The 134,159-nt window shown below is 53.5% G+C and overlaps 2 protein-coding genes across 5 annotated transcripts; one reads left to right on the top strand and one right to left on the bottom strand.

The window, feature by feature from the left end:
* The first annotated feature begins 29,419 nt into the window (after nt 1-29,419).
* Nucleotides 29,420-87,158, top strand: FAM222A (family with sequence similarity 222 member A). The gene is made up of 3 exons (XM_059894164.1): nt 29,420-30,264; nt 59,056-59,188; nt 84,704-87,158. The coding sequence occupies exons 2-3, from the start codon at nt 59,107-59,109 to the stop codon at nt 85,984-85,986; spliced, it is 1,365 nt and encodes a 454-aa protein (XP_059750147.1). The 5' UTR covers nt 29,420-30,264; nt 59,056-59,106; the 3' UTR covers nt 85,987-87,158.
* A 9,555-nt stretch (nt 87,159-96,713) lies between these two features.
* TRPV4 (transient receptor potential cation channel subfamily V member 4) lies at nt 96,714-133,883 on the bottom strand. 4 transcript variants are annotated; one of them, XM_059895731.1, is made up of 16 exons: nt 133,677-133,883; nt 118,822-119,238; nt 115,590-115,762; nt 111,028-111,180; nt 110,168-110,308; nt 109,219-109,517; nt 107,551-107,730; nt 106,098-106,256; nt 105,632-105,724; nt 105,416-105,489; nt 104,541-104,706; nt 104,235-104,301; nt 101,136-101,452; nt 99,615-99,742; nt 97,887-98,008; nt 96,714-97,414 (listed from the first exon to the last, which is right to left on the bottom strand). In XM_059895731.1, the coding sequence occupies exons 2-16, from the start codon at nt 119,205-119,207 to the stop codon at nt 97,257-97,259; spliced, it is 2,616 nt and encodes an 871-aa protein (XP_059751714.1). In that variant the 5' UTR covers nt 119,208-119,238; nt 133,677-133,883; the 3' UTR covers nt 96,714-97,256. The 4 variants fall into 4 exon arrangements, with proteins under 4 accessions (XP_059751714.1, XP_059751713.1, XP_059751712.1 ...); XM_059895730.1 differs by lacking the exon at nt 133,677-133,883 and adding an exon at nt 133,410-133,495; XM_059895729.1 differs by lacking the exon at nt 133,677-133,883 and adding an exon at nt 119,640-119,695.
* Between the last annotated feature and the right edge of the window lie 276 nt (nt 133,884-134,159).

Here is a 134,159-nt window from a genome sequence, read left to right as displayed (position 1 = left end):
TTTTTCTAGGGAGATGCTCCAGAAAATGTTAAGAACTACTGATCCAGTACATTTATCTTTCCCCATATCCTTATTTTATAGAAGGGGATACTGAGGCCCAGAGAGGAGCCATGACTTGCCCAAAGTTCCACAGCAATTCAGGGTGGGAACCACTGGTCCAAGCAGGGGTGACCTCTTTCTTAGGTGCCCAGGGCTGTGCAAGGAATTCTTCCTCCTTCACAGTGGCTTTGAAAGCCTTAGTCCCCAGCCTCCTGAGAAAGCCCAATCTCCCACCCCACTAAAGGAATCTTTCCAAAGCCCCTCCTAGGGAACGTTCCTGCTGGCTGGGCCGCCAGCATGTGTGAGACATAATTACAGCACGTTGTAAATGGCATTAACAGACTGTCACAGCAGCCACATGGTATTAGCAAACGGCTCTGTCTTCATCATGCAGTCCCCGCAGCCCCTGGGCTGGAGCACTTCCCAAGGGGTCTTCTTCCAGGTCCAGGTTGCAGAAATCTCCCGGTGGGGCACTGGGGGTGGGGGCAGTGATTCAGATCGCAGAAGCCTGGAGGTTTCCCTTAAGGCTTTCTGAGATCTCAGCAAAGAGCTGAGTAGAAAGTTAGGAAATCTGATTTGTAAACCTGGTTCAGCCTCGAAGAACTAACCTTTATCGGGCAGCGACTTAAGAGCCAGATACTCTGGAATGTAATCTTTTTTCAACCTCATAACCACAACCCAAAAGATTATGTTCTTCACTCTGCTTTATAGATGAGTTCACTGAGGCTCAGAGGGGGAATGTCACTTGCCCAAGTACCTTCATCTAATGAGTGGCAGCTGTAGGATTTGAACCAAGTTCTGATGTTTGCAGAACCTGTGCTTTTTAATATATCATGTTGCCTCCTTGGAAAAGCCTTTGATCAGTTTTCTGCCAATAGATATTGATACTATAGCCTTGAAGGCAATTCCCTGAAGCTACCAGCCCACCGGAAACTTACCAGCCCCTGAGCTCTGCTCACTAGGGCTTCCACAGGAGCAACATAGTAACAACAGAGTAATAATCAAGATGATAACAAATATTGTGAGTTTCCATACAGTTTCTCCTATGATCTTTGTAGCAAATCAATAGGAGGAAGAGGAACAATTCTTATTTGAGAGAGTTGAGAACAAAGGCCCAGAGAGGGAAAGTGACTTGCTTAAGGCCCCACAGCAAGTCCTGTGGTAAAGCTAGAATGGAACTCCCCTTGTCTCCTGATTTCCAGTCCTGGTTCTTCTCCACAAACCACTGAGAACATGTCCATAGGCCTGTGGCTGGGGTCTAAGCAGGGGGTCATTCACTCTTCCGGGTGCCTCCTGCCCTCCCCGTGGGCACCAGCGGTTTATGCTTTATCCAGGAGGCCTCCGGGCTGCAGGCAGCAGGATGGGCTGCCTCTCGACTGGTAAGCAAATCCCCTGCTGAGCAGGTCATATTTTATCCAGGCCGCCACCTGCCAGCTCATTTGCTTACAGATACAGGTGCTTCTAGGGAGGAATTAGTGATTACTTAGCCGGGAGACCCTGGCAGACAGAGAGCAAGCTGGGACCATAGCTGGGGTGGGAAGCCAGGGACCTAACTGTGAAGTCTCTATCTCCTCCCAGGCTGCTTAGCCCTGCTCTGGAACCAAAGGGTAGGAGTTAAGGATAGAAGGAGAAACCTCTCTGCTTTGGGGAAAGCTGAGCCCCCACCTCTCACTCCCAATCCCATCCGTATCCTACCAGTTCTCCAAGGCTTGGTGCCAATAGCCCTATTCCCTGCAGCCTTCCAAGATCCTCCACTTACCCTGCCAAAAATAATAATATAGTAAATCTGATAGTCCCAGAGAATTTATTGGTGCCTAGTACTTTACATACATTGCCTCATTTAATCCAAATCAACTAATAATCGGCATTTTAAAATCCCCATTTTATGGATGAAGAAACTGAAGCTCAGAAAGATCGAGTAACTTGCTCGAGGTCACACAGTAAGTAAGGTACAGAACCCAGGCTGCTCTGATTTCAGATGTCCCCTCCTAACCAGGACATATTTCCCCCGGGCTGTTCCCCAAACCCTGTATGTTGCTTGTTTGAAGTTTATTTATTTGTTTATTTATGTTTAAAATAATTTTTAGGGGACTTCCCTGGTGGTCCCGTGGTTAAGACTCCACGCTTCCAGTGCAGGGGGCACGGGTTCGATTCCTGGTTGGGGAACTAAGATCCCACATGCCATGCAGTGCGGCCAAAAAAAAAAAATAATAATAATAATAATTTTTAATCTCAGAACCATTTTAGATTTACAGAAAAATGACATAGATAGTGCAGAGAGTTCCCATATGCCTCTCACCCAGTTTCCCCTATTATTAACATCCTACGGTTTGTATGGTCCATTTGTCACAATTAATGAGCCAATATTGATACATCATTATTAACCAAAGTCTATTCTTTATTCAGATTTCTTTCACTTTTACCTAATGTCCTCTTTCTGTATCAGGATCCCACCCAGGAGACCACATTCTATTTTATCACCACTTCTCCTTGGGCTCCTCTTGGCTGTGATAGTTTCTCAGACTTTCCTTGTTTTTGATGACCTTGACAATTTTGAGGAGTACTGGTCAGGTATTTTGCAGATTGTACCTCACTTGGGATTTGTCTGATATTTTTCTCATAGTTAGCCTGAGGTTATGTGTCTGGGGGGCAGGAAGACCACAGATGCCATTCTCATCACGTCCCGTCAAGGGTACATACTATGAGTTTGACATATCGTTGTTGACCTTAACCTTGAACACGTGGCTGGGGTAGCATTTGCCAGGCTTCTCCACCGTAAAGTGACTTTCCCCCTCCTTTCCATACTGTCCTCTTTAGAAGGAGGTCATTGTGTGTAGCCCCCACTTAAGGAGTAGGGAGTTAGCCTCCCCCTCCTTGATGACAGAGTACCTACACAAATTATTTGGAGTTCTTCTGCACAGGAGATACGTATGTTCTCTCTTTTGTTTATTTATTCAGGCATTATATCACTATGGACTCACGGATATTTCGTTTTTACTTTGGGTTATAATCCAATACTACTCAGTGCTTTTTAAATGACACTTGGTTCTTTCTTCCTTGGTTTATCTGCATTTCCCCAAATCTATTCTGAGGCAATCTCATTCCATGGGATTTTAACAGGCAATCCTCTTAAAATAAGTTCTAGAGGCAAGTCATTTGGGGTGATAGTGATTGAAAAGAGATCTTGACTAGAGGACTTGTCAGATATTTCAATGTGCTAATAGTGTGAGCAGTGAATCACCCAGAGGGGGATCTAATAGGCAACATTTCCCAAACATTTCTTTTCCTGATCCCCTGGGGTGGGGTGGGTAAGATAGATATGAGAAAATAATCTAGCTACGTATCTTATCTTCCTCTGGAGACCAGAAGTTCTTTTCTTTTTTTTTTAAACAGAAAGCTACTTTAAAAATATATATTTATTTATTTATTTGGTTGTGCTGGGTCTTAGTTAACGGCAGGCAGGCTCCTTAGTTGCGGCAGGCGGGCTCTTAGTTGAGGCATGCATGTGGAATCTAGTTCCCTGACCAGGGATGGAACCCAGGCCCCCTGCATTGGGAGCGTGGAGTGTTAACCACTGCACCACCAGGGAAGTCCCGAGACCAGAAGTTCTTAAGAGCAAAGTTTATGCTTTATTCTCCTCTTATCTCTAGAAATTAGCCCTTAGAAGGTGCTAAGGAATAATGGGATAGGTGAAAGGGTGAATGATGAAAGGATGGACAGATGGATGGATGGGTGGGTGAGATGGATACATGGATAGATGAACAGACAGAAGGATTTGTGGTTGATGAATGGATAGATGGACGGATGGATGGATAGATGGATGGATAGATGGATGGATAGATGGATGGATAGGCAGGTTGGTGGATGGACGGGTGAATAGGTGTGTTGGTAGTTGGGTGGATGGATGGATGAGCAGATTGGTAGGTGGATGGGTGAATGGGTGGGTTGGTAGTTGGGTGGATGGATGGATGAACAGGTTGGTAGGTGGGTGGGTGAATGGGTGTGTTGGTAGTTGGGTGGATGGATAAATGGATAGCTGTTTGAGTTGGTAGGTGGATGGATAAATGGATAGCTGTTTGAGTTGGTAGGTGGACGGGTGAATGGGTGGGTTGGTAGTTGGGTGGATGGATGGATGAGCAGGTTGGTAGGTGGATGGGTGAATGGGTGGGTTGGTAGTTGGGTGGATGGATAAATGGATAGCTGTTTGAGTTGGTAGGTGGATGGATAAATGGATAGCTGTTTGAATTGGTAGGTGGATGGATAGATGGATGAATGAACAGATGGATGGATGGACAGACTGGGAAGTGAATGGATTGGTAGATGTTGACTTCTGGTTTCAGTAGTTCCCTTTGTTAGGACCAAAAATACTCTCATCTCTCAGTCACCCACAAACTTCCAGACTTAGGGCTTGAGATAATTGCTCATAGCTGACAGAAGGCAGTGAAAGTAGTGCCCATTTATTATGCCCTGACTGTGTGCCGGGCATTTTACATGCTCTTTCATCCTCATAACAGTCTGTATGATTATTTCTCCTCATTATTCAAAGAAAGAAACTGAGGATCAGAGAAGTCCAGAACTTGGACCAAGTCCCCTAACAGGAAAAAGTGATGGAGCTGGAATTGGAGCTGAGATCTAAGTATCTTTGCTTCCTGAGTTTCCCATGATGTCTCTGAATTTCCAGGCCCATAATCATCTCTGATTCCCTTTCCTGGGCCCCACCAGGCCAATGGGAAAATGATAGAGATCTTCAGGGACCTGGGGAAGAGAGAAGAGTCACTGCAGGACTTAATCTTTTTATCCAGCACCAGGCTCCAGAATGTTCCAGGTGAGGGAGGGCAGAGCATAGGCAAACCAGAGTCCCAGGAAACAAAAGAGTAGGGAGACAGGGAGGCATTCAGACCGGATGTGTATGTGTGTGTCTATGTGCGTTTGTGGTCACGTGTGTACCTGTGCACTTGAAGACAGGTAGTGTTTTGTGCAGCTAACTGTGTTGCTTCCAAAAAATTATGTAAGGTAGTTGACATTTTTTTAAAACCCTGCCTAATTAAAATTATACCATTAAAACTGGAAATAAAATACAAGAGCCAAGCATAAAGAGGGTTGGGAACAGAGAGGTAGCCAGGCCCTAACATCAGAGGGAATGAGCTGGGGGGAGGCCTATGCCATTGGATGGGGGTGCAAGGGAGATGCACAGAAAAAGCCTCCATTCTCTGACTACCCTCTCTCTGTTTTCCATAGTCTTGCAAGACAATTATTAGGTCAACATATTCCCTTAGAAATTGTTTAAAAGGCACTTTTTTTGGGAGAATGTGCTTTTTCTCTGACAGTAAGTGAGGAAACAAATTATATCAGAAAACCTAGGGTAAGGTAAATGATGGCAATCAAAATGTAAGCCTTGTCCTGAGCTTCCTAGCAGCCATGGCAAAAAGGCAAACAAGTTTCTTTTCCTAGTTCTCATTGTCTACCAAAAGCCAAGTTTAAGAGAAGTAAAACTATGAGTTTTCCAGAAAAGAGAGACTTTTCTTAGGTCTGGATCCTGAGAGGGATGTGTCCCCTGGGCCATTCTAGAATCCATATGACATAGAACAACCATGGACAACATTATGGATCAGCTTCTTGACAGTGGTTTTGCACAGAGACATTCCACATATGATTCTTTCTCACATAAACCCTTAGTGACTGCCAAGGGCTCCATCGCTTTGTGGCCCTGGGTGGGTGGTTCTCCTGGGAAAAGATTAGTTTGATCTGACTTGATCCAGGGACAAAGCCTGGATAATCTGGAGGATGGAAGCTGAATGTCTTGTGGCAGCAGCAAATAGGACTCTGGCATCCATGGGAGCAACAGCAGGGTGTGAGGAGAGGGGCACAGAGCAGTTGACATTCCCTAGCACTCAGAGTCAGGCTAGAAAAAGCAGGCCTTTGGCGTCCTTCTTTCTCCCTGCAAAGGCACAACCAGGGCATTTGCCCTCTAGGAAGAGACCTCAGCCTCGTCTAGTAGAACAGCTTTGAAATCAGACAACCAAGACTCGAGGCCCAGCTCTGTCACTAGCTGTGTGATCTTGGACAAGTCTCTTAGCCTCTTTGAGTCTCAGTTTCCTCATCTGTAAAATGGGAATAGTTACTACCCCACAGCATTGCTGAGAGCCTTAGACAAGCTAATACATATAAAGTCAGCTCAGTAGATGCCAGCTTCCTTCCTTCCTTCTTCTCTTCTTGCCCTGTGGAAGAATCTAGTGTCCCGATGGCCCCCCTGGGGGGCACGGGGAACTGAGCCTGCTGCTTCTAGGGTGGGAGTTCTTTGGGGTCCATGGTTAGGTTTTACTATGTTCATGAACCCTTGAAGCAATATGCAAAACTGTGTGTGCAGATGCATTTTTCTGGGTAGAGAGGCCATAGTGTCTATCAAATACCCAGAGGGGCTCATGACCCCCAAAAGCCAAGGACCACTGCTCTGGGGGCTGGATCTTGTCTCCTGGCATGTGCCTCCCCAGCCCTAGATCCCAGGTCCAGTCCTCAGGTTATCTGCTGGCCTCGCTAATCATTGGGCCCCAGCTGGATTCTTCCTCTGCTGTGGGGAGGGAGATGGGCAGGACTGGTTCTTAGGAGGGTACAGCCAGGGATCTGGGCTGGGGCCAGGGAATAAAGGCCCAAGCATGTATTGAGCACATAGGAAGGACCACACATGGCTGTACATGTCATCTCCTCTGTCATCCCTGAGCCCTGGGATGGAAGAGCTGTTATCATCCCCATTCTAGAGATGAGGAAACTGAGGCCCAGAGATGAGACGGTAGGGCACACATAGGGCTAGAGGCAGTGCTGGGATTTGGATCCAGTGCTAGCTGGTTCTGGAGCCCATGCTCTTTTCATGGTGTCACAGGGGACCAAAGCAGTCCCTAGGGGTCTGAAGATGGGAACAGGCTGCAGGATACAGTTTTTCAGGTTGTGCCCCACCCAGGGGCACCTGGTTGAGGGAGTGGGGTTAGGGGTGAAATGCATCTGAAATTCAGTCCGAGGTCCACTAGCTGAGGCTTGTACCAAGGGCCTTCAATAGCCTGGAGAAAGTGTAGGCTTTTGGTAATGATCACACCCAGAGGGGTGCTTTTTCCTCATGGGTCTGCCCAGAGGGGGATACGTTTTTCTAATTCCAACAAAGCCCCCAGATGGGCTGCCTGCAATCCCAGCAGAAACACATTTTAAAAGGCAAGCACATCCGCAGGAGCTGAGAAACCCTGCCCAGCTTCTAAGATGACACTTTTGAGGTGGGGTCCCATGGGGCCCCCCCTGTCCAGAAGAGCCAGCCCAGACTCAGCAGGTGGGAGACAGTTCCTGACAGTTTCCCAGGCAAACGGGCTGGCAAGGAAGGGGGTTGGGACCTGACGACTCTACTCAGCTGCCCTAGAGCACCCCCTCCCATCCCACCTAGCCCTGTCTCCCATGCCCCTCCTACCTCTGAAATCCAGGCATGGGAGGCAGGGCCCCATCTGTGGTCATTTCCTGAGCCACCTGGATCTAAAATTCTGTACTGTCTTTCTAGGGAAGGGTGAGCAAGCCCTCCTGGTCCCCCAGAATATCCGCTCCCCTCCCCTCCCTGACCAGTGGCATCTCCCAGGAGCAATGGCTGCTTCTCCCCAGGCCAGCCTAATGGCCACTTGTAAGGACTGATCACCTGGATCCTTGGGACTCAGCACCCACGCTTCACTCTCCCCCCCTTCTCCTCCGCCCCCTCCCTGCCACCACCTCCGGCCTGATTAATTCCCCCAAATCTGCCATGCCACAATGACTAAGCAGGCCCTTGCCCCACTAATTGGCACTCAGAGACTTGACAAATGCCTCTGCTTATGGGATACAGAGGCTGGGCTGGGTTAACTTCCCAGACCCAAACGACCCCAGGTTTGTCCCTAAGATTAGTGAGCTGGAGCCTTGGAGAGGAGAGGGGAGCAGAGGACCCAAGACAGAAGGGCAGGCCCCACCACGACCCTCTGATTAACTCAGCTCTGACACTTCCTGGCTGTGTGACTTAGAGCAGCTCATCTCCCTCTCCGAGCCTGACATTCAGGCTCCTGGACTATCTGAACTGGGCCTCATCTCCAACTTTAGCCCCTCAGGCACCTTGTCCCTTCCACTCCATCCAACCTGCCTTATCATAGTGGCTTAGTCCCAGCTCTCTGGGGAAAGAAAAAAAAAGTGTATATGTTACACGTGCCTTTGGGCATAGTTGGAACCTTTACTGATATTGTATATCAATATCAATATTATATTGATACTGATGTGTGGCACACAACTTAGAAAAAATAGTGAAACATACAATAGTCTTTCTTGTAAATTCCATAGAGCCAATTGATTCTCCTAAAATGCTTTCACTGAAATTTGCCAAGCTCTGGTATTAATAGCCAGCCTATGGTTGGACTTGATGAACAAGTGTAGTTCAGGCATGAATACTGGCTGATATTTTCATTTAAGTGTTAATGGGTAAGCTGAGAGTGAAACAGTGGAGATGTATGTTAGAATTTCACCCATTTGTCAGTGATGGGAACTGCATGATGGTTTTTAAATACTGAAAGAATATTTCTTCAATTTTGTGTGTTAGCCACATTTAAGGGCTATAAACACAACACACTTTCAAGTTTGATCTGTGTTATTAACATTTTCTCCATCACTTTCTAAGTTTAGATAATCAACAGCACAATAAGTTAAGCCCTGATCTGTAGCACTTGCCAGTTTTTGTGGTGTCAATACTCTGATTTCAAACTCACCAACATTTTAGTGAATGTGGAGTTGGAGAGAGATACGGAGATACCAGTTATGTAGTATTTCCACCATATAGACACAATAGATGGAAATAACCTCAATGGCATAGATAATAGCAAAATGTAGTAAAACATTAAGAAATGATGAGTTTTGAGTATTTATTGCTGTTACAATATGATTTGTTTAGCTGTAAGTTTATACAATTTAAATTTCTTGTATAAGAAAGACTGACTGGCCTTTGTCCCTGGTTCCTGTGAGGGAGGCTCTAAATCCTTGGAATTTCTGGAGTAATAAGAGTGTCTTTGTGGGACTTCCCTGGTGGTCCAGTGGTTAGGACTTGGCACTTCCACTGCAGGGGGCATGGGTTCCATCCCTGGTTGGGGAACTAAGATTCCACATCTTAGTGGAAGCGTGACCCAGGGAAAAAAAAAAAAAGATTGTCTTTGTTATTCCTGAACCCCTGGATCACACCTAAGTTTATGCTAACAAATGAGGTGACTCAGGATGGGGGCTTGTTACCAGAAAGACCAACCACGTGATTAGAAGGTGGGCCTTTGTGCCGCCCCCCGCTGACCCCAACCCCCTCCAAGCAGGAGAGAGGCCTGGAAATGGAATTCAATCACATGGCCAATGATTCAATCAAGCTTGCCTAGGTAACGGAACCTTAGCAGAAACTCTGGACACCAAAGCTCAGTGCAGCTTCCTGGTTGGTAAACACATTGATGTGCTAGGAGGTGACGTGCCCGATTCCACGGGGAGCAGGCATGGCAGCTCTGAGTTCTGGACCTTTTCAGACCTGAATTTGTAGCCAGTTGGTCCTAAGTGTCAGGACCCCTGAACTTGCAGCTGTCGTCTGCAGCGAGGGCAGTCTTGTTGGGGTCTGTGCCCCTTAACCTGCCGAGTCCAATGCTGACTGATGGTTAAGCATCAGAACTGGATTGAATTAAAGCACACCAGTTGGGATCAGAATACTATGTTACATAACTGGCTCACGGAATTCCTGAACCTTTGACAACTGGCTCTCATCAGATGGGTATAAATGCTGAAAAAAATGCACAGCGTGAGAGTTGTGAGTTAAGTTTTACTTGGTGCAAAATGAGGACTGTAGCCTGGGAGATAGCATCTCAGATAGCTCTGAGAAACTGCTCCGAAGAGGTGGTGGGGAAAGTCGGTATTATATGTGATTTCAGTGAAGGGGGCACGTGCATCAAGCACACATGTTGCCAGAGGCTAGCTGCTAGTCATGAGGAGCAGACATCACCGTTAATAATTTTAGTGCTTTTTTAGATACGAGAAGATGCAAGAATTTGGGCTCATAAAACCTTCTCCTGAAAATATCTAACTATCTGAAGTGTTGTTCTGCCAGTTTTTCCCAGAGCACAGAGCGCCTCATTCCTGATCTCTGCCCTGAACTCCTCTCAGGGAGTGTTGACAGTCAGCGACAGCAGTGGTTCATGACTTCATCCTTGTAGAGGCAGATGGCGAGTGACAATTTTTAGTTGGCAATGTCTAGTTCTGCTTTTGAGGCTTTGCATATGCCATCACTTCTGCCGGAATATTGTCTTTCCACTCACATTCATTCTTTCATTCATTCATTGATTCACCAAGTCTTTCTTGAGTGCATGCTTTATGCCAAGCGCTATGCTGGGTTCTTGGGATAGTGAAGAAAAAAGACCTCATTTGCGGTGGGTACAATCACATGCCACTTATCTCCTGGGGTCCCTTTGACCATTTCTATATGTCCCTCCACCAGCTTTTGTGTGCTTTTTTCCGTGTGTCCACATTTGTGACTCCTTCAAAGAACTATCTTCAGGCCACGGGAGCTACTTTGCAGGCACATGCCCAGAGCCAGGGAGTTTATATACACCTTCTTCCCGTGCTGGGGCAGTTCTTAGCCAATGGCTGACAGTGAGGGTGGAAGCCCAGCTCCCTTGCCTCAGGGCAGGATAACTGCGGTGTAACTTACACTCCCGAGCTCCCCATCAGGATGAAGCCACCCTCCGTGGGGCTTTGCCTGGAATTGTACCCTGCTTGGCTTCCTCCCCTTCCCCATCCTGCTTCCCCCATGCTCTTACTCATCTCTCCTGAGATCGATTCCTTAATCCCTTGCACACCAATCCTGGTCCCAGGGTCCATCCCAAGTTTCCATCTCTGCCCTGTGGAGCTCACAATCTAGTGGGGAGACAGGCATTGTTCACAGGATCCTAGAGAAACAAATTTCTTTATAAATGGACATCAGTGCTCTGAAGGAAAGCAATGGGGTCTCTGAAAGCTGTTAACAGTCAGAGCAATCAGGGAAGACTCCCTGGAGGAGGTAGTGCTTCCTGTAGGATGAACTCTGAAAGATAAGAGGGAGTTTAGCCAGGCGACGGGGACAAGGAGGAGGGAGGAAGCTTTGCAGGTGGATAACATAGCAGGTGCAAAGGCCCTGTGGTAGGGCAGAGATCAGTGTGGCTGGAGCACAGGGTGAGATGAAGCCAAGGGGAATTGGTAGGGGCAGGATGGTGCAGCTTGTTGGCGTATGTGAAGATTTGGGTTCACTTTCTGAAAAGGGTGGAAACACACCCAAATGTCAAGAAGAGGGCTGACTTGAGAGATTTAAATTTTTTTGAAATTTTGAAAAATATTCTTCAACCCACAGGAATATACCCTGTGAATAAGCCCAGTTGCAGGCACAAGAATGTTCACTGCAGCTCTGTGTGTGATATTTTAAAAATGCAGAGCCTAGTGGGATGTCTGTCAAGAGAGGGCAGGTTAATAAATTTGGTCCATCCATTCAGTGAACTCCTGGACAGCCTTTAAAAAGCATGGATGAAGTGTGAACTCACCCCATCTCTCCTTAGGCTGGGCTGTTGGGCGGGTGAAAAATGTGCAAAATAGACTATTGCATGTTCACAATTACCTAAAAGCAAAGTATATCTAGAAACTGTTTCTAGAGAATTAGACACAAACACACGATTGTTAAAAGTAGCTACAGCAGTGTGTAGCACATAGTAGGTAGTCAGTATTAGTTGAGTAAGTGAGGGAATGAAAGTCTGAATGCACACTTGGGTTGTTGCTTCTGGGGAGTTGATAAGAAGGTAGAGAGTTTTACTTCTTTCCTTTTTTAAAAAAAATTAATTAATTAATTTGTTTGTATTTTTGGCTGGGTTGGGTCTTTGTTGCTGCGCTCAGGCTTTCTCTAGTTGTGGTGAGCGGGGGCTACTCTTCGTTGCGATGCATGGGCTTCTCATTGCGGTGGCTTCTCTTGTTGCGGAGCACGGGCTCTGGGTGCACGGGCTCAGTAGTTGTGGCTCACGGGCTTAGTTGCTCCACGGCATGTGGGATCTTCCTGGGCCAGGGATCGAACCCGTGTCCCCTGCATTGGCAGGTGGATTCATAACCACTGCGCAGCCAGGGAAGCCCCTACTTCTTTACTTTTTGGTCTTACATTCTTCCCTAAAGGCGAATTGTCTTCTGCTTGCATGTGGGTTTTTTACTGTAATTTTTTTTAGCCTTTGTCCAAGTGTAATTTACATACAACAGAATTCACTGATGTTAAGTGTGCAGTTTGATGAGTATACAAGTATATACAGATGCATGCAATCAGTATACAAATATATACAATCATATAAACCCACCAGATTCAGCTATAGGACGTCTCCATCACCCTCCGCATTTCCCTCCTGACCCCTTTGTGGTCAATCCCCACTCCCCACACTTTGGCCCCCAACCATCACCAGTCTGCTCTGCCACTATAGTTCTACCTTTTCTAAAATTTCATACACATGAAATCGTACGGTGTGTAGTGTTCTGAATTTGGCTCTGAAGGATGAGGGGGAGTTTAGCCAGATAAAGAGGTAGGGGAGGCGGCAGGGAGGGAGGAAGCTTTGCAGGCAGATGGCAAAGCAGGTGCAACTATATGGTTTTTTTTTTTTTTTTTGAGATTCACATATGTTGTTGCTTGTATCAAGAATTCGTTCCTTTCTAGCGCTGAGTAGTACTCCATGGTATGAGCAGACCTGGTTTGTTTATTTGCTCACCAGTTCACTCCCCGGCATACCTGTTCGTGTCCCAGGTCACAGGACCCCGCCTCCACCCACCCGTTTTCCCACTGTCCTGGTCCCACCCCCTCACCCTCACACACACAGCCCCCTGCCCTGCACACGCCTCCTGCCACTTTATTGCCTTCCCCCCTAAAGCCCTGTGAAGGGAAGAGCCGCATCCCTCCTCGGTGACCTTTAAAGGTGCAGGTAAAGGAGGTGGCGTGACGCCAGCGCCGCGGATGATCACGGTGGCCGCCTCCTCCACCAGCTGAGGCCAGGCCTTTCGTCTAGGAGAAAGCTGGGCAAAGGGCCAGGCAGGTGGCCTTGGCCAAGTCCTCTTCCCCCTGGGGCCCTAGCTTTGCCTCCTCTGAGCCTTAAGAACGGAAGCCGAGTCTGGAGAAGGAGGCAGAAGAGACCATTGCTCCTTGGAGGGTCGCCGAGAATCCCATGTGCTCCCGGGAGCGACCTGCTTCGATCCCCACACAGCCTTGCATGGTATGAGGCTCCCTGTTTTCGAAATAGGGGAAGGGCGGCTCAGAGAAGGCAAGGGTTTGCTCAAGATCACACAGCTCAGAGACCAGGCAAGCTGGGACTTCACCTCCTCACCTGCTATTGGCTACTGAGTTGCTTGGAGGTCCCGCAAGATCCAGAGAGTGAGAGAGAAAACCTCCTAGAAGCAGTCAGGCCCCTGTGAATGTTTGAGAGGAGCCAAGCAAGGTCATCCTGTTCTTCCCTCTGGCCTCACTTCACCGGAGAGCCAGGCGGGGAGCAGGGAACACACTGTTTCTCTGGACTGTCTACTTGGGTCCCTCTCTCCACCACCCCCATGAGCTAGCCTAAACCACTCCAGCTGTCACCTGACTGATAAAAAGGGAGAAACACATGAGGGGTCCCTCCCTACCAGGCAGGGTGGAAGGTTAGACCCCAGGGCTAGGAGGAAAAGGATAGCCACCTGCCCCGCTAAGAGCTTTCTCCCCTACCTGCCTATCTACATTCCCTGTCCCCCTCCCTCCCAATAAGCCAGAAATAATAATCCATTTTTTAAAATCCCGCAGTCCCTACTGCTGGGCTCAGGGACGTGAGATAGCTGCCTCTGGCTGTCCATAAACATGAGAGACAGATGTTGGCAACATCTGGAGACCAGGGAGGCCCAGTTCTGCCTGGAGCTGGGAAGAGTGCCCGGCTGGGCAGAGTGCTCCAAGGGGAGGGGACCCCTACCTGTCACTCATCTGGACAGGGGCCGCTTCCACCCCAAAGGAGGGCCCCTAGGGCCTGGCCAGGGCTCCCAGGCGTGGAGGCCCTTTGGAAGGGAAGCTGGGCGGATGCTGCCTGGAGGGAGGGGACTTCAAAGGCTCCCCTAATCCCCAGTGACATTTTCAGACACAGGAGTTTGCTTTTTTATGCTGTGGATCAAAGCCCAAAGCTTTATAAATAACCCTCATAAAAACCAAGGGACTTGTAAAGTTAACAATAAGTCACAAGGAGTGTGAGCATTTGGGGGCAGGACAGAGGCTGGGGGAGTCCTGATCTGCCCCACGGGCTGGCCACCCACCCCCAACCCTGATGAGACCAAAGATTGAAGTGCCTGCGGGAGGTCAGGAGGCAGGCCTGGAGGGTGGGGTTGGACTTGGCGTCTCTTCTCCAGCCCCCTGCCCGCCCCCTGTAGGCATCCTAGAGCTGACCATTCATTCATTAAATCATTTCTTCTCTCATTCATTTTTTCAATCGGTCAATCAACAAACATTTCCGGAGGTTATCCCTGGGCAAGGGCCCTGGCCAAGGAGCTTTGGCATTACTGGGGTTCAAATCACAGCACTGCTGCTTCCAAGCTGGGCAACTCCTAGAAAATCACCTCACCTCTCTGAGCCTCAGTTTCCTCATCTGTAGAATGGGGATACCTTTCGACCATGTCCTAAAAGAGTCATTGGGAGTCCTAGGTGGCATGGCATTTGGTAAAGGCTCAACACGTGGGTTATTATTATTATTAATCAGGCAGATTAATAATAATTATTATTATTAATAAAAAAGAGGGGGGGCTTCTTTTCTTTGTCTGGTTCCCACTCCTCTCAAAATAACTTCCCCTTCTACCCTCATATCTGCGGGGCCTCAGTTGGGAGGTGGGTATTTTCTGTGCAGTTACAGGGGCCATGAGCCATCACCCAAGGAGAGGCTGTTTCTAGAGCCGGGGCCGGGGGGTGGGAATGTGAGTTCAAATCCTGTGTCCAGCACTTCCCAGATGCGTGCCCCTGGGCCCCTGCCCTCCCTCTCTGAGCCTGAATTTCCTTGTCTGTAAAATGGGGGCAGAGGGGAGGATCCAGTGAGGGCAAGAATATCTAGGCCCTGGAACATAGTAGGTGCTCAGTAAATGATAGTGGATCCTTTGGGCCCTTCTCACAGTGGAAATTTCCGGAGGGAGAGCTCAGCATCAGTATAGAAGGGGGAGGAGAGACAGAATTGGCAAATGATGAGGGTTCCTAAAACCCAGCACACTGGGACCTGGAGCCTGGGCCCTCCCTTGAATGAGGAGGCCAGGATGTAGGACAGACTATGCTTGTGTGAAACCCCCTGCCCCATCAAAGGGCCTCCCCTAAGTGCACGTGGCAGCTTCAGGATGGCGGCGAGTCCATTTCATACATGAGAAAACTATGGCCCAGGGTAGAGGCATTTGCCTGTGGTCGCCCAGCTAGATTGTGCCAGGACTGGAATTGGAACTCAGGCCTGGCTGATTCCAGATCAGCCTTTTCTGCTGCTCCCGTAGGCACCAAAGGTGGGCAGCCCAGAGCTGGTTTCTCCTGAGCAGCACCCGCCCGACCCAGCTATTCCTGACAAAGCAAATGTGCTCCCAGAACTGAGAACCTGGTTTCACATCTGTGCAGCTCCTGTTATGGGAGATTCAAATTTAGCTTCTGCCACCCAAGCTGCCAGCTTCCGTGTTCTCTGAGAAGAGGGATTAGGGTTGGGGAGCCAGGAGAGGTGGGCACGTGTCTTAGTCTGTTTGGGCTGCTAGATACTAGAGACTGGGTGGCTTATGACAACAGAAATCTATTTCTCACAGTTCTGGAAGCTGGAAGTCTGAGATCAGGGTGCCAGCATGGTCAGGTGAGGGTTCTCTTCCAGGTTGCAGATTTCTCACTGTGTCTTCACATGGCTGAAGGGGCGAGGGATCTCCTGAGGTCTCTTTTATAAGGGCACTGATCCCATACCTGAGGGCTCCACCCTCATGACCTAATCACCTCCCAAAGGCCCCACCTCCAAATACCATCACTTTGGGATTAGGGTTTCAACATATGAATTCGGGGAGGACACAAACATTCAGGCCATAGCAGTGTGCTAGTGAATTTCACTCACTGGTTCCATCACTCAGGGAGTGAGTCAGTCGTTGAACAAACGTTTATTAGCCCCTGCCACATGCCAGGCCCCATGCTGGACACCAAGGCTGCTGTGCACACCAGATAATCAGGGGCCCTGCCCTGCTGAGCTGACAGGGAGGAAGCAGGTACAGTCCAGAGTGATCAGGGAGCACAGAAGTGGAACTCAACCTATATGTGGAGGAGGGTCAGTGAGAGATTTCCGGTAGAGGTGACAATTGAACTGGGATGCAAACAATGAGTAGAAGTTAGCCTGGGAAAGGGGGCCAGGAAGGACATCTCGGGCAGAGGGAACAGCCTGGGAAATGTGAGAAGGCACAGGGTGTAGACACAGAAGGGGCCCTCCCACAAGCCTCCTTTGTTTCTAGATCAGAATCCTCTGAGCGGCAGGTGTGTCCAGCAGCATGTGATCCTCACAGCCACCGTGCCCCTCACCCCTATCCCCAGCTAGATATTATTCCCATCATGGCACCTGAGGCAAGGGAGGCTCAGAGAGGTTGGGTAACTCGATCGAGGTCACCCAACAAAGACACTTTGGATCTGGACCAGCTTGGTGGTCCAAGGAGCTGTTTATCGGGGGCCCTCCCAGAGTCTCCAGGGTTTACAGCCTGCACCCTCAGCAAGTCACCTCTCCCTGATGAGTCTCAGTTTCCTTACCTGCAAAATGAGACCTAGGTGAAGTGCCCCCTCACATACCTGTTAAAGCCACATCTCTCACTGACTTCATTAGGGCAGTTGGCCTGGAAGCAGTGGTCCCTGGGGGAGGCTCAGCTACAAACCCTGTCCCAACTAGGCCAGGGACAATGGGATCCCCCTGCAGGCATCTGGCCTAATTGGCAGGAGAGCCCCGGGAGCTGTGCCCGCTTCGCTGTGATCATTTCGTGACCCACGTAACATTGGTCTCAAGCGCCTCTGAGCCAACCCCGGGACCCAGCTCCTCTGTGGCCGGAGAATGGGCTTCAAACACCAGACGGGGCCCTTCTCCCTGCCAGGCCCACACTGGATACCTCCCACAGATGCCATCACTTGATTCCCAAAGCACCCAGGGAGGTCAGTACCTGTGTCTCCACTTTCCAGAGGAAGATTCAGGGTTGGGCCACCACCCACAGAGCCCTAGCCATGCTGGGGGCAGCCCCTGAGGGCTCCCTGGCTTCCCAAGCCTCGGTTCTCTCATCTAGAAAATGATGATGACGCCCCTCTTTGGGCAAGGGATGGCCTAAGTTTCCTCATCTGTAAAATGGTGGGGATCTGACTTGCCAGGCTCACGTAAGAATTAATCACCAAATAATAACAATAGTGCACAACTATTGAGCACCTACTGTGTGTCGGGTACTTTTTAGGATCTCTGCATGTGTTAACTCTTTTAATTCTCATAGCAATCTCTGGAGTTAGCTCCTGGTATCATTCCCATTCTACAGTTGAGCAAACAGAGGCACCGAGAGGTTAAAAAACTCACCCAGGACTTCCCTAATGGCGCAGTGGTTAAGAATCCACCTGCCAATGCAGGGGACACGGGTTCGATCCCTGGTCTGGGAAGATCCCACATGCAGCAGAGCAACTAAGCCCATGCGCCACAACTACTGAGTCTGCACGCCAAGAGCCCGTGCTCAGCAACAAAAGAAGCCACTGCATTGAGAAGCCTGAGCACCGCAACTAAAGAAAGCCCATGTGGAGAAACGAAGACCCGATGCAGCAAAAAAAAAAAAAAACCTCACCCAAACTCAGATAAAGGTCTTAACACAGGAGGCCTCAATAAAGGTTAGCTTTCTTTTTTCTGTTCCACTCCCTTCAGTACCCAAAGAACCCCTGCCCACACTCTCCACCCTTCCTGTATCTTCCACCTGCTTCTAAACAGTGACAAAGTGTGTCATTTGTGGGATCACCTAGGGGACAGAGTTGCAAATGCTTTTACCTTGACTAAAGTGAGACAGCAGAAGGAACTTCCCAGCCACGGGAGCTGTGAGCAAAAGAGTGTGTTCCCCAGAGTCAAGGCTGAGAGATGCTGAGATAAAAACTTTCACGAGACAGCAATAGGGGCAGGGGGCAGACAGCCCTTCCAAGTTCCTACTGGCCTTAGGATTCTAGAAGCAGGACGGCAGCGGGCCCACATGATGCCATCTCGCTTGTATGTTTCTTCCTGGGGCTGGAGAATGCCAGGCTATTGTCTGGCACTGGGGGAGGGGGAGCTCCTCGGCAACAGGATCCTGGGATTGGTGACAACACCCCCTTCGCCACCCCACGCATGCCAGCCCCCCAGAGCAGCTGGGCAGCATTTCTGCTGTCTGCGGGCTCATTTATCATTCCAAGGGGGGCATCACTGCCGTGAGGTCCCTGGGGACAGCTCTGCCGGGCCCCACCTGATTGAAATCCAGGCCCCGTGCACACACGGCCCAGGGAAGTGGCTGCCCAGAACCTGAAATAAATAACACCACAGGCAGGAGGCACAGATCTGCCGCCAATTATGGCATATCCCGATTAAATGGGGTGCGTAAATAAATATTTCAGCTTGAAAGATGAATCGGCCTGGAGGACCGCTGTGGCCAGCCCCGCTCTGAGCCTCTCTTGTCCTGCTTCTTCCCCGTAGGGGCAGACAAAGGACAGAGCCTTGGCCTCTCTTGCTATGTGACTCAGGATCAGCCTCTCTCCCCACTCTTGGTCTCAGTTTCCTCATCCATCAAATGGGTGTCAGTGATCACCCTTCAGCCAAGTTCAAAGGTCTGGAGTTAGAACCTGAGAGGGCATTTGGGGTGACCTGGTTTCACAGAGCCAAGGAGGAGTGATATTAATAGTAAAGAATAAATAACTGGGGGCCAGGTGGTCATGAGTTTGAATCTCAGCTCTGGGACCATCCCTGTGCCTCAGTTTCCCCTTCTGTATGTTGGGTGGATGCAAAGAGCCAGTGTACTCTGAGCTGCGCCTGGCACTTAGCACAAACGGTAGCCGCTTTGAGGATAAGTGACACCACACACGTTATTGTCACTGAAGTGGAGGTCCCCAGAAGACCCAGCCCCAGGCAAGGTCCACATTCTCCACACCTGCTTGGAGGCCCCCACCTAGAGACTTCTGTGCCTGGCCTAGCAGATGCCACCTACTCACTTCCGAGAGGCAGAGTAGTAATAGAATCGGGGGCCCAGGGGAGTGGAGGAGGAGGGAGAATCATCCTGGAAAAGTTTAAATCAATTAACTCCCTTCCAGAAAACAGGCTGGGAAATGTAATGGAGAAATAATGACTTTTCTCCACAGGATGAAATGACATAGACCAGGGCTCAGCAAGGAATCGGGGAGGCAGGAGCAAGATCCCTGTCTGTGACTGCCTGTGTGGCCTTGAGTAAGTCTTGTTTCCCTCTCTGAGCCTTCATTTCGCATCTGTGCAAGGGGAGAGTTTGGGCCAGGAATGGCTAATAGATGGCATGCCTCCTGTCACTCTCCCCTCCCATGCCCATGGCAGGCATTGCTAATCACCTGCAGCACTGTTTTCATTGAACCTGGATGGGGTAGCAAAACTAACCCAAGCCAGTGCTCGAGGCATTTCCCCTGGATGAGCCAGAGTTGGCACACAGGCACAGACTGGGTTTAGAGGGTCTGCAAGTCCTCCACTAGCACTAGGTCAGTATTCACCAGTAACATTATCACTGGTTTGATAGACTCAGAATCCATCACAGCACTAATAGCAAAGGTTAGCATTCCCTGAGTGTTAGCCCTGGACCAGGCACTGGTCTAAATGCTTTCATATATTAATTCACTGAAACCTCAATGAAACCTAATAACCATTAGATAAAGCCATTCCTATTATTATTATGCTCATTTTAAGACCAAGGCTCAGAAAGGGGAAGTGATTAGCCCATGATCACACAGCTAATAAGTGGGATCAAGATTCAAACCCATGCACCTGTCTTGCCGGAAACAGGCCAGATGGGGTAAGGGAGACCTTCTCTTCTCTTTTAATTGAAAGCCTAAGGAAGAGAACCACCATTTCTCCCCGCCAAGCTCTGTGCCAAATGTGTCACACACGTTCTCAGTTTGGAACTACAATTATCCTTATATTCTGGATGGGGAAACTGAAGCTCAGAGGGGTGATGGGACCTGCCCAAAGTCATATGGCTGGTCGTTTGCTAGGGGTGGGGTGAGATGGCACTGTTCTCTATTTTCCACTGGCCCCCACCTGCGGGAATGTTGCCCGTTTATCCTGGCACCTCCAGTGCCCTGCCCAGGACCTGGCACCCTGGGGTCATGGAATGAATGAATGATACTAGTAGTAGAGGAGTTCCAGGCTTAGGGTACACGCCACCCCTTCCATTACCAGCCCTCGGACCTCTAAGCTGACTCCTTGTCCCTGTCCCTTGCTGACCCACCTGCCCCAGCTGGGTGACCTCTCACCTCTGCTCATGACCCCAGATGACCCTGGAGGCTTCTGGTTGGGGACCAAATCCATCACTCCTGAGTGGTCTGTCCCAGCCCTGGCTCCCCCCATCCATCTTCCCACCACAGCTAGAGAGAAGGGGATGGTGCTGCTCCAGGAAACGCTGTCCAGTGTCCTCCCATCACCTCCCAAACAGCCTCTCCCCACCTGCAGAACCATTTGGTCAAATACCTTGGAACCCAATATATGACAGCTAAAGGCAGAGGGCTCTGGCTGGAGGGTACAGGGTGTGAAGGCACCTGCCTAGTACCCAACCCTCCCTCTTTGCCTCCCAGCAGCCCCCAGGGTGGAGACCCCAGAGACCCTCCAGAAAGCCATGGAGAAAAATTCTGTCCTGGGGACCAGGAGACCTGGGTTTGAATTCCTGCTCAGCCACTGGCTCGCTGTGTAATCTGGAGCAAGTCCCTCCCCTTCTCTAGACCTCACTTTCCCCATCTGCAACATGAGAGGATTGAACTCAGTGGTTTTCAAACCTTTTATTGTTGGAACAGTGGAGAGCTTTTTTCAAATTAAATCATGTGCTGAGCTCCAAGAGGAAAAAGAGATGAAATTGAATGTTCTCTGGTTGAAGTTGGCGGGGTGAGGGGTAAAGTGTGGACCCCAGAGCTCTAACTTTTCCAGCTCCATCTGCCCACTCCCACCACTTACTAGTGGTCCCTGAGGCATCTTTCTAAAACTCTAAGGTTCCTAGAAAGACTTTGAAAATACAGGAATAGATATTTTTTCAATCATTTTATTATGAAACATTTCAAACCTACAGCAAAGTTGAAAGACATTTACAATGAACACTCAAATATCCACCATCTAGATTCTACCAACAATATTTTACTGTACTTCCCTTATCAAATAAGGGCACCCTCGAAGCTCTGCAAAATGCCATGACTCAGAGAGGACTGTGCTGGGGGCAGGGGTGGTTCTGAGTCCTTCCTGGGAAGCCCTGCAAATTCATGATGGCAACACCAGCTGCTGTAACAAATAGACCCCAGCATCTTAGTGGCATATCTCAACAGAGGTTCATTTCTCACCTAACAGTTCAGAGCCTGTGTTGTTGGTCCACAGGTGGACAACTTTCCTCAAGTGATTTAGGGACCCAGGCTTCATCCATCTTTGGTCCTGCCTTGACCTAGAAGGGTCGATCACCTGCCTTACGGCAGAAGAGAAAGCTTATAGAGAAAAGGCACATTCACTTCTCACATCATGCTTGCTCACATTTCGTTGGCCAAAGCTACTCATTCAGCCATGCCTGGAAATGTCATCCCCAGCTACGTATTCTCCCTGGGCTCTCTCATTTCACCCATGGAAGGGGCTATGAATTTCAGCAGGGGGTTGGCTATCTTTGCCATATCCAGCATGGCTGGAAGCCCCACCGGCCACCCTAAATCATCCTAACCATCCCCTGTCTCCATGCTGTCCCATGCCCAGCCAGCTCTCCAGAGGAGTTTAACTTTGCTCAATAAACATGTATTGAGCTCTTATTGTATACCTGGGCTCTGCACCAACCCTTGACCATGCAAAGATGAACAAGACCAGCCCCCTGTCCTTCAGCGCCTTCCAGTAAATGAAACAGACAACTCTTTCCCCTCGAACCCTCCCTTTCCTGAGAGAAAGCCCGTGAGATTTTCCATTTAGGAGGGAGGGAGGGTATATGTGACGTTGGAACACTGGAGGAAGGATAGGATGTGATAGATCTTTACTAGGCACATTTTGTGTGCCCAGAACATTCACGTGGGTGAGCTCACTTCATTCTTTCACTCTGGCAAAGGCAGTTTCTCCATTTCATATAAGGGAACGGATGCCCAGGCTCAGAGTGGTGAAGTGACTTGCCTAAGGTCACACAGCTAGCAGTGGAGAGGGGATTTGGACCCAAATATCAGTTTCTAGTTCCCTGCCCTTTTCTGCTCTGCCAGGGTGTCTTCTGGAATCTGTGACAGAAGAGAGACACAGAGCATTAGCTTCCTGACACAGGCCCTAAGCTAGGGGCTTCACACATGTCCCCTGATTTCTAAATCCCTACACCCATGAAGTTGGGGCTGTTATTCTTGTCATTTTAGAAGGTAGAGAGCCGAGGCTCAGAGAGGCGAACTGACTTACCCAAGGCTGCACAGCCAGTTTAATTTCATATCCTGGTCTGTTTGACCCCATTAGGTCACGTCTTGATGTATGGGTGGTTTTTATGGCTAAACATAGAGGCAGTGGGATTGTTCCTTGTTACCAGGATGGCTTAAAAGGCAAAGGGATGCTTTCTCCATCAACCATGGCGTGAACATATTTTAAGGAATGGAATGGTGTCTCTGAACAACAATGGTTTACAGAACAGCTGCAGACAGCTTAGCAGATCCCCTCCCTGCTGGATCCTAGCCAGAAGCGGGCTCTGGGGCAAGGGAGGAGGCACCTTCCTGGAGCTCTCTGGGTCTGAGCCAGGGGCTGGGGCTGCGGGAGGGAGCCCAAGGCGACCGGGCAGGAAGCAGGGACCCAGCCCATCGACAACAAGGGCCCAATCAATGCTATCTCCCCAGGCCATGCCTGGCCAGACATTGATTTCTGCCGCTGTTGTTAACTCCCTGTTTATGTAACGCCTGAACTTTGCACAACTGAACCGTTTCATGTTCAGAAGAGGGCCTGTTGCCATGAAAACCAGGCTGCACATGACAGCCGGGATGCGGCGGTACCCCTGTTTTATTGGCCTGCGCTGAGTGTATTTTAACCTTGGTAAGTCAATAACTTTTTGTACAAAAGGAGATCTGCCAGGCCAGAGGGGAGGTGGGGCGGGCTGGGTTTAATCCCCTGGAAATCTCACTGTCACTCAGAGCCCAGGAGAACCAGGCCCAGCTGGCCAGAGAGCAGAGATGACCTTGTTGAGAGGGGGGTCGCCTTTGAGGGGGGGTTGCCAGGACTACTCCCATCTCCAACCATTTCTGGTTTGTTAAGGCCTCCAGCTAAGTCAGCAGGCCTTCGTGCAAAGACACCCACCGGGGCTCAGATCCTAGTCTCACCCACTCAAGAGCTCTGTGCCACCCTGATCAAGGCCACTGACCCCACCTCAGGGTCCACACCTGTAACACAGGCCAGTGGGTCCCCTTCATGGCTTGTTGCAAGGCTTATAGATCACGCATGAGAAGCACCTGGGGTAGTGCCTGGTCCATAGCAAGGCCTCAGAAGATGGATGTTATTATTATTATTGTTGCTATATTTTACAATAATAATCATTGATTATGCTTATAAAGAGCCCATTAGGCTTTTGGAAATGTTATACATATTTTCTCATCACGGTCCTTGAGCTAGGCAGGGCTAGTCCCAATCTTCAAATGAGAAAACTGAGGCCCAGGGAAGTTGGCTGGCCTGTCTAGGGGGTCATGTGATAAGATGGTGGTGCTGATTGAAGGAACGAAGCCTCCTGACTCCCAGTCCAGTGCCCTTTCAAACTCCATGCACAGGAATAGCCAACCCTGACTCTGGCAGACATCACTACGCAATGGTAGCACAGTGTTCTTTCCATTCTAATCCTGAATGAGACCTCAGAATCCTCCTCAACACAGAGCTGGTATTTGAGATGAGACTCATATGGAACTCTGTGCTCCCAAAACGGCTCCAGGTTCAAGTCCCACCTCTGGCCCAAACTTACTGTACAACTTTGGGCGAATGCCTTCCCCGGGGTCTCCTGATCCCCAGTAGTGAAACAAGGGATGGGGGGCATTTCATGGTTCCTGGATTCTCCGGGGGGTCTCCCAAGTGGAAGGACCCCCACCACCTCCTGTTTCCCGTCCCAACAACCCAGGCCCCTCGAACCCTCCCCAAACTCCATCTACAAATATTGACAGAGAAGCTGGTATGCGTCTGTGATTACACAAGGTGCTGGGGACACAGCAGTGAAGATGGTGACATAGAGTCCTGCCCCTACAGAGCTGACAGTCTAGACAGGGAGACAGGAAATAAACAAGTCAACCCACAGTGCTCAGAGAGTTGCCAACAGTGATAAGTTTGGGGAAAGGAAAAGCAAAAGGGAGGTGCTCTGGGAAGAAGAACTTCAGATGGGGGTAGTCAGGGAAGGCTTCTCTGAGGAGGTGACATTTAAGCTAATAAGCCAGCCGAGTAAAGAGCAGAGGAAGAGTGGTCTGGGCAGAGGGAACAGCTCATGCAAAGGCTTCAAGGTGGGAAGCAGTTTGGCACCTTCAAGCAACCAAGAGGAGGCCAAAGTGGCCGGTGGGATGTGAGGGTGGGGTGTGGTCCGGGAGCTTGGGGATGCCAGTCCCTGCGGCTGCCTGGGCCTCCTCAGCCCCCCTCCGTTGGCCTCTTTGCCCCATCCCCCCCAAAGCTTGGCCCAGAGAGAGGCTCCAGGTACTGGGGATGGGGGGCAGGGCCGGGTGAGTAACAAGGTTACACGTGCTTCTTCTTTCTCCTTTTCTCCAGAAGAAGCATAAAGAGCTCTTTCTTTTCTGCTTATTAATAGCTCTGATTAAATTATCTCTGAAAAACCTACATGGCGTGCACCAATGGGGGCTCGGCTCCCTCCAGGCTCTGGCCTAGATTACAGCAATGAGGGCAGGTGAGGCACCTGGGGGATGGGGAGGGAGGCTGGGCCAGGCCTGCTCCCCCTACCAGGGTAAAGGCTCAGTCTCAGCCTCCTCACCTCCCTCCCCAGCCCCAGCTCAGCCTCTGAGCCACCACCACTCTGAGGACATTCACTTGGGACACTGGGCCTTTGCATTGACAGTTCCCTTTGCCAGGAGCACTCTTCCCTCGCCTCTCCCCTTGGCTACCTCCTACTCATTTTTCCAGGACAGCTGATCATTCTTTCCACCATCACTAGCCCACCAGCTGGGTCAGGTGCCTGCTCTGTGCTTTTCCCTTCCCTGTTACCCTGGGTGATAACTGCTAGTCGCCTTGTCTGTCCCCCATGAAACTTGATTTCCACAAGGCCAGGGACTGTGTCTGGGTTACTGCTGAATCCTCAGTGGCTTGCACAGGGCAGGCCCTTAGGAAATGATGAATGAATGAATGAATGAGTAGGGTTAAAGGGGGAATGATCAGGCCTCAGTGAGAGAGGCATGACTAACCTTACATACGTGGGAGGGTGGAAGCAAAAATACTAGGCTCCAGGTCTCTTGAGCAGTGCCGCTGTGGCAATTAACCCCATTTCACAGATGGGAAAGTGAGGCACAGAGCAGATGAGTCACATGGCTAGTCACCTGAAGAGTTAGGATTCAAATCCAGCCTGTCTGATTTCCCTCCCTCTTCCTCTCCCTGCTCCCCCTCTACAAGAAAACAAAACAGAAACCTGGGCCACATTCATCCATTGATTCAGAGATGAATTCAACAAACCTTTATTGAGCATTGACCGTATGTCAGGCCCATGCTGGGGATAAAGCAGTTTGAATGCAGCCCCTGACCTCACAGAGCCCTCAGGTTGGTGGGGAAGACTGACAAAAAAGTGGGCCATTATAACACAGACTGGGTGCATCTATGAAAGGGGAAGCACTCCAGCCTGGAGAGCAGTAGTCAGGGAAGGCTTCCTGGAGGAGGTGGCAGCCTAACTGAAATCTGAAGGAGGAGCAAGCATCAACTACCTACTTGGAAAAGAGGACATTTTAGATGGAGCGGACAACCTGGGCAAAGGCCTGGAGGCCAGGAAGACACCTGGGAGGATGTACAGGTATTTTAACAAGGCTGAAGTGTAAGGGGCATACAGGGCACATGAGGAATGAGGTGCTCTCAGTCCACTTTCCCCCTTGGGGCCTCTTGGACCCCTGGCTGGAGCCAACACAATGTTCAGGGGCCGACCTGCCTGTTGGTTCTACGGACCGTGGCAAATCCATCTTGACATTGTCTCCATTCACATAATGCAGAGTTATTGGACACGACCAAAAGCAAGGAAAGGCTGGGTCAAGGCTGAGAGTTGGGGGGCCAAGGGGCAATGGTACAAGGGTCTGACTTCAGGGATGTGGGCTGTGGGGAACGGTATGGGCTTGTGTATACACTGAGCTTGTGTATGGGGCATAAGTGAAGGTCCGAGGCTGAGCATCTGTGGGGACATCCACCTGCCTGGAAGGGTATAGGGGCACCTGGAAGATGAGTTCCCTATGTAGCTACCTTCGAGCCTGCTGCTGCCTGAAATGCCACCATTTAGCACATCATGGACTCACATACCTTCAGAGATGGAGGGGCCTTTTGAGATCATCTAACCCCTTGGCTGCACTTTGGAATCATGTGGGGATCTTTGGAAACTACTGAGACAGAGATGGGTTGCCAGCTCCAGAGTCTGATTGGCAGGGCTGGGTTATAAGCCCCAGCCTTTATAGCAGAGGAAACTGAGGTCCAGAGAGGAGAAGAAACTTGCCCTCAAGGTCACACCCAGTCAATGAGAGGCTGGCACAGAGCACAATAAATCAAGGTCAGGGGCTCTGGTTGGGACCCCAATCTGTCATCGTGTGACCTTGTGCAAGTCGCATGGCCTTCCTTGGCTGTAAGATGTGGATAATAATGGAATAGACCTCACAGAGTTGCTGTGAGGGTAAAAGGAGGTAGAAATATGTGATATAAATAGCACTGAGCATGCGCTTTTGCACATAGTAGGTGTCAAGTCATGGTAACCTACGACAGAAAAAATCCCAAACTTTGCAAAGGCTCTGGTGTGGCTCCCTGCCGCCATCTTCCCTTTCTGCTCTCTCTTTCTTCCCAGGGTTTTGATTGTCGCTGTCCCTCGCCTTGCACCTGGCCTGGGTCCACCAAGCATTCTCCCCACCTCTTCACGCCCAGGTCCACACAGCAGGTCGCCTGGACAACCCAACCAGACGTCACTGGCAGCTCTGGCGGCTGGCCCAGGAGCTGAAGCAGCTGGTGGCCAGATCATGTTTCCAGGTGAATCCCCTCCCCCACCACAACCCCCGCCCCCCGCCCCGGGGGTTTGGGTGGGGCAGCGGGGAGAAACAGAGTGGGGCACCGAGACAGGGAGATGCTGGGAACGGGGGGTGTGGCAGGCAGCCTGAAACAGGGCCAGCTTCTGTCCTAGATAAGGCAGTGGGTGGCCTACTTGGACCAGCGCTGGAGCTTCCCCGCCAGCGTCTCTCCCAGGCGCTGGGTAGGTGTGGGTTGGCTCCTGGAAGTAGGCTAGGGCCCAGCTATAATCAGCTCCTCCCACTGGGTACATTCACCAGGGTCTCCAGAGCTCTCCACATCTGAATGACCACAGCTGGCATTTATTGAGCACTTACTGTGTTCTGAGTCCTTTCCAGGCAATAACTCACTCTGCCCCCACACCAAACCTGTAAGGTAGGAATTATGATACACAGACAAGAAACTGAGGCACAGAGTCATGAAGATAAATGTCAAGGCCACAAGGCCAGGGCTAGAATCCTGCCCAGGTTTTGTGGGACTGGGGGGTATGGGGTGGGTTGGGGGTGAGGGTCACACAGACACAGCCTGAGTGTGGTGGGAGGAGTTCTGGCTGCTGCTTTGCATTTCTTTAGGGATCCTGAGATCTTTCCTGGAAAGCTGCCTCCCCAACTTGCTGTGTGATGCACACATGGCAACTGAGGGAAATATCCCTCCCAGGGCTCAATTTCTCCAGCTGTAAAATGGGACTGCTAAATGGGCCAACCTGCGGGCTATCAGACAGAACAAATGAGAACCTATTAAGCTGCTTAGAAAGTAAAAGGCAAGGTGCGTATAGTTTGATGGAGTCAAAATTTGGACCCCAAAGAAAAAAGCAGGGCAAATAAACTTCCAATGAAGTATCAAACAAAACAAAACAAAACAACAAAAACAAAAACCCCAGGTGATACTGTGCCTCATTTTCCCCATCCATTAAGTTGGGGCGGTGGGTACCAGTGCCTACCTCCCACGTGTGTGGTGAGGATCCCGTGAGGTGAAACTCACAATGAGCATGAGGCCTGGTTATATAGTTAGTGCTCCACAGATCTCAGCTGTGATGCCAAAATCAATCACTGCCAACAATATGAATTGAGGCAAAACACTCTGGACTGTCACTTCACATCTCTTAGCCTCAATTTTCTCTATAAGTTGGGAGTATAATGATAGTACCTGCTATATCAGTTTTCTCATGTGTAGAATGAGGGTGATAATACCTATCTCACAGGGTTGTGTGTGAGGTTTAGGTAAAGTATCAACACTTGGTTACATGTGTTAGCTTCTTTTATTATTTTTAACAAACTCCTCATTGGGATGTTTCCAAAATTAAGTGAAACAATGAAGACAACGCACCTAGCTTGTGCTACCAAATACTTGCTCAATAAAATGATACCGATTTTTCCACCCCTCGTTCCCGACAAAGGGACTACAAGTACCAGCATGCCCTGCGCCCCCAGTTGGGGCCCTTACGACCAGCGCCGGCGCGCTGCATGCCGGGAGTTGCAGTCCTCGCGAGGCAGGCTCCGCCTCGCCCCAGCTTGGGGGAGGAGGTTGGAGAGCCGCCCTGCCGGCCTTTGAATTTTGCCGCGAAAAGCGCGCGTGGCGGCCCCCGGCTCCGCCCCCCGCAGGACGCGGCGCCGCGTCACCCTGGTAACCGCCTCTCGGCCGCCGCTGATTGGGCCAGACCGCAGGGGGCGGGCGGGGGGCAAGACGCGGCGGCGGCTGCGGGCGCTAGCGCCTGTCAGTCGGACCGGAGCGAAGCAGCGGGCAGGACTGCAGGGCTGACGGCTCCGCCGAGAGGCTGCGCGCGGCACCCGGGGGAGGCGAAGAGCCGGGCACGCCGCCTGTGGGGCGCGGCGCGCGGCACCCGGGCCCGAGGCGAGGCGAGGCGCCGGCGCGCGCTAGGCGGCTTGAGGCTGAGGCCCCGGGAGCCCCCACGCGCCGCCCGGGGCCATGGGCGCGTGAGAGCCCGGCGCGCGCCGCCCCTGCTGCAGCTCGAGAGCTCGAACGCCCAGTGCACCATCCTCCGGGCCGTCCTCACATCCGCCCAGCGCCACCCGGACCATTTCTCGGCGCCGAGGCCCCCGGGGCTGCACCCGAGCCTCCACCGCCCGCTGCCGCCGCCGCGGCTGCCGCTGCTCTCCGGCTTCCCCTCCCCCCACACCCGGGGCTCCGAGCAGGAGGAGGAGGGGCCGGTGCATTCTCGCCGCCTCTCTTTGCAACCTGCGGGGGCCGGTGCATGCCCGGCGAGGAGTCGGGGCGCTGCAGGTGCGTGCAGCCTCGGAGGAGGCGACCCCCCCCCCACCCTCGGGCGAACCGGGGGGCTGCAAGCCACGGGCGGGCGGTCGAGCGAGAGGAAGCAACAAAGACAGGCTGCAGCTGGGGCCGGCGAGAGGAGCCGTGGTCTCCGGGTCCCTGGCGCGGGCAGAGAGGGCGCCCCGGGGAGCTGCAGCCCCGAGCAGGACCCCGAGGGGAGGCGCAGCGCCGCCCGCCGGACGCTGTGAGCACAGGCCCCCGGCGAGGATGCGCCGCCTGAGCGCCCGCGCGTCCCGGGTCCCGGGCGGGCACGACCCCCGCTGAGCCGAGAGAACCCCAACCCCCGACTTCGGACGGCGTGGGCCGGCGCCTGGATAGACCACACCGACAGCGTCTCTTCCCACCCGGAGAGAGGCATCGGCCCCCAAAGGGGGCTTCCTCAGGCATCCTCTGCCGCCTCTGCCACCTCTGCATGGCTGCGACCCGGCGAGCGGAGAGTCGTAGCCGCTGAGACCTGGTGCCCTTCGACGGCCTGGCTGATTAGGTGAGTTCCGCGGGGCGGGGTTCCGGGGTGAAGCTGGGGGCACCCTCTGGCGTCGGGGCAGCCAGATTGGAAATAAAGAGGCCCTGGGCTTTTGGGGATCCTGAAGCAGCAGTGGCCCTTGTCTGCCCCTTTCCCCCCGCTCACAACTTGTCTAGACCGGCCTGTCGGCCGGAGTGGACACGGGGGGCTCGTTGTGAGGACTCCGGCAGAGCCCTGGGTGGGGCGTATGCCGGAGAGGAAAGGTCACCCCACCCCTAAAGCCAACAGACAAAGGTAGCAGCTCAATCATCCGAAAATTCCCCGGGAGTTCTCGCGTCTTAGAGGGGTTGGGGGAGCACCCAGGATGGGACACCTTGGGCTTCTCCCGAGTAGCCTCTGAAATCTTCAAGGGACATTAGCTCAGAGGGGGACGTAGTGTCCCGACCATGCAGGTGGCTGCGTTGAGGATTGTGCCCTCTGAGGCTGGACTGTAGCAGGGTTCACCTTACCGCCGCGTTCCTACAAAGAGCTCGCAGAGACGATGAGTTCCCCAGTGGGGTCACGGCGTGACGTCACTGCCAGACCTCTGACGTCGCTGCGGTTGCCGTGGCGACGCGACTTGTCCTGACCCAAGGCCGGAGGGGGCGGGGTCGTGGTAACCTGGGACGAGGCTGGATGCCTTTGGGTAGTGGAGGGGTGAAAGCAGACTTCCCCCACCTCCAACTGCAGTCCTCTGACCTAAATCCCCAGCGCCCCGATGGGGTGGGGGAGGGAGGCAGTGCCAGCTGTCCCTGCTGATGCCCCTCCCCCAAAGACAGGTGTTTAGCTTTGCCCATATAACCTGGCAGTGCCTGGGGGCGCAGGACTCCCAAGCAGAGCAACTTTGTGCTTTCAGAAGGGGATGCTACAGAGGAGAGCTCCCTGGACCCCAACCATCAGGCTGGAGTTCCCAGGGTCCCCAGAGTGATGTGGACCCCCAGCCTTAAAGCAGGCTACTTCTGCTCAGGGAAACGGGGGTGACCCACCCCCAGCCCGGGAAGGTGCTGGGGAGCTGCTGCTTGCTGCCCCTCCAGTCCCGGGGTTCCCCCTGCTGCTCGACCCCAAGATGGCAGGGCCTTGGCCAAGCCTGAACTCCTGACTGCCCCACTCTCCTCTTGGTGTTTAAGATGATCTGATAAGCACAGTGTGGTGCTCATTAAGTGAATGGAGGGTAAGTCAGGCCCATCAGTGCCAAGGTCTGAATAAGCGTGCCCCTGCCAGGGGCCAGCTTTGATGGGGGTCAGGCAGCAGCCCTCTCTTCCCCGCCACACCCCAGCCCTGGCCCTGTTCCGTGTGAAGGCCCAGAGCAGCGTTCTGCTGCTGGCTCTTTGATTCCTCTTCTAAGTTCCTTCCAGCAGTTGCTGCTGGTGTCGGATGTGGGTGAAACTGCTGTGATCACATTTCTAGGAAAAGGTTAGAGAACTGTGTCATTGCTTAAGCGGTGCGGGGTGGGGTGACAGCAGAGGGGAGTGCGTGGGGGTCATTATGAGAAGCCAGGCCCCAGTCTCTACGTAGTGAGCTTTTTCTTCCCCCCCCCCGTTCTCCTACCAGGCTCTCTAGCTAGATTTAACAGGTCGATAAGTATCAGTGGAGCTGCTTTGGGGGGCTTGGCAGGGAGATGATATTTCCAGCTGAAATGGTGTCGTTAAACACACAGGCTTCCAAGGACAGAGCAACGGCAGATGGGGGTAGAAGCGGGAGAGGTGGGCAGAAGGGCTGTTTGCGCTGCCTCTAGAAGCTTCCCAGTTTAGAAACAAACTCAGAGTGTGCGCCAGAGATCCACAAACACAGGCAGTCGGAGGTCCTCCGTGGAGTATTTACACTTCCACAGCCAAGGCGGAGGGAGAGGCTGTCAGAATTGGGCAATTCCTTCTGTTCCCTTCCCTGGGCTTGGCAATAGCACCAGGCGACAAGCAGGAGGGAGTGCCAGCTTACCCGGCGTCTCCCTACGTGCCAGGCATTTTACAGGATCTCAGTTACTCTTTGGAGTAGCTTATGTGCTGTGGCCCATTTTACAGATGAGGAAACTGAGGCTCAAACAGAGGAAGCAACAGGCTACAGGTGCTCAGCCAGGCAGCTGCAGAGGTTCAGCTCTGAACTGCCTTGGCTCCTGAGTCCCCAGGTCTTCCCACCCGCTTCCATGGGTGGAGGGAGGCACCCCCACTTGTGGGACGAGGGTCCCTGTAAGACCCTCAGGGGCTATCTGCTATGGAGGCACTGCGATGCCTTCCCACACTGAAACCCGGGTTTGAATCCTGCTTCCCCATTACCTACAGGACAGTGTTGAGCAGAGTAGCAACTTCTGTCCTGGCCTTGTGGGCAGCCTGTTCCCCTCACCACCAGCACCCCTTTCTCCAGTACTGGGGTAAGAAAGGTATGGCATGAAACCTGCCTGCCAGGAAGGGTCAAGAGAGCCAGCCCTAGGCTCCTTGTCACCTGCCCCTCTGGGCTTACCTCGGGGAGGGGTGTGAGTCTGCCCTCAGCCATTCTGGGGACCCTCTTGGTTGGCACTCAGCTGGTGGGGAAATCAAGGATGTTGATGGGGCAATGACAACTTTGGCTCCCAACCCAGCCTGAGGGTCAGGAAGGGCCCTATTAGCAGGGGTACCATGTGAGTCTCAGAAAGGACAAATAGAGACCTGCCAGGCAGGCGAGTGGAAAAGTGTTCTGGGCATTGGGAGTGGCCATGTAGCAAGCCTGAGTGCTGGAGTGTGCTGTTGAGGGGAAGAGGTGGCCCTGGGGTGGGTGTGTCCTGGAGGCTGAGGTGATGGGGGAGATTTAAGCAGGGAGAGGATCCGGTGAGGGCTCCCTTGACAGTGACAGAGACCCTGGACATCCCTTCCAGTCCGGGGCGGGGGGGGGGGGGGGCGGAAACCTTCTCAAATCTCTGAGCAGTCTCCTCTCTCAAGGTTAGCTCCCTACCTTCCACCCGCAGTAATCCTTATCACAGGTCTAATTCCATATAAGCTCACCCACCCCCTATCCCTTCTGAGCTTCACAGTTGCTCTGGACCGGGGCTGCACTGGGCCGGGTTTCTTAACGCCCAGTGGCTCGTGATTAAGAGCCAGGCTGTGGAGTGGGTCCACCTTGTTGGCTGTGTGACCTAGGGTGAGTAGCTTTGCCTCTCTGAGCCTCAGTTTCCTCATCTGTGAGAAGGAGCAGATAATAGCATCCACTGCCCAGCCTCATGTTAGGGATTCAGTGAGGGCTGAGCACAGGCGATGGCATACCATAAGCCCTCCATAAATGCACATTCTCATGGCCACTGGTAGCCTTATCCTCAGAACAGGGCCTTGAATGGCTCTCCCAGTCCCTCTTGGAGCCAAAGATCAAAGGCCCTAGGGCAGGTCAGGGACCCCCCACCCTTCCAGCTGCCTGTGCTGTGTCTCCCACCCACCTTCCCAGATCACCCCACGTGGCTCCCATGTGAGCCCTTGGGGGCCTGGGGCCTGGCCAGGGGCCCCCCTGCCCAGTCTCCCTTCTGCGCCCTCCGCCTTCCAGTCCCTCTCCAACCGGAGGAAGCTAGCGGAGCAGCTCATATTCATGGACCGTAATTCAATCAGGCGGAGATTCCTCTGGGCTCGGGGGCGGGGGTGAGAACGGGGGGGCGCACACAAAAGGGCCGCCTTATTACCTCCCGCGGGCCGGGGATTGCTGCTCTGCCCCGGCAGCGGCCGGAGCCGCCTTTATTGTGTTAACCCATTTGCGTGTCAAGAGCTATTGTGCGCTTTCTCTGCCTGTGCGGGGCGGGCTTCGGGAGGAGGGCTGCGCGCTGGCCGGTCACCTCTGCGGGCGCCGCCCACCGCCCTGATTGGTTGCTAAGTGATTTGCATCCAAGGTAATCACTTTTATCTCAGGATGTCGACTATAATTATAAGCTACTGACATCTTTTGAAATCTGCCTAATGACTATTTTAGTCTGCACGGGCTGGGGGTGGGGAGGGGGATTCTGGAGGCTGGAGGGGTGGGGTGAGGGAGGAGGCTGGAAGGGGGAGGGATTCCTTTCACCTGGGCCGTTGGTTGGTTTGTTAGTTGAGAAATATCTGAATGCCTACTGCGTGCGTGGAACAAAAGGCCGGGGTGGGGGGGGGGCGGGTTGCATTCCTAGGGGCGGAGTTAGTACCATTTTAGAGATGGGAAAAATAGAGGCCCTGGGGATGAGCCACCTGCCCAGAATTATACACCTAATAAGTGGTCGGTCGGGACCTAAGTCTCTCTGACCCTAAATTCATGCGCTGGCCACTGGAGTAGGGTGTAGACAGACATAATAATAGTAATCATTCCTGCCTGATACCTCCCAGGGTTTATGTCATAGCCCTAAGAAATGCAGATGCTATTACTACCCCCATTTTACCAGGGAGGAAACAGGAGCACAGAGAGATTACATTACTACCCAAGGTCACACAGCCAGGGAGGGGCAGAAGTGTGAGGTCTGTTGATGGCCAGAAATAGGGGTGCAGCGTGGGCAGTGAGAAGGGTGAAAGGGCAGGCATGGGTTCCAGCTCCCCTCTCCCTCACCCCTTTGTGTTTCCATTTGGTAAACAAGGGGCATCAGCCTGGGTTGAGGGCACCCTGCTGGCCACTGTCTGGGTGGCAAAGCTCTAAGGAATCAGATGGCCTGCAGCCTCCATGGGGAGTAAGATGAGTCTGCAACTGACTCGAATTACAGACAGAGCCAGAGCAGGGCTGGAGGAGAGACACTGAGGAGAGGGAAACTACAACTGGTCGTGGAGGGCTTCCTGCAGAGGAGGCTTTTGCTCTGGGCCCTGAGGACTGGGTGGATCTGCCTAGTATGGAGTGAATGGGGATGTCACTAGGAGGGAGCTTGAGAACCTAGGGGCATGATCAGAGGGGCAGGGGGAGCTTATAAGAGGGCGGAGGTAAAAGGGAGTTAAGCTAGGAGGATGTGCAGTTAAGCTAGGAGTGCTGCGCTAAGTACCTGACTTGTCCAGGGGAAGAGCAGCCAGAAGCCAGTGAAGGTGTCTGGCAGGGAGGGGTGCAATATGATCTGGGTGCCCGTAGGTCAGTCTGGCAGCCTCTGTAGGGGCTTGGGCGTTGCAGACTGGGATGAACCTTGACTGCATTCTCGCTGGCTGTGTGTCCTCAGACAAGTCACTTTGCCTCTCTGGGCCTCACTTGCCTCATCTGTTCAAGGGCGTAATAGCAGTTTTCTCACAGGCTTGTGGGTGGGATGAGCTTGAGTGTGCAGAGTGCTTGGGGGAGCTTGACTGAGCCTTTCAGAGCTAGGTGGGCTCAGGACCAGGACCCAGCCAGTCATCCTGGCCTCACAACAAACCAGCATCCCGGCCACAGCAGCTGTTTGGGGCCCTGGGAGCCCCTGCCATTGTGCATAGGGCACAGGGGACAAAGGCCTGGGAGGTCAGGGGGTAAGGCCGAGGCTGACTGTGAACAGGCTCCTGAGGATGGGGACTTAATGACTCAGAACTTACTGACCTAGAGTCTGTGGGGCAGGGGGCTGAGGAGGAGGAGGAGGAGGAGGAGGAGGAGGAGGGAGGTCCAGCCACCAGCTGTCTGCTCCAGGATTCGCTGCCAAGGCAGGGGCAGCTGCCCCGCAGGGTCCAGGCCTGAGCTTGGCACTGGGAGAGGAAGAGGTGGCAGAGCCTCCTGGCCTGCAGTCCCCAGGCCTGAACTGGGGGCTCGGCTTTGCCCCTCAGCATCTGCATGACCTCGGTCTCCTCATCTGTCAGATGGGTCAGAGGTCCACTTTGGAGGGCAGCTGTGAGGCTTGGCAGGAACTGACAGCAAGCGGGCAGTAAACAGGAACTGCTATTTTTGCTCTTTATTCATCCGTTCATTCCGGGAGATTCACCACTCTGTGCTAGGCTCCCTGCCAGGAGCTGGGGATGCAAAGATGAACAAGCCCAGTTGCCTTGAGAGGTGGTGAGGCTTTAGACACACCATCACAGTACAGTGGGTAGGTCGCCACAATATAGGAATTAACAGTGTGCAGGCACTGTGCCAGAGGCAGGGTGACAGCAATGAACAAGCCAGATATGGCCCCTGCCCTCTGGGGCCCCCAGTCTTTCAAAAGCACACTAGGAAATCAGAGGTGGAAATGACTACTTCCAGCTGTAGTATTCAGGGAGGGCTCCCTGGAGGAGGAGACACTTTCTATTGCTAGCTTTGGGGGCTTCTGTCTAAACACCTTCACCTATTACGGGAATCACAGGACACGGCTGGTGTCTGCTGTGTGCCAGACAGAGCTTTCCGCTTTGGCAACCACATTCTCATGTGGTTCTGGGAAGGGTGTTTTTGTCCCTGTTGTGTAAATGGAGAAACTGAGACTCAGCAAGGTTTTGTCCCTGTTGTGTAAATGGTGAAACTGAGGCTCAGCCCAGGGCCACGTGGCAGTTCAACAGAATCCCCTTTGTTATCCACACAAGTTTTGCCTGTCCTCTGCCTGTGAGGGTGCTGGGCTGGGTGGGGCTGTCACAGGAGGATCCTTGGGCAGGAGCTAAGGGGACCAGTTCTGGGCCAGCTGTTGCTTTCATGAGCTCACGACCTTGAGCAAGTCACCCTCTACTCTAGCCCGGCCTCAGCCGTGTCCTCTGTAAGATGTCAAGGATAGCAAATCCGTGGCAGGTCTGGCTTGCTTTACACTGCTGTGCCCTTGGCAGACATCACCAGTCAGTTGCTGCCCTCTTCCCCCACTGAGTTCTTCCCCTGACCTTGGGTTCTTGCCAGGGAGGGCTCTGGGCAGGCGGCACCAGTCAATCAGTGGGGCCTATGTGCTGAAGCCTGCTTGCCTGCCTGGCCTCAATAAGCTCAGGGGTCCCTTTAGCCCATCTCTGTACGGTTCAGAGGACCAGGGTACCAGAGCGAGGGATTTCTGGGGAATCTTCTCTGAGGATATGGGTTGTTCTTCAGCCATGAAGACTGTTGAGGTGTGAGAGTCTGTTACCTTCCTCCAACTCCCAGAGTTGCACAGCCCATCACATGCTCAGCATGGAGTGCTGTCAGCAGATTGCAGATGCTTTCAGTCTGGATAATAATAATAGCATTTACTGAGCTCTTCCTGAGAGCCAGGTCCTTCCTGGGCACCCTCTCATTCATCATTCCCCAGAGCACCTGCAGTGTGCCTCTCAGCACTCCTAGGAAGAAGTCTTAACCCATTTTAGAGATGTGGAAACTGAGGCTAAGAGCCATTAAGCAGAGCAGGGTTACATACTTACTGAGTGGCTGAGCTGGCATTCAAATCCAGGTCTTGAAGTCCACAGCCTGGGACAGACCGGGCAGCCTTCCTGGAGGAGGTGTCATTAAAGGCCAAGGCCTTAAAGGCTGGTGGACTTCTGGCAGACAGAGCTGGGCCTTCTGGGAAAGGGAAGGGGGTCCTTTTAGGTGAAGGGAACAGCATGAGAAGCAGCTCAGAGGCCACAGGCAAGAGTGTTTAGGTTGAGGGACTGGTGTATGGCTGGATGTGGCTGGAATGTGGGAGGGGACGGGGCTGTGGAGGAGACTGTGGTGGTCTTGGCATTTAGACTTTGCCCTCCCATAGTAGGGAGCTATGGCAGATCTTGGAGCAGAGGAATGATCCAATCCTGTCTAAGTGTATTTATTCAGCGCCTCCATGAACCCAGGGTGAGGTCAGCTGGTGCTTGGGGCTACCTCTGGTCTACTGGAGGCTTTAGCCTAGAACCTTTGCCTGGCACATAGTAGGTAGGCATCCAAGAAATATTTGTTGAATGAATCAATGAATGAAAATGCCTGCCGGGCTGAAATGCTCCTGGTGTCCCCGTGGGCCCAGCTGCAAGGAGGAGAGAGGCCAGAGTCTCTCTCTCCAGGAAAAGTTGAACACCAGGCCTGGGGGTGAGGGCTGGGGGAGGGAACCAGGCAGGTACCTGGGGCAGGGACTTCCCGCCCTCCCCAACCCTGCTGCGTGTCCCCAAAGCCCTCCTAGACCTTCCCACAGGGCTGTCCGCTCTCCTCACCACCAGGTGTGGCAGGCAGCCTGGACCCAGCGCTTGGTGGGGATAAAAGATGAAGGTTCGTGACCATTTTTTAACTCAATAAAGGGAGAGACAAGCTGCAGGCTGCAGGCCGGAGATATAATTAGTTCACAGCAGTGGCGCTTTCTTGATTTAGCTTCTAAGAGAACAAGACAAGGATGTTATACCCAATTAGCAGTAACATCCAGTCGGGGCCTCAATAGGTGAGGTAACAAGCTATTTTTATGACTTTTCTTTCCCAGCTTGGAGGGGGTGGGGCGAAAGGGGGTATCGGGGCCTTATTTCTTTTCATTGGGGAACAATTATTAGTGAACGCGGGATTTCCCAAAGCCAAATGATGCATTTATTAACCCAAATTAAGCAGGCATGCCAGCGCGGCAGCTGGGGTGGCATTTTTTTTTTTTTTTAATTTTATTTATTTATTTATTTATTTATGGCTGTGTTGGGTCTTCGTTTCTGTGCGAGGGCTTTCTCTAGTTGTGGCAAGTGGGGGCCACTCTTCATCGCGGTGCGCGGGCCTCTCACTGTCGTGGCCTCTCTTGTTGAGGAGCACAAGCTCCAGACGCGCAGGCTCAGTAGCTGTGGCTCACGGGCCTAGTTGCTCCGCGGCATGTGGGATCTTCCCAGACCAGGGCACGAACCCATGTCCCCTGCATTGGCAGGCAGATTCTCAACCACTGCGCCACCAGGGAAGCCTGGGGTGGCATTTTGAGGCCAGGACTAGTGGAAGGGGTGCAGGCCGCTCACCTCCACTTTGGAAGCCCTTGGAAATGGCTCCAAATGCAGAGGGTCCCTTGCTGTGGCAAGGGGAAGCCCAGGCCCTTGAGATAGTCTTAGTGACTGCCTCGATTTCCCTACCTGCTTCCAAGAGGTACAAAGAGGCTTTGCCAGTTCCCCTGGGGATGAGGAAGGAGCCAGTTCTGGCCCTTGGCAGCTCTTCCTGGCACCACCTGATATCCTTTCTGCCAACTGGGCCAGAGGTTCTGGCTCCTCAGCCTTGAACCTGGCGTTGCACTCTGCCCGCTAGACCCCCATTATGGCTCGTGCTGCCCGACCACCCTCCTGCCTATCCTGGGTCCCAGCCCCAGTCTCTGGCAGGGGCTGAGTGGTGATTACCTCCCCCCTCTCCACCCTCATTACCCACACAGCCGGGGCACCCAGCACTGGCCAAGTCTCCGCTGGGCAGGGGAGCCCTGCCAAGCCCCACCCCAGCTGCCTGGCCATACTCCGACTCCTGGCGAGGGCTGGGGGATGCCCAGAGAGGGAGCTGGCATGGCTGTCTCAGCACACCATCATCTTGGGCCACAAGCCCAGAGCAGGTTCGTGGGCCTCCACCTGTCCTGCCCCAAGTCCCATCTCCCCGTCAGTGTGGAGCCCCGTGCTTGTGGCTCACACAACTGACAAATCCAGCCATGCAAAGTGGGAGTTTAATTGCAAACAGTTTTTATGGATCATGGGCCCATCTGTGCCACCATATGCAAAAGGGAAAAAAAAAATTCCCATAAAAAAGAAAAAACGTTTCTCCCTGCCCCATCCCCCAAACTGACTCCAAAAGAAACATTTGCCAGCGTTTTTCTGGCTGGAGCCAAGCATGGAGCTGGGATCCACCCTGGGGGCTTCCTTTAGTGTGGGCCCGGCAAAGTCAGGGGGCCAGGTGGGGCAGGGGTGAGCAGGCCCCATGGGACCTGACTGCTGAGAGGAGGCTTTTTTGGCCTCAGCAAACTGCCAGAAGTTCCTGAACCCACTGGGTTTTCTCTGGGCTCCGGGCCTTTGCACGTGCCATGGAGCTGTCCAAGTATCTGCTGTTCTTTCTTGGCATGGAATGGGCACTGTGCAGTGTCGATGCAAATGTGGGCATGAGTGGGGCTCCCGGACGAGGCGCCTCTTCTTCCATTTCTAGCCCAGGAAATGCAGCCCCAGGAATTCATTTCCCCCAGGCTGCCCAGGCCTCACAGACTCCGCTCTTCCCATTGGTCCTGGCCATCTGGCATGGTGCCCAGCCCGGCTGGGCAGATGAGCCCTGTCCATGGGGTCAGCGCTCCTTGGGACCTCAGGAAGGGCTGAGTGGGCTGGTCATCTGAGAGCACTCACCTCTGCGGCAGCCTGCTAGGGTTCTGTTGCCGCACCACCTCATCCCAGCTGGGGGATGTCAGACTGTTGTTTTTTCCCCTCCATGCCTCAGTTTTTTTCTCTGTAAAATGGGGATAAGAAGTGGATGTGAAACTGCATGTGAAAAGCCTCTGTTATCTGTCTGTCATATCTCTTCCCCAAGTGAAGGTCTTTGTTCACTGATGTCTTCCCAGGTTCCTAATCAGGACATTCGATGTTTATTGAATGAATAAGTCAGTGAATGAATGCATGCATGAGTGAGTGAAGTATTTGGAGGACTCTCTGGGGAGGGAATGAGACACAGGCTCCAGGCCAGCCAGAAACTCAGGGTTTTTACACCCTTTCTATTGGAGTCTAGAAACCACTCTGCAAACTGTGGGGATTATGAGTTCCATTCTACTGATGGGGAAAACTGAGGCCCAGAGAGAGCCAGGGCCTCTCCCAAGGTCATGCAGCTGGAAAGAGGCCCGAGTTGGGACCGGAACTCTGATCTGACCATATTCCTGACCCTCACATTGTAGGTGAGGAAGGTTAGGCCCAGAGTGGGGAAGGGATTCAGCCCAGGTCACACGGCAAGGAAACAGCAGGCAGCGTTTGTGGGGTCCTTCCTAGTCCCTTGTAGACTGAGGAAACTCAGCCCCTCCAGCCTCAGAGCCAGGCCAGCCAAGTGTGCTGCTCCTCCCTCCTCCCCTGCCCTCCAGCTCCCCCAGGTCTGCACCAGGATCCCTGTGCCAGTGGGTTTCCCCATCAACTTCATAAACTGGCAGCTCCAGGCCGCATGCTGGGGTCCTGGTGCCTGAGGCCCGGTACTTGGGGCAGCCCTCCTGCAACAGGTAGCGGGGGAAAGGGGACCCTTGGGACCCGGGCAAGCACAGGCCAGCCAGGCCCCTGGCAGGAGCCCAGGCCAGACACCAGGCAGCCCATTCCCCACCTGGCAGTGATCACCAGCTCCCGTTGTAATCATTAAAACTATTAGAAGGAAACGTTTGCTTGAAGCAAATGTCAGGCGCCGAGTTGTGCTTTGTAAACGCTCACAATTAATGCCAATCAGGGCCGGAAAAAAGCCGGCCTGGAATCCTGTCTGTTTCGTCTCATTTGTCAGCTGGTGCCGCTCCGTGTTGCACATTTTCATACAATTGCTGTAAACATAAAAGGGAAACTCCACAGTGTTCCCGGGCACCCGGATGGTGCACGCCGGCTTAATTACTTGGGATTCTGCTGTTCACTTGGCCGCCCCGCGCCCATGGAAGGGAGAAAGGGGGACTTTGTGTTGGCAGGGTGAGGGCTCCTGGGGGTCAGCCAGGGAGATGGGTCAGGCGCCCGGCCCGGGTCTCCAGCCACACCCTTCACAGGCTGAGGATGACTGTGAAACAAGAAAAAAAAAAAAAAAAAAAAGCCGCCTAAAATACGTCTGCAAAATCCTCAAGGAGAAAAGAGGGGCTCAGTGTCCACCAGACTTTGGCTTTGAATCCCATCTCCTAGAATGATCCATCAGGTTTATTGCCCTCCCCCTGCATGCCAGGCCCTGTGCCACTTGCCAGCCGGGCCTCAGTTTCCCCACCTGTGAGTTGGGGGTCATAGCCCAGTAGGTCAGGATTTCAAGCTGGCTGGGGCCAAGCTCTGGGCTGCAGGCATGAAGTAGGCTTTTTCTCATTTAGTTGTTACATGGACCCTTTGAGGGCGGGCTGCTCTTCTTAGTAGCAACAGGGAGTGCGAGGCCCAGAGTCTCACAGCCAGAAGTGGTGGAGCCAGGATTGCTGGACTGCAGAGCCCATCCTGCTGTGCCCTCCCAGGGTAGCTGTAGGGTCAGAAGGAGATGATGGAGCTAAAAGTCCCAGCACACAGTGGGTGTTTTCATAAACAGTAGCTGCTGTCATCCCACTGCCTGCAGATGGGCCAGGGGCAGTAAGGGGCTCAGGCCCAGGCCTGAGGGACAGCACCAACACACGTGGACCTTGCTGGATGGAGGTAGTGAGGGGAGTGGTCTATAGGGGGATGCTGCCTGCCGCCCCCTCCCCCAGTTGCCTCTAATCTGCCTCAGAGGTGCTGGGTGCTAACTGCACGCCAGGCCCCCGTACCTAACCAAACCCTCCACTGCCCAGAAAGTTGGGCAGGTTGTCATCATTGCCTCCATTGTACAGATGAGAAAACTGAGGTCCAAACTGATCTAGGGCTGCAGAGCTGGGAGGTGGGGAAGCTGGAGCCAGATTCAGGTTCAGCCACTCCAAAGCCCTTCTTATGCCTTTCCAGCCACCTCCCCATCAGTGGCCTGGATGTGAGGGCTGGCCAACTCTACGAACCCTCCCCAGGACCCTTTTGAGCTCTCTAGCTCTCTGTGGATGGGGTCTTCTGAGGCCAGGCTGGCTCGGCAGGGACACACCGGCCTTTGTGTAGGCTTGGGCAGGCTTGGGCCAGGCGGGGCAGCCAGTGGAGTGGGGAGAGGCGGTGCAGCCCAGCCGGCCACGGACAAATGCTCAGAGCAGGAATAGAGGCCCCTTTGTGTGGTGCTCAGTGGGGGAGGGGGTGCTGCCAGCTGCCACCCTGTGTGACCGGGGAGGCCTGAGTCCTCCACAGAGGCCTGCCGCCATCCCCAAGGGGCTGGCCAGGGAGCCTGTCATCTTCTCCCTGACACCTCCTTCCACCATTATTTGCCTGCCTCTTGTTTTCTGGGGGCCCCAGCTGCTAGAGGAGCCAAGGGCAGCCATTAACCTGGTTTGCCGTGGGCCTACTGTGTGCCAGCACTGGGCCAGACACTCCACCAACCCTGCAGGTCAAGGGCAATAGTCCCACTTACAGGTGAAGACACTGAGGCTCAGGACAGGCCACTTGTCATAGTCACACAGCTGGTCCTGGGGCCAGGATTTGGCCGACTTCAAAGCCTTTTCTTCCCATGGAGTTGCCTTTTGGGCCTGGACCCAGAGCTTGCAATTTGAGGTGCCGCCTCAGTTGCCGGGGTGGCCTGAGGAAGGCTGCTGGCTGGCTCTGTTGCCTGGGCAACAGGGTACCAGGCGTCCATTCCATCCCTCCATCCTGGCCAGGCTCTGGGCTAGCAGCTGCAGCTTTAGTGGAGACCAAGCCCGGGACCTGTTGAGGGCTGCCCTACCCATTAAACCTTCTCTGAGCTTCGATCCCCTTGGCTTAAAAATGAGAATGAAATAGAATCCACCCCTGGGAGCATCAGGGATGCTGGGCCAGGGGGCAAGTAATGTGCCGAGCTCAGTGCCTGCACGTACTCAGGCTGCACAAACGTGGCCTGGGGTTTCCTGGCACCCCTGCCACCTCCTGGGAGAGGTGAGAGGACAAGGCAGTGGGTGGGTGGCAGGGATGTGAGGGTAACTCTTAGGAGCACAAGCACATGGCAGGGATTGGCTCACTGGGTCCCTGCCGTAGCCCCATTTTGCAGGTAAGCAGACTGAATCTCAGATAGCTGAAGTGGCTTGTCAGGGGTCCCAGGGCCCTAAGGAGCCCAGGAACACAGGGAAGGTAGCTTCCCAGAAAGCCCAGCTCTTAGTGTTTTTCTGACCCCCACCTGGCCTGCAGCCACTGACCAAGTCCCATCTGTGAGCTCAGCCCTGTGGGAGGCCCAGAACCACCCACAGGAAGCCCCCAAAGGCCACTTGGCTTCCCATGGCATAGTCCAGCAACCCGGGACCAGCCTGCACCCACCAGCTCGCTCCCTGCTCTGTGCCTTTGCTCAGGCCGGGGCTCCCACCGGGAGTGCCTTCCCCACCACACGCTCATGCGGGCACACTCATGCCTTCTCTTCAGGGGTGACTCCAACTCTCCTCTTCCCTAAAGGGCTCCAAGTCCCTCCTCTGGGCCTATACCCTGCTCACCAGTGCCACAGCCCCAAGCCTCTTTCTCCAAACTCTCCGTCCACAGTGTGGCGTGTGGTAGGCTTTCAGTGAAGTCTAAACAAAGATGCAGCCCTGGCCATCAGGACCAGGTCCCTGCCTAGCCTAGTGGAAGAAACAGATACAAACAGATCAGTGACAAGGCTGCATGTCTGGGGATGGGGTCAAGTGCAGGACATCCAAGGAGCAGGCAGGTCCCACCCCAGCTCTCCCTCCTCCACCCAAGGGAGCAAACACTTCCAAGCCCTTACTATGCTCCTGAAAGCTCGGCCATCTCGGTTTAATCCTCCCAGGGCGAGGCAGGGGTTTACGGATGAGACAGGAGGCTCAGGAAGGCAGATGCCGGCTGAGGTCACACAGCTTCTGCGGGTGGAGCCTCTGTTGGAGCCTTGGACCATCCGACCCCAAAGCCTGTGCCCTGCTCCCGGGTGGAAAATTCAGGTGCCCACAGGGGCCAACCAGGTGACACAATGAACAAAGCCAGCTGCCACTGGGCCTCGTGGGAACGTGGGCTCCAGAGCTGCCAGCTTTAGTTTGTTTTCAAGAGAAACCAGACAATGAGAATTTTAGATGGAATTTTAGTTCTTTTCTTTTCAATATTGGCAGCCATGTCACAATTTCTTTTTACTTCAACAAACAGAGCACAGAAAAGATGTTTGTGGGCAGGATTTGTACCCTTCACTGATGTGGTGTTATCTGGGTGGCGGGAATGATGGGGCTCCCAGGATGTCTTGCCTTCCCCATCCCCATCCGCGGCCAACGAGAGTCCCCAGAACCCAGCGGCAGCTCCACGCACCCCTGAAGGCACCCGCAGCCACCGCCTTCACTGCCAGAGGCAGGAGGCAGGGCCCGAGCCCCACGAGGGCACCACCCAAATAGCTATAATCAGCAGCCTCGCCAAGACTTCAAACTCACCCAATTATCCTGCGAGAGAAAAAAAAACACAAAATGAAAACAAATTAACATGTTTGCATAGAAACTGCTGCAGCAACACACACAGCCGCGCACACGCACATGCTGGCGCATGCCCTGGCGAGGCTGGGAGACACCGCTGCCACCCCTCCCCAGGCCTGGCACCCACCTGGCAGGGCTGGGCCGGGCCAGGCTGAGCCCACGGCCCAGGGCCAAAATGTGCCCTAGGCCCAGCGACCTGACTGTCCCCACACCTGGCTGGGCACTGTCTTAAGTCCACCGGCTTTCACGTTCTTCACTTTTTTCTTTTCTTTTCCAATTTAATAAACGCATGAAATTCATCGTATGCCAAAATTCAGCCTCACTGATCTGAACCCCTTTCTTCAGATGGGGAAGCTGAAGCACGCAGAGGTTAGTTGACCTGCCCAAGGCTGCACAGCTGGAGAGGAAGAGCTGGGGTTTGAACCTAGAGTGATCAGCCCTGGAGTCCTTGCCCACCCCTTCCCGGCGCGCTGTCTCGTTCCGAGGGCTGTGTGGGTGTGGTGGTCAGGATCGCAGAGCCACGTGGAGATGAGTTCAGATCCCTGATCCGTCAGTCCCTCACTGGATGGCTTTGGGCAAGTGACTTGGCCCTCTCTGTGCCTCAGTTTCTCCTCCTGGAAGACTGGGATAATAATGGTCCCTTCCGCAGGGAGGTTAGGAGATTTGGTAGGTGAATGACTGCAAAGTACTACCTCTGGCACCTGCCCACGGGGAGGGGTCCCTCCCAGCCCCACACCGTTTAGTTGGCCCTCCAAGGCCTGGCTCGTCAGAGGAGCCCCTGTTGGGGGCCTTTGGGCTCCGAGCCAGGTGCTGCCCTTGCCCCTGGAGCACGCAGTCAAGGGGCTCAGGGGCCCTCTCTGCCGGGAAGCCGCTCGTCCTGGGAATGAGCCCTCTTCTCTGGGCTCCCGCGAAGCTCCGTCTGACCCGGGGGTGGGATTGCTGGGCGTGCGCCGGATCCTCCCTGCTGTGTCTGATTCTTCTTCAGGTCCCCACAGCCTGGCGCACAGCCGGTGCCCAGGCAAGGCTCTGTGAATGGAGCCATCCCCTCGCTCCCACCCCCACCTGGGCATCTCTGGGGCTTGTCCCTGGGAGTTGAAGGAGAAACTGTGCTGGAAGGACTTGGGGCTTAAGATCTTGGGGCTCAAGGGTCCCCAGGCCAGGGCTGAGGATGCCTCCCCAGCCCCCTCCCCCTGCCCTGCAGGACCACAGACAAATCCCTTCACCTCTGCAAGCCCCTTGCGTTCGTCTCTGGTCCATGACGGTGAAAGCTGAGGGTGGATATCGCCAGCACGGTGGGCACCTAGTGGGCAGTGGATTTGAAGTTGCTAAGAGGGCAACAGAGTAGCCTCTGTCCCCGATCGAGTGACAGTACTTGATCACCCGGCTTAGTCCTCACCACAACTGGGTGAGGGAGGGGACGTTTCTAGCCCCATTTTTCAGATGGAGAAACTGAGGCCCCAAGGAACTCAGACTCAAGAGAGTCCCACTGGTAAGTGGCAGGGCTGGGGTTCAAACACAGCAGTTCTGGGTTTGCGCTTTAGCCGCGGTGCTGTTTGGCCCTTCCTGGATGCCACTGGTCAGGGGTGAAGGGGGCAGTGTCTAGCAGGTCTGGACGGTGAGGACCAGCAGGACGCTGTCCTGGTGGTGGTGGTAGAGGGTTAACTTCATTGGCCTCAGGTTATTTGGCATCAGCCTCGGTCTACAGTCACGCCCACCACTCAGGGCCATGGTGGCCCCCTGAGGGTGGTGACCCAGTGCCCACCCCAGGGGTGGCTGGTGGAACATTGGGTGCCCACTTGGAATCCCAGCCCTCCCTTGGCATGGCCCTGCCACAGGCCTAAGAGTCCAGCAGACCCAGCTTCATGCCCCCACCCCACCAGCTGGCCTCAGACAAACCCTTGTCCTCTGTCCCCCGGGAGCATGGGGGGCATGGCTGTGCCCGCACCTCTCAGGATGGGCTCAAGGCTGGGACATGGCTCCAGCATGTGGTTGCTGCCAGCTGAAGCAGCCCCTTGCTCAGACCTGTGAGGAAGCGGCCCTCCCCCTCTTCCAGAGGATTCCCAGCCCTCGCGCCTCCAGGACACAGCTTGGGATGGGGCTCGCGTGGCCTCCCATCCGATGTGCCACTCACCCACCTGCTTTGACAAACACCCGCTCGGTTCTCTGGGGGCCCGGGTGTTCCAGACGTGCAGAGGGGTTTGTTGGATTGAAGTGGTAAACTGTGCAGTGAAACAAGGAGGGGAGAGACCCCAGGGGCCAGGGCAGATGACCGGAGAGGAGAGCTGTGAGCCCCGGGCATGCAAGGAGTGGTCGGGAAAGAAAGGCCCCAGTGTATCCTCTGTTCAGTGCGGATTTATTGAGCATCTGCTTTGTGCCTGGCCTCAGAGTGGGAAGACTAGAGCTGGGTCTGTGAGGCCCCAGGCTCGGCCGCCTCCCGGCTGTGCACCCCTGGGCAAGCCAGGCAGTCTTTCTGGACCCAGCCTCCTCCCAGGGGGCTGTGGAGAGGGTCAAGGTGGGACGACATTCAGTACGAGGTGGTTGAGAGCCACGGAGTTCCACCCTCAGAGGTTCAAACCCCTGCCCTGCCCCGCCCCTTGGGGGTAGGTGGGCGCCGCTTCGGTGGCTGTGTGTGGAGGGGGCATAGCTCCTGGCTCTGAGAGCAGAAGCCGGGGGCCAGTGGGGTACAAGAAGTAGGAAGAAAGTTCTTTTTCCTCCCCCATGACAAAAGTAATATTTCTAAGTGTTTGGAAATGACAAGTCTGATCATGAAAAATTTGGCCATCATCCAGCTGCCCAGAGCTGGGGACTTGGTTGCACACTGGGGCCCTCCTTCCCAGGTGTAGGGCACTTGGGGAGGGTCTGGTCTTGCGTGGCATGAACGACCATCCTGGTCAAGCAGACCTCACGTGAGTCGGTGCAGGGACACGGCCAAGTCTCTCCTGGGCCCCGCACCGATTGGCACGTTCCGGCCTGGGCTTCTGGAGCCACCTGCCCGCTCGCCTGCCCGCCCAGCAGCCCATTGTCTGGCGTGTAGGGGCCGGAGCAGCCGTTGTTCTGCACACATCTGATCCCGTCTTTTCCACATCAGATCATTTGTAACCGTCACCAGGCAATCGGCCCCGTCGCTGATTCAATCTCGGCTTTGTGCTGTCACAGCCGTTTTTCTGCGCCGGGCTGATTTTGAAAGGAGGCCCATCTTCTGGGCCCGCTTTTCAGAAGCGGGGGGGGGGGGGGGGGTGGTCTTTATGTGTGCGTGTGTGTGTGCACGTCCCCCCCACATGTGCGCACACACACAGGCCTCTGCCTCTCGTCGCTGAGAGTAGAATTTGGAATGAGGCAGGCAGATGAGGGCCCCAGGCTGCCACCTTCACCCCCTACCACCTGCTCACCCTGAGCACCTACTATGTGCCCCAGTGTGCAAATACAGCAGTCAGTGCTCCAGTACAGGAGGTAGATGCTAAACCATTCCTCAATAAGATCATTTCAAAGTGGTAATGACAGTGAAGGAACTACAGTGGTGACAGGATAGTGGCCAGGGCAGAGGGTTGCCAGCTTAGACAGAGTGATCAAGGAGGGCCTCTTGGCGGAGGTGATGTTTGAGTTGAGGCGTGAATGAGGGGACGGAGCTGGCACAGAGAGTGCCGCCCCATCTGAACTGAGATGTCTTCTATGTGTGAAATCCACCCCAGATTTCAAAAAGTTACTATGGAAAAAAGGTCATAAAATACCGCATTAGTAATTTTTGAATACTGATTCCATGTTGAAGTAATACTATTTTGGATATATTGGATTAAATAAAATATATTATTAAACATAATTCCCCCTGTTGGTACTAGAAAATTTATAATGACATTATATTTCTATGGGAGAGCACTGGATCTAGAGTATTTAGGTAGAGACAAAACTGTAATTGCAGAAGCCCTGGGGTGAGACCAGGGTCGGCCGCTGAGAGGACCAGGTGCACCAGGGGAGAGTGACAGAGTGGGCAAGGAGTGAGGAAGGGGTACACGCAGGGCCGCAGAGGATATTGTTAGAAATGCCTTGGAGGCCAGCGGGGGAGTTTTGAGTGGGGAAGGCAGTGAGTTCTACATAGGAAAGCTCAGCCTGGCCCCTGCAGGGTGGAGTGTGGAGTGAAGGGGCCTGAGTGGAGGCCTGTAGGTGATGGGGCGCATGGTGGGAGCAGGGACCTGTTGTAGAAGAGTGGTCCACAGGACCTGCTGGAAGCTGGGCTAGACCCGATATGCTTCCATCTGTCTGTCTCTCCACTCCTGGATTTCGATGCCTTCCCCTCCTCCTGTCTCTCTCCCCACCCACCTCTACCCTCCTTGGCCGCTGTCTCCCTGTCAAGTCAGTGAATTTACAGCACCCCAGCTTTGTGTCTAGGTGGTCAGTGGTTGAAATCCCTTCCGAAAAGTTATTTTTAAGAAAACAGAAATGATGGCATATTTACCATAGAAAAATTGTAAATGCAGAGAAGCACAAAGAGGAAAAATCAAACTCCCCAGAGGTAGGGGAGGCTCTGGCCCAGCTGGGGTTTGAACCCAGGTGGTCTGGCCCCTGCACCCCAGCACTAAAATCATGGCGCCCTGTGGCCAGATGACACAGAGGGAGCTCCCGTACCAGGGAAGGGCTTAGGGACACTGCATCCCCGGCCTCGCTCACAGCAAGGGCAGAATGGGGAGACCTGGCCCACACAGAAGTGGGGTTTGCCTCTCAGGGGTTAATACTTTTATGTTTGTGCTCTTATTGGTCCCAAGTGTCCTGTCCTGTTCCCCCACCCCTGCCTGGAAGGCTCTACTGATTTCTGCCCCAGCCTGACCCCCAGAAGCATCTGTTGATCCTTGATTTAAAGACTAGCCCTCACCGGCCACCCCCACCTAGGCTTTTCTCTCCTAAGCACTCCTGGCCGTTCCTGCCAGGGCCCAATCTTCCACCGTTCTTCCCCTCCCCCCAGGGTCTAAACCTCATGCTCGTCTGGCCCAGGCCCACCTCTTCCAGCCCCTCCCCCTCCTCGGGCCTCTGTTTCCTCACGGGTACACACACCATGGTAATCATCTCTCTCCTTCTCCCAGGCCTGGGGTGGGTTAAATGAGGTGATGTCTGTAAAGTGCTGAGCCCATGGGGAACACTAAAAATAAAAACGAGCTCCTATTATTGCTCTGAGTATTAGATTTTCTCCTTCTCCGTTGCTGGGTTAACGCTGAACTGCGGATGTAGGGACCTGGAGTAGGCGGGAGGAGGGCTGGGCACATCCAGCCCTTCCTGGCTCTACCGTGCATCTTACCTATGCCCTTTACACACAGTGTTTCTTCTTCCAGACCCGTTATCCCTGGAGTCATCTGGTACCATGTTGCTCCTCTGGGAAGGGTCCGTGCCCCCCTCCAGAAATACTGGGTTGGGGCCTTTCTGCTGGGTTCCCCCGGCCCCCACTGTAGTAGCATCACAGCACTGATGACATTTGGTATTGATTCCGGCTTCACCGCACGCCCCACCCTTTTGCTGGAAGGTGACTGCCACTTTGTCATTCAAGAGCCAAGGCCAGAACTAGGAGAGGAACAAATGACTTGTAGGATGGGACCCCGCCCCAGACTTGCCCCCTTGGGGGCTGGCTCTCAGGGAAACTGGCCAAGGGGTTCTGAGATTTGGGGGCTTTGCTCTCCAGCCAGGGCTTCCCGAAGGTTCATTTTCATGCGAATGAGCCCCGCATTCACTCCCTAGGTACTGTGGAGGGGGCCTCTGGGATAGAGCCAGCCAGGTCTGCTGCTGGTGGCAGTGACTGCCCATCTCATCCCATCACTGAGGGGGCGGCTTTTGAGCCTTTGTGAGCCACCCAGCTACCCATGCACCCAGCACCTGCTGTTAGCCTCTCCTTGCCCTGACCCAGCACGTGTCCACAGAAAGCGGCTCTCCCCACCTTGAGGTTTGGGGGACCCTGCCGCTGTCCCCTCTGTCCTGGTGACCCTGCCCGGCCAGGACGGGATGCTCTCGGTCTTCTCCGGCAACCCAGAGCTGCTTCAGGTTCTCCACACTCACTGATTTCTTTCAGGTCTCCATAAGCTTGTCTGTGTAGTTCTCTGCTTGGGACCCCCTCCCCCTTGCCTTGTTCACTTGGCTGTTTCCTACTTACCTGTTGATAATAATCATAAATGATACTAGTAACGGCTACCACTTAGGGAGTTACTACTGTGACCCTAGCACTTTGTTTGTACTGAGCTGTGGTAAGGAATTAACCCCTTTTTCAGACGAGGAAACTGAGGCTCAGAGAGGTGGAGGCGTTTGCCCAAGGCCAGACTTAATGGATAAAGCTGGGATTTAGTTAAGAGACAAAGCTCAGGCATCTGGCTCTGAAGCCTGGGACACAATACTGTCACCCTCCTTATGAGTCAGTGGGGCTGTCCCTTTGTCTTGATAGCCCCCAAGCTAGGTAGGGTGGCTCCATCAAGGGTACACTTGTCACCCTGCCTTGTAATTGCGCTTCTGACGCACACACCCCTCTCCTGGCATCTGCCTCAGCATCTAGCACAGGACCTGGCACATAGTAGGTGCTTAATTTGTCACGTAGTCATCTCTGAAGGTTGGAGCGCTGCCCAGGGCAGATAACATCAAGGTAGTTCCCATGGCGACTGACATCATTAGGCTCCCAGGCTCCACCCCGCCCCTCTTTCCAGGGTGCCTGTGCTGGGAGCTGGCCATGGTGCTGAAGGGCCTGGGTACCGCCGCACGCCCCAGCCCGCAGCCCTGTGTCCCAGTCGGATACTTCCTAATCCCGCCTTGCCCTAGCTCCCTGGGCCAGCCTCTCGCCCATCCTTCCTTCATGAGAGGGTTTCCTGAGGGCCTACTGTTCACAAGCACTGGTCATGGCACCGTGAACCCATGGAGGAGGGGTCGGGGAGAGCCGCTCGGGGCACTCCAGTTATTCATCAAACATTTATCAGGCATCTCGTGTGTCTCCAAGAAGCCTTTGAGGAGCCTGGGCTTCAGGTGAATGCTGAGTAGAATTTCAAGGGCTTCAAGCAGAAGGGACTGCATGGGCAAAGGCCTGCAAGTGTGCAGGTGAGAGGCATGTCTTGAGGGATGCCCGCCTCTGGACTCTGCTGCCCGCCATCCAGAACTCGTGGCTGGTGGTTCACTCTTCGGCCTCCCCTGCAGCCCAGAGCCACCAGCATCTGTGGCTCCAGTGGTCTGCCCAGGGTAGGGCCCAGACAAGGTGCTAGGAACTATGAGTGAGGATTAAGTGGAGGGGTGCTGTCGCCCAGGCAGGAGGCCGGCATCTCTGTCCTAGCAACAGAGGCAGCCAGGCTATGCTCAGTGGCCAGATGTGCATTTTAGAGAGACCTCCGGCCTCTGGGGGTGGGGATGGACGCAGCGGTAATGCTTGGCGGTTGATGAGGCCTCCTCTGGAAGGGGCCAGTGCCCTCCCCCTACCCCAACCTTAAAAAAAAGAAAGTGAGACTCCCCTTTCTGGTGCTGCAGCCCAAATGGCAGTGGGAAATAATCACTTTTCACAGGCCCCTTTATCCACAGCCAAGCCCTGCGCCAGTTTAATCAGCAGTGCCAGTGTGACTTGAAGATTCCCGGGCTTGAGAGATCAGGAGAGGGGTTAAAGAAAATTACCCTCGCCTCCTCCATGCTAATGTAATCTCTAACCAGATCTGCCTAGCCGCAGCTCAAATTGCTTTTTAGATTAACATTTAATTATTAACAGGGTCCCCTGGAAGGCCTCGGGCTCGGGCTCGGGCTTGGAACAGGAATGGGGGAGGGAGCGGCAGGAGGGGGTGGGGGAGGGCTTCTACTCTGTCTGCCTTGCAGAGAGAGTTGGGGCGGGTGGAGGGGGAAGGGGTAGGGGAGAGTGGGGTCAGGAAGGGAGTGAGAAAGGAGACAGCAGGGAGGAAGAAGGGAAGCGCCAGGATAGGAAGGCAGATGGAGTGAGCGACAGCCATAGAGACAGGAGTGAAAGACAGACAGACAGACAGTGGATCCGCCCGTCCTTGGGGAAGGGCTGTGCACCCAGGTTCCCTATGGCACTCTCAGGCAAGGACCCCTCCACCCTTCTGTCCTGGCCAAGGGCAGGCAAATCCTGCCCCTTGTGGTTTAGGGGGCACTGAGCTTTCTGAGGCTTTGTGCTGGCCTGGCTCATGGTGGTGGGGACCCAACCAGAGAAGGGAGGCGGTACTCAGGGCCACACAGCCAGGATCCGACCCAGCTCTTCCAGGCTCTCAATCCAATGCTCATTCCCCTCCCCAGGCCCTTGGCCTTCTGCCTCTACTTCAAATTCTTCCCTGCATTTGGGGGCAGGCTCTGGGGCCAGGACAGGGTGAAGGAGAGCAAGGCTTCAAGTGCAGCACTGGGGATGGAGGTGAGAACTGGGGGGCGGTGGGGGGGACTCCTGCCCCCTCCCCGTGAAGGTTGTGAGGCCCTGGGAATAGCAGGCTTCTCCTTCGCCTATTTTTAGGGAACTCAGAGCCCTGACTGTCCACTCAGCACTTAACATGCTGGGTTTTACCAGCTTCCTGACTCAACATTCCAAATCCCTCAAGAACAGACTACATCTGGAACCCGCCCTGTGTGGACTCAGCCCTGTGTCTTTCACAAAGCTAGTGCACTGGATTGTGTTTGAAAACCGCATGGTAACATCCCCTCAAAGGCTCAAAGGCCCTCCTACAATCGGCTGGGCCACTGCCTGTCAGGGTTCAGCAAGGGAAACTGAGACTCAGAGAAGGGCTGTCGCTTCCTTAAGGTCACTCAGCCAATCAGAACCCTGGTGCCTGGCCCCTGCCTGGCAGGTGCAACCCTGAGGCCTCCGGGGCTGGCCCTCTACTGTGAACTCCTAGTCCCATTGGACGCCGGGAAGGCCTCACATGACCTTCTCCTCCAAGCCACAGCGGGTCTTTGGCCTTGAGTGGAGCCCTAGAGGCCAGAGTAGGGAGCTCCAGGGAGGAGGGAAGGACGGGGGCTGGCCGCGGCACCGCTCGTGGCCTTCACAGGGTCACAGCCTCCTGCTGTGGAGCCCAAGTACGTCCCTGCATTCCACGGGCTCCATGGCCAGCCCAGCCTGGTGAGGGGCAGACTGCTGACCTACAGGATACATGGGGGAAAGTCCTGCCCACCTGCCACTTCAGAGAAACATTGGAGGCCGGAGGGAGAGGCCAGGGAAGTCCACTTTGAACAGGCTGGCCTTGGGAGTAGGCAGTCGCTTCCGGTTGGATATTCTGTTTTGGCAGGATGTTCTCACCGATTTCCATACTCCCAGCATATGGCACGGGGCTGGCCCCCAAAAGATGCTCAGGGAGTGTTTGCTGCCTGAATGAATGAACGAGTGAGTGAATGGCTGGGTAAATGACAGCTGCCTCGAAACAGTTCCCTCCTGGAGGCAGGGCCTTGCTTTAGCCACCTCTGTACTGTTCTGCTCACGCAGGCCTCTCACGTTGTCCTCCATGAATGTGTATGGGATGAGTGGGTGGACTCCTGAGAGCCCCTCTTCCTCCTCTCCCTCCTCTCATCTCCCTGTCTGTGACCCCAGCCCCTCCCGGAGTAGAACCGAAGACGTGGGCACCGGGGAGAAGCGGGACTTTGCTTCTGGAGCCAGGGCTGGGGGCCGTACAGTGTGGAGCCGGGTTGACACCCTGGGGCTCTGCCACCTAAAAGCTGTGTGACCTTGGGCAGATTACTTCTGCTCTCTGTGACCATTTCCTCATCTGTGAAATGGGGCTAAAAACAGAACCCACCACAGCAGCTGCTAGGAGGATGCTGTGAGAGAGCAGACAGGATGCACATGGGGCGTGGCACAGAGGGAGCATTCAGGAAATGTGCGCTGCTGTTACTAGCACTGACGTGCGTATTGTAATTTTCAAGCTCCCTGTTCCCACTGGCAGCGTGGGGGGTGGCGGGGGTGGCTGCCCTACACCCTCTGCAGCCGGACAGGCTGGGAGAGATGACAAAAGGCGGGCAGGGCCAAAGGCCCCAATTCCCTGTTCTTTTAATAAAAATAAAAGACAGCCTTTAGACACCCTTCTGCTATGCATTGTTCTGCCGAGGCGAGCAGCACAGACTCAGTTCCTCCTCGGACTTGGAAAGTTCCTTCCTTTCTTTCCCCTCCCCTGTCACATTTGCTTTATCTAAATCCTCAGCTATGAAAGGCCATATCGACAGCTGGGGGCGTTATCTGGTGGAGGGGACCTTTTCCTAGGGGTGCTTCCGAGATAAGGCGTCTTATCAGCCCCCATGTCAGGGACGGTGCCAAAGCATTCTAATCATTGAGGCTTGCGACATTTCCCCCCTCCCCCCCTTTTTTATTATTAAAGTCACAAAAGACCTTGGGCTTATAAACAGCCCGATTTGCTGATAGGGTTTCAGAATGTGCAGCGTTCCCAGGATGGTCCCTGGCTGGGGGAGTAATGAGTTGGGGCGGGGGCTCTGAGGGGCTGGCTTTCTGCAGATGGGATGATGCCAGGTGGGGGGCGGGGGGTGGGTCATGGGAAGATCATGAGTGTTGTAGGCACCTGCTCCAGTCCTGTCTCCAAGCTTGCTGTGTGACCTTGTGCATGATGCTTGGCTTCTCTGGGCCTCCATCACTTCATCTGACAATAACTGATTCATTAATTTAGCCATTCATTCAACACCTATTTATTAAGTGATTACTCTTTGCCAGGCATTGGGGAGAAAGAGACAAATAAGACACGGTCCTTGCCCCTGAGAAACTCACAGTCCAGTGGAGAAAGACAGACATGAAAATTGGCAATTACAACTCTGTGTGATTAGGGCTGTGAGGGGGGATGCCCAGAGGAGGGGAGCCAGAGTCTGGGTTAAAATGGATCAGGTGGCGGTGCTGTAGGCAGAGGGACCAGCACAGGCAAAGGTTTGGAGGTGGGAGGCTGCCAGGCTGGAGGGAGCGCTAGGAGGGAGCTAGGAGAGATGGGGGTGGGAGGCGGGGAGGACAGGTCATAGTGGCCTTGAGGGCCAGGTAAAGGAGGTTAGGCTCTACTCTGGGACCAGAGAGAATTTTTATGGCCAAAAAGAGGGCTCTGTTTTGTTTGTCTTGTTTGTAGATGATGTGGATGATACTGAACTGGCCCCTGCCCGTGTCCCACGCTGCACCCGCCCCCCCAACCCAGCAGCAGGCACAGGGCTCCTGGGAGAATGGGCAGGGGGTTGGGGGGATTGGGGGTGTAGAGAGAGAAATCGCTCCTCTCCAAGTGAAGACAGCCTCTTAGGCTGCTGGTCCTCCAGAGGCGAGGGATGAAATGATCCAGGTGGCTGCACCAGAAAAGCTGAGCTGAGGCCTTCACGTGGATACCGTCCCCTCTGGGGAATCCTCTGTGGCCCCCTGAGCTGGGCCACGTGACCTCAGCTCCCGGAGCTGCCCGGTCGTCCAGCATCCGAGCACTCGGAAACCAGAGCCCTGCTGGGAGGGCAGCTGATGGGGTCTAGAGAGGCCCCAGAACAGGCAGCCTACCCCTCACCCGATTAGCACTGCAGTCCCAGCCTGCCCTTTTCAACAGAAAAGCATGCTGGGGTGCATGGCCCCTGGGGAGGGGGGGCGCTGGAGAGGGGCTGGGCTTCTGGGCCCCCAGCACCTGGTGAAAGGCCAGAGGTGGGGAGGACCTCCCAAAGTGGGGCTGGGCTTGGCCAGGACCCTGGAGAAAAATGACCTGGGAAGGATCATGGAAATGCTTTTACAAGGCCAGAAAGGGGCAGTAGCTCCCTTGGGGTCACACAGCAGGCACTGGGGCAGGGGAGGTTCCAGGCTTCCAGCCCAGGTTTCCTCGGTGTGCCAGGTGGCTGGCCTCCCTCCTTCCTGGCCCAGCGCTGCCCCAGCCTGTGGGAAGCAGTGTAGCCCAGTGGAGAGGGGGCAGGTTGACCCAGTCACTGTCTGCTGGGTGGCCCCGGGGAGAGTGCTGCCTCCCTCTGGCCTGGGTTTCCCCATCTGTGGAGGGAGAGGGCTTGCTTGGGCCCTGCAGCTGGCTGGCCTTTTCCAGCTATCCCCTTTGTCCCCTAACCCCTGCATCAGAGCAGCAAGAAGTGGCCGCTGCTCTGGGCTGGAGTAGGGGCGAGGGGCCGGGCTGCCAGGGTCAGCACAGGCCTCTTACCTTCCAGGTGGGCACATGATTGTGCGTGTCCGTGCACCTCCCGCGTGTGCTGAGAGGTGCCAGGGGAGCGTGTCGGTCGGGGTGGGCGAGGGTGTGACGGGGTGTGCCCACCTGCAGGAAAGCGTATGCAGCGAGCACGTCCGGGATGCGTGTGGAGGCCCAGCGTGGCGGGCAGCATGTCCACGTGTCCCCGGGTGTCCAGGGGGGCCGGCTGCCCCCATGTGTGCGGGTGTGTCCCAAAGGACCCTAGCACGGCCCGCTCCCGCTGCCCGCGTCCCCAGGGAGCGGCGCCTCGTTCCCGCAGTCAAGGGCTTTCATCCCTGCAATAGCCCTACTTCATTCCCTTTTTAAACTGTATAATTTCTGCCTGATTGTAATGGCATATTTTAAAATTACCAGAAATCAAAGCCAGGAAGTGGATACCAGATCTTTCATTGCATTGCTGCGTTAAGGCTGGCGACTGGGCGGGGTGGCACATGAGAACCACCGACCCTCCCCCATCCACCTCCCACTTTCTCTCTCTCTTTTTTTTTTTTTCTGAGACAGTAATAGGAGAAAATTGGTTTTGAAACTGAATAAAAGTCCCTTTCAGAGTAAATCATTTCTTTCAGGCTACCTTTGCTGAAAGTAAAATAGAGCATAATGAAAGGTGGGTACGTGATTGTCTTTCATTTACCGGGAGTCCAGGACAGACAGGAGGCTGCACCCGTCTTGGGGAAATACAAGATTGGAATAATTGCGCCGTAACAAGGAGCTTGTTGTGAAATTAGTATCTTAAGAAAGTAGTGAAAAAAGGCTTTTCCTCGTGAATACTTCATTATTAGAAGAAAGCGGCAGAATTTAGGGCTCCAGACACCTGTTTAGTGTTAAATAACTTCTCTTTCTTCCCCTTCAACACACCCTCTCCTCCACTTTCTTCTGTTTTCAAACCAGCCCAGCTTGGTGGCTCAGGCCTTGGCAGTGGCGGTGGCGTGGGAGCGGGAGGGGGTGGGCATGGGGGCGCCCAGGCTGGGCGGACATCAGCAGTGTCCAGGGTTGAGCCCGCCTTCTCCTTACCCTGACCCTGGCAGGAGACCTCCCACCCTCTCCCCATCCATCCAGGGCAGGCTGTGTCACCCTGCCCCTCGGGGGCTCTGGGTTCTCGGGAAAATGGGTTCTGTGAAGATAAAAATGCTCGTTTCTGTGTGAATCTGGGTGCGTGAGCACACGTGGACCTGTCTGGAGCCACATCTGAGCTGCTGCCCATGGGGGACCTCGCCCCAGCCTGGCAGAGCTGCCCTGGGTGGCCCCGCCCTTTCCGTTCGGGGTAGGGAACTCGGTCAGGGGGTCAGGTGGGCTCAGGGCTCAGCACAGGTCACCTCTGGTTCTCCCGGGGACACCATTCCGGGCATCTCCCCTCCAGGGGCGCTGTGAGAAGTCTCCAGGCCGGGGGTGAGGGCAGACCAACACCTGAATAAGTGGGGACACCCATTCGCCCACTGGCCGTTCCCGGGCACCCGTCCATGTTGGTTCCCAAGATGACCAGATGGGGTCTTTGCCCTTGATGAGCTCAGGGCTGAAGGTGAGGGGCGGGGAGGCTGGTACGGATTTGCTGGCGGGCGGTTACAGGAGAGCTGGAGGCCACCACCCCTGGGAGGACGGCCTGCTGGGGGAACACGGAGGGGGTGAGGGTCTGAGCAGGCCTGGGGGCGTCGGGAAGCCCCCTGGAGGAGGCGGCCCACACAGTGAGCAGGGCTGGGTGGGGAGGGGGGAGGTGGGCACAGAGCAGCCCCGGTGACCAGCGCCTCCTCTCCCTCCTCACAGGGACCCTGCCGCAGAGCGCGTCCCCCCCCGCCGTGGGCCCCCCGCTCAGCCATGCTGGCCTGCCTGCAGAGGACCCAGAACGCCCCCGGCCAACACCTGGCCTGCCCGACCAAGAGCCTGGAGCTGCGCAAGTGTGAGTGACACGCCCTCCTTGTGGCCCTAGCCCCGCCCCTTCCTCTGCCCACCCCGAGTCCACGGGGCTGCCTCTCTCCTGGACACACCAAGCTTTCCCCACCTCGGGCCCTCGCAGGGCAGCTCCCAGGCGGGGAAAGCCGTCCACGCTCCGGCACATCTGCCCACCACCACCCTGCTTTGGACCGTCCGTGTTCTCCCAGGCCTTTGCCCAGTCTGTGCTGCCTCCCTGGGGTCCCTTCCCACTCCCCTGGTCTGGCTGACTGCCACTGGGCGTGACCTTCTCCCCAGCAGCCTTCTCTGACCACTACCAGCACCATGGCCCCGACCCCAGCACTTCTTCTGTGACCTGACCGTGTGTCCTGTCTGTCTCTGCATCAGCAGAGAGGATAACGGGGAAGCAAACACAGCCGGCCCTTGAACAATGTAGGTTTGAACTGTGCAGGTCCACTTATAGGTGGATCTTTTTCAGTAGTGAATAGTACAGTACTACAGGGTCCGTGGTTGGTTGAATCCGCAGATATGGAGGAACCGAGGATATGCGGGGCCAACTGTAAGTTATGCCTGAATTAACCACCACGTTGTTCAAAAGTTCACTGTAGTCCTGAATGGGATCCCAGCTTGGGGCCTGAATTGCTGGGCGATCTTGGGCATGTCTTTTCCCTCTCTGGGCCATTAGGGAGCCGGACTTGGTAACCTCCAAGGGTCTGTCCTCCTTTACCATCCAGGACAGGGCTCCCAAACCCTCTGATCTGATTATTTTTAACCACCATAGGTTGTTTGGGGTTTTACTTTTCCCAGGTATTTAGACACATTTAAAAATGGGGAGATTTGTATAAAAATCTGGATGTAGTGTGTCTTGAACACAAATCAGAGGATCTGGTAACATAAGCCTGTGTTCCTGTCCTGTAGCTATTGGTTAGAATGTAACTATTGCCTCTTTAAAGGGGACACCCATCTCCAGTTCACCACAGTCCCCACCCTTTCCTATTGCCTCTGTCCTATAGTGCAGGAGCGGTTGCCATTTACCATAGTGTTTACGTTGTTGCTTTTTGCTTTTTTAATATGTATTTTATCTTCAGACATGGTAATATACTCACGTGGTCCAGTATTCAAAAGGAATAAAGGGGTATAGAGATAAAACTCGTCCTCTCCCCGCTGTTGTGTGTCCTCTCAGGAGACGTTTTGTGCACATCCCAGCAAATATGTGTGTATATACATATTTTATCCACTGTCCTACCCCTCACTTTTTCACTTAGCAGTATATCCTATATGTCAGCCTCTAAAGAGCTTCCTCATTCTTTTGCCATATAGTTTTTCATAGCACGGATGATCCATAATTTATTTGACCAGTCCCCTAAGAAGAACCATACCCAACCTGTTGCCATTACAAGCAATGCAGCAACAAACTCTTGTCACTGTGTATGTGTCACAAAGGTGTGAATAAAACTACAGCATAAATTTCTACAAGAAGAAATACCGGGTCAAAGGTATGTGCATTTGTAATTTTGATGGATGTGGTTTGACTGACTTATCTATTCATCTTCTTGATCTATTTTTCTCATTGGGTTTTGTCCTTATTGATTTATAGGAGCTCTTTGTATATGATGGAATTAGACTTCTGTCTGTCATATGAATTGCAGATGTTTCCCCCAAATTGTCATTTGTCTTTGATTCTGCCATGGAGTAGTTTTTTGGTGAACTAAAATTTGTCAGTATTTCCTTTTATGGCCTTTGGATTTTGTGTCATACTTAGAATGTACTTTCTCACGCTGAGATTTTTTAAAAAAACAAACAAACAAAAGGTGTCCCCAGGGGTTCTTCTAGTTCTTCTCTGGTTTAATTTTTAAAATATACGATCTTTGATTATTTGATAATTTATCTGGTGCAAAGTGCGGGGTATGGATGCAAGTGTATTCAAATATCAGTGCAATACTGTTTTCATTATTGTAGCATTATAACACGTTTAAACATTTTTAATGGCTTTATTGAGATATTATTCACGTACCATACAATCCACCCACTTGAAGTGTACCGTTCAGTGGTTTTAGTGTATTTACAGAACTTTGCATCCATCACCACAGTTCATTTTAGAGCATTTTTATCACCTCAGAAGAAATCCCTTACCCACTCCCTCATCCCCCTGGCTCCTCCCTTCTCTATAGATTCCCCTATTTTGGACTTTCCTAGGAAGGGACTTATACAGTATGTGGCCTTTTGTGACTGGCTTCTTTCCCTCTGCATAGTGCTTTCAAGGTTCATCCATGCTGTAAGCATGTGTATAAAACATTTTAATATTTGCTGGGCTTCTTGCTTGTTATTCACCATCCTCTTATGCAGAAATTCCTTGGCTGTTCCATTAGTTTTCTGTCTGGACTGTAGAATCAACTTATCTAGGTAAGAACAAAATCCTGTTTGGGTTTTTACTGGGATTGCATGCAATTTATAAATTAGGAAGAAATGACATTTTTATGATGATGTCTTTCCCTCCAATAACATGATCTATACCTTTCTGTTTGTTCAGACTTTCTTTTGTGTCCCTCAGGAATGTTTTAGTATTTTCTTCATTTAGATCTTACACATTTTTAAAGTTTCCTTCCTCTGGAAAGTTAATTTTTTTTTTTGATAAATTTATTTTTATTTTTGGCTGCTTTGGGTCTTCGTTGCTGCACGTGGGCTCTCTCTAGTTGCGGCGAGTGGGGGCTACTCTTCGTTGCGGTACGCGGGCTTCCCATTGCGGTGGCTTCTCCCATTGCGGAGCACGGGCTGTAGGCGTGTGGGCTTCAGTAGTTGTGGCACGCGGGCTCAGCAGCTGTGGCTCACGGGCTCTAGAGTGCAGGCTCAGTAGTTGTGGTGCACGGGCTTAGTTGCTCCGCGGCATGTGGGATCTTCCTGGACCAGGGCTCGAACCCGTGTCCCCTGCATTGGCAGGCGGATTCTTAACCACTGCACCACCAGGGAAGCCCCTTGCAAGTCTTATACCTTGATTTCTTTGTCTTATTTAATAGTGTTGTCTACTATCCCTGGAACAGTGAAAAATAATAGTGGTGACAGTAGACATTCTTGCTTTGTCTTTGCCCTTGAGAAGCTTCTAGGATTTCCTCATTACACAGAATGCTGGTTTAGGGGCAGATATTTTATCAGGTTAAATAAGTGTCCATCTATTCCTATTTAGTTGAGAATTTTAAAAATCAAGAATGGAATCTGAACTTTACCGAATGACTTTTCAATGTCTGTGAAACTGATCATATGGGTTTTTTCTTTGTTCTGTTAATATGAATAATGATACAGATTTCTTTATATTGAACCATCCTTGCATTCCTGGTTGGTTCCCACTTGGTCATGATAAATATTACATTATAACATACCATAGAATTGGATTTTATATTTTGTTTAGGAGTTTTGCCTCAATTTCATCAGTGAGAATAGTCTTTAGTTTTCTTTTTTTGGAACAGTTTTTGTTGGGTTTTGCTATCAGTGTTACATTTGCTTCATAAAGACAATGGAGGCTTTCCTTCTTCCTCTGTGCTTTATAACAGCTTAAGTAGAAATGGATTATCTGTTCTTTAAAGATTGTTTGATCCTTCATGAAGCAGTTTGGGCTAGTGTATTTATTTGGGAGATGGAGGGCTGGGTAACTCTGAGATAATGTTCTCTATTTCTTCTGTAATGATTGATCTAATTGTTCTTGAATGAGTTTGGTAAATTATGTTTCTCTAGAAACGTACCCATTTTATCCAGGTTTTTGAATTTATTTGCATGAGGTTGCACAAAATAAATTCTTTTAAATGATTACTTTACCCCTGTTTCTTATATTGTATATTTTGTGTGTGCTCCCCTCCGCATTTTCTTGATTAGGTTAGTTAGCTAATGAGGTTATCTACCCCTCTTTCCCAAAGAACCATCTTCAGGATCCATTTATAGTAATTACCCTTTTCTGGTTCCTAATTCATTAATTTATGCATTTATCTTTATTAAAATCTTCCTCCTGCTTTCCTTTTTAAAAAATTTCTTGAGAGGCTTAAATCTTTATACTGCTAAACAAGAAAAAAAGGAAAATTAAGGCTGTGAATTCTCTCAGCACTGCTTTAGCTGTATCCTGTAGGTTCTAGCATGTATTTTTATTATCAGTATTTTCTAGATAACTTTATAACTTTGGCTTTGATTTCTTCTTCTTTGGCTTCAGGCTCATTTGAGTTCCATCTATCCACCCAGGTAGTAGGTGCCTTTGTGTTTTGTTATTTCTAGTTCTATTGCATTATAATCTGAGAATGCTATCTATGATTTCTACTTTTTTGGACTTCAGTGAAGTTTTCTTTGTGATATAATCTCTGGTGATTTTTGTGAGTTTTGTGATTTTTTATGGGAATTTGAAAAGATGTGGCTTTGTTTCCGGGATTCAGAGTTTGGTGTTAACCAGTTATATCTACCCTGTTAATTACATTAGTTAGGTCTTGTGTATCCAAGATGCAATGGAATTTAATGCACAGGTATTAGTACCTTAAATCTCCATGGTGAATTGCATCCTTCTTGGCTGTATTTAATACTTTTTGGCCTGGATTCAATCTTATCTATTAAGATGGTAACTGCCTATTAAGATGCTTTTTTAATTCACATTTTTCTTGAAACCTTTGCCAGTCCTTTTATTTCAACCTTTCTGAATTACTTTGTTTAGATGTGACTCATATAATATAGAGTTGAATTAAGCTTTGTGATCCAATCTGAATGCCTTTTAAAAAAATGTTAATAGAGTTTAGCCCATTTACATTTATTGATATAACAGATGTCTGGTATTAGTTCAGTCATGCTGTGCTTTGTTTTAATTGCTTTGAAAAGTCTTTCCCTATGTGATCTAAGTTCTCTGCTTTGTGTACCTACTAATCATAGGGAAGGCTGGTGTTCTTGTTCTAGTGGTGTAGCATTAAATAATCCCCTAATTTTTTGTCTCTTTGTAACAGCATCTATTCCATCTACCCTAAAATGAACAAAGTGATGAAATTAGTGTATTTCCTTTTTCTCCCTACAGCACTTTCTCAGCGTTCACTTCATCCTTTTAAACCTCTATTAACTGACATCAGCTTTAAATATCTTTTGATACCAGCTATTAAAAATGAGGACACCTGTGTACTTATACTACTGTTCCCCTCTTTCCCCATCCCCTCTCTTCTTAGTGATACCATTATTTTACTCCTAGGGCTTGTGATGTTAACATCTGGTTACATCACCACACTCCCACAGTTCTATCCATCTCAGTCTCCTAGATAAACAGGGTCCATGCTCATCACCAGTTCTTTTGCCTTATTTTTCCACCATCTGAAGTTGCCCTCTAGTCTGTGGCTTAAGGCCTCCTGTGAACAACACTCCTGGAATTCCCGCACATTCAGGATGGTCTGTCGACTTTCTACTTGAATGAGCAAAAAAATAATTCCTGGGTCACTTTGTTTCCTTGAGGATTTTTGTAGACCTTGTTCTGTTCTTTTCTAATGTTGAATGTTGCCATGGAGAAGTTGAAGCCCGAGCCCTCCTCCTTTATATTTCATTTTGATCTTTCCACATCTTTCATGCCATTACTTTACTAGCCTGTGTCTTGGGGTTGACCCTTCAGAGTCTGTTTCTCCTAGAACAGTCTGTGCCTTTCGACAGGCAGATCCAAGGCTTGTATTATTTCACTTTCCTTCTTTTGGGGACTCTAGTTAAGCACAGATTGGCTGTCTTTTGCCCATCTTCCCTATATACCCTCTTCTAATTATGCCTTTCTGACTCCCTATTTCCCTTTCATTTTGATCACTTTTCATCCTGTTTTCTATGACTTCTTTTTTTCTCCCTGTGCTCATTCCATTTCTCCTTTTATGATAAGTTTTTTCCTCCTACTCTTTGCATTTCTGCTTTATGGAAACAGTTGCTTACTACATTGTTTCCTTCACAATGAAATATTTGGCCATAATCTTCATCTCTTCTGTGGCCACATTTTTCTGATGGGAAGTGTTTTTTTGCCAACCATTACTTATATTTTGCCTTTCCTTCCCTTTTCTTATATATTTTGATTAGGTCCTGTGCTGGTTCAATTTTGATTACTTGCCTCTGGAGGGTATTTCCAGAAAGACAAGGGGGACCTAAGATGTTATATCAACATCCTCAGAACTGAAGGTCCTCTGATGGTGTTCTTTCAGAGATAGGGGTTTACAGAATACATGTCTGCCTCATCAAAAATAGAACAATGACAGATAATCTGGAAGGGCCTTCGGTTTCAAGGAAAAATGTTTTTCATGCACAGCCCCCTTCCCTCCTTTACATGGCCTCCAGGGAGAACACGTTCTCTTTTATAAAATTAGATACTCCACTGAATAGATTGTCCGTGGCACATAATTCAGAAGGCATAAGGATTTACAGTGAAAAATAACTCTCCTTCCCAGAGGAAACCAGCATTAGCAGTTTCTTAAATACCCTCCTGAAAAATGCATGCACGTAGGAGGGGCAGTAAATACCTTTTATGTAAACATTTGCACCCCGACATACTTCTCAGCTCCTTGCCTTTTTTCTTACCGATGTGTCTTGGAGATTATTCCTCACCTGACAGAAAGAGTACCCTCGTATTCCATTGTACAGATGAATATAATGTTTTAACCATCTCCCTGTTGATGGACGTTTAGGTTGTTTCTAGTCTCTTGCTATTCTGAACGGTGCTGTAATGAACATCAGCTTCGTACACGTACGTATATCTATCTGTGCAAAAAATTCTTCCAGGATGGGCTTGCTGGTTTAAAGGATCTGTGCATCTTAACCTCTGATTGCCACTGTCCCCTGCCTTGCCCTCTGCTGCCAACTGGCTGGAGATAAGGGCTGGGCACAATGACCTGGGCCAGTCCTTCCTTCCTGCTCCAAGGCCGGAACTAGAGAATGTGGAGGGCCACCAAGGATGTCCTGCTTCCCCTGCCCACTCAGACCCTTTGACATCTTTGCACTTATTGGAAAAGACACTGACTCTGCCTGTAACTGAAGAGCACAGGAGAGATGGCGGCAGGAAGGGAGATAAGCAAACTGAATTGGGTGCCCTGCTGCCTGGTCAAGGCCTGGACAAGACTCCCGGGCATTCAGGCCTAGGCTGACCCTCTTGTCCCTGTGGCCCCCAGGCAGAACTGAGACAGGAAGGGCTGGCCCTGAGCTTCGTGACCAGACCTCGGGCTGTGCTGTTTCTCACTAAGGGAGAAAGGTCTTGACTGGGCCACATGTAGCGTGACCTTGGATGAGTCAATTGGCCTCCTGGGGCCCGCATTCTCCCTTCTGTAAAGCAAGGGGTCAGATCAGATGGACTTAAGAAGCCATCCAGCTCTGACCATCTGTGATGATAATGTCAAAAACCTGGTGGGGAGAAGACGTGGCCTGGTCTGAGGCCTCCTCCCTCTTCGTCCTGTGAAATGGGATCAGGGCGGCCTGACTACACTGGGCTGCACGAGGACTGACCTCCACAAGCGCCCAGAACGTAGCCAGTGAACCAGAAATGGCTGCAGTTTACCTCTCTAGGACCTGAGGTCAGGCAGGTGGAGGAGCCGGGGGCGCGGGCAGCCACGTGTCCAGGAGCCCAGGCGGCTGGCTGCTGTAGCCTGTTCCAGCTAACCGGAGAAAGTGACCTGGAGAAAAAGAAAGGGAAAAAGATGTGGCGGGAGGGAAAGTCCATCCCCCTTCCCTACCTCAGGCCTAAGATCTTGGGCTACTCCCAGCTGGGTAGAGTCCCTGGGTCCCCAACAGGACCCACCCACCCCTGGGACAGAAGCCTGTTCTTCTCAGCTGCTCAGGACCGTGCCCCTAATAAACATTTGACTTTCTCATCATGGTTTTGATACATAAACTTTGAGTCACACGCCGCTAAAAGTACGGGCCAGGCAGAGAGGCACCATGGGGGCTCAGCTGGTGCAGGGGTAGACTCAGGGACCTGTCATCCAGGGAGGGAGGGGCCGTGGCAGCTGCCCCAGGAGCCTGGCGTGAGCGTCCAGCCTCGCTCTGCCGGACCCCGGGTGAGGGACGCAGCCTCTCTGTGCCTCAGGCTGGTCCTCTGAAGATGAGGATTGAGTGGCTGCCCTGCCCGCCTCCCCAGGAGCCCCCAGGGCACAGGCTTTGAGACCAGATGGCCTGGGGGTCAAATCCTGGCTGTGCCCTGAATGGGATGTATGTGTGGTCTTGGGCAAATGAGGGACTGGCCCTCTCTAGGCCTTCGTTTCCTCCGCTGTGACGTGGGAATAAGAAGGAAAGGAGAGAATCCCCAGGGCCTGGCAGCAGACTCAAACCCTTTACCTGCCCCCATCTCCCCCAGAGGGCAGGACCCCTTTCCCCACACCCATACCCACAAAGGGATAAGAGGTTCCCCAGCCCATCCCTCGCATCTTCACAGATGGAGCTTCTCCCCAACGCCCACCCCTCCTCACCTGACTCCTGCCCAACACCCCCAATCCCAAAGGCTGGCGCCATTGCCCCTGCGGGCCGTAGCCCCACAAGCATTCCTGCAGGTGCAGCTGCTTCCACTAACACTAATAAAATAAGGAAGAAACAAAGCAATTTAAAATTCCAATAAAATTAAAAACCCGCCGCTGGCCGCACAGCAGATTCAATTACAGAGCTGTTGCTGAGCACAGCCCCGGGGATGGAGGGATGGTCCAGGGCCACCCCCGCCTCGGAACCGAGCCCAGGAGGGGAGAGACACTCAGAGGTGACGGCCAGGACAGGCCCGGATGGAGTTAGCCTCCTTTTATGATTGAATGAATAAAAATAAGCTCTTAGCAAACTAGGACGGCAGGCAACTTCCTTCTTCTATTACGGAGGATACAACCACAATCCACCACAAACCAACCCAAGGGTTGATAAAATCAGAGGAGGACAGAGACCCAAATCACTGCCTTCCCACACTGTACAGAGGTCCTGGCCATCTCAGTAAGACAGGGGATAATAAATAACAAGTTTTAAGGATTAGAAAGAAGTCAGACTGTCTGCATAGAAACCTCAAGAGAACAAGAATTCAGCAAGATTTGCAGACAGAACATCAACATACAATACATAAAGTAGATAACCAACAAGGAGCTACTGTATAGCACAGGGAACTATACTCAATATCTTGTAATAACCTATAATAGAAAAGGATCTAAAAGAGAATATATATGTATATATACACACACACATGACTGAATCACTTTGCTGTACACCTGAAACTAACACAACATTGTAAATCAACTACATTTCAACAAAGTTTTTAAAAAATAAAAGCAGAATAATAGAAAAAAATTAAAAAAAGAATATCAACATACAAATGCAATTTCATTCCTCTACAGCAGAAGTGGGCAAACTTCTGTAAAGAGCCGATATTTTCGGCCTCGCAGGCCATACAGTGTCTATTGTAACTACTCAGCTCTGCGGCACTGTGGTGCGAAAACTGCCACAGACACACAGAAATGAGTGTGCATGGCTGGGTTCCAATAAAATTTTATTTACAAAAGCAGGTTGCACACCCCATTTGGCCTGCAGGTGGTAGTTTGCCAGCTCTGTATCGATAACAAAGAGTTGGGAAATATGTATTACAAAAAGATACTATTACAGTTGGGGGTGGGGACAGTTTTACGTGTATGGTAACAGGGACTCTACAACTCACCCATTAAAAATATACTAGTGGGGGGCTTCCCTGGTGGCGCAGTGGTTGAGAATCTGCCTGCTAATGCAGGGGACACGGGTTCGAGCCCTGGTCTGGGAAGATCCCACATGCCACGGAGTGGCTGGGCCCGTGAGCCACAACTACTGAGCTTGCGCGTCTGGAGCCTGTGCCCCGCAACGGGAGGGGCCGCGATAGTGAAAGGCCCGCGCACCGCGATGAAGAGCGGTCCCCGCACCGCGATGAAGAGTGGCCCCCCACTTGCCGCAACTGGAGAAAGCCCTCGCACGAACCGAAGACCCAACACAGCCAAAAATAAATAAAGTAGCTATAAAAAAAAAAAAAAAAAGAAAGGCACAACATTTAAAAAATAAATAAATAAATAAATAAATATATACTAGTGGGGCTTCCCTGGTGGCGCAGTGGTTGAGAATCTGCCTGCCAGTGCAGGGGACACGGGTTCGAGCCCTGGTCTGGGAGGATTCCACATGCCGCGGAGCAGCTGGGCCCGTGGGCCACAATTACTGAGCCTGCGCGTCTGGAGCCTGTGCTCCGCAACCAGAGAGGCCGCGATAGTGAGAGGCCTGCGCACCGCAATGAAGCGTGGCCCCCACTTGCCGCAGCTAGAGAAAGCCCTCGCACAGAAACAAAGACCCAACACAGCCATAAATAAATAAATAAAAAATTAAAAAAAAAAAAACTTGCTTTAAAAAAAAAAGTATACTAGTGAATACTTTTTAGCATAAATTCACAGTTGTCCAACCATCACCAATTATCAACTTCCAGACCATTTTCTCCACACCCCCAAAAGAAACCGCATAGCCAATAGCAGTCACTGCCCAGCTACCCCTCAGCCCCCTCACAGCCCTAGGCAACCACTAAACTACTATCTGTCTCTCTAGATTTACCGACTTTGGATATTTCATATAAATGAAATCATATGTGACCTTTTATGTATGGCTTTTTTAATTTAATGTTTTCAAGGTTCATCCATGTTGTAGCATGCATCAGTACTTCATCCTTATTAGTGCCAAATAATATTCCATTGTGTGGATATGCCATGTTTTGTTTATCTACGTATCAACTGATGGACATTTGGGTCATCTCCACATTTTTGGCAACTATGAATAATGCTATGAACATTTGTATATAATTTTCAGTGTGGGCGTATGTTTTCATTTCCCTTGCATATGCACCTAGGAGTGGAATTGCTGGGTCACATGGTAATTGTATGCTTACTTTTTTGAGGACCTGCCAAATTAGTTTCCAAAGCAGTTGCGCCATTTGACATTCCCACCAGCAGTGTATGAGGGTTCCACTGTCTCCACATCTTACCAAAACTTGTCATCTTTTTGATTCCAGCCATCCTAGTGCATATGAAGTGGTATCACTGTAGTTTTGATTTGCATTTCCCTAATGGCTAAGGATGTTGAGCATCTTTTTATGTGCATACAGGCCTTTGTATATCTTCTTTGAAGAAATGTCTGTTCTGCTCTTTTGCCCATTTTTAAATTGGGCTGTCTTTTTATTAAGTTGTAAACGTTCTTTATATATTCTAGATACAAGTTCCTTATCAGATTCATGATTCACAAATATTTTCTCCCATTCTAGGGTTGCCTTTTTCACTTTCTTCATGGTGTCCTTTGAAGTACAAAAGGTTTTAACTTTGATGAAGTAAAAATTTCTTTTGTCACTTGTGCTTTTGGTGTTGTGTCTAAAAAGGCTTTGCTTAACCCTACGTTAAGGAGGAAAATTTACTCCTATGTTTTTGCCTAAGAGTTTTCTAATTTTAGCTCTTACTTTTAGGTCTGTGATCCATTTTGAGTTAACTTTTGTGTATGGTGTGAAGAAAGGTCCAACTTCATTCTTTTGCATGTGGCTATCTTGTTCCAGCACCATTTGTTGAAGAAACCAGTCTTTCCCTATTGAATCGTTTGGCTCCCTCGGCAAAAATCAGTTTACCATAAATGTGAGGGCTTATTTCTGGATTCTCAATTCTTTGGATCTACATGTTTTTCCTTATCCCAGTACCACACTGTCATGATTACTGTAGCTTTGTAGTAAGTCATGAAATCAGAAATTGTGAATCCTCCAACTTTGTTGTTTTTCAAGATTGTATTGGGTCTTCTGGGTCCCATGAATTTTAGGATCAGCTTGTGAATTTCTGCAAAGAAGCCATCTGGGATTTTGATAGGGACTGTGTTGGATCTGTACACCAGTTTAGGGAATATTATCATCTTGATATTAAGTCTTCTAATCCATGAATGTCTGATGTCTTTCCATTTATTTAAATCTTCTTTAATTTCTTTCAAAAAAATTTTTTTCAGATTATAACTTTTGCTCTTTTGTTAAATTTACTTCTAAGTTTTATTTTTTGATGCTCTTGTATATGCAGTCATTTTCTTAATTTTGTTTTGGACTGTTCATTGTGCATGTATAGAAATACAGTTGATTTCTGTATATTGATCCTGCAAACTTGCTGAACTTGTTTATTCTAATAGTTTTTTTAGTGAATTTCATAGGATTTTCTTTTTTTTATAAACTTATTTATCTATTTATTTTTTGGCTGCATCGGGTCTTCGTTGCGGTGCGCGGGCTTCTCGTTGCAGTGACTTCTCTTGCTGCGGAGCACGGACTGTAGGCGCGTGGGCTTCAGTAGTTGTGGCACGTGGGCTCAGTAGTTGTGGCACGTGGGCTCAGCAGTTGTGGCTTGCAGGCTCTAGAGCACAGGCTTAGTAGTTGTGGCACACAGGCTTAGTTGCTCTGCGGCACGTGGGATCTTCCTGGACCAGGGCGTGAACCCGTTTCCCCTGCATTGGCAGGCGGATTCTTAACCACTGAGCCACCAGGGAAGCCCTCATATGATTTTCTATGTGCAAGATTATGTCATCTATGAAAAGAGATAGTTTTACTTCTTGCTTTTTATGTGAATGACTTTTATCTTTTTCTTGTCTAATCGCCCTGGCTAGAATCTTTAGTACAATGTTGAATAGAAGTGGCAATCTTATTCCTGACTTTTGAGGGAAAGCATTCGGTCTTTTACCATTAAATGTGACATAATCTGTGGATTTTTCCTAAATACTCTTTCTCAGGTTGAGGAAGTTCCCGTCTATCCTAGTTTGTTGAATATTTTATCATGAAGGTACCTTAGATTACATCAGATGCTTTTTTGCATCCACTGAGATGATCATGTGGTAGTTGTCCTTTATTCTATCTATATGGTGTATTACATTAATTGAGTTTTGGATGTTAAGCCAACTTTGCATTCCTGGGATAAGTCCCACTTGGTCATGGTATATAATGCCTTTTATATATTACTGGATTAAGTTTGCTAGTATTTCGTTGAGTTTTGCATGTACAGTCATGGTATCCCTGGGAGATTGGCTCCAAGACTCCCCCCCACCCCCCGGAGATGGATACAAAAATCCACAGATGTTCACATCTCTTATATTGATACATAAAATGACATAGTATTTGAGTATAATCTATGCATATACTTTTTTCTTTTTTTGGCCGCACTGCGTGGCCTGTGGGATCTTAGTTCCCCGACCAGGGATTGAACCCTGGCCCTCGGCAGTGAAAGCGTGGGGTCCTAACCACTGGACCACCAGGGAATTCCCCTGCATATACTTTAGATCATCTCTAGATTAGTTATACCTAGTACAATGTAAATACTATGTAAATAGTTGTAAATATAATGTAAATGATATGTAGGTAGTTGTAAATATGATGTAAATGCTATGAAAATAGTTGCTGGTGAACAGCAAATTCAAGTTTTGCTTTTTGGAATTTTTGGTCCTCAGTTGGTTGAATCCATGGATACATAACCTGTGGATATGGAGGACCAAGTACATATTCATAAGTGACATTAGTCTATAGTTATTTTGTGGTGTCTTTGTCTGGTTTTGACATTAGGGTAATACTGGCCTCACAGAATTAGTTTGCAAGTGTTCCCTCCTAGTCTCTTTTTTAGAAGAGTTTGTGGAATAATTGGCATTAATTCTTCTTTAAATGTTCTATAGAATTCAACAGTGAAGCCTTCTAGGCCTGGGCTTTTCTTTGTGGGTAAATGTTTTGATCACTAAGTTAATCTCTTTATTTGTTATAGGTCTATTCAGACTTTCTATTTCTTCTTAAGTCAGTTTTGGTAGTTTGTGTCTATGTAGGAATTGTCCATTTTATCTAAGTTATGATACTATTACAACTTATTAAGGAACCTAAAATAAATTGATAAAAGAGGTAAATAACCTCTATGGAGAAAAATTTAAGTTTATATAATGACAGTTTTTAAAGACCAGAACAAACTTAGACATATGTCCTGTGCATGGAGAGAGATTCAATATGGAAAAACTTCAATCCAATCCCTACATCCTGGCCATCCTGTGTATAACTTGAAAACCTGATGTGGAAGTTGATAAGGAAAGAACCAAGGGCCAAGAATGGCCAAGGTGCTTTTGACAAAGAAGTATAAGGACCAGGGACTTCCTTGGTGGTCCAGTGGCTAAGAATCCGCCTTCCAACGCAGGGGATGATCCCTGTTCGGGCAACTAAGATCCCACATGCCACCGAACAACTAAGGCCACGCACCACAACCACTGAGCCCACGCGCCACTACGAAAGATCCCGTGTGCCGCAACTAAGACCCAACTCAGCCAAATAAATAATAATTAAAAAAAAAAAAAGTATAAGGGCCAGTACTGCCATGGCTTAAGGCTGAAACCGTGGGACTAACAAAGGGAAAGAGGGGACCAGGGGATGGAGCAGAGCATCTAGAAATGGATCCACGCACTATCCAGCTCCATCTAGGATGAAGTGGGTCTTGCAGATCACTGGGGATGAATATGCAGTGCTGGGACAACCAGTTATCCATATGGAGTAAATGACATTGGAGCCTTACCCAACACCATACATCAACAGGAATTCTAGGCAGACCAAAAAACCATGGAAAACAGATAGATTTCTTCTTTGAAGAAAATGACAGAGAACATCATCCTCAGGATAGGAAGGATTTGCAAACTGAGAGGGAAAAAAAGCACAAGTGAAGAGACACGTTGGACCACGGTAAAATTTAAAACTCAGCAAAATACACCAAAAAAAAAGTCAAGATGAGCCCCCAAATTGAGAGAGGAAGCCTTCAGCACTTACAACGGACCAGTATCCAGAATAGAGAGCCACGATGTGGTGGCAGAAAGACAGCAACGGGGAGGGGCAGGGAGCCAGTGGTGGGTGGGAGGGGGTGAGACTAAGGATTGGAGACAGAGACTGGAGGGGGGAGGGAAGGGATGGGGGGTCAGACCAGCATGGATGTGGACGGAGACAGACAGGAGTAGGAAAATGGCCTAAAGGAGGGAGAGATGAGGCAGCAGTTCCAAAGGGCAAAGACAGCCACCACGAAGACAGAGGGACAGGGACTCCCCTGGTGGTCCGGTGGTTAAGACTCCGAGCTTCCACTGCAGGGGGCGCAGGTTCAATCCCTGGTCGGGGAACTAAGATCCCACATGCATCACGGCCAATGCAGCAGGGTGAGACGGGAACACAGGCAAAGCCCAGGGCGGGGGATGGGCATTGCTGGGTCCTGGGAGAGAGTGAGGAGTGGGCTCCCAAAGACCAAGCCCAGTCAGGGAGCAGGTCAGGGAAACTGAGGTGCAGGAAAGTCAGACTGGGATGGGACTGAAGTACTCCCAGACCTGCCTACAGGGAGGGACACCTTGGCCACCGCAGGGCTCCAGCTGGGGCCCCAGAGGTGGGGAAGGAGGATGTAGACACGGGTACGTGTGCCTGCGAGCACCTGCCAGCCTCTGCATGTGCAGGACATCCCTGAATATCTGGGCACACGTGGCTCACATGTGTGACCCTAGGCATCTGAGCATGTGTGTGAGCTTGGACATGTGTACACACAACATGCTTAGAGAATGAGAGGACCCTTTGTGCGGCACCCAATGACCACCACTACCTTGTACTGCCTGCTCTGGCACAGAAAGAGCTAGAAGGCAGGCAGCCAGCCTTCTCTGAGCACCACTACGTACCAGGCCTTCTGACACGCATCCTCTCATTTAATCCTCACTCCGTCCCCTTAGGAGAAATGGAGGCCAGCAAGCTGGGGTCACTGCCCCCTGAGGTCCCCCAGCTGGTAGCTGGGGCATCTGGAGTGACACCCGGGCCTGACCTCCAAGGCCCTGGGGCTGCCACCGGGGCAGTGGGCTGGGGGCAGGTCGGGGTGGCTGGCCGCCGCCCAGCCCCTCCCTGCCTCCCTCCCAGCAGAGGCCAGAGAACAGCTGCGTCTGCCCCGGCCCAGCGCCTTCCCCTGCCCCCACTCTGGGGCAGCCTCATTAGGGATTCTGCCAGTGCCACCAGCTAATTAGTGTCACGTTAATTGAGCATTCAGAAGGCTGCCACCTCCAAGGGCAGAGTGTCGGCAGCGAAGGGGAATGCAGATACGGGCTGCTCCTCCCGGTGGGCTGGGGCCCACCCCTCCTGTCCTGGACACCCCACCCCAGCCCCGTTTCAACACAAATCACGTCCACTTCCTGAGCCTTAGGGAGGAGGTGATAGGCAAAATCTGTGACAGCATGAGAAGGAAATGGCATATTCACCAAACACCTGCTGTGCTCCGGTGCCTGGCACACCTTTCATTCTCCCACCCCTCCTCTAGGAAAGCTACAGTTACCAATAGCTCCATTTTACAGTCAGAAAGTCTGAGGTCCACCAAGGGAATAACTTCGTCGGGGCCGGGGTTGGTGGGGACGTCCAGTGGCCCAGCAGGAAGCTGCACTCAGCCGCACAGGGACTGGCGTCTGGGTGGCAGGTGCCTGGGAGCACCTGGGGCTGCCGCCGGGGCAGCACAGAGAAGCCCGGGGCGTGCGAGCAGGAATCCTGGGCTGGCGTCCTGCCCTGGCCACCCCTCCCACCTCCACCTGCCCCCTGATGGGCAGGTACCACGTGCCCACCCGTACAGAGTATCACGCTGACTTCGGCAACGCCTGAGGCGCCCACCCCTTCAGCCCCTTACAGATGGGAAACCGAGGCTCACGTCCAGCAGCTGCCCCAGGTCACCCCCGGCAAGTGGCTGAGCTGGGCGTCAAAAGGCCATGGCCTGCCTCCAGTCGGAATCCGAGCCGCTCACCTCTCCCCGCTCTCACCCCTCCACCCATGCTCCCCCTCCAGCTTCCGGAAGGCAGGGTGCCACCGAGGCCCGCTCTCCTGTCTCCCTGGAGCAACATTAAATCCCACTCAAAGGGCTGCTTTTAATTGGCTTAATATACTCGTTAATAACGGCGTCTATTTAACACACCTGTAAGAGGCCCATAACGTTAATTTAACGGCAGCGACGGCTCGCCTGCACCGCCCGCCAGCCAGGCAGCCTTTCCCGACAGGGCTTTCACAGGGGCCACGGCGGGTGGGCAGGGGGCCGGGGCAGCCCAGTTCATGCGGGGAGATTCGCTAGACCCCGCACCGTCATTCATGCAAAGCTCCCCGGGCACCTGCCATGGTTCCACACATTCTTTTAGGCATCAGGGTGCAGAGAAGGAGCAAGGCCTGCCCTCAAACAACTCCAAATCCAGCCCAGGAGACAAGCCAACAGCTACAGCAGGGGAGCGCTGGGGGGCAGGCAGGGAAGGCTGCCCGCATGGGGGCGGGGGGGCGTGTCTCGGCTGAGACCAGGAGGGTCAGAGCCAGCAGACCAGGGGGCGTAAGCAACACCTCTTCTTCATCCTCTCGGCACATAATTCAGGCACCTACTGCGTGCTGGGCACTGCATGGACAATTCCACCCCGCCCCGGGTTCACCCTTCCAGATCAGGTACTGGGGGGGACCCAGAGATGGGGCACTTCTCCTCGGGGTGTGGGGCGGGGGAGACAGATGGACACAGACTAGACGAGCAGGGTGTCCAGGCCATCGGCATCAACCTGAGAGAACCGGTCCAGCCGTGGTGTCCACGGTGCCCACTGACTGAGAGCAGGGGCCCGGGGCACAGATGCCCGGGGCTCAAATCCTGGCTCACAAATTGTTTCTCTGCCACCAGAGGTCTCGAACTGGCAGCCCACGAGCCACAACCTGCCCACCAGGTGTGTGGTGTGTCCTGCTGGTGTCTGAACACTGTTTCAAAAGAGAACACCTCTGGGGACTTCCCTGGGGGTCCAGTGGTTAAGACTCTGCACTTCTAATGCAGAGGGGGTGCGGGTTCAGTACCTGGTCAGGGAAGTAAGATCCCACATGCCGCGCGCAGCCAAAAAATATTAAAAAAAACAGAAGAGAACACCTCGGGGCAGGGCACGCCTTCCCCGCCCACCTCCGTCCCTGCCCTACCTGGGCTCTGGCTCCTTGGCAGCCCATCTGTCTGCCAGCAGTCAGCAAACCAAGCAGGGATTTTCGTCTGCAACCCTCACTGATGTCCTGTCCCTTGAATGCCTACCCTCCTCTTTTGGAACCCAGGGCCCACCTCCCGGGGCCTCCACGGGGCTGGCAGAGGGGCGAGGCCCGGGTGTTTGGGGCGATGCTGGGCCCAGAGGTGGCACTCAACAGAGGGGGGCAGTCAGCGTGTACAGGAGGCCCGGGGACACCGTGCAGGCGTCCAGGGGCCTGTGGGGAGGGGGGGCTGCAGAGGGAGGTCAAGGGCAGGTGGCCTGAATGCCACCCTGAGCAGCTAAGACTTCACGCAAATGGGGGGCTCACGGGAGGGTTTTACAGAGAAAGGCAAGGCAGCTGGGGGCCTGAAGGCGGTGAAGGGGCTTTAGTGAATTCATCACCAACAACCTTGGCACCCACTGAAGGCAGGCACCCTTTCCAGTGCTCACAAAAACTCTCGAAGGTCGGCAACAGCAGTATCATCCCCATTTTACACAAGAGAAAACCGAGGCTCAGAGAGGGCAGCGGCCTGCCTAGGGCCACACAGCCAGTGTGTGGCAGAGCTGGGATCTGACCGTGATTCCTTCTCAAAAGGCTGCCGACCACCTTCTGTGCTCTGCCCAGGAGCAGCCGCTGCCCTATGACCTGGGGAGCCGGGGAGCCTCAGGCTGCTCAAGGCCAAGGGCAGTGGAGGACGCTTTGAAGCAGACATCAAAGGCAGCACCCTGGGAGGAATGCGAGCCTGTGCCTCTCCCCCACCCTAAAGCAATACTCAGGTGTAGCTGGCCACCGGCAATTACAGAAAAGCACAGAGAAGAAATAAAATGCCTCCTTCCCAGGCCAGCCCCTGTTGGTGTCCAGGGCTTTTTTCCTTCAAGTCTTGGTTCGAGAGGGAAGGAGGAAGACAGACAGCCCCCTCTGTGACCTCTTGCCGCATCCCTGTACTGTACCCGCTTCCCAGCGTCGTCAGAACCTTCCAACACCCTAAGCGTTAGTGCCCAGCGAGGTGTGTTTCTGCCGGGGGCCTCCTGGGTGCCCTGTCTCATAGGGACAGTCAGGCTGCTCCCGGGATGACTTCTTCCTGTTTCCCACCCAGTAGCCTTAGGGGTACCATTAAAACCCACATCAGGTCATGTCCCTCCTCTGCTCCCAACCCTCCCCCGTGGAGCAAAGCCCAGGTCCTCTCAATGGCCCCAAGGCCCAGCCCGTTTGCTCTGTGCGCCCCCTGCCTCTCTGGTCCATCTCCTATGACCTTCCCCCGCCGGCCCCGCTGCGCCAGGCGCCGGGGCGCCCGTTCACTCCCCTCAGCCTCTGCTGCCGGGACCACTCTCCCAGCAGACGTCCACGCGGCTCACTCCCGCACCTCCTTCCGCGGTCCTGAAGAGCTGCTTTATCAGAGAAGCCTCTCCGCTGACTGCCGTGTCCAAACGAGGCGCCTTCCATCCCATCCCTCTCCGTCCCCCACGCCCTGCTGTCCCGATGACTACGGCTGTGTAACAAATCACCCCAAAGCTCAGCGGCCTCACACAGCTCTGTCGTATGCTCAGGACTAGAGACAGGGCACCGTGGGGCGGTGTCTCTGCTCCGTGATGTCGCTGGGCACAGGGTTGGGGGAGGGGGCCTTGCTGGAAGACCCGGGCCGGGGCTGGAGTCTTCCGAAGGCCTGCTCCCTCACACATCGGGTGGTGGGTGCCGGCTGTTGGCTGAAACACCCACACGTGGCCTCTCCACGTGGCCTGGGCTTCCCAGAACCTGATGGCGGGGATGGACATGACTCCAGGGATGGACCTCCTGAGAGACAGACCCACCTGGAGCTCCAGGAGGCAGCCATGCGCCTTCAGGACTGAGCCATGATAGTCACCAGCGCCACTTCTGCCGCGTTCTATTCAGTAGAATCGAGTTGCTTAGTTAGTTCATGTTTAAGTAAAGGAAAATTAGCCTCCGCTATTTGTGGGAGGAGCGCCAAAGAATTGTGGACATAAACTACGACACCTCTCTCCTTGTTCACGGGGCCTGTCGCTGCCGGACGCGTTACACGTTATCGTCTGTCTCCCCCGACTAGACGTCAGCTCCGAGAGGGCGGGTACTTTGGTTTGCTTTGACCGCTGCTTGTCTCCAAGCCCAGGACGGTGCCTGCACGTGGGAGGGCTCAGGAGACACCCGGGGGATGCGGGCTTGCGGGGGAGGCGTCTCTCCATGGGGCCGTCTCTGGCTTAGTTCCTCCCAGGAACAACTCTCCCAAGTGTCGTGACTGGCGGTGAACAGGGGCTCCCAGGCTGGACGGGTCCTTCTAGCCACAGCCTCGTCATTCCTTCAGCGCGACATTCCTGAGTTCCTGCTCCGTGTCCTGTGGGCAGTGGGGACAGCACTGAACAAGCCAGCTCAGGGAGCCCAGCCTGCTGGGGCAGCAGGACAAGCCCAGGGCGTCAGAATCTGCCATGGTGCCGAACCTTCGCTGGGGGTGCCCTGGCCAACTCGGGGAACCAGGGAAGGTGGGCCCTGGGGCTCCCCAGGGGGCCCATAGGGCCATGGGTCCCCTCCTCTGCCCATCAACCCCGTGAGCGCTGCCCCCCATCCTTGCCACTGCGTAGAAGCCCGCCACAAACAGCTGGCTTGGCTGGTTCCTTCATGTAAGGCCTTTTTTGTGTCATGACATTTGCCAAAATGGGGCTGTGCAACTGCACTGAACACTGGTGGTGGCGCCCACCTCCAGGGGAGGGTCAGGAGCCTTCGCCCAGACGGACTCGGGGGCCCAGCCTGGCCCGAGTGGCCAGAGACCCTCCCCCCAAAGCCATGGCCACTGTACGCTGGTGGACAAGGCTGGGGTTGAGGCCCCCGGGGTGGCTCAGGAGAAGGCCCTTCAGGAACAAGGTAGACAGTAGAGGCCGCAGATGCAAAGGCTCACAGGGGTGCAGCAATCAAGCCAGGTTTGGAACAGGGTGACCCTGGTCCACGCCCACCCAGAGACAAGCACGTGTCCAGGGGAGGCCTGCCGAGGGCCGCCAGCCGGCGGTCTCTGGGAGCCGAGGGCAGCCGTGAGAGCTGCCCGGCCGTGTGTCCTCTGGTGGGTCACTTCCTGCCTCTCTGAGCCTCCGGGCTGACTCTATAGTCCCTCCTCAGGACTGTCCGCCTCCTGAGTCGCCTGGCTTCAGCTGGGGCCTGCCTTGGGGTGCAGGTGACGTGACGATGACATGGAAGGCAAATCCCAGCTCAGCCCCTCCCCGGCTGTGTATTCTCGGGAAGCTTCCATTTCCTCCTCTGTAAAATGGGGGCCTGGATGAGTTATCTACTGCTGTGTAGCAAGTTGCTCCAAAACTTAGTGGCTTAAAGCATCAGTGATCATGTACCGTCTCTCACGGCTTCCGTGGATCAGGAGCTCAGGAGCCACCTAGCCAGTAGCTCTGCTCCGTGTCTCTCGTGAGGCTGCAGGCGGATGTCGGCAGGGGCTGCGGTCCTCTGGAGGCTCGACCAGGGCTGGAAGACCTGCCTCCGAGAAGGCGCATGTGGCCCTCTATGGGGGCCTCCCCCTCGGCTGCTCCGGCATCCTCACAGGCAGCTGCTTCCCCAGAGCAAGTGATCCAAGAGGGGAGGAGGCCACAGAGCCTTTCGCGACCCTGCCCTGGAAGTCACACTCCTTCACTTCCACGGTATCTTACAGGTCACACAGGTCAGCCCGGTGTGGAGTGGAAGGGCGTGAACACCAGGAGGTGAGAAGCACTGGGGTCGGGGACAGATCTTGGAGGCCGCCTGCCAAATGTCACAACTTGTCTGCTTCCTTATCTGTAAAATGGGACCACCTCCCACCTCTCGGAGCTGTCAGGTGCTCCAAACAAGAGGCATGGAGAAAAGCTGTAGGCACGGGGCCTCACGTATACGAAGCGCTCACCAAAGGACAGCCTCTGTGTCACAGCACCGCCGTCGGCTCCAACAAACTGGAGGGACCAACCCACGCTGGCTGAGCCCTGTTGACCAGCAGAGGGGCCAGATGGGCCCCTTCTTTCAATGAATGGAAACTAGTAACAGGCATTGCTCTTCTTTTTTTTTTCTTCTGAAGGTTTTAAACACCTAATTTATTCCATCCATTAGATAGATTTTGTAGATTTAATCATTTTCACAGTTGGTGGCTCATTGGATACTCAAGATAAACTCCAAATGAAAGTATAATGGTGAGGACAAATGAGTTTTCACACCACAATGGCAGAAACTTGCTCGGGAAGAGAGTTTAAGAGGAACAAAAATACATACAGATATAATTTTTTTCCCCCGGCAGCTGCTTTTGCTGACTATAGTAGGTTACCACAGTTAATTTCACCAGTTTTGTTCATCTGTAAAATTGCATAAAAGTGACATTTTTGTGCTCATTATAGCAACTGCTGATTTATGGCTGGTAAATGAAGAACTGGTCCCTTTTTTGTGGGACTCTCCGAGCGGCGCTAAGTGCCCATGAAATTGCTTGTATAATGTAGTTTAAATCCAATCTCGGAGAAAGATTCCCCCGTTGGCCAAAGTGACATTTCCATTCTCCACACCGAGTTTATTTTAGGCCACTTAGGAGGGGGGCTGCCCCAGGCAGGGTCAGGATGGGGGGCCTGGGGTCAGCTCCACCCACCTGGCCCAGGTTAGGCCACACGGATGGAGTGGCACTGCCCCAGCCTCCTTGGGGCACTCGATGCCACCAGCCTCTTCCCTCCCCACTGTCCTGCCCAGGTCAGACCACATCCCTGCACCTCAGGGCAGAGGAGAATGGTCTTCCTAACGTAGGCCTGCCCTGCCCCTCACCTGCTTGGAACCTTCCACAGCTGCCAATGCCTTGGGCGAGGGCTCCCAACACAGCAGTGCAGACGCCAGGGGCCTGACAGGTCTTTGTCCTGCGCATCGCAGGATGTTTAGCCGCATCCCTGGCCCGTACCACTAGCTGCCGTAGAACGCTCTCTGCAAGCTATGACAACCGAACTCGTCTGCGGATGTCAACAGTGTGCCCTGGGGCAGAACCATTGAGAACCACTGCCCCACAGCGAAGAGGCCCTGCTCTGGCCCGACACCATCCTGAGCTGCCTGTCGTGGTCTTTCCTCCCCTGCATGCCTGCTCTGGGCTTCTGCTTTTATTCTGGTTTATAGTTCCCACTGGGACAGGCTTCCTCACCTCTGGACCTTTGCCTGTGCAGTTTCTTCTGCTGAAATATGTTTCTCTCCTCCCTCCTCGCTCCTTTCACCATTGCCTTTAGCAGGGATGCTCTTTCTTCCAGAAAGCTGCCTCTGAAGCCCTGGGGGTGAGGCTCCCCCGTCACGGCATGCATTTTGCTCAGATTGGCTCTAAGTCCACAAGGGAGTCAGGGGTGAGGCTCGGGAAGGAGGGGATGTGGTGGGAAGGCCTAAGGAAGGCGGTGGGGTCTGCACTGTGTCCCAGCCACAATGCCAGGCCCACCCATGCACAAGCCCTACCCCTTCCTCTCCCAGGAAGACCCTTGTGCCAGGCAGATGGGAAGGGTCTGAACACACTTAGAGAGACCCACTTCTGCTAACGCTCCACCGCACGACTCATGAAAGCCTCACAGCCATCCTGGGAGGCAGTGTTAGCAGCGGTATAACCCCATTTTAGATGAGGAAACTGAGGCTCAGAGTGGTGACCACCCCCCCACACCCCCACAGGAGTCACTGTTGGGTCCCAGGGGTGCCCACAGGGCCGAGAGGAAGGCAGTGCACCATGAGACCTTGTAGGGTCCTCCTCACCCAAGGGCCCAGCCAGGTCACGATCTCCCATCACCTACTGTTTGTCTCACCCCCTGCTCGTCCCCTTGGCACAGACATTCCTTGAGGCCGCCCTGCAGATCTGCCACAGTCCTTATCCCCATTCCACAGGTGGGGAAACTGAGGCTCGGCCAGGCCAACAACTTGCCCAGGGCCACACAGCCCTGCAACCAGGCAGGACTCCACCTAGGCAGCCAGCTCCAAAGCCCAGGGTCTTTCCATCTGCCTCACGCAGGCCTCCTGCTCCACTCCCCGCCCCAGAGGGGTTCCTGGGTGGCACTGAGGAATGTCTTAGGACCAGGGAGGGGCTTTGGATGGGAGAAGGGGGTCTGCCCACCGGCAACCCGCCTCCCCCACAGCAGGGCCCAGTTGTGCCCACTGACAGTGGGGACAGTCAGCCTGTCACACAAAGTACATCCTTCAGGGAGTTCCCTGGCGGTCCAGTGGTTAGGACTCCACGCTTTCACCGCCGAGGGCCTGGGTTCAATCCCTGGTCAGGGAACTAAGATATCACAAGCTGTGCAGCGTGGCCAAAAAAATAAATAAATATAAATAAATAAAATAAACAAAGTACACCCTTCAGCTGACGTGCTGACAGCTCACAAAAAAGGCAGTGGCCACCACACAGGTCTTGCAGGTGACAGGCAGACTTGGGGAGGGGATGGGCAGCCAGCGGGGGCAAAACCCCTCCTTCCCGGCTGCCTGGTGAGCACCAGGATGAAAGCCAACTGCGGCAACTTGCCCAGCGCCAGGCCCATGTAGCAACGCACTGAACCATCCATGGGTCGTCATCACCCCATTCTACAGATGAGGAAGGGGAGGCACCGAGAGGACAAGTAAAGGGGCGGAAGGAATGAACACCCACCAGAGTGGTGGTATTGGGGTTGGCCAAAAAGTTCGTTCCGGTTTTCCATAAGATGGCACAGGGAAACCCGAACGAACTTTTTGGCCAACCCAATACAATGAACGACAGTACCGGGCAGGTGGAGTGGAGGGTTTGGAGCCCCCGTAACTCCCGTGCTGGGCGGGGTGGGGCGGGGAGCGCAGCTGGCACAGTCCCTTCGGCAAGTTGTTGGGCATTCTCTCCTGAAGCTGAGCATTCTCGTCTCTCCTTTGTCCCAGCACTTCTGCTCCTGGGCCTATTCCCAGCAGGACTCACTGAATACGTGCCCCAGGGGCTGTCACACTATTTGTATCAGCCCCAAACCAGAAATGACCCAAATGCCATCAGCAGTGGGAAGGATGAGTAAACTGTGATGTCGTCACACTCAAACATCACACGGCCATGAGAATGAACGGACCGCCGCGCCCATGGCCACCCGGATGAACCTCGAAACATAACCTTAAGTGGCGGAGACCCGACAGTGCAAACGAGCATGCACTGCGGGGTCCCAGCTCGCCTGTGCCGAGCCCAGGCACCACGAGCCCGCGCCGTTGGGAGCCAGGAGAGCCGTTCCCTTGGTGTGGGTACTGACTAGGAGGGGGCGCAGGGGGCCCTCTGGGGACTGGCACAGGCCTCTCCCTTGACCTAGGTGTCACACGAGTGTGTTCTGTTTGTGAAAGTGCAGCAAGCTTGTGATGTATGCAGTTTCCTTTACGTACTTTACAGTTCGATCCGAAGCTTAACGATTTAGAAAGAATGAATGAAGGAGCAAGTGACTGGATGGAAAAAGCGAGGGAGGGGTGGCTGGCGAGTCCTTCCAGGGACAGTGGCGGGGTGCGGCCTCCGGGCCTCCCCGGGTCGCAGGGTCGGCTCTGACCTGTGCTTCCTCCCCTCCCGTGTCCCCACAGGCGAGACGGTGGCCAGCTCCATGCATTCCTCCCGCTACCCGAGCCCGGCCGAGCTGGACGCCTACGCCGAGAAGGTGGCCAACAGCCCGCTCTCCATCAAGATCTTCCCCACCAACATCCGCGTGCCCCAGCACAAGCACCTCAGCCGCACCGTCAACGGCTACGACACCAGTGGCCAGCGCTACAGCCCCTACCCGCCGCATACGGCCGGCTACCAGGGCCTGCTCGCCGTCGTCAAGGCCGCCGTCTCCTCCTCCGGCGTGGCTGCGCCCCCCGGGCTCACCAAAAGCGTGCTCAAGAGCGCCGAGGGCAAGCGGACCAAGCTGTCGCCGGCCGCCGTGCAGGTGGGCATCGCGCCCTACCCGGCGCCCAGCACTCTGGGGCCCCTGGCCTACCCCAAGCCGCCCGAGGCGCCCGCCCCGCCACCCGGCCTGCCCGCGGCCGCGGCCACCGCCGCCTCCGTCATCCCCCTGCCCGGCCGCGGCCTGCCCCTGCCACCTTCCAACCTGCCCTCCATCCACAGCATCCTCTACCAGCTCAACCAGCAGTGCCAGGCCCAAGGCGCTGCGCCCGCCGCCTGCCAGGCCGTGGCCGTTCCCCACCCCAGCCCAGCCAAGCACGGCCCGGTGCCCAGCTTCCCCAGCCTGGCCTACCCGGCCACTGCCGGCCCGCCCGACTGCCGGAAGGGCGCCGAGCTGGGCCAGGGAAGCACGCCGGCCTTGACGTTGGCTGGGGCCACCAAGCCCACAGGGTACGCAGACGGGGGCCTGGATTACCTGCTGTGGCCGCAGAAGCCGCCACCGCCGCCGCCCCAGCCACTGCGGGCCTACAGCGGCGGCACAGTGGCCAGCAAGTCCCCCGAGGCCTGTGGGGGGCGGGTATACGAGCGGGCCGGCGGGTCGCCCGTCAACTGCGGCGTGGGGCTGCCCACCAGCTTCACCGTGGGCCAGTACTTCGCCGCCCCCTGGAACAGCGTGCTGGTGACCCCCACCAGTGACTGCTACAATCCGGCAGCCGCGGCAGTGGCCGTGACCGAGCTGGGGCCGGGGGTGGCCCGGGAGCTGGCGGGGCCGCCGGCGGAGACCCTCTCAGGCCTGCCCAGCAAGAGCGTGTGCAACACGGCCGTGCTGAGCAGCAGCCTGCAGTCACTGGAGTATCTCATCAACGACATCCGGCCCCCATGCATCAAGGAGCAGATGCTGGGCAAGGGCTACGAGACGGTGGCTGTGCCCCGGCTGCTCGACCACCAGCACGCCCACATCCGCTTGCCCGTCTACAGATAAGGCCTGCCTGGCAGATGCACAGACGGACAGGGCGCCCCGGGGGGAGGCAGGCCGCAGAACAGGGTGGGCAGCACGCGGGGCGGGGGTGCCAGCCCCGCCCTGCGTCTGAGTGCCCATTGATGCCCACAGGGAAGCCAGGCCGGCTGCTGCCGGCTGCTGCCGACGGGGAGCGGCAAGGTGACCTCGCTCACCAAGGCCCCTCCCCACCATCAGCTGCCCCAGGACACGCGGAGGGCCAGGGGCAGCTGCCGACGTCCACGCCTTCCTCCATCCAAGCTGGCAGAGGCAGGGAGAGAGAAACCACTTAAAACAGGAGTGGTTCTTTCCGGCTCTCCAGGAGAGGGGGGTCAGACCACAGTGGGATCAGAAGGAAACGTTAGGGTCTAGAGTCGGGGTGGGATCAGAGTGGCCCCCGGGGCTTAGACAGCTCCTCCCTCCACGAGCTCCCCAATCTCCTGGAAAAAGAGCAGAGGGGGCCTAGAGGAAGTCATCGAGTCCACAGCACCCTCACTGCCCTCTCCAGGCAAAGACCACTCTAATACAGGCTCCGGGGACTACAGGTCCCCCTGTTCCTCCTCTTCTAGACTCTCTTCCCCTCCCCACCATTCCTTCCCAACACAGAATCCCATCTCCATTCTCCAAACCCTGGACTACCTTCTCCCTTCCCTTCAGTACATCTTACAGGGCTTCTGGGCACAGTTGTGCAGGCTGTGTACTGCACAAGGGCAACTCATCTGAGGAGACACCATTTGCATCCTAGACTTGTATATTTATTACAGCAATTTTCTGAATCTTGAGGAAGGGGCACCATTTACCTATGTGCACAAAGGCGCCATAGGGGCTAACAATGTCAGAGGGACCAGACCCCGCCTCCTTCAGGGGTTCTCCTAGGAGCCAGTGTGGGGGCAACCTGCTGGTTTTAATTGGGAGATCCAGTCCAACTCTTTTCCTGCAAGCCACCCTCCAAGGCCTGCCCCACACCATTCCGGGGTATAAGGCAGGCAGGGGGTCCCCCCATTAAGTCTCCAGGGCCCGATTTCCCCAAGTCCTGGCCCCTCTGGCACTCCGGAAGCGGTACTGTATCTCTCTCCAAGGCCTGTTCAAGCACTAAGTGCATTTACAAATCTCTGAGAATGTTTTTTTTTTATACTAAAATTGACCATTATATTCTACTGTGAGAAGTGCGGTCTGCACTATATTGTTTTAAAAACGAAGAGAAAGAAAAAAAAAAAAGGAAAACACAGATGGTGTCTCAGCTGTGGGATGTTTTGTAGCTCTTGTTTTTGTTCGTTCTTCCTTCCTCCCCTTAGGAGTAAAACGGGCTGTCTCCTCCCCTGCTGACTGGGCTTCGAGCCCTCGGAAGCAGGCCAGGAGCCTCCTGGCCCCTCCTCTGCTGGGCCACTTTGTATGCAATGTTTCATTTACTTCTCCAGCTCTTTCGAAGTGCACACTGTCATTTACCCTGTTTACGTGTCAGCCACTCAGTTGGGTCAGTGATCGGTCCTAGAGCAGCCGAGACAGAACTGAGCCCGGGCCGCTCTGGCTCATTCCCTGAGGGGTACAGAGGTGTTCCTGGGGCTGGTGTTCCCCTGCATCACTAAATTCCTTTCCAGCTCTTCCTCTGTGCCTGGCACCATCCATGCTTCCCTGGAGGCAGAGTGGCTGGGGACAGGCCAAAGTGGCTGAGCAGTGGCCATCTCCCTGGCCAGCCCCAGCACACACCCACCCCGTGCCCTGGTGCCTGGGGATGTCCAGGAGACCATCCCTGCTCCGGGATGCTCAGCATTTATCAGGCACTTACTGTGTGCTGGCCATTTTCCTATACACGGCAGCTCTTTGGAGCCTCACCACTGCTTGCAAGGAAGAAGCGGCTCAGAGATGTGAAGCGATCTGCCTGAGGTCACACAGCAAGTCTGTGGAAACTTGTAGTTCAAGCAGCAAAGCACAGACTCTTCCTCACGTCCTGTCCCCACCTTCTCCCCTGGCGTGTTGGCCCAGTGTCTGAACAGGGGGGTCCCCAGTAGTCTGATTCAGGCCTCCCCTCTCATGCATGGAGCCCTGTCTCGATGCCTGGCATGGCAGGTTCAGGGCAGAAGAGGGACCGAGAGGACACCCTGGATGTGACCTTGCAGTGCAGACATCCACCTCCCTAAGGCCAGACCCCCGAGCCTGGCAGCACACGGAGGCTCCGAGAGGAAGGGGCTGTGTCCAGGGCGGGACCCAGGCCCTTCTGAGCTGGGTCAATGAACCAAACACACCACCCAGGCCCTGGAGAGCAGGAGCAGGGGTCCTGCTGGGAGACAAGCTAGGGAGGTCAGCGCTGCGTGAAAGGCCACTGGGAGTTATCACAAATAGGATGTAAACGGCAGCTGACACAGTGCTTTTCTGACCACACATAATTGAGTCTCATGACAGCCTTCTCGGGTATGCAATAAAAGCATCCCCACTTTACAGATGACGCAGAGAATCTGAGAAACAGCCACAAGGATGGTAAGAGGGAGCCAGGTTCCGGCATCAAGCCCCACGCTCTGGGCCAGGCTGCCTCGACACTCCACCCTCATCCATCACCGAAGTACGCCTGGGGGCATCGCAGTGCCCAGGGCAACCCAGCCCCTGGAGTGAGCTAGCCCTGGGTGCAAATCCTACCAATGGTACTTTGAGTGACCCGGAACAGGTCCATCCCCACAGGGGGCAGTGCCAGAACCAGAGATGGGATTCAAGGAGACTACAGCACAGTGCGGGTACTTGGGAGGGGCGCAGAGCAGAGCAGCAGGGTCTACAGCCAGGTTTACGGCTGGGTGGCAGCCTGTGGCTCGGCTGTTCTAAGGGGCTACCAGCACCAATTCTAGGTAGCCCAGGTCCCCACGTCCTGGGCCCACCACCAGGCCCGCCCACACTGGGGCATCAGGAGAGAGGACAGAGATGGGAGCCACCCTGCAGGTCAGGTTCCTCACACCGGGGGTGAGGACCCGCCCCCTATCCTGGGAAAAATCTTACCCTCTGCAGGGTGGGTCTGCAAGCGGGGCAGGTGCAGGCACGGAGCACAGCCAGTCGGGGCATGGCCCCAGGACCCAGCTGGGGTTCTAGCTCTGTCCTAGCACTGGCTCCCTGGGTGCCTTGGCCAGGTTTCTTCTCCCTGGGAGCTGAGCTAGCTGATGTCAAAGGGCCCTCCAGCCTCGTCATTCTGGCATGAGGCACCCCTGCCCTTTATACCACATTGGAGGAGCAGCACAGGTGTCAGCGATATTATCATTACAACAATTACAGACAGCCCAGTTACTGTAGGCAGATTGGCTACCAGGCTCAGCGCTAAATGGTATTTAGGCCTCACAACTGTTCAGGTGCGCCTGATATGGGTGCACCCCGCCACGTCACAGATGAGACCCAGAGAAGGGCAATCACTTTGCCTAAAGGCACACAGCTGAGGATGGAGCTCAGAGAAGCAGCTCGGGTAGAACACCAGCCCTCTGATTCAGTCTAAGCTCTTAACTGCTGTGCTATGCAGCGACTAAAACTACCACCGACCCCCAAATATGGCCTACTTGGCTCCAGAACGCAGGTCCGGCCTCAGTTGCCGCACCCCGCGCTGCTGGGACTTCATGTTGGGTGAACGAGGGAGAGGGGGGCCGCTGCCAGCCGATAAAGCCCCCTCCCCCCACCCGAGGTGCAAGCCTTTCTCTTCATAAGGACGCTAGGAGCCTCTTCTCCGTGTAGCTGTCTTGGGTTCACCCCCAGTTAGAGCTGAGCTGTCCAATACGGTAACCACGTGTGGCTGGCCCAGAACCGCGTCTACTACTACCACTTCCGGTCATAACAACAATTAGAACATCACCCCATCTTCCAGAGGCATCAGACTGGAGGCAGGGCTTCGATAAACATTTGAGTGGAGGGAATCCACGTGGGGAACACTCACCTTTTCAGGGTGGCTCCGTGTTTTCCTGACTCATCCCAGCCTTTAGATCCCGCTCCCATTTCGACCCCTGCCTTGCCTCCAAGCAGCGACTTCGAACCCGAACCCGCACCGCTCAGCTCTGAGCTGCATCTGAGACTCCACGTGCGCCTGGGTTTCCCCATGCGCTGTACTGCGCCTGCGCCCGCGCGTCCCGGGTGCTCTTAAAGGGCCCACACGGCCGCCACAGGGCCCCCTTCGCTGGCCATTGGAAGGGGGCCCAGCCAGGGGGGCGGGCAAACCCGATGGACAAAAGGTTTTTTGTTTAAATCATCACCATCACCAGCTCACTAAAGAGTGGCAGGAGGAGGGGAGGAGTCAGGAAAAACTGGCCTCAGTGTCCTCGTAGACTCCATGTGTGACCCTGGGTGACTTGTATGGCCCCTGTGAGCCTTGGTTCCAGTTCTCTGAGCCTCTGTCAAAGGGAGTGGAGGCCTTTGAAGGACTGGGATGGCATCAGGTGATGTGTGACGAGGATGACAGGGCAAATTGGTCCTGTGAGTGGGACCCACCCCCGGAGCAGCGGGGCCCAAAGGTTCCAGTCCTGAGGCTGCCGCCCACCAGCATGTGGCCTTTGGCAAGTGATTGCCCCTCTTTGAGCCACCTATGTCTCAAATGTAAAGTGAAACCAATATTACAATACACGTACCATGTGGTGTTGAACAGAGGAGACGGGTAGTCATATCCGCTAGGCAGCACAGATCCTGTTCTGTAGATGTATTATTTCTGTCTTCACCTAGTCTGGCTGATTTTCACCTTGGAAAGTGGGCTTCTAGGTTAAAAGAGTTTGAGAAATAGATGCCTATGTCCCCCTCCCCCCACCACCTTGGAGATGCACAAATCACATTAGCATATTAAAGGCTCTGAAAAGTCCTGCAGGCAAGATACCCTTCCAGCTTTAACCCAGCATTTCCCTAACTTTTTCCGATCACCTAAGTTTTTGTTTCTATCTGTTAGCATCCCAAGGAACAAATGGGACTTCAGGAAATACTGAGTCCTAACTCTTGTGTTGCAATTGGGGAAACTAAGTCCTTTCTCCTCACTGGGCCTCAGTTTCCCCAATTGCAACACAAAGACTCCTAATGAGTTTGCTGCAGAGCCAGAACTGGAATCCAACCCTGACCTGAGTCGTTGGGCCTCACGTCCTAATTGGTCTTTGTCCACTGTGTAGAGCTAGGCCCAAAAGAAGGGAAAGACCACCAGGGAGAGAAAGAAAGCCCTCATTTGAGAACTGGGGATGATCCTCCATTTTGAAAATTAAAAAAGTGAGGTTAGGAGAAGGGAGGCAACTTGCCTGAGAGCACACAGCAACTAGGTCCTAGACTTTCCAGAGGCAGATATAGACTCCTTTTTCTCCTTGCGGGAGTGGCAGTGGCAGGGTTTCCTCAGTCTTGTAGCGTCAGCCTCACTTAATGGGGAGCTCACTCTAGGCTCTCCTCCCGACCAGGTCCCCAGGTTCCAAGTTTCCCTAAGGCCTCCTCCGAGGAGGCTCCTGGGTGTGACTACAGCAGCCCCTGGTGGCCAATCTCCACGACCAGCTGCCCCACCCTGTAGTGGCCAAAGGCAGATCTGTGGGATCCAGTGGGTATATCCCAAACTGAGGGGGGCTGAGATAGAGGGGGGAGTCTCTGATGTCACTGTGCACCTTGAGATGCTGAGAAGACTCTGAGCTGGGATATGGGGACCTGGGTTTGAGTCCCAGCTCCACCCAACCTGTCCCATCTTCACCTGTTAGAAGCCATCACAGCAGCCTGTTGCTATAGAAAAACAGAATGTCCCCGTGCTGTGGAAAGGTCAAATCGCTTAAAAAAAAAAAAAAAAAGAAAGAAAGAAAAAAAATTCTGCTACCCCCCCAGCAGGGGTCTCCTTCTAAGCCAGAGGATTCAAATCCTGAGTCCACCACATCCAGGCTGTGTGTACTTAAGCAAATGCCTTTACTTCATTGGATCTCACTTTCTTCATCTGTAAAATAGGCAGAAAAATTTGTTCTTGTATCTTCATGATTTTGGCAGGGTAACAGGAAACCCTGACTCATTGGTATAAATGAGGAAAAAAAATTGATTATCTCAAACAATCATAAGAAACCCTATGGTAGGGTAGCTCCAGGGTTCGTTAATTCAATAGCACAGTGGTGTCATCAAGGACCCATGTCCTTTTCATCTTTCTGTTCCACCAAGCCCTTTCATGGTCACAAAACGGCTGCTGCAGCTCTGGGCATCACATCCAGACCTGACAGCGCCCAGCAAAAGAGAAGACAGTGTTTTTTATATTTCTCTTTTTCTCCCCAGAATTCTTCCTCCTTTGGCAGACTTCCCCTTTTGTCTCATGGTCCAGAACTGGTTCACATGGCTATTCCTATACCAATACCTAGTAAGGGAAATAAGAGTCACAGTGGTTGGCCCGGCGAAAGCCCATGGCTGTAGAGCAGAGTGGAGAACTCTGAACAAAACGAGGTGCTGTGAATAAGGAAGAGAGTCATGACTTTTGGAGAGGCATCCACACCAGTCCATGAGGTCCCACACATGGTTCCTGAAATGTGAATGCCAAACACTGGGCACGGCGCCTAACACAGGGCAGGTGCCTTATGTGTGTTCATTTGTTCTCTCCTTTTTGTGCTTCCCTCCAAAAACACAAGACTCCCAGCCTGGCCTCTCCTGACCCAGCCTCCCGCCCTCCATCCCTGGGGCTGGGGTCTCCACTGCCCAATGCCCCTTCTACCCTGTCCTCTGGTTCCATCACCACCACCTCCTTTTGTTTCTGTCTCAAAAGCTTGGGATGAACAAGGATCTCCCCATTGTCCCCCATGACTTCAGATTCCTAAAAAATAAAAGACGGGTAGTGCTCGATTCTCATGCAAATGCTTTTGCCAGGGAGTCAAAAATTAATAACAGTATAAACAGAGGCCTGGAGTATTTAACCACCGCGTCCAAACAACCAGAGTGATCAGAATACACCGTTATCCAGGCAAGGTGCGGAGACTGACTGCCAACTACGAAATTATTACATTCGGAAATGTCAGAAGCGTGCGAACGCCAGGAGGAGATGAACAGTATGGTTGAAAATGACTTTCGATTAAAAAGAAAAAATCCCCAGCATTCATCTAAAACAATAATAACAGCTAATAATAACAGGGCATGTAATAATGAACTATTCACAGGCATAAGAGGTAATTGTTCAATTAAGATCCAAGAGTTTCTGAGACTGTCTTTTCTGATGGGGTCCCATTGTTTTTGCCTCTGGTAGCACTAATTATTTCCCAGTAGCGCTTTAAAGTTGGGATGAAAAAAACCCTGCTGTCACATATGACATACAAGTGCTTTAACATTATTAAATACACATACACGCACATAATAAGAAATCCTTGTTGGAATAAAGTTAGGGGTATGTTCAAACTGACAGTCTCCAGGGCTCAGCAGAAGTGGCGGGCAACAGCCAGGGCCTTACCCCACTGCAGAAGCGATCTGGCCTCACCACCTCTCACCCCTCAGGGGTCAGAGTGTTTTCTCTCCAGGATGGGGTCTGAGGGCAGAATGCCTGGGTTCAAATCCCACCTCCACCACTTACCAGCCAGCTGCCCTGGGCAAGTGTCTTCCCCTCTCTGAGCCTCCGTTTCCCCATTTATAACATGGAGTGCAGTGAACATTCAGTTTTTCGGGTTTTGTTTTTTGTTTCTTTTTGGCCTCACCAGATTCTAGTTACTCTTTCTTCTATTGTCTGTATTCATTAGCTATTGCCACAAGATTGATGCCTGCACTTGAAAAAAAATCACAAAACTCAATGACATACAAAAAAAATGTTTTTGGTCCCGCATCTGTGGGGTCCCTCTGATCTCTGTGAGGCTTGCCTGGGATGACATAGCTCTATTCCACGTTCTCTCATCCTCCGCCTGGGTGCTGGCGCCGGCACGTCTGCTAACATCCCACTGGTTAAAACAAGTCACGTGGTTAAGCCCAGGGATGCAAACTTATGCTTTGCCCACAGTCGAAAGACAAAGTTGTACTGCAAAGGAATGGCTAAAGGGAAGAGTCAGGGCCACTGAAGCAGTCTAGCACAGGTATCAACACTCCAACTTTCCTCGGGAACTCCCCCTCCCCATCCTCAGTCCCTGTAGTCCGGGAGAAGCTAACATCATCCCTGGTTCCAGCTCTGCCTTTCAGAGATTCTGAGCCTCAGGTTTTTCTCCATTAAAGAGAGATTAGTGAGTGTTAGGAAGGTATCAAAATCCCAGAAACATCAAACTGAGACCATGTCCTAATCAGGAGGGACGTTTTCCTCTAAGTGATTCTATGTCCAATGTGTCCCCTGAAAATATTTTGACATACCACCAGTACACGCCCTATATTTTGAAGGACATTGGGAAAGGTCATCTTTCAGATCTTACAGGAACAAACAAAATCTCAATGGCCTGAAAATATTTTAAGTTCCCCCTAAACAGCTTTTGAGTTATAGAATATCAACACCCAAACCATCAAATATTTAGAAAATCACAGTTGAAAAAGTTACTATATATTTAGCTGAAAATGTTCTCAGAGGAAAATTCATAGCCTACAATTATTTCGTTATTTTTTAAAAAATGAATGAATTAAACATTCACCTTAATAATTTATGGAGTCTCTTTGAGTTGAGAGGGTGTTTTGATTTTGTGGGCCAGCCCATCACAAAACCCCCTAGAGAAATGACCTCTTTATAGCCCCAGAATAAGTCAGAGCCGTTTTCCATGACAATGTTGCCCAGATGGGGTAGAGGGTGGGCATCTGGGAGAAGGATTGTCACAGATGTTACTGGCTGCCTAGGCAATATTGGTTTCCCCATCCTCCTTTCCCACAGAACCGAGACCTGGCTGGGGAAACTACCTTTCTCCATATTGCCTTCTGCTGCTTTAGGACAACTGCTGCTTCCAGCCTGCTGATTGGCTGAAGCATGGAACACATGACACAATTCTGGCCAATAATACAAGAGGGGAGGTTGGCTGGGGGACTTCAGGGAAAGGTTTCCTCCCTCATAAGAAGAGACACAGGAAGAACCATTTCTCCTTCTTCCTCTGGATGCTGCCGAATCTGGATGTGATTCCTGAAACAGTGGCGCCATCTTGTTTCTTTGATGGAGGCCTGTGTGAGGAAAAAGCCAGCACATCTGGTGGGTAGTGCCTAGCACAGTGCCTGATAAATGTTTGAAGGGATAAATGAGCTGGCAGAACCCTTAATGAATCACAGAGACTCAATTAACCAGCCTTACTGCGCTCCCTAACTTGGGACTTCCTGCCGAGACAATAAATATTCTTTTCTTCAAGCCAGTGTAAGTTTTCTGACTTGCTGCCCCAAACACATAACTGTTTGAACACCACAACCACAATCCTCTCTTCTTTGAAAAGCCCAGGGAATCACCTGACCTTCACAAAAGCTGTGCCCCATTTTACAGATGAGGACACTGAGGATCAGCGTTTAGGTCCTACCCACGGTTACCCAGAAGGCTTGGCTCAGCCGGAGGGCATCCCCTCCCCCAGCACAGGATTGGCTCAGGCATGACATGTGACCCAAGTCCGTCCAATCAGAGTGGCTCTTGGGACCTCCATTGAGAATGGTGGAATGAGGAAGCAAGTAGCCCTGGGAGAAGCTGGGTCATCCCTGGATCACGAGGAGAGCCCATGAGCCCCTGCCCATCAGCAACGTAGAGGGAGATGGAAAGAATGAGTCTGTGGGAAGGTTGGCGCCCCTCAGCCACCCTCAGCAGTAATACAATGAGTCTCCCCTTCATTCTCATATAGCTGAACAGACTATATGACATCCTTCTGACAGACAGGGACATGGAGGCCCAAAGTAAAGTGACCCATTGCCACAGTTTGGGCTGAGGGTGTGAACTGGGGTCTATAGACCCCACGCCCTGTGCGTCTCCCACTGCAGCTGCCCTTGGCCAGGTCCTCAGAGACCCAAGCTCTTCTCAACTGAAGCTTCAGAGAGGAAGTAAGACCTAGTCCAAGCCGGGACCAGGAACCTGGGAGGTCAGAGGGAAACTTCAGCTGGCTGCAGATTCCTCCACTTCAGCGTGGAGCAGCAGGACGGGGTATTTTGGGGGCCCCTCCTCATGCCCAGAGGCTTGGAGCTGCCCTGGGGGCTTGATCAGCAGCGGCGTGTGACCCTGGGAAGAATGGCTGCCCTCAGAAGGGAAGCAGGTCGGCCTTCAACTCCAGCTCACATTCACAGCCCCGACGGCACGCGGTCCCATCCACAAGCACTCTCACGGCTCCAGTCACCACCACTGTCCTTACTAAGGCTGCTCTCATCCTCACCATCACCCCACTGCTGACACTGGATGGCTCACCCATCTCTGTGCCTGTCATCTCCGCCTCTGCTCTGCCCTCTCCCAGCAGCTTTCCTACCCACCAGCACATCAGTGTCCCCCCACCAGCATCACTATCCCATGATGAGCTTTACAATCTCCCCACTAGCATTACTCTCCCCCACCAGTGTCATTACCCCCTCCCAGCATTTCGATAGATTTACTATCTCCCCCCAGCATCACTATCCCTCCGCCAGCACTCCTCCTCTCCTCACTCCCTTTGTCTCTACCTTCCCATCACACTCCACTCTCACCTCCATCTCTCAGGCCACCACCCCCGTCCAGCCCCCACCAACCATCACCCTAAACATCACCTTGGTCGTTACTACTAAGCCTCGTTCTGTTCTCATCCCCACCGCCCCATCCCCCCGACAAGAGCATCTCTTAGCTCGTCCATCTCTGTGCTGTCATCCCCGTGCCTGTTACCGTCTTCCCCACCGTCTCCACAATCAGTGAACATTTATTGAGCACCAACAATCCCCTACAGAACACACAGAAGGCACAGCCCCACCCCGAGGGCCCGGCCCTTCAGCAAAGCCACCCCGCTTCAGCCCAGGGTGGCCTGTGCCGCCAGGGCGTGGGGCGGGGCCGGGGGCTTAGCCGGCGGCAGTGCACCTGGGACGGGGGCCTGAGGCCTCTGCCAGGCTCCAGTTGGGGGCGGAGGTTGTGCCACTTTCCTGAGAACAGAGCAAATAAATAAATGGAGAGGCCAGGGTCTGAGCCCCGGTGGGCAGAGAGACTGGTGTTGCTTACGTGACTCCATGGGAGTGAGACAGGCGGCCAGGAGCCCCGTGCCCGGGTGGGGAGGTGGGGCTGGAGGCAGGAGCCTGGGGACCAGAGGGTCCTGGGGCCCCCCTGGCGTCTCCACCTGGCCCTCACCTCTGGGGGTCGAAGGAGGGTGCGGGGGACACCCCAGGAGGTGCCGCCGAAATGCGGGTGGACTAGAAATGGGCGGTGGAGGGGACCCTACTCCTGCCGGCAGCCCCTAGAGGGGGGCGTCGTCAGTCCTCCACCTGGGGGGATAACTCTTCTGGTGGCCGTCACAGCTGGGGTTCCCCACGTTGTCCAGAGGCACCACCACCTCGTCCGGGTTCGAGTTCTTGTTCAGCTCCACCACGCGGGGCACCACCGAGGACCAACGATCTGTAGTGAGCGCGGCGGAGGGAAGGGTGAGGGTTGGCGGAGAGTGCACATGCATATATTGAGCACCTTCTGTGTACCAGGCACTCCACAGTGATCTAAAGGGGGAGGTATATTATCCCTGTTTTATAGAGGTGGAAAGTGGGGCTCAGAGAGGTCACAGAGTCCGCCCAGGAACACACAGGAGTAAATGAAAGAATAAGAATTCAAGCCTGGGTCAGGAGGCCTGAGTGCCCATGACCTCTCCACTGCATCTCATGCACTCAGCTGAGTGGAACGGAGGGGCCCCAGGCCTTCACAAGCAGCGGAGGAAGCTCAGTGGCCAGCCCATCGGACCCTTCCATTCTACAGATGTGAACACTGAGTCCCAGAAAAGGAACAGGACTGCTCAAAACAAACCAGTGATGAGGAGGACCAGGGCTCCCCCTCTGCACCCCTGAATGTCCCCCACCCCTCCACTCCGCCCTCTACTCACCCCTCCGGAGGCGGCCCACGGTGTGCGAGAAGCCGTAATACTGGTAGTTCTCGTTCTTGCCGGGGTCCTCGTTAATGATGCCCAAGTTCTGGTTCCAGTGAGACCAGTTTACCTCGTCCACCCTGGTGGGGCCACAGCAGAGGGAGGGTCAAGGGGAGCCCCCCAGAGACAGCACCCCTTCCCCACCCCTAGGCAGCATCCCTGTTCCAGCCTCCCAGCATACCCTCCTTTTTTTTTATTCTGATAAAATATATATAACATAAAATTTGCCATTTCAACCACTTTTTTTTTTTTTTTTGGCTGCTCCACGCAGCTTGCAAGATCTTAGTTTCCCTGCCAGGTGTCTGTCCTGGCAGTAAAAGCACGGAGTCTTAACCACTGGACTGCCGGGGAAGTCCCCTTCAACCACTTTTGAGTGTACAATTCAATGGCATTAAATACATTCCTAAGATTGTGCAACCATCACCCCTATCTATTTCCAAAACATTTTCATCACCCCAAACAGAAGTTCTGTACCCATTAAGCAATAACTCCCCATTCCCCTTCCCACCAGCCCCTGGTAACCTCTGTTCTACTTTCTTTCTCTATGAACTTAACTATTCTGGACATTTCATGTAAGTAGAATCATTCAGCATGTGGCCTTTGTGTCTGGCTGCTTTCACTTAGCATCATGTTTTCAAGTTTTATCCACAATGTAGCCCGGATCAGTACTGCATTCCTTTTTATGGCTGAATAATATTCCATTGTGTGGAAAGACCTTATTTGTACGGGTATATATCCATTCATCTGAAGATGGACACCCTCCTTCTTGATATTCTCACTCTTATTATTGAGACACCCTCCTAAAGTCAGGTTATACCCTTTTGGGCCCAAATGGGCTCAAGATAATTTTTCCTTTCTAAAATTATTTTTAAGTTATTTTCATTCAGTTTCCATTTTTTGAGCATTTTTTCCTATGGGTCAGGACCCAGCAAGGAAGATACATTCTCTGTTCCCATTTTACAGATGAGGAAACTGAGGCTTGAACTATTCATCCAAGGTTACAAAGCTGATAAATCACAGTCGGGGCTTGAACTTCAAATTCAAATTGAACAGGACTGACTAGCTGGCCTGTGAGGTGGGGGCTATCATAGCGGAAACTGACTTTGCCTGACTCCAAACATGATGCTTACGCTCTGTGCTGGCAACCACATTACAGAGTCCCCTTAAAAGAAAAGATTCACCCAGGGGTTCCCCTAAGAAGCTGGCATTCCCTGTGCATCTGGGTAACATCCCAAGCCCTGGAAGCTGCTGATAGCTCAGATTCCCCCTTTCAGCCGGAGACCTGAAACCCACCCCATTGGTTCGCCGACAGAGGGCGGTGCCCTGTGATGAGAACCCGCCTCTGAGTCCGCTTCCTCCAGCAAAGGACAGAGCAGTAACACTGGTTGCATGGGGGGGGGCGGGGGGGGGGGAAATCTGTCCCAACGTACGTCAGGTGCTGGCCGCGCACATCTCATGTGCCAACCCGTCTAATCCACACAGATGGCTGAGGGAGTGATGCTATCATTGTCCCCATTTCACAGATGAAGAAACCAAGGCTGAGAACTAAACCAACTGGCTCAAGATCAGCCGGTGGAACTGAGTTCTGGTTGGGCCCATGGGGGCCTCAGTGGCTCGGGAAGTGGCAATGGGTAGAAAATGTAAGGAGGCCCAATGGTCCTGCCCTGCCCACTCACCCGGCCTCACCTGAAGCACCACCTGCGGTCTGGAGTGCCGTCCGAGCTCTTGCCCACGGTCACCATCTCGCCGGAGCGGAAGGCCTTCCTCAGGAACACAGGGAAGGAGCGCTCGATGTCCAGGATGGTGGTGGCCCACTGCGGGGAGGGAGGGAGGGCGGGCAGGCGTGGGTGAGCTGCCGCCAGCCTCGCCTAACTGCTCTCAAGGCAGGAATGATTCAATGGGCCAGTCTGGGCAAAGAACTAGGCTTCCCAGCTCCCACTGCCTCTGGATTAAAAACTCAAATACCCACAGGGGCCTGGCAGAAGAAAATGAATGAAGAAGGATCAACATCCTGTGCCCCAGGACACCATGTGTCCCCTCGGTGCTGGGCATCCCCAGGGAGGGGTGGGGACTGGGGCAGACCGGGGGGTGCAGGTCCCCCACCCCGTGTAAAGGAAGCAGCCACCTCTCATCTATCTGAGCGCTGCCAGGCAGGAATGTGAGCTCCCCTTGCCAGGCTTCCAACCGTTCAAGAAAGGCCAGAAATCTGGATTCTTCTATGACATCTCTTAATTTAAAAGTTTTGCACTAATAAAAAAAAAAATATGGTGATGCAGGAAAAAAATAAATCTGGGCTGGTCAAATCCAGTCCATAGGCTGCCAGTGGCATCTTATGAGTTATACTCAGTGGGGAAACTGAGGCCCAAGGAAGTAAGCGGTATGGATAAAGGTTAAGAGCAGGTCCAGATGGTTCCCTGAGACCCAGACCTGGGAGGAGGACCTTGGAGTTTTTTCTCACTGCGCCTTTTCCTGGAAATGTACCACGTGATGGTAAATGTGGACGCTGCGTTCCCGGGCCTTGCAGAGACACTGAATTTATTGGGAACCCCAGTTCTTGAACTGCATGCACCCAGGCGGGCTGTGACCCCCACCCCCAGGGCCTCTGCTGTCTAGGACTGCACGGCAACCTGTGGGAAGCAAAGGCAGCAGCTCCCCAGCACCCACGAGGCCCGCACCTACATCCAACCACATCTGCTTGGCGGGGGGCAGGCGGGGAACCTGGAAGCTCCCCCTGGGCTGGTAAAAGCCCCTCTGACGGGATTGCTGACGCTTCCCGGCTCTGGGGGGGCCTGTACGCATGCCAGCCTTGTCTCTTGGGCCAGGGTGGGGCACGGAAGCTGCCCCCCGTGCTCACTGCAGAACCCTCACTGAAATGTGAAATGTGATGCTCTTTGAGCATTTCCTGTGCCGACAGAGCTCACTCAGCGGAGCCGCGTGAAGCTGACTGTATACCACAAACCGGACCACGAGGGAATCTGAGCCCACTGCTAGTGGTCAGGCAAGAAGCCACCTGGAAATGTGTTAGGCGGCTCTGGGGAACAGATGGCAGTCTTCGGTGCCCATTTTACAGACAGGGCAGTGGAGGCAGAATGAGATGGTGCGGCTCGCCCAGAGCACAAGGCCGAGGAGGTGAGGCGGGTCAGGTGGGCCCATCTCAGAAGGAGAAGAGTGGAGGGCAGGGTGGGGATGGGAGCCCTGGGGCCTCACCTGCAGCTTCCAGATGTGCTTGCTCTCCTTGGACACCTGGCCCACCGTCTCCCCCATGAGGGCGATGAGCATGTTGAGGAGCAGCACGAACGTGAGGATGATGTAGGTGACGAGCAGGATGATGAAGACCACGGGGTACTTGGTGCTGCTCAGCATCTCCAGGTCGCCCATGCCGATGGTCAGCTTGAAGAGGTCCAGGAGGAAGGTGCTGAAGGTCTCGCTGTCACGGCACGAGGGGTACGTGGGCACTGTGCAGTTGGTGTGGTCCTCGCTGCACATCTTCATGTTGGCACACGGGTTTAGGAGGGAGACCAGGGCTGTGGGAGGGACGGCGGTGATGTTCACCGAGGGTGAGGACGCCGGCTGAGAAGTGGGGAGGACCCTTCCCATTTGATGGAGGGGAACGCTGAGGCCTGGTTAGGGGATAGCGCTGGCCCAAGGTCACTGAGCGTGGAAGCCAAGCCAGCAGTCACATCTGGGCCCTCCTGCATGCAAAGCCTTTGCTCTGTCCACAAACTCTTGTTAACAAGGAAGAGGCTCCCAAGACCTAGTCCAGTGGTTCTCAACCAGGAGTCATTTTTCCCCCAGGGCACCTTTGGTAGGTCTAGAGACATTTTTGGTTGTCACAGCTGGAGAGGGGAGCACTAGTGGCACCTAGTGGGTAAAGATTAGGGGTGCTGGGACTTCCCTGGTGGTCCAGTGGTTAAGACTCCGCACGTCCACTGCAGGGGGCGTGGGTTCGATCCCTGGTCAGGGAACTAAGATACCACGTGCCATGCGGCATGGCCAAAAAAATTTTTTAAAAAAGACCAGCAATGCTGCTCAACATCCCACCGTGCACCGGACAGTTCCCACCACAGGGAATTATCTGATCCCAAATGTCAGCAGTGCCAAGGCTAAGAAAAACCTCATCGAGCCTGTTGTTCTTAGAGGTCTTGGGAGCCTGGAATGCCAGCATTCTGGGGGCAGACTCTCTCGCATGCTCCTGTTTCCCAGCTCACGGCAGTTCAGAGAGGAAGGGTGGAAGAAGCCGTTCTCACTAAGGCCCTCACCCCCTCCAGACATCTCAAACTGATCGTGGTGTTCATCCCTTCCCACTAAACCCAGACGAAGCTTCAGAGTCCTTCTCAACACAGTTTAGCACCAACATCTGCATCTGCTCCTACACCATTCACAGCAGGGAGCCTGAGGGGGCTGAGCCCCTTCAGTCAGTGGGGCATAGACGGTCACCATGCCTTCAACCTGGGATTACAGTAAGCAGGTTCCAACTCATATACTAACGCTATTCAATTCTGTAGCAACTGCTGAAATATGTGTTGAGAAGGATTCTGTGATCCATTAGCAATGTCTGTCATGGGCACAATAGTGGAAAACAGCAGCACATGTACCATGTTTGGGATATGTCAGCCTCAGAATGCAGATCTAGTGTTCCCTAGCAGGAGAAGCCCTGGGACCAAGCTGACCACTAAGTTGCTACTTTAACCGCTAGGTTTCTGCCTCAGTTTCTATATTTAGGACTGTGGTACGGCTGGACTCTTGATATGACTTTCAAACCACTGGAGAACCCTTGACAATCTGTCTAGTTCTTCCCAGTCCTACTCCTGGTAGGGGCAGTTGGACCCTGTCCTTCTCTCCCCAGCTAAGCTAAGGCCACAGTTCTCCTTCTCCAAAATAATCCACACAGAGCCTTGGCACCATCTGGGTTAAAATATCACCATCATCAGATTCCTGCTGCCAGTGCTGGTTCCTAGACCAACCTCCTCAGATGTGAATGTGGCCTGGTGAAGCCTGAGTTGGCCACTCCCTTTTGGATACTGGGCATTGGATGGCAGATCACCCACCCCTTGGGAACCAGCCCAACAGCTTGATTAGTTTCCCCATCCCTGGTCCTTCCCCCATGGTCTGTGCCACTGAGGTCCCACAGCATCAGGTCATCAAGGAGAAAGCCTATTAGAGGGAGCCAGTGCTGAGCCTTAAGAAAGACCTGGGCTGGGGCTTCCCTGGTGGCGCAGTGGTTAAGAATCCACCTGCCAATGCAGGGACACGGGTTCGAGCCCTGGTCTGGGAGGATCCCACATGCTGCGGAGCAACTAAGCCCATGCGCCACAACTACTGAGCCTGCGAGCCACAACTACTGAAGCCTGCACACCTAGACCCCATGCTCCGCAACAAGAGAGGCCACCGCAGTGAGAAGCGCGCGCACCGCAGCGAAGAGCGGCCCCCGCTCGCAACAACTAGAGAAAGCCCGCGCACAGCAACGAAGACCCAACGCAGCCAAAAATAAAATAAATAAATTTATTAAAAAAAAAAAAAAAGAAAGAAAGACCTGGGCTGGTAGATGAATGATTAAAAGGCACCCTCCCCTGTAACCACACCCCTTCAATGTGGCTTTGTAGCTCCTGCCACCAAGAGGGTAGAGTCTATTTCCCCACTCCTTGAATCAAGGCTGGCTTTAAGACTTGCTTTGGCCAATAGGGTGAAGCAGAATTGATGCTGTGCCAGGCAGTGACCTGGAACACTTCTGCTCACATTCTGGGAACCCTCAGACCACCATGTGACCAAGTCCAAGCTAGCCGGCTGGAGATGAGTGACCCTGGGGAAGACAGCGAAGTCACCCCCAACAGAGGCCACCCCCTAGCTACACCAGTCAGCCAGCAGCCAACCCGCCAGCTGAGCACAGACACAGGAGCCCATCAAGATTAGCCAAACCTGGCCCAGGTCGGCACAACCACCCAGCTGGGCCACAGACTTGAACGTAATCATCAGTGGTGGTTGTTTTAAGCCACTAAGTTTTGGGTGGCTTCTTTTGCAACAATAGCTAAGACACCAGTTTTACCATTCCCTAGCTTTTGAACTTGGGCACATTATTTAACCTTTCTAAGCCTTGGTTTCCTTATCTGTAAAAGGTGATAAGAAAGGCACTTCTCTTACAGACTTGTTGGGAGGATTAAATGAGGCAGGAATGGGAAAGGACTTAGCCCAGTGCCAGGCACACAATGAGAACTCTACAAATGCTGGTCATTTTCCTCCACACATTGCAGTGGCCGCTCCAGTCCCGGTACCACCCCCGCCAGGCCCACCTGGGCACCCGGAGCTCACCTGAAGCGTAGCCAATCATGAAGAGCAAGTAGACCAGCAGGAAGCGGAAAAGGTCTTTGAAGAGGATCTAAAGACCCCGGCGGGAATATGGAGGCAAAGATGAGACACGTGGTTTCTCACTTTCCCAACACCTCTTCCCAAATCTTCTCTCCAGCTCCACTCCGTCCCTCTCCGATGTCCAGGCCCTGCCCACTGCCCCCACAGCGCCCCACAGCCTCAAGGCCGCCAGCACTGTCTGTACATATATGGTGTGTGTGGCTTCCTCCGAGGACATGCAAGTCCAGAGGGAACCCCCCCACCCCATACCTTCTGGATCATGATGCTATAGGTCCCCGTCAGCTTCAGCCCACGGGTGAAGTAAAGGGCGTTCATCCAGCCCAGGACCAAGGCAAAGACCATGACGGCCAGGTAGGCCTCAATCCCCGCCAGGTAGAGGGCCGCCGAGACTATCACCAGCACAGAGTAGATGAAGCTACAGGGCAGCAGAGATCACAAGAGGGGCCAAAGGGGAGAGGGGAGAATGAGGCCCTGGAGGGGGAGGCATGCCCTCAAGCCCTCTAGGTAGTAGGACAGTCCAATGACACCCAGAAGAGAAACCATGTGGATTCACTGGGTTCCCCAGCATCCTGTTAACCAGAACGCTCAATTAATTGGCAACTGATACGTGTGTGATGGCCCTGAGGCCCTACCAGAACCCAAAGTGATGTCCTTTGGAATTGGTAGAGAAAGATTCAGTGGTGTTCAGTGGTGATTTTGTGGCTAAGTGAATTTTCATTGTTCTCTAACTCTAAGGAAAAGGGAAAAGAAGTAACACACACGTGACAAAACATCCTGTGCCCTAGGCAGACATCATTAATCAATCCCAGCACTCTTTCCCACTAAACACAGACACAGCCTCAAGATTCTTAACATGGGCACTCCTGGCAGACATTAGCGATTAATCACAAGCATAAGAGGTTAAATTATTTCTATCCATGGTGTATATGGTGATAACTCTTTAGCAACCAGAATCTTGCTTTAACCAGAAGACCCTTTTGCTTGACACTGGCCTTGTCCTGATCAGGCTGGGTGAATTCACTCCTAACAGAGTCAGCCCCCATCCAACCACCAAACCTGGATGATGTCCCTCCCAACCCCACCTTCCTCACCCAGAAGCTGCCACCCCAGGGACCTCTACTCACTAGAGTAGTTGGAAGGAGCCATCGACGAAGAGAGAATTCACTCCAGGGCATTTCTTCATGAACAAGTCTTTGATCTGGAGGAAGGGAGGGGACATGTGAGAGAGGTGGAGCCAACAGAAGTGCAGAGGGGAGGAGAATGGAGCTAAAAGAGGTGGAGGGAGAGGAGGGGGATGGGCAGGGTGGGCGGGGGGATGAGGGGGGAGGCCAAGCACTCACGTTGGTGAAAAAGAACAGGACCCCGGTGAAGAGCGTGATGATCTCGCCGGCCAGCCTCAGGTAGTCCACCGTGGTGAGGTATGGGTATGGCGGCTGGGGGGCAGGGAGCATGCAAGTCCTCCCCCAGCCCCACCAACATCTGGTCCCAGATCCATATGTTCCCCAATGCCCCGAACATCTACTTCCTGTGGCGCCTCCTCCCTCATCCTCTTCCCCCTAGGTGTGGGGTAGGCACCTCCCCATCCGTTTCTTTTTTTTTTTTTTTTCCGGCTGCACCACACAGCTTGTGGGATCTTAGTTCCCCCAACCAGGGATTTACTGAACCCAGGCCCTCAGCAGTGAGAGCACGGAGTCTTAACCACTGGACCGCCAGGGAATTCCCCCTATCCATCCCTAAGCCTTCTCCAGTCCCTCCCACGGGGGACCCCGCTGTGCCCCAGCTTCTGCCTGGCTCGCGGTCACTCACAGTGCCCTCCAGCGGCTGGTAGTAGGCGGTGAGGGTAAAGATGACCATGGCGCACAGATAGGAGGCCACGTTGATGTAGAAGGAAACGGCCCCGAATTTTCGCCACTTGTCCCGAAGTAGTTCATTGATGGGTTCCACGGCCAGCATCTCGTGGCGGTTCTGTGGAAGGCGGGGTGGTCAGGGGGCTAGACAGGCTGACTCCAGTACGCCTTCCCCCACCCTCTGCCCAGGGAGCACTTTTTCCTCCTAATTCATTCTTCAACGACACCCAAACTTCTGGGCTCAGCATTCGAGGCTCTGCCCAATTCTGCCCCAACTTACCTTTCCAGCCTGTTCTAGACTCAAAGAACCCAGAGCTAGAAAGATCCCTAAAGAATATCTATTCTTGTGGTCCCCAAACTCCAATCTGTGGATGGTGCCAAGCCGCTGGCAGCAAGATGACCTATGGAGCTTGTTAAAAATATAAATCCCTGGGTTTCAACCTCAGAAATTCTGATTCAGGAAGTGGGACTTGGAAATTTAGCCCAAGGATAATAAATACTTGACTCACCACAATTTTCCAATTCTGAACCCAGGACAGACATCAATAATTGAGTCCCACACAATAGTCCTCTATACAGTTCCCTGGGCAGACACTACCAATCAATCAGAGTTTGCAGCAGAGATGCTAAACTTCCCACCATCCCCAATCTAAATCAAGTTGGTCACTAATTTCAAAGATGAGGGAAGTGAGCTCTGGTAGGGGAAAGGCATCTGTCCAGGCTCACAGAGCCGGGGCTAGAAGGGAGACCTTCTGCACCCAGGCCCCAGCACTTTCTGCCCCATTTGTACAGCATCCTGTCCCTTTAACGACTTGAGTCTCTTTATCATCAAGGATTTGTGCAATTATGTAGTCACAAAGATGTCACTGCAGTGTTATTCCTGATAGTTAAGTGCAGAAACAAACCCAAATGACCAAGAATAGAGGAATGGTTAATTAGAATGTGGTACATTTCCATGCAGCAATGATATTGCAGAAGAATATTTAATGGTGCAGAACGATGTTCATAAAATATTCCTAAGTCAAAAAAAAGAACTTCTAAAAACTTCATATAACAAATGCTAATGATAATAGCTGACACCTAATGTTTACCCTGCGCCAGGCTGTTCATTTGGTCCCCCCAGCAACCCAATGGGAAATGCTCTATCTTTATCCACATGGTACAAAAGAGGAAGCTGCAACTCAGAGAGGTTGGGTCGTTTGTCCTGAGTCATACAGCACGTAAGTTACAGAGCCAGGATCCTGAACCAGTCCTGCTTGCCCCTGAAGCCCGACCCTTACAACCTCCCATTGCCCCCCAGTGCCAGATGCTGTTCTGGGCACTTAGTTGGCCTCTTCTTCTGCATCCAGTTCACAGACCCACCACTTTGGGCCCCTCCTTCACTGGGCCCCATCTCCTGCCCTGATGCCTACCTCGATCTTGCTGTTGTACACCAGGATCTCCAGCACAGAGGCCTCTTCCCCACACGTGTCCAGGGAGGAGAGGTCATAGAGTGAGGAATACACTGGCCCGTAGGCCCAGTCCTTGAACTTGCGGGACAGATGCCTGGTGTCCTCGTCTGTCACCTCCCGACGGATGATGTGCTGAAAGATCTGCATGGGAGGAGGGAGGGTCAGGGGGTCCTCTGGGGGGCGGGGAGCACTGCTGCTGGGCCACACACATTGGAGGGACCCTGGGAGCTGGGCCAGCCCATCAAATAGCACCTCCCCAGAGAGCAGGATGGAGGGAAGGGTAAAATATTTACTGAGCACCTGCTGTATGCTGGACCCTTGCCTCACATCATCTTGTTTAATCCCTACCCTTACCATCCTGGTTGACAGATGAGCGAACAGAGGTTCAGAGAAAAGAAGGATGCCCCCTGAGGCCACACAGCCCACTGAAGCCAGACTGAACCCAGGTCAGCCTTAACAACCTGAGTTGTCATGAGTGTCTTCTTTACGTAATTAAGACAGCAATTAATCAATCTTACTGATCAGTTAAATCTAGTAATAATTATCCTATTCGGTCCTTCTTATTGCTACTCCTACTATCTCTGGCTTACACACAGGGGAACTGGGGAACAGATCCGGGTGGGAGTCCCCCCAGGCCACAGAGCCCAATAGGCAAAGACAGGTTTTAAACCTAGGCCTTTTCTACCGCCTCAGGACTCTGGTATAATTGTGATTTTAGTAATTTTTTGCTATATTTTTAATAGAGGAATAATAACCCTTACCGATTATTGAGCACTTATTACCCATCCCAGGATCTTTATTAACAGCTTTAAGTGGATCACCTCATTGAGTTGTCAGAACACTATACCACAGGGTACTATTGTTATCCCCATTTTACAGATGAGGAAACTGAGGCACAGAGAGGTGAGATGCCTGAGGTGACATGCTGGGAAGTGGCAGAGCCTGGCCTTGGACCCAGGTACTCCTGACTCTAGAGAACCCCAGATTTGGTTCTCAATCAGGGCGATGGGTGCCCCCCACCAGGGGACAATTTGGCAATGTCTGGAGACATTTGGGGTTGTCACAATCGGTGGGGGGTACTACTGGCATCTAGTGGGTCGAGGCCAGGGATGCAGCTAAACATCCCACAATGACACAGAACAGCCCCACACCCCAGAACATCCAGACCCAAATGTCAGTAGTGCCCAAGCTGAGAAATCCTGCTCTAGGCCCTGTGCTGTGAGGCCAGAGAGGGAAGCAACTGGCACACAGCCACTCAGCAGGTTAGAGGCTGAGCCAGGACCCCTGCCATGGAGTAGAGGGGAGTACTGCAGGGCTGCAGCTCTGGGACTCAGTTCTCTGTCAGTGGCTTGCCCTGGCTGGTGGGAATGGGGCAGTGAGCATCCAGTGGGGTGGGAGGAGCAGAGAGGCTCTGGGATGAGGTTGAATAGCTTGGCTGGACAATAGGGAGCCATAGCAGGTTCTTGAGCTGGGACATCTGCACACTGGGGTTGGCAGGATGGGAGGTGGGTGGCATATTAATAATAATGCATGCCAGCAGCAGTCCCTCCCCTGTGTGTGTGTGTGTGTGTGTGTGTGTGTGTGAATGGAGGGGCAAGAATGGGTGTGTGCCCCCGGCCCTGCACTCACCCCGATCTTGCCTGTCTTGGCGGCCATCATGAGGGGCGAGAGGCCGTCGTTGTTGAGCACGGCCTCCAGGTTGCTGTCGGGGAAGAGGCGGGCACACTTGAGCAGCAGCAGGTCGTACATCTTGGTGACGAACTTGGTGTTCTCGCGAGTGTTGTCCGCGATGGCCACCAGCGCGTGAAGCACTGTGTTGCCACGGGAGTCCTGGCGCCGCATGTCTGCCTTCTTGTGCGGGTTCTCTGTCAGGTAGTTGACGATGTGGGGCTGGTTGGTGCAGGCCGCCAGCGACAGGGGCAGCTCGCCTGTGGGTGGGGGGGCGGTCAGTGACGGGGCCCCGGGGGTGGACACTCAGGGGCAGACGCCGTGACAATGGACGCAGTGCGCACGGTCAACGTGGACGAGCCCCGGCCGACTGCACGTGTCTGGAGGCGGTGTCCCCGGGTAGACGGAGGCAGCTATTTGGGGGGGGGGGCGGCGTGTGACTTGGAGGCCGTGAGGGATTCTTTAAGGGACTTTGTGCCTGAACCCCAAATAACATGTGCCTTTGAGCAGGGGTGAAATTTAAAATCTTTCATGGGTCCAACTGGGACCCATGGCAGTGATGGAATTTGGGCCCTGCAACGCGACCATCAGTCCCAGCTTAAGTCAGACTGGAGGGTGCGAGTGCTAAGGGGCGGGGACAGCCCATCACAGCCCTCGGATCCCATCACGATCCCCACTGTAGAGATGGGGAAGCTGAGGCTCGGGGCAGTGTGGTGATGCTCTACTCCTCAAAGACAAGACCTCAGTGACCAAGACCAGCAAGGCGGCCTGTGTACCGGGTGCTGTCTGGGCCCGTGGCCAGCGCAGCCCTGGCTGTTTGGGGAGGGGTCAGGGCTGCCAGCACCACCATAGACCCCCCGCCCCCAGCCTCTCCCCCGTGGGCCCCAGGCCCCACCGGGCCCCTCCTCACCAAAGTAGAAGTAGCCTCCCTCATCCTTGGGCTGGAAGAAGCGTCCCCGGGCCTGGGCGTGAACATCGGCACCTTGGGCCACCAGGAGCTCCACATAGTGTTTGCAGCGGCGCTCGATGGCGATGTGTAGGGCGGTCTGGCCTGGGATGGGGTGGGGGACAGTCACCGGGGGCAGAGACCCGACCAGTCGTGGGAGGCACTGGGGTGCAAAAGGGAGAAATCCACCCGAGGGCAGCAAATAGACCTTCAGACATTCCCGGATGTGGAGTCTCTGATGCCCGAGGTCCCAGATCTGCTGCATCATGCAAGCAGAATCTTAGGCTCAAGGGATATCCAACTTGGAGGGTCCCAAATGTGGGAACTTTTCAGACTCAAAAGAGGCTTTCATCCTAGAGGAAACAACGGGATCATGGTCTCATAGAATTTGGGATATAAAATTCACAGCCTTTGAATCTGCATATCCAGGAATCTGAAAGGTCAAGTTGGATTCAGAGATCTCAGAATTTAGACCCAGGGAGCTGGCACTGGTGACACCTGTGCCTTTCTGAGCTGTTGGCTCATAGAACTATTACAACAAAGCCTCAGAGTACCCAGAACCTGAGCATCTTGGGTCCAGATTTCCAAGTTCATGGCCCCTTTGGCTCATTGCATCTGAGAACCTTGGAACCTTTGATTCTGAAACTCAAAATATCAAAGTTGGAAGGGGTAGTTATTGTTCTTTCGTCTGTTCATTCATTCATTCAACAGTTGGTTCCTGGGGACGTGCTGGCACTTGGGGCCCAGACTGAAGCTCTCAGCTGGGGGGATGGTTGGACAAGTGAAGACGGTGCCCCCCACCCCCGCCCGGCCCAGGGCCTCACCTCGGTAGTAGATGTCCCGGAAGGGCGAGTTGATGAACTCGCGCATGTTGCCCGTGCGCTCAGCGATGTCCAGAAGCACAGGGATTGTGTCGTTGCGGCCGTTGCTCAGATTCAGCAGGGCTTTGGGCAGGCAGGTCTTCCCTGTGGATGGCTCTGTGAGGAGAAACGTGCAGGAGAGGGGCGCTCGGCCCGTGGCCCAAACTGCTGGGCAGCTGGGGACAGGGCACTGGGCAGGGAGCAAGACGTCCTGGCCGTGTCGGTCCTCCTCTCCGAGCCTGTTCCCTATCTGCTCCCCACGGTACTGAGAAGGTCAAATAAACTCAGAGGAGCAGAAGTTTTTTAAAACGTGGGAAGCTGCAGCCTGTAGAGAGGTTGGTGTTTACCAAAGCATATTTGGAGAGAATTTTTAAAAATCAAATAAAAAGGGGGAATGCTGGGTTAAACAAAGCCAACCGTATTTCTTCACTACAGGACTTCTCAGAACCTTTAATCTGTTAATGAGGACTGTGAACCTCTAAAAGCAGACCCAGGAGGCAGTCTTTGCCTGCCTATTTGCACATAGATCCTTTTCCCATGAAGCGATTACACTAGTGCCCATAGAGGGGAGCAGAAGGGAGTGCGGCGTTCCCCAAAGTGGAGGCCGTGAGCCATAGAGAACGTGAAATTACCTTAGAGGATTTTGGGGCTTCTGCAGATGCAGCAATAAATAACAGTAAAAACCCGAGTGTGCAAGGTTTCATCTGCTTGTCAAACCCCTCCTGTGAAGTCGGTCTTCATTTTGTCCTAATGGGTCCTTAACACCTCCCACTAACGCTTACTGTCCCTTTGCAATTTTCTTTCCCTTGTATTAATTTTTATGGTGACGTGAGTTGATTTATATCTTTAAAAGAGCAAGTCAATGAAAAGAGAACTCCCCTGTGAATCAGGCAGGGGGCAAAACGGCCAGATGCAGGACGGGGATCAGGAAAGGGATGAGGACGGGGAGAGGCAGGTGTGGGCTGAGGGGCCCGCTCTGGAGCCAGGTCTCTGGGGGCTCGAATTGGGCTTTGCTCCTGATTTCTGTGTGACCTTTTCTGCTTCAGTTTCTTGTCTAGCTAAATTGAGGTTACAAAGGGAAATTGTGGGACTTCCCTGGTGGCGCAGAGGTTAAGAATCTGCTTGCCAATGCAGGAGACATGGGTTCGATCTTTGGTCCAGGAAGATCCCACATGCCACGGAGCAACTAAGCCCATGCGCCACAACTACTGAGCCTGCACTCTAGAGCAGGCAAGCCACAACTGTTGAGCCCGCGAGCCACAACTACTGAAGCCCACGCGCCTAGAGCCCACACTCCGCAACAAGCAAAGCCACCGCAATGAGAAGCCCGCACACCGCAACGAAGAATAGCCCCTGCTCGCCGCAACTAGAGAAAGCCCGCGCACAGCAACAAAGACCCAACGCAGCCATAAATAAATAAATGTATATATATATATAAAAGGGAAATCGTGAGCTAATAGGTATTTGTTGATGAGCCCAGAGCCAGGCAGATAGCAGTCTTCAATAAGTAATACTGCTGCAGTTATTACTCCACGAGAAATGCTTTAGAGCCTCTCCCTAGGTGCTGGGAAGTGGGGAAAACGCAGAGACCTGAATTTCTGTCCCACCGCTCCTAGGAGTGAGGTTGCTCGGACAAGCCTCGTTCTGGCTACTTTTCGCTACACCCCTGGGGCCCAGCCCAGAGTCAACACCAGGTAACTATATACTGAATGATAACGGACTCCAGTTCCCCATCTGCATAAGGGGGAGGGGACCCCAAATGCTGGCCGAGGCCCCTGGGGATTCTGTCCAGACACACCCACACTCAATTAGTCCGTTTTCTAATTGTCAGGCAACTCATGATTCTCCACGCTGACCTCGTCATCTTTCCTTCCCCAAACCCCAACCCAGTCTACATGTGTCCCCTTCGTAGATGATGGTGTCCCCAGCCAGCCAAAACTTTTGTGTCACTCTTATCTTTGTCCTCCCTTCTCCCCACATCCACCCCCCTACCCCAGCAAGTCCCACAAATTTTACCTATTTCTCCAACCCCTCCACCACGCTCCATCTCCACTGCCGCCAACCTGGCCCAGCCACCATTTCTCTCACATTCCTGGTTTCCACCAGCCTCTCTGGACGTCCTTTAATCCACTTTCCACATAGCGACTGAGTCCAGCTCTGGTCATGGTTAGCCACAGGGCCTTTGCACATGCTGTTCTTTCACCTCCTCTCTAATCCTTCCTCCACCTCTTTTTACCTGGCTAACTGCAATTCATTCAGACTCAGCTCGTGTCACCTCCTCCCGGAAGTTCTCCCAGATTTTCCTGATTAGGTCAAATTGTCCAATACAGCCTCTTGTGGACACACATTACAGTTTGTAATTGTGTATTTATTTCTGTGATTGCTTGATCAAGTTGGTCTCACCCTCAAGACTGAGAGCAACGTGAGGACAGGGTCATATCTGCTTCACTCACCACTTTTGCCCCACACCAGCACAGAGCCTGACACTTGATAGGTGCCCAATAACCACTTGTTGAATTAATACACATTCAGCGAAGGGGCAAGGTGGGCACTGCAGGGAATTCCAAACCACAGGAACTCAAGTGGTTTGTGTGGGATGTGGAACTAGACCCTGGATTTGGACTTCCACACCCCCAGGCCCAGGCTGTAGCAGGGTCCGGGGCTGACAGCCTGGGTCCTGGTATAAGACACCAAGAACGGCGGCTACCCAGAAATGGGGAGGGGTTGCAGTTATGGACTCCACCAGCAGGTGGCGAAGTGGCTCTGCCCACGGTGGGGATGAGGGGAGGCTGGAGCCAAGGGCCCTAAGTTAACTGCCAAGTTCGAGGTTATGTGTGGGCGGAGGGGAGGGCCGGTCACTGACTCCCCTAAGAATCAATGAGCTCACGAGCCTCTGGCTAGAAAAACCCACAGGGGCAAATCCAGGTTTTGTGGAGCCTGAGACTTACACAATTTGGGGATCCTGTTAATGAAAGCGAACACACAATTACAAGTTCCAGATTAGGTCCAGGGCTACAAGGGGCCAGAGCAAGCAAGGGGCCTGAAGCCTAATTAATGGGCCTCACGGTAAAGCCCCTTCTACAGATGCATTATTCTGTACAATTTCAGGGCCCTCTCCCAGCCTAACTTAGGGTCCCCCACCCACCCTCATGCAGACACACTGGCCTGGGGGTTCCCAGCCTAGGCTTAGAGCCCCCTTTCAGCTCAGTCCTGAACTCAGGAGAAGCCAGAAGCCTTGGCAAGCCCAGCCTGGCGCTGCTCTGTCCACCGAAGCACAGGCACCATGATCCCCATCTCACAGGGGTTCACTCCGCCTCAAAGCTCCCCACTTTTGCCAGGTGAACTTGGGGGGCCAGGTGGGGCCATTTGGCCGGGGCTTAAACGTGGGTTATCTCCAAATGAGATTCACACCATCACAGAGACCCTCTCCGCGACTCTAAGCTCGTGCCCCAAACGAGGCCACACCACCTGGCTGGGCACCATGAATGAATATTTTTTATAAGTCCGGTAATTCTCTTCTGATGGACACAATGATACAGCATCGTATCGTTTTGGTGTTCAAAGAATCTGGCTGATAAAGGTATATGTGAAAAATATACTGCAGACCCGGTCAGCCTACTTTCTCACTTAATTTACTTGAAGTACCTAAAGTCTCCAAAAATGGCCCCTGATCTCCCTGAAGCTTCGTCAGCCCCGAGCTGTTACCATGGCTGGCCCACCCGAGACAGGCCCTCCTTCCTAGCAGGTGCCACGATTCTCGACATTTTATATGGATTTGTGGGGTCACTAGGCCAGTTAATTACAGCTCACCTGGCACCCGGCACATAGCAGGTGGCTGACTTGGATGGAGAGGCTCACAGGCCACCTTCCCCGATTTGCAGGGAAGCCCTGGGGTAGCGGAGGGAGCTAGTGCCCCGAGGTGGGTGTTCTGAGCCTGGACGAGGCTGGAGAGTGAGCTGTCTGGGCTGAGTAAGTCCCAGGGCAATGGTGACTGGGCTCCAGCCTATAGCGGGGAGCCGGAAAGCTGGGCGGGGAGGGGGGCAGAGCCTCAAAGCAGAAGCAGGAATGCCCTGCTCCCGCCTCCAGAGCTCCCCTCAGGGGGGGCAGGAGCTCCTGGGACCCCAGCTGCCTTGTGCTTGGCACTATGGAATTCTCTGTCCTCAAAGGCCAGGACTATGCTATTATTATTCCCCAGGGTACAGATGAGGAAACTGAGACCCAGAGAGGCCACATGTCCCTTAAGTGGTAATGGTGGGATTTGAATCCAGGTGGGTAGACTCTGCTCACCTATGACACTAATCTTTTCATAAATGAAGGCTGAATGAATGAACAAAGAAAGGCAGCAAAGGCACAGAGAGGTTAAGTAATATGGTAAAGGACACACAGGACCAGACTCTCTGTCCAGTGCTCTTCCTGGCTAGTGCAGCCCACTAACACAAGGGAAAATGCTGAGGGGAAAGGGGGCCCCCAATGCCAGGCCTCCCCCAACCCCCAGCTGGCCCACCTGCTATTCCTGGGTGGCTTACCCCGGAACTCCTCGTCAGTCAGCCGCTTCTTGTGGGTCAGCAAGAAGGGGAGCAGCCCATCCAGGTCAGCGGTGGAGCCCCGAGACACGATGTCAAAGAGGATAGGCCGGTTGAAGACTTTGAGTATGGGAGGCGGCTGGGGTGTGGGAGCTTTGGGGCTCTGTGGCTGCTTCCTGAAGGGGGAGGAAGCCGGGTGATAGGAGGGCTCATCCTCTGCCCACCCCACAGTCTCTAGCCTTAGGGGCCCAGGGATTGTGGGGTGGGGGCAGCTGGAGCCCTAGGGAGGGACCAGACTGAGAGGAGAAAGACATCTGGAGACACAAAGGAATGTTTTATCCCAATAGACTCTACCTGGTACCTACTGTGTGTTGGTTGGAGACAGAAAGAAACACACAGCCCATCCATCCACCCACCCACCCATCCACCCACCCATCCATTCACCCACCCACCCATCCATTCATCTATCCATCCATCTACCTATCCATCCATCCATCCATCCATCCACCCATCCATTCACCCATCAATCCACCCATCCATCCATCCATCCACGCACACACCCACCCACCCATCCATTCATCTATCCATCCATCTACCTATCCATCCATCCATCCATCCATCCACCCACCCATTCACCCATCAATCCACCCATCCATCCATCTACCTATCCATCCATCCATCCATCCACGCACACACCCACCCACCCACCCATCCAGTCTTCCATCCATCCATCCACCCATCCACACACCCACCCATCCACCCTCCCTCCATCCATCCATTTGTCATTTACTAAGTACTTAAGAATCCAGAGACTGGAAGAGACAAAGATAGTAAGAAAATAAAGGAGGAACACCAGACTAAAAGATAAAGCAACTCTATCTTTTATTCAATCATTCACTCCTTGATTTATTCATTCAACAAACATTTGAGACAAATGAGGCCATGCACATAGGTGCTTAGTCCAGGCCCCACCAAAGTAAACACCCAATAAATGTTAGCTGATATTCCTGTTATTATTTAGTGCCTACTGTGTGTCCAGAGTCTGTATGTGTGGGAGAAATGCCGAGCTACAGAGGCAGGTGGAGATAGAACAAGATGGAGAGGGCTGGGGGAGAGGAAGCGATGGAGAAAGAAAAAAGGGAAAAAACACACATTCATTCAGTCATTCGATAAACATTCATTGGGCACCTACTGTGTGCTAGGTTTTGAGAGACAAAGAGCTGGAGCAGCAGTGGCCCAGGGGCACCATGAGGGCAGGGATGGCCTGCGTCATGTCCTCACGCACCCAGTGCCCGGGACGTACGAGGGCGAAGGACAATCTGTGAAATGAAGACAGGATGGAGAAGAGAAAGAGGCGGAGGTGGGGAGGGAGAAGAGGGGCTGTAGGGGAGCAGAGAGTGAACCACAACAGAGGTGGCGGGGCCAGAGGGGGAAGGGACACTGAGGCAGGGGCTTCAGGGCAGAGAAAGCCAGCGGCTCACCAGGGGGAGTGGACAGCCGCTCTCCCTCCTTCCTCTGCCCGGGCCCCAGATTTTACACCCCAGGGCAGTGCCTCCAGTGATGGGGGGCCAGGGAAGGGGGAAGAGGTGCTTCCTGACGACGGGGGCACACAGGCTAGGGCAGCCCCCATTTTATCTGCTCCTGAACTGTGACCTTTGAGCCAAAAAATGAAATGAAATAACACCCTCGCCCCCAGTCCTCACCGAGGCAGCCTTCGGGGTCTCTGAAGACCTCAGCCGCTTAGCCACCTCCCAACTCCTCTGCAGCACTCCCAAAGCTGTTAGCCCTGGCTGTCTGGGGTAATGGTGGGGATGAGGTCTTGAAGGAGGGGATCTGAGGGAGGGGAAAGGGAGACAGGGAGCCCACCAACTTCCAATGGGACCTTGGAGGGATGGGACACCAGGGCACTTTGCTGCCCTGGGCCTGTTTCCACCTCTGAGTGGAGGTGATGCAATTTGTCCAGTACAGCATGTGGACTGCGAGGCCCCATTTCTTGGATACGTTGAGCCTCTGTAGCCTTGGGCCCCTGTACACGCACTTCCCTCCACCTGGAATACCTTCCTCCCACCACCCCCCCGCTGTGTGGCTGCCCTTTTTCACCCCTTAGCGTTGGGCGTAAATGTCGGCTGCTCCAGGAAGCCCTCCTGGACTACCTTTCCTGTAACAGCTCCCTCTCCCACCTCAGCACCTCACCCAAAGTGAGTTGTCTAATCACTTGCTTATTACCTGTTTTGCCCTCCAAACTGAAGGTACCAGTGACAGCTACTCAGTGTCTGAGCTGAGTAGGGGTAACATCTGGTCTGACTCACCCCTGGAGCCCCAGGGCCAACCGCCCTACCTGATGTGGTGGGTGCTCCAGAAACAGTCACCGAACAAATCGGTGGCTCAGTGAATAAATAAAGGAAACAAAGCAAGGGCTGAGGAGGTGAGTGGGCTTCATCCAAGGGCATAAATGAGTCTGTGATCAGCAAGGGGGAACAGAGGAGGACCAGGTGACAACAGGACATCTGCAGACTTCAAGACTGTCCTCCAGACACACACAGAGGCCTGAGAGAGGTTTTCATGGGTGGATGGCTGGGCAGAGAGATAGCAGATGAACAGATGGGTCGATAGACATTTGAATGAGTGATGATGGACAGATGAACGGGACAAGTGGATGGGCAGATGGGAAGATGGGTAGCTAACGACAGAGAAAGAGAAAGAGAACAAAAGAAAGACATGGAAATGAAATGAATGAATGAATTATGAATAGTTTGATAGCTGACTGGCTGGATGAACATAAACAGTGAGTAGATGGGAGAATGGATGGATTTTGGGTAAGTATATGGTGGATAAATGGAAGGTTTGTTGTATGAGTGGATGATTGGCCAGATAGATGACAGATGGATAGATGGGTAGATAGATACTTGAATGAGTAGATGATGGATGGATGGACGGACTGGACAAGTGGATGGCTAGGTGGAAAGATAGGTAGCTGGATGAATGAATGAGTAGATAATGGATGGATACACAGATGGATGGATATACAGATGGATGGATAAGCGGACAGACAGATGAATGGATAGACAAGTATACAGAAAGGTGGACAGATAGGTGGATGGATGGATGAGTGAATAGGTAGACAAATGAATGAATGGATAGAAGGATGGATGGATGGGTGAATGGATGGATGGACGGATGGATGGATGGATTCAATACAGAGGAGACCCTCGGCCAGGCAGCCAGCAGTACTCACTCTATGACCTTCCTCCTCCACCGCTTGTTGTCACTGGGGTGCTGACGATAGGTGCCATAGTCAAAGAGCGAGTCCATGGGCGCCTTCTTGGGCCCAGGCACCACCGAGGACTCATACAAGGTGGACTCCAGCAGGTCGATGGGGTTGGGCACCCCCTTGCGGAAGGCGCCCTGGAACTTCATGCGCAGGTTTGGTCGCCCATCGCCTGGGCCGGCGGGGCGACCACTATCAGCCGGAGAGGGTGACGGGGAGCCGTCCTCCCCCTCGAACAGGTTGGCCAGCGAAGAGAGGGGGAAGGCCTCCCCGCCGGGGATGCCACTCTCACCCCCGGGGGGCTCGGCTCCCTCCCCAGGCCCCGCGCGGGGGCCTTCGCTGGCATCCGCCATGCTGCCCCCGGACCTGTCTGCACTGCTCGGCCTGCAAGGGAACAGGAGGGGGTCAGGCCGGCTCCAGGAAGCCCCCTCCCACGTGGGCAAACAACACTGCTACCAGCTTCTTCAAAGCCACCGTTGTAATGACAGGGGTTCAGGGTGGCCACTCCCAGATGTGGTTGGCCGCCAGCCCCCCGCAGGAGCTGCAACAGAGCCTCTTTCAGGGACCTGGAAACATGAGTCTGCCTCGGGTCCAGCTACCCTGGACGTTAGCTGGAGGAGAAAGGGCGTCAGAGTCACACTGGGTCCCCAGATCTGGAGCCCGGGGCTTACTCCTGGCCAACCAAGCCAGCTTCGGGGCCCCCAGAGCAGGGTTCAAGTTCCAAGCTCCACATTTAGCAACCATGTGATGCGAAAGTGGATGGTTCACAGCCTCGGTTTCCTCACCTGTGAAATGGGGATGCTGAAGCAGAGAGCACGTGTTCCAGTGGCCAGTGCCGTGCCTGCCACACTGTAAGCACCTACTAAAACATAACCATCAAATCTATGCTTCAGGGACACTAGGTGCTCAGAAATACTCATGAACCCACTGTGGGAGTCAGTAGCCCTCAATTTCCCAGTACCATCATTATGACCCCATTTCACAGAACAGGAAACCAAGGTTCCGAGAATTTAGTTAACTTCCCACAGTGCTCAAACGCTGCTCCCCAGTGCCAAGCGCTGACCCCTTCCCTCCCCTCTTTGCCTGGTTAACTCCTGCCCACCTGCAATCCCAGCTCATGTCCATTCCTCTGGGAAGCCCTCCCTGACCATTTGTTCATGAGATTAGTTAATTCCTGAGCTGTAAGCACCAGAAGATAGGGGATGCATCTGTCTCATTCACTGCTGTGTCCCTGACACCTAGAAGGGTGCCACATGGACACACGACCTGATGACAAAGGTATTATTTGTTCCCATTTGTCAGATGAGGAAAATGCAGCTTTAAGAGGGGAAGTCACACAGCTTGTAAGGAGAAGAGTTGGACTTGAACCCAGCTCTCTCTGGCTCCCAGGCCCAACTTTTAGCCAGGAGAAGGGCAAGGGAGGGGCAAGGCCCTGCTGGCTGTCAGCCCCCTGCCCTCTGCAGCACGCCACTGGGAGGGCTGGACACCAAGGGCGAGTTTCCTGGAACTCCTACCATCCCACCTGGGCTGCAGGAAAATGTCTGGAAAGCCCTCTTTTCTATAGCTCTCCCTCCCCACACATTAGCAGAAAAACAAAGATTGGTTCCCACCTTGTTTGTTTTGTGGCTGCCAGGAGGGAAGGCTAGGGCACTGCAAGAGGCCTCTCTAGGCAGGTGCAGCAGGGCACACAGAGGGTCAGAGCCCCTGCCGGGGACAGACCCCCTTCTAGGCACCAGAGGGTAGGGAAAGCCTAGATTTTAGAGTCTTCCAGGCCTGGGTTCTAACCCCAGCTCTGCTATTTATGTGCAGCATGACCTTGAGAAAGTGACTTTAGCTACCTGAGCCTCAGTTTCCTCACTTGTAAAATGGGTACAATAGTAGTAGCTTTTTTCATACGTTTGCAGGAAGAAGTAAATGAGATCAGGCACGTCCAGTGTCAACCCTGGGATTAAACTGGGGGCTCTCAATGATTATAATCAAAGAAGTAAGGGTTAGGAGCACAGTTGTTGAAATCAGATATACCCGGTTCCCATCTTGGCCCTGGTTAATTAGCAGCTGTGTGATCCTGGACAAATCACTTCCTCTCTCTGGGCCTCAGCTTCCCCACCTGTAAAACCAGGGTAACCACACCTCCTCCTAAAGCTCTTGGGAAATGCCAGTGCCCTCAGGAGTTTGAAGCACCCACTTGATGCCAGCACTTAGTACGACTTCAGGAGACATTAGTTCCTGTTCACCTGCCAGGTGGGAAAGGGAGACCCCTAGTGGCTGCCACACGAGTCTGGGCTTAGTGATGCAGGAATGGGGGTATGTGGAGGCAGGGAGGGTGTCCACTGGGGTGCAGGCATTGAGGGGGAAGATTAGACTTCCCCCGGCACAGTCCTGTTCACCTCAGTGGGGACCCAGGGTCAGGGGAAGAGGAGGCATTGGGCACGTGCTTCTGCTGTCAACACCCTCCTTACTACTGCACCCCGTCCCAGGGCCCCACGGGGGCAGGACAGCCCCCGCCATAGGGGGGGCCAGAGGAGGCAGCCGCTCAAACCCCCGCCACGCCTGCACCCCCTGCCCTAAGAAATCTCAACTCAGATGGCATCCAGGGTTTCTGGGGACTCCACAACAGGGGGTCTGGAGTCAGCCAGCCCCAGGTTCAAATCCCCCCTCAGTCACTCACACACTGCTCGTAGCCTTGACAAGACACACAGAGATCAATATGAGCATATTAATTATGGTGAAGTAGTAATTTTGAACTAAACTCCCATCATCATCGTGATCATGTGGCTCTGAAGAGCCCAAGTGCTTCATACACGCACTCTCATCCGGTCCTCACTGCAAACTTAGACCAGCAGTTCTCAGTCGGGGGCCCTTCTGCTCCCCAGGGACACTCGGCAACGTCTGAAGACATGTTTGGTTGTCACACTGCGCAGAGGAGAGAGGGCTACTGGCATCTAGTGGGTCAAGGCCAGGGATAGTGCCAGACATCCTACAATGCACAGGACAGTCCCCACCACAAGGAACGACCCAGCCCAAAAAGTCAATAGTGCTGAGGTTGAGAAATCCTGCCCTGGAGGTAGGTACTGCTATAATTCCCCTTTCACAGATAAGGAAACTGGGGCTCAGAGAGGTTAAGTGACTTGCCTGAGGCCACCCAGCAGGTTAGCAACGGAACCAGGATTCAAATCCTGGCAGTTGGCTGCGGAGCCTGGGCTACCCTAACCCCTCAGTTGAAGGCATGGCCTGGGAGCCAGGCGCCACACCAGACCCTTAGAATATCTTGTTCAAGGTGCACAACAGCCCTGGGAGGTAAGGGTTATTACTAACAGCTCATGCTAATCTCTCTGAGCCTTGGTTTCCCTACCTATAAAATGAGGGTTGCAAAACAGCTTCTATCCCCTAGGGCTGCTGTAATGGGCAAGTCAGGTGTCTCTTGGGCACCTAATAAGCACTTGACAAATACTTTAATCATCATCATCATTATGATACGGTCCCAGTTTACCTGTCCTCCTCGCCACCCAACCTGCCGGGCACACACAGGTGGTAGTACTACAGCCTGGCATTCATGGCCCAGGCTAACATTCACCAAGCCCTCCCAGCCTCTCCCTTGGTTAATCGGCCAGAGCCTGGTGAGCAAAGCTGGGCTACTGCTCCCATTTTACAGCTGAGGAAACTGACTCTGAGTTGCCACACAGAGAGTGAATGGCCTTGACGAAGGCCTCTGGACTCCGAACCTTGGACTCCTTCCACACCACACAACCCAAGTGTGTACAGACACCACCGTGCACATCCACACACATATACACGTGTACACGCACATGCGTGCACACACACAAACACACACACACAGCCTGCTCTGTGGCCATCCCCTCCCCAAACACTGCCCTGTTCTCTGTGGTTGGGGATAGAGTTCACTCCCGGTTCTAATTTGCCCTGTAGGCTGTTATTACACATTCCAAACCCATGCCAGATTTAGAGGGAAGGAGGGGTACAGGGCAGGAGAGAGGCTGAGTCCTCCTTCATCTCCTCTGTGTGTAAATATCGTGTCGGTTTCTTCCTGTCTCTCCCCATGTGATCAGGCACACGCGGGCGTGCCTGCTGTGAGCCCCTGGGAATGCCTCTGCAGCGGGTAGCACCCAGCTGGCACCAGGAGCATGTCTGGGGCTCAGCGAAGGACATTTACGCAGAGCGTGGACATCCCCACACACTGTGTGACCGCTGTGTTCATTTAACGCAGCAGATTTCAAATGTTTTTGTTTTCAGCATCAAGGAGCAGGACTGGAAACCATTCACCTATGTATTTACTCAACAAATGTGTATTGAGCACCTATTGTGTGCCAGGTCTTGGGGACACAGACGTGAGCAAGACAAAGAACTCCTGCCCTGCTGGGGCTGACCTGGTGGGAAAACAGAAGAAACAGCTAGACAAAGCAAGAAGCTGAGGCATGTCTGGTGGTAAGAGCTGGTTAGACCAGAAGGGCTCGGGAGTGGCCGAGTTCAGGGGTGCAGGGGTCCCGGGTGGGGTGAGGAGATACAGTGCTGAGCCAGGGTCCCCAAGCCGTCCTCTCTGCCTGGGTCAGACTCCAGGCTCTCCAGAAACATGGCTGAAGGTCATGCATTCTGCTCTGATGGCCCTGCGGACTCAGTCAGAGCAGCCAAACCCACAATCCCTCCCCCCTAAGGAGGGGGCACCTGGTAGGAGCTAAGGGGGCATGGAAAGAACTTGCATTTTGATGTCAGACAGATCAGGGGGTTGGCTCCCAGACTCACCGCTCATCAGCTGGATGAGCTTGAGAGAGTTACTTAGCCTCTCCGAGGCTCGCTTGCCTCACCTTTCCTTGAGGAACTTAACTGGGTCATCGTGAGGATTATATGAATTGAGTCAAGCACCTGGCACAGAGTAAGCCCTCGGTAAACAGTAAACCGCAAGACTACGTGAATGGCAGGTGCCTTCTGAGAATCCCGGATTCGGCAGGGGTGGGGTGGAAGTCTCTTGCTCCATCCCCCTGTCCCCACGCAGAGGGTAGAAGAAGGGACCCATCCTCACCGTTACCCCGTGGCTTTGCCTGATCTCATGGAAACCCTGGCACGTAATGTCAAATCCCATCCTCCTGATTCCGTGACCAAGGAAAGCTGCTTAAATCTGGGGGCAAGTTTAGGCATGCAGGGGCTGCTCCACCCCAGGGGGAGGAATTCCAGGGAGCTGGGATCAGTGCACTCCATCTGCTGAGTGCCACCTGCTTGCAGGGCAAACAGGAGTGGAAGCTCAGGGAATTCACAGTCTAGGCAGGAAGGCAGATGGCTTTCCCCCTCCAGGCCTTTGCCTGGGCTGTCCCCTCTGCCTGGGATGCACTTCCTCCACTAACCCTTTCTTTGAGTGTCATCTCAACCAGCACTTCCTCTGAAAAGCCCTCCTGGCCGCCCCCAGTCTAAACTGGCTCCCTTGTGTTCACTCTTAGAGCAAATTGTGCCCCTCTTTATAGCGCTTCTCATGATTAGACTTTGACCTTTACTTATATCATTCTTTTACTCATCTTCTCCCTTCTCCTCTAGAATTTTGAGTTCCATGAAGGCGGGACTATTTTGTGTCTGCTGTCTCCCCAGCATTCAGCATCGTGCCGAGGCATCAGTAAATTCTTACACTGCAAGGCAAGGTCCTCTGAAGTTCTGGAAGGAGGAAGGCGGGAGGAAGCAGCACTAAACTTGACAGGCACAGGGAGAGGCTGCAAGGAGGAGGGCTTGACAAATGGAATGGGATACAAGAGCAGAGGAGACAGCAAGGTCAAGGGTACGGAGCTGGGAAAGAGCAGGGGGCACTGAGGAACGGTGCAGCCTGAGGCGTCAGAGAAGAAAGGTAGGAAGGAAGAAAAGATGGGTGAGTGGGTGGGCGGATGGGGAGGTGGGGAGGAGGATGAGGATGGGTCCCAAGGTTTGCTGGTGCCGAGAGAAAACACCCGCTCTGTCCAACCCCCCACCTTCGAGGTGAGGAAACTGAGGCTCAGAGAGGTGGAGTCACTCTTACAGGGTTGCCCAGCTCCTTAGAGGCAGAAGCGGGTCTAGGATCCATGTGGCTCCAAGACCTATGCCTTCCGTGGATACTTTACAAGGACCAGGAGACTTGAGAAGAAAAGGGTGGAAGATGGGGGTGGAAGAAGAGTGGTTCAGGGTGAGTGGTGGGGACCAGGGGCCCCAGAGGCAAACTGCCCACTCACCAGTTGTGTGACCCTGGGCAAGTCACTGGCCTTTCTGTGCCTCTGTTTCCTCACCTGTAAATGGTGATGATCATAGCACCTATCTCCGGATTGTTGAGAGGGTTAAATGAGATAGCACCCAGCAGAGAGCACACACCCACTAAACGATGGCTGCTGTCAGCATCATCAGTATCATTGCATCATCATTATTAGAAGATGGATGAACAGACAGACCGAGGACCAAGGAAGGTATGATAGCCAGGGAGGGCGGAGTGGCAGGGCCCAGAGCCTGGGACTCTGGCAGCCACCTCAGAGCAGCTGCCACTGGGAGCTCAGCCCCTTGGCCAGGCAAAACCCACTGCCTGCCAGGCTGCCCGAGGCTCCCTAGGCCCTGGCAGGCAGCAGCAACAGGGGGCATCACGCCATGCCGGGCACCTTCCCCAGACAGCCTGTATTTACCTAGCAGGTCTCGGCCCAGCCCGCTTCCTGTTTGCTGCACAGTGGCTGCCTGACCAGGGCTGACAGAGCCCCAGTGTCCTGTCGGGTCCCCCCACCCAGGAGGGAGCACAGGCGGGGCAGGGCTGGGGTGACTCACTGGGCCCCACAGAGGGCAAAGCCAATGTGACCACGGCAGTTACTTGGTCATTCTGCAAGTCCTTGGCCGGAGGGATTCCAACAGTGCACACAAATACCCCTCTGAGCTCTCACGGGCACGCATTTGCTTCCAAGGTCCCCGGCCCCAGGGTGGGAGCCACCAGGAGGCAGTGTGGCTAAATGGTTTAAGAGCACACGCTGAACAGCACAGAAGGCCACATGTGATAGGATCCCATTTACATGAAATGTCCAGAATAGGCACATCCATAGAAACAGAAAGCAGATGAGTGGTTGCCAGGGGCTGGGGGGAGTCGGGGGGGGACAGTGACAGCTAATGGGTACGGGGTTCATTTTGGGGGTGATGAAAAGGCACTGAAACTAAACAGTGGTGATGTCTGCATAACTCTGAACACTCTACAAAGCCACTAAATTGTACAAGTTGAAAGGGTGAGTTGCATGTGAATTACATCTCAATAACACTTCCCAGCTTGGTGACCTCAGACAAGTCACTTCCCCTCCCGAAGCTTCAGTTTCCTCGGTGCAACAAGGGAACGTCGTGAGGTTAGACGCTCATAAAGGGTCCAGCACAGGGGCTGGCGCATAGCAGGGGCTCAAGGACATGAAGTCCCTGTCCCAGGAGGCTCCGGCTCCTTCTTCCCTTGCCTCGCCCCCTTCCATCAGAGCACAGCCCTGGATTCCACCCTCTAACTCAGCCCTGCTCAGAGCATGATGCTACCCAGATCCAGCTAGGAAGACGGAGGCCCCTTCTCCCTAGCCCAGCCCCTCTCCTGGAGGACAGTCACAGCCACAGAGAGCCCCCCCAGAGAGGATTCTGTGGCCTCAGAAACTACCCAACCTATATCCTCTTCCCCACCTGCCGCTTCCTGGCAGGGCGACCGGGAGCAAGTCATCTCTCTCTGGGCCTCAGTTTCCTCATCTGTACAATGGGGTAAACAATTACTGCCACCTGGGAGGGGTGAACCCATATTTGCTTTATAGTTATTGGTTGGACTCTACATTCATGCTTTGAATTAAAAAATAAAATGATAGCTCTTACACCAAAAGGCTGTTGTGAGGATTGAATGATAATGGAAGATAATTGATTGAGTTGATAATTCAAAAGTTTAAGACAGCGCCTGGTACATAGTAAATGTTAACAAAAGGCAGCTGCCTTTTCATTGTTAATATTCCCTCAATTTACAGCTGGGGAGACGTGACCCAGGACTTGTGACTCTACGCAAAGACCTGGTCTTCTGAAAGGGTTTTCTCCCCTCCTCGTTTCCATCTCTCTTCCATCATGGCCCCACTTCCTAGCTGGGAGACTGAGGTCCAGAGGAGACAGGATACCCACTCACCCATACCTACACACACCCCTCCACCTCATACCCACATGCAAAAGTCCCGAGGTGACCAAGTCAGAGAAGAGAGCAGACACCCGTGGAATGAATGGGTCGGGCAGGAGCCGGGAGGGGAGCCCCAGGCAGCAGAAAACCAGTTTGAGATCCTCTCTCTGCCCCAGCCGGCCTCACCACCAGCCTATGCCAACAGTAGGCTGTGTCTCTGGCTAACTGCTTGGAATTATGGCTGAGAGTAAGGCCTGAAATCCCACATTAGCAGTGCCTACCCTCCCATTGGTCCATGTCACACAGCATCTTCTATCTCTTTTAATCCAAAAAATAACTCTAGAAGTTAGATATCATCGTCTCCATTGTCAGATGAATAAACCACGTCTGGGGAGAATGGAGGGGAGGGGCTGACATTTATCCAACACCCATCATGTGTTGAGCACTCTCGCGTTTACTTCTCATCCCCATTTCACAGGTGAGCAAACTGAGGCTCGGCGAGACCAAGAGACCCAGCCGAGGTCACAACTCAACAGGAAGGGAATGTGGCTAGGATTCCAACCATCTGCTTTTAAGCCCATTTGAGTTCATCCCTTCAGGGTCTATGAAGCCCTCTCCCTGGGGTCATCCTTCTAAATGCCACGCCCCTTGGAAGTCATGGGGCAAGCCGGCACAAAAAGACTTGGAGTTTCCATTGTGGCTTTGCCACTTAGTAGCTGTGTGACCCCAGGCAGATTATTTCAGCTCTCTGAGCCTCAGTTTCCTCATTTCTAAAAGCGAACTAATCACAGCACCCACTGCTGGGTTGCATGGTCATTGTGGGTGTCAGAGCCTCATAAAGTGCAGCCCCCAATGATGGGAACGCGGACACAAGCTCCAGGAGGGCAGGGACCTCTTCTGTTCCAGTCACCACTGAGTCCCCAGTGCCTAGGACAGGGCCTGGCACATAGTATCTATCCAAGATATACTTGCTGAATGAATGAACAAACGAATGAATGAACGCATGGATATAAGTGAAAGGAATCACAAACAGCTAAGTCATTCTCCACGGGGCAGACAGATCTCCACAGCTGAACCTCTACCCAGCTAGCTAACTTGCTCCCTCCCATCCTTTAACATAATTTATTGAGCACCTACTGCATGCTGGGTTCTCTGACCTACGAGGTTCAATGTCCCCCCATGAGGGCGGCAGCTATCATGAGTCCATTTTGCAGATGAGGAAACTGAGGCTCAGAGAGGCCAGGACACTCGCCCAAACCCGAGTCTGAATCTGAGCAGGCAGGTTCTCCTGATGCCCCCGCCTTGCTGATTCATCTGTTCAATCACTCATTCCTTCCTTCCTTTACCATTCACTCTGTCCACAGGTATTCCTCAGCCCCTCCTCTCTGCCAAGGGACACAGGGACAGGAGTGAACCGGGCAAACCGGTCCCTGTCTGAGGTCAGTTGGCCCCTTGCCCACCGGGGTCCCCCCTGAGCCTGTGGAGCCCATCGGGGACACACGTTGGAAGTAGCCCCCCCATATATACTCTTGACGAGCTGTCCCAGAAGGTGGTCAGCCCTCCAGGTCAGCCGGGTGGAAGCCAGGCCACTCCACCCTCAGGGAAAAACAGGCGTCCAGTGAGACTGAGGAGCCCTTTGTGTGGCGGCAGGCAAGGGCGGGGGCAGGAGGGGCGGCCGTTACTCACCACCCAAGAAAAATAAGCGTATTCCCGTTTGGTCAATGGCCCTCCTGTCTGCCCCGCCACGCCACCACCTCCTTCCGTAGGCTTTCCCACCCTCTGACCTCACCTGGAGCAGACCTGTGAGGGCCTCCTATGCCCCTGGTGTGCTGTCTGTGACCATCCCTCACAATTGAGGAAACATGTTCAGAGACGTGGGGTGACCTGCTTGAGGCCACACAGCCTGCAGTGGGCAGGGCTCGGAGCAGAAAGGGGAAGCCGATGACCAGGAAGGGGCTCAGAGGTGGGAAGGAAGTCAGAGTCACAGTGAAAGTGAGGGCCTGGCCTCCCTTCCTCATTCCTGCTCGGCCAGGGTGACAGCTCAGGGGGACCCAAGGGCACCCAAGGCAGGGGGAGTCCAGGCCGGGGCAGGAGTGGCAGCCAGAATAACCCAAATCTCCCCAACTGGCAGAGCTCTGACCTCCAGCAAACCCCGGGTGGCAGCCCCAGGAACACCGCAGCAAGTGGCGGAGCTGGGATGTGAACAGAGGTGGGTCAGACTCCAAGAGGGGAGAGTCCAGTGGCCTTCCAGGAAGGAAGCTGAGCCACCCACTGAGTTTTCAGGGACCCAAGGCGTCCAGAGTCACTGGGATCTGGCTTTCAGGTCCAGCTCTTCCATAAGCCAGCGGGGCATCCCTAGGCAAATTACTTCTCTCTCTGAGCCTCAGTTTCCTCAGCTGTAAAATGGGACTCAGTATTCCTGCCCTGCCCACCTCCAGTGGGGGTGATGCCGTGACACCATCAAGGTGACTGTCAGGCAATAGACACTGGTTACACATTGAACAGTCCGTGTTGCTCTGGAGACTGTCCACAACCACCCCCACGAAGCAGGCACTAACATCCTATTTTACAGATGAGGAAACTGAGGACCAAGGAGTAAGGGAACTTACTGAGAGCTGGGATCTGAACCAGCTGGCCAGGCTCTGGCCCTGTTTTTAAGCATTACATTAGGAAAGCAGGAAACTCTGACGGTCCTAGAGCTCAGTCAATGCCCGTAAATATTTTGTAGCTGAAAAGGCAGCACCCCTTGTCCAAATGCAAGTCTAGCTCTGCCCCTGCTACCTTCCACCTGCTTTCCTGGCACAGAGGGGTTCTCAGAGAGATGAGCTGGAGGAAAATGCACGCTGGCACAGGCCGGGGGACAGGATGAGGAAGAAGATAATGCTCAGAGCCCCATCGGTGTGCCTTGGACTGTCCTTGCAAAGAGGGGGTTGACAGCCTCATTTGACAGATGAGGAAACTGAGGCTCAGAAAGATGAGGTGACTTGCCCGAGCTCCCCTGGTGAGAAGGCAGCAGGCCTCGGATTTAAACCCAGGCCTGTCGGAACAATTCAGGTTCTTATCTCTAAACTGCAGACTATCTTCCCATGACCCCAGATCCAGACAAATGGGGACAGGCCACTTTGGAAGTTAAGGGCATGGATTTTAGAATCAGATAAATGGAGTTCAGATCCCAGCTCCGGCCCTTCCCAGATGGGCAAGCAACTTCACCACCTTGACCTCAGTCCCTCCCTCTCAAAAATGGGTACAATCCTAGCTTTGCATCCAAATGTACTGAGTGTTGGGCTCAGTGCCTGGCACACAGTACGTGCTCAATAAATGTTCGCAACCATCGTAATGACCACTAATGCAGCCCACGCCTGGCTAAAGCCAGAAAGAATCTTGCACCCAGAGTTCAGAGCGGCAGCTGCGGGGCCCAGGACCACAAGCATCTCAAGAGATCTGAATTAATCTTTAACAGGTGAATTCCGCCCCAACTTGGTGACGCAGAGCATTCCAGAGGGCTTGCTGGCATGAAATGTTCCCTTGGCTCCCCAGATCGTGTGTGTGACAAGAAGAGGAGCTAGTCCCTGGGTCCCCATGAATTGGGGAGGGGCCTGGAGTGTCTTTCCCGGAGTCAAATGGGAGAAACTGAGGCAGACAGCAGGCCGGGGGCCTGGGAGGGGTACAGCCGCCTGCTCCACATGGCCCCCTCCCTCCTGGGAACACACGAAGGACCTCAAAGGACTCCGGCCCTCTCAAAACGATGTTTTCAGTCACTCAACCGTGCAACAGTGATTTACTGAGCACCACGTGCCAGGTGCAGCGAGGCCAAGGCTTGCGTGGTTCTCTCCCTCCTACACCTTCCAGCCACCCCTGTCAGTCCCTACCTGGGGCCTCACACCTCTGGCCTGGAGGACTTCCCCTGCCTGGGGACCGGCCTCCCCGCCTGGTCCCCACTCTGCGGACCTTTCCAGACCACACATCCGGCATGTCCCTCCCAGCCTGGACTTGTAGGGTTTCTAGGTCTGACCCAGCCCCTGCCTGTCTGATCCCCTGTCCTTCCTGTTCATGTCACACACTCCAGACAAAGGGGACAATGTCTCAGCTCTCCAAACCCTAGTTTTACCACCTGGTGACAGGTAGAAGTCAGGTCTTTACCTAAAAAACCCTTTTGCCCAACATCTGCATTTATTCCTCCAGGTGAGGCTCAAGCGCCACCTTGATCGAGCCGTCCCGGGCACTGGATCGTCACCGTGCCGCCCCCAGCGCGCTCCCCTGACCCCCACCCACGGGCAGCACACCCTTCCCGGCATCCAGCACAGTGCTCCCTTGCTGGGCGCCCTCAGGTCTGGTGCGGGTGCTCCTGCTGGAAGCCACAGCTGGCACGAGGGGCAACCCCAGGGTCAGGGAGGCAGCCGTGGGAGAGGGGCAGCCCTTCCTCCCATCTCAGCGGCTCTCTTGGACCGCTCGGTTCACGCCCCTCGGGCTGGGGCTAGGCTGGGTCTGAGGTGCCTCAGTGCCCAGCCCAGGGCTGGCACAGGATGGCTTTCCCGGAGGGTTCGATGGACAAAGGAAACGGCTGAGGCTCAGCTCACACCTGATGAGGTGGGAGGCGTGTCCACAGGCCCGGCCCGGATATAAGGCATCTGGTCTGGATTTAGCTTGGGGAATCCCAGGCATCTTCACTGGGGCTCTCTTGCACGCTTTTTCCTCAGGTGCCCGTTCCCTAAACCTCGGAAAACTCCACTTCGGAATGACCCCACCCTGCTTTCACAAACGTGAACCTGACTGGCCCATGACCGCCATTTGCCATTTGTCTTGGGAGCCCCTCCCGGCTCCGATTGATCAATGAAGGTGGGAAAAGGGGCCCCTAGCCTTTCTGGTTCCCACTATTTTTCAAACAGTATGATGTAGAGAAATGCGGAAATGGCCAATCACCTTTCTCACCCCCTTCCATTAAGAAGACGTTGGGGCAACAACAGCACGAGCATAGTAACAGCTGGGGCTCCAGGCACGGCGTGGGACCCCCTCACACGTCCGCTGTCCTCACCCCAGCCCCAGGGGTCACCCTCAGCCAACCCCCATTTTCCAGATGAGCTCCCTGTCCCTCAGGCAGCTGAGGGAGCAGCCCAGGGTCACACAGTAGTGGGGTGGCAGAGTGAGGGTTCGGGCCCACACAAGCCCCACTTTTAACCTCACAGATGACCTGGACCAACCCTCGTACCTGACCTCTCAGAAGAGGCCACCTCTTCACCCCGCTGTCCCCACCCCAGAGATAAAGTGGCAAAGCTTAAACCCTCCAGTGGGTCTTAGCGTCCCAGATCAAAGCTCACACACGACATCACGCCCCTACCCCCCCTCCCAGCAGAAGCCCTTGTTGTAGACACTCAGCAGCCATAAGCCCACCCCCTCCTGGGTAACTTCCAAGACACCCCCTGGGCACCAGGCAGGGAGGACGTTGGAGCCGGACAGCCCTGGGTTTAAATTCCACTTGGCTACATCCCAGACCTGAGCCTCAGTTTCCTCATCTGCAAAATGGGGAAGACAGATGGAGAAACCCGCTGTGGCTGGGCCAGGCAGGGGTGCCTGTGGTTGGAACGGCCACCCATGCGGGGAGGGTGGGAAGTCTCTCCCTGTCCTCAGAGACCTCCCAGGAGTCTCCAGGGCAGAGCTGGAGGGGAGGTTAAAGATTTTCCTGCCTCTTGCGGGGAAAGAGCCATCTCTCTGGGACTCAGTAACTAAGAAGTGGCCTTGGGCTTCCCTGGTGGAGCAGTGGTTGAGAATCTGCCTGCCAATGCAGGGGACACGGGTTCGAGCCCTGGTCTGGGAAGATCCCACATGCCACGGAGCAACTGGGCCCGTGAGCCACAACTACTGAGCCTGCGCGTCTGGAGCCTGTGCTCCGCAACAAGAGAGGCCGCGATGGTGAGAGGCCCGCGCACCGCGATGAAGAGTGGCCCCCACTTGCCACGACTAGAGAAAGCCCTCGCACAGAAACGAAGACCCAACACAGTCATAAATAAATAAATAAATAAATAAAAGAATGTGAATTTCTTAAAAAAAAAAAAAAAAGAAGTGGCCTTTGGAAGTTCCAGGCTCCCAATTCCCTCCCAGAGGTGGGGGGCAAACCTCAGGACCCCAACTCCCTCTTCCAAGCCCTCCAAAAAGGAGGTGACTCCGGGGTGGGCTGCAGGGCCTTCTGTGTTTGCTTCCTGGGCTTGGATATTGGGGGACCTGGGCCTGCATCCGCGGAGCCCACGTTGGCGCCCTCTTCGCAGGTAACAAAACCGAAGCCCAGAGAGGTGGTGCCCAGCCCAAGGGCCCCCCGCGGGTCCCGCGCCTCCCGCGCTCCAGGCCACCACTCCGCAGCTTCCAAGATGTGCCCGGGGGCGCGCGAGGTCCTCGGCTGGGCCGTCCCTCCCAGGGTCCCCGCCCCGAAGTTCCAGGCCCCACTCACCTCCGGGAGGGCTCGGCGCCGGCGGCCGGGAGCGCGGCGCTTCCTGAATCCCGGCAGCCGGCCCAGCTCCCGCCCGCCCGCCGGCCGGCCGCCGCCGCCGCCGCCGCCGCCGCGTCCCTCCTCCACCGGCTCAGGTTCCACCTCGCGCGCCGCCCGCGGAGTGCACCCCGCCCACCCCGCCCGCCCTCCAGCGGTGGCACCGAGCCTACCCCGCACCCGGGATCGGCTCCCCTGCGGGGCGTAGAGGCGGGCCCTCAGTTTTCTCACCTGGAAAGTGGGCGTCATGATCCCTGGTAGAGGGGCAGGCGCTCCGTGGAGGGGGCTCTGGCTGGAATCCTGCGATCATGGGCTGCTGACCTCGCCAGCCTGGGACTCCTTCCTCATCTGTTAATGGGCATCTCGCTGATTCCTCCCCGCTTTCGCTCATTCATTCATTCAGCAGACAATTCAGAGACAGGTCTGCGGTAGGTCCCGGCCCTCAGGTAGCTCCACGTCCAGCAGGGGAGACACCTGTGTTACAGACAGTGCAGGTCCAGGACTAAATCAATGTGAGCTCCTCTTAACTTCACCTCTACCCAGCGCCTAGCACGGAGCCTGGCACTGAGTAGGAGATCAACGAGTGCTTTTTTTTTTAACAGGTGGCGAAGGTAAGCCCCACCACCCAGACACACCTTCTACCCCAGACACTTGAATACCTCCATGGGACGGGCAGCTCACTTCTGCTGGGACTGGTTGGAAGCCTCGAGCCAG

This window comes from Balaenoptera ricei, chromosome 14, assembly GCF_028023285.1.
Source record: "Balaenoptera ricei isolate mBalRic1 chromosome 14, mBalRic1.hap2, whole genome shotgun sequence".
Classification (NCBI taxonomy): Eukaryota; Metazoa; Chordata; class Mammalia; order Artiodactyla; family Balaenopteridae; genus Balaenoptera; species Balaenoptera ricei.
This window is presented reverse-complemented; position numbering and strand designations above follow the sequence as displayed.

Bases quoted from the DNA above. Each gene is read 5' to 3' on its own strand.
- FAM222A (XM_059894164.1), top strand. From the start codon at position 59,107: ATGCTGGCCTGCCTGCAGAGGACCCAGAACGCCCCCGGCCAACACCTG. The intron at 59,189-84,703 runs GTGAGTGACACG...GTGTCCCCACAG, and splicing joins GAGCCTGGAGCTGCGCAAGT to GCGAGACGGTGGCCAGCTCC.
- TRPV4 (XM_059895731.1), bottom strand. From the start codon at position 119,207: ATGGCGGATGCCAGCGAAGGCCCCCGCGCGGGGCCTGGGGAGGGAGCC. The intron at 101,453-104,234 runs GTGAGCTCCGGG...TCCCTCCCACAG, and splicing joins CATGATTGGCTACGCTTCAG to CCCTGGTCTCCCTCCTAAAC. The intron at 99,743-101,135 runs GTGAGGCCCCAG...CCCTCCCCGCAG, and splicing joins AGCACATCTGGAAGCTGCAG to TGGGCCACCACCATCCTGGA.